This window comes from Pistacia vera, unplaced genomic scaffold (assembly GCF_008641045.1).
Source record: "Pistacia vera cultivar Batoury unplaced genomic scaffold, PisVer_v2 Contig84, whole genome shotgun sequence".
NCBI lineage: Eukaryota > Viridiplantae > Streptophyta > Magnoliopsida > Sapindales > Anacardiaceae > Pistacia > Pistacia vera.
The window spans coordinates 234,937-370,250 of NW_022196712.1; the positions used below are offsets into that span (position 1 = coordinate 234,937).

The 135,314-nt window shown below is 35.6% G+C and overlaps 7 protein-coding genes, 1 long non-coding RNA gene, 7 other non-coding genes and 2 pseudogenes across 18 annotated transcripts in view; 9 read left to right on the forward strand and 8 right to left on the reverse strand.

The window, feature by feature from the left end:
* Nucleotides 1-7,693: 7,693 nt before the first annotated feature.
* On the forward strand, nucleotides 7,694-9,109 carry LOC116118269 (probable WRKY transcription factor 65). The gene is made up of 3 exons (XM_031404240.1): nucleotides 7,694-7,905; nucleotides 8,036-8,173; nucleotides 8,437-9,109. The coding sequence occupies exons 1-3, from the start codon at nucleotides 7,817-7,819 to the stop codon at nucleotides 9,002-9,004; spliced, it is 795 nt and encodes a 264-aa protein (XP_031260100.1). The 5' UTR covers nucleotides 7,694-7,816; the 3' UTR covers nucleotides 9,005-9,109.
* A 2,660-nt stretch (nucleotides 9,110-11,769) lies between these two features.
* Nucleotides 11,770-11,931, reverse strand: LOC116118282. Its single transcript, XR_004126136.1, has one exon. It is a non-coding gene; the product is annotated as a U1 spliceosomal RNA (small nuclear RNA).
* Nucleotides 11,932-14,021: 2,090 nt separating this feature from the next.
* On the reverse strand, nucleotides 14,022-14,182 carry LOC116118279. The gene has a single exon (XR_004126133.1). It is a non-coding gene; the product is annotated as a U1 spliceosomal RNA (small nuclear RNA).
* A 429-nt stretch (nucleotides 14,183-14,611) lies between these two features.
* On the reverse strand, nucleotides 14,612-14,773 carry LOC116118276. Its single transcript, XR_004126130.1, has one exon. It is a non-coding gene; the product is annotated as a U1 spliceosomal RNA (small nuclear RNA).
* Nucleotides 14,774-15,612: 839 nt separating this feature from the next.
* LOC116118236 lies at nucleotides 15,613-22,700 on the forward strand (annotated as a pseudogene).
* LOC116118280 lies at nucleotides 17,368-17,529 on the reverse strand. The gene has a single exon (XR_004126134.1). It is a non-coding gene; the product is annotated as a U1 spliceosomal RNA (small nuclear RNA).
* A 7,772-nt stretch (nucleotides 22,701-30,472) lies between the features above and the next one.
* Nucleotides 30,473-33,696, forward strand: LOC116118237 (annotated as a pseudogene).
* Nucleotides 30,717-48,416, forward strand: LOC116118259 (cysteine synthase-like). Of its 3 annotated transcripts, XM_031404222.1 has the most exons (12): nucleotides 44,562-44,971; nucleotides 45,061-45,170; nucleotides 45,285-45,342; nucleotides 45,509-45,772; nucleotides 45,846-45,983; nucleotides 46,090-46,141; nucleotides 46,250-46,329; nucleotides 46,921-46,980; nucleotides 47,092-47,172; nucleotides 47,549-47,614; nucleotides 47,835-47,991; nucleotides 48,064-48,416. In XM_031404222.1, exons 1-11 carry the CDS (start codon nucleotides 44,933-44,935, stop codon nucleotides 47,880-47,882), a joined length of 996 nt encoding a protein of 331 aa, XP_031260082.1. In that variant the 5' UTR covers nucleotides 44,562-44,932; the 3' UTR covers nucleotides 47,883-47,991; nucleotides 48,064-48,416. The 3 variants fall into 3 exon arrangements, with proteins under 3 accessions (XP_031260084.1, XP_031260082.1, XP_031260083.1); XM_031404224.1 differs by lacking the exons at nucleotides 44,562-44,971; nucleotides 45,061-45,170 and adding an exon at nucleotides 30,717-30,824; XM_031404223.1 differs by lacking the exons at nucleotides 47,835-47,991; nucleotides 48,064-48,416 and having other exon boundaries at nucleotides 44,564-44,971; nucleotides 47,549-47,819.
* Nucleotides 43,369-43,532, reverse strand: LOC116118278. The gene has a single exon (XR_004126132.1). It is a non-coding gene; the product is annotated as a U1 spliceosomal RNA (small nuclear RNA).
* Nucleotides 47,839-47,999, reverse strand: LOC116118281. The gene has a single exon (XR_004126135.1). It is a non-coding gene; the product is annotated as a U1 spliceosomal RNA (small nuclear RNA).
* Nucleotides 48,417-49,707: 1,291 nt separating the features above from the next.
* On the reverse strand, nucleotides 49,708-49,864 carry LOC116118277. The gene has a single exon (XR_004126131.1). It is a non-coding gene; the product is annotated as a U1 spliceosomal RNA (small nuclear RNA).
* Nucleotides 49,865-52,098: 2,234 nt separating this feature from the next.
* On the forward strand, nucleotides 52,099-56,444 carry LOC116118252 (cysteine synthase-like). Of its 2 annotated transcripts, none has more exons than XM_031404214.1 (11): nucleotides 52,099-52,235; nucleotides 52,915-52,972; nucleotides 53,069-53,178; nucleotides 53,287-53,344; nucleotides 53,579-53,842; nucleotides 53,916-54,053; nucleotides 54,165-54,216; nucleotides 54,649-54,728; nucleotides 55,475-55,534; nucleotides 55,630-55,710; nucleotides 56,102-56,444. In XM_031404214.1, the coding sequence occupies exons 2-11, from the start codon at nucleotides 52,934-52,936 to the stop codon at nucleotides 56,189-56,191; spliced, it is 972 nt and encodes a 323-aa protein (XP_031260074.1). In that variant the 5' UTR covers nucleotides 52,099-52,235; nucleotides 52,915-52,933; the 3' UTR covers nucleotides 56,192-56,444. The 2 variants fall into 2 exon arrangements, with proteins under 2 accessions (XP_031260074.1, XP_031260075.1); XM_031404215.1 differs by lacking the exon at nucleotides 52,099-52,235 and adding an exon at nucleotides 52,242-52,357.
* A 2,834-nt stretch (nucleotides 56,445-59,278) lies between these two features.
* Nucleotides 59,279-71,897, forward strand: LOC116118238 (protein MON2 homolog). The gene is made up of 30 exons (XM_031404199.1): nucleotides 59,279-59,496; nucleotides 59,686-59,871; nucleotides 60,131-60,220; nucleotides 61,019-61,092; nucleotides 61,218-61,373; nucleotides 61,577-61,697; nucleotides 62,162-62,217; nucleotides 63,121-63,175; nucleotides 63,276-63,332; nucleotides 63,421-63,522; nucleotides 65,199-65,279; nucleotides 65,430-65,482; nucleotides 66,536-66,605; nucleotides 66,844-66,945; nucleotides 68,163-68,226; nucleotides 68,513-68,661; nucleotides 68,752-68,879; nucleotides 68,959-69,016; nucleotides 69,278-69,375; nucleotides 69,518-69,602; nucleotides 69,703-69,768; nucleotides 69,849-69,908; nucleotides 70,093-70,173; nucleotides 70,519-70,597; nucleotides 70,875-70,918; nucleotides 71,001-71,178; nucleotides 71,232-71,344; nucleotides 71,434-71,486; nucleotides 71,637-71,685; nucleotides 71,835-71,897. Exons 1-30 carry the CDS (start codon nucleotides 59,392-59,394, stop codon nucleotides 71,895-71,897), a joined length of 2,676 nt encoding a protein of 891 aa, XP_031260059.1. The 5' UTR covers nucleotides 59,279-59,391.
* A 368-nt stretch (nucleotides 71,898-72,265) lies between these two features.
* LOC116118239 lies at nucleotides 72,266-73,535 on the forward strand. Its single transcript, XM_031404200.1, has 5 exons — nucleotides 72,266-72,350; nucleotides 72,673-72,736; nucleotides 73,023-73,171; nucleotides 73,262-73,389; nucleotides 73,469-73,535. Exons 2-5 carry the CDS (start codon nucleotides 72,715-72,717, stop codon nucleotides 73,533-73,535), a joined length of 366 nt encoding a protein of 121 aa, XP_031260060.1. The 5' UTR covers nucleotides 72,266-72,350; nucleotides 72,673-72,714.
* Nucleotides 73,536-73,808: 273 nt separating this feature from the next.
* Nucleotides 73,809-74,303, forward strand: LOC116118251. The gene is made up of 3 exons (XR_004126128.1): nucleotides 73,809-73,885; nucleotides 74,025-74,112; nucleotides 74,213-74,303. It is a non-coding gene; the product is annotated as an uncharacterized LOC116118251 (long non-coding RNA).
* Nucleotides 74,304-74,362: 59 nt separating this feature from the next.
* Nucleotides 74,363-102,046, forward strand: LOC116118250 (protein MON2 homolog). The gene is made up of 24 exons (XM_031404212.1): nucleotides 74,363-74,418; nucleotides 74,603-74,683; nucleotides 75,029-75,215; nucleotides 75,385-75,636; nucleotides 75,723-75,854; nucleotides 75,944-75,996; nucleotides 76,146-76,194; nucleotides 76,344-76,402; nucleotides 77,148-77,287; nucleotides 77,385-77,566; nucleotides 77,842-77,970; nucleotides 78,083-78,168; nucleotides 78,298-78,302; nucleotides 96,915-97,025; nucleotides 97,136-97,248; nucleotides 97,439-97,562; nucleotides 97,833-97,954; nucleotides 98,624-98,810; nucleotides 98,900-99,128; nucleotides 99,659-99,983; nucleotides 100,073-100,212; nucleotides 100,644-100,768; nucleotides 100,878-101,082; nucleotides 101,763-102,046. Exons 4-24 carry the CDS (start codon nucleotides 75,502-75,504, stop codon nucleotides 101,869-101,871), a joined length of 2,760 nt encoding a protein of 919 aa, XP_031260072.1. The 5' UTR covers nucleotides 74,363-74,418; nucleotides 74,603-74,683; nucleotides 75,029-75,215; nucleotides 75,385-75,501; the 3' UTR covers nucleotides 101,872-102,046.
* A 24,855-nt stretch (nucleotides 102,047-126,901) lies between these two features.
* Nucleotides 126,902-135,314, reverse strand: part of LOC116118240 (serine carboxypeptidase-like 18) — a 9,773-nt gene continuing 1,360 nt past the window's right edge. The window contains exons 8-10 of the mRNA XM_031404201.1: nucleotides 127,608-127,677; nucleotides 127,196-127,271; nucleotides 126,902-126,959 (exon numbers count right to left, since the gene is read on the reverse strand). Of these exons, the coding sequence (XP_031260061.1) occupies nucleotides 126,902-126,959; nucleotides 127,196-127,271; nucleotides 127,608-127,677 (204 nt within the window). The remainder of the gene's footprint in view (nucleotides 126,960-127,195; nucleotides 127,272-127,607; nucleotides 127,678-135,314) is intronic.

The window sequence follows — 135,314 nt, forward strand, 5'->3', positions numbered from 1 at the left end:
TTAATAACCATTAGCTGCCAGCAAACGGTCACATGACCGTCCAACGTTGGCAATAGCCAACGGTCATTGGGGGGGTTGGGCCATACTTGTGCCCGTTGAGTCATAGCTGTTCGACACAACTGTTCGGTATATTATTGGCGTTGAGAAGGGGACTTCGACGATACAACGACACTTGGAGAAGAAGCACCCTTAAACAATACAGCTGTCAGGCACAGTTTCAACCAGATCAGGTAGGCAAATTCAAACTCAACATAATTTTAATCAATAATCCTCAACTCTCTTAACATGGCAATACAATGCACATGTTGCACGAGAGGAAATAGCAAGATTCATAGTTGCTACGGACTCTCCAATTTGTTTATCTAAAAATCTTTATTTTATTCACATGATTAAAACTGTATTTTATCCAGTATATACCCTTGTTAGTAGAAGTAGAAGTACAAAAGATATACTAAAACTTTATAATAAAATAAATAATAAACTTAAAAATGAATTTCAAAATTTATGAATATATCTATTGCACTTACATCAGACATATGAGCTTGTAGATCAAAAAAGAATTTTTAAATTGTCACAATACATTTTTTAGATCATAGCTGGGGTTTACAACAAAAATTGATGGGTTTTAAACCATTATATGAAAAACATAGTGCTGACACTATTTATTTTACCATTCTTGAAGTTTTGCAAGAATATATATTAACTGATAGAGTTGTAGCGCTAACGCTTGATAATGCAGCTACTAACATCGCGATAATATCTTTATTTGAAAAGAGATTGAATTCGCGTGGTGAAAGCAATTTTTTTCACCAGAGATGTGTTTGCCACATCATCAATTTGATTATTAAAGCAGATTTAGATGCTATACATTCGAAGATAGAGAGGGTGCGCGTGGCTATCGGAATTATCATCGGTGGTAGCAATAAAAGATGACAAGAGTACGTCAAATATTGTAGACAAAAGGACCCACCGGTTTGACCTTTGAAGTTATATACGGACATGTCTATCCGTTGGAACTCCACCTACTTGATGTTGGAAAAAGCTTTGCCAACCGCAAAACAAATTACAGATTTTGTCAACTGAAAGAACCATACAGAGGAAGTTGTCAGCTATGATGATTGGGCGGTTTGTGAACTTTTTTATTCATTTCTTAAAATTTTTTATGATTTCACTAATACATTAAGTGGTATTTATTATCCAGCTACTAATTTAGCATTAGTTATTTTACTTCAAATTTCTAAAACTTTTGCTAAATATAGAAATAATGACGTTTTAATGGAAATTGTTTTAATGATGGAAGAAAAATACGAGAAATATTGGTTAGATGTTCTATTCTTATATGAATTAGGCCTTGTTGTAGATCGTAAGTTTAAATTACACGTAGTTAACTATATAATTACTGAGATAGGCCAACATTTAAGATATGATTATACGTCTTATTTGACTGACTTTAAGCAAAAATTAGCAAACATTTTTTCTTTATATCAGAACAGGTACAATGGAAGTGGAACGTCCAGGAAAGACGATCAGGACCCTGATGAAGACCTCCATCAAGGATCGAGCATGTGGACGTATATGGAACATGGCGGAAGTAGTAGCTCCAACTCGTACATACATATACCAAATGAGTTGAATCGCTACTTACAAATGGACTTGTCCTACATGACGAAGAAGGAGAAACGTGAGATGGATTTGCTTCAATGGTGAAACCAAAAACAAAGTCGATTCCCCATTGTAGCCCAAATGGCACGTGAAATTTTATCTGTGCCGATTTCTACAATTGCATCCGAGTCAGTATTTTCAACGAGTGGCCAGATTGTTGAAGACAAAAGATGCTCTTTAGCCGATGAGATGATTAAAGTGATAACGTATTTACGAGATTAGACTTATGCAGAGAGAAGATTACAATAGCACCCTAACGATCCTGAACTATTCAAACTTTTTAGGAACACAGATTTTAATGATTTAAATATTATTGACGATGAAGATGAATAATTTAATAAAAAAATTTATTTAATTGTTTATTTGTGAAGCATGAATGTGTGAATATTACATTTATGTTAAAATTAACCATTAATTAATTAATTAATTAATTATTTTTAAAATTAATTAAACTTTTAAAAACTTACTAATCTACCCCTGAAAATTAGTAAACCCTCCTACAGAATTTTATTTCGCCCCTAAAATATAAAAAAAAAAGATAAGGGGAAAATAAAATTTTGCAGACCCATCTGACCTATGGGCCCAGGACCGATCCTAAGGACCGGTCCGGATACTGAAATTGCTCATATTGGTCCCAAATGGGCCCAAGCCCGAGCCCGCTTGGGACCGCTCCTTGACTAGCTCTACTCTCTTGGATGTCGTTTTCTTACGGTATATTCCAACTAAAACTTTCAAAAGTCACTAATATCCCTACTAAAATTGTTCTACCCATAATTCTTTGAAAAGGAAAGAAAGAAAGAACGAAATTATTAGCTGTCCATATGTGAATTTTTGCAAACCCAGAACAACTATTTAATAAATATTATTATTTTTTCCTTAATTAAATCATAGAAAACACCGCAGAGTGCAATGGCTATATCTGTCAGTATTTCTTCTTCGTCCCTCTCATCTGTAGCACGTCATCTTCTTCCTGTACGGCTAGACGACGCCATTTAAACCTACACATTTGCAAAACATTTATCAACAATTAACATTTGTTGTACTACTTAGCAAAATATAACAATAAATATTTAATTCCAATGACAATCCAAAACGGTGTTTAAACATGTAATATCACATAAAACAGTACCACAATTAATAAGTTCATACAGTAGTGTTATAAATTGTAATTGTAAAGACAACTACCCACTGATGCATACAAAATTGTTGCCAAACACTTAGGAAATATAGTGTCATCATCTACTTATTGGGAAATTTGTTATAAATCCAGTTAGCCTTTTCCTCGAGTGGGAGTTTCACGAATATCTCCTGTCACCCTGGATTTTCATATAAGTACTCGACAACCGGCAGGTAAAACTGTGTCGGTACTTGCATGACCGTCGTGATGTTAATACAATGGCTCATGGAAAAAGGATCAGATGGAGCACTGGTGTTCTCTTCGTCCCTCTCATCTGCACTGCGATTGCTAGCCCTCGATCCCATAGTCCGCTTCTCCACAAGCTCGTCTGTCAATCTACCAATGACATCTGCAAGTGATATTCCTGGGCCGCTTATGTTCCTTCTATTTCTCACTCTTCCATGGCTAGATCTGTTTAGCCGTTTTTCCCCTGTCGTTCGATTTGGATCAGGTTCAAAGTCGTTATCATCCATGGGAACCGTGCCTTGATTGGAATAACTGGAGGTCTCCACGGGTTGAGATGTAGATGTGTACTCATATCTCCCAGTGGCAGTTTGCTTCTCAAATATGATTTCATAAAGCTCCTTGTGAGGAAGTCCCTTGTGGTAAAATTGTTGTGCCAGTGGGTTTTACTGGTAAATTAAAAGAATAATATATTAATATTTAGCAGTCCGAAAAAAAAAAATGCCTACAATTACGGTGTCGTTGAATAATATTAGTTAAAAAATATGAAAATTTACCTTGATATATTCTTGCCAAACCTCAACGGGACACGTTGGACTTTGTGACTCGTGATCCCACCCGAACCCCGTGTCTTGCAGCAATTTCCGCCATGCTTGATAAGTTCTTCGCAGGCAAAAGAACTTAGAGGTTAATTGTGTGACCTTGAGTCTCCTGCCAGCCACTGATGATATGTCGTCCAACATTGCCTGATAATCTGGTGTTTTTATTGTAGTACCGTGCGAAGTTTTGGCCCACTCAGATAACAGGACTAGAAATTTGTAGGTCATCTCAACGGACCAGGCCACAGAATCACTCATCTAAGGACAGTACGGTGAGTGATAACCAACATTGGGAGACCATATGAATCACCAATCACATTACAAAATATAATACTCACATATTAACGTAACCAAGTAAACACATATAAACTTATACCTCGTTCAATCCGAGACTACTTGAAGACGTCAATGCAGGGGAAGATATAGACAATGTCGACCAATAGGGTGTATGACGAACTCCAAGTCTGGAAAAACGTCGAAACTTTCGCCTCTGCTGCAAGTAGTAATCAATCCTACGACATCAAGACAAATTATACTGACATCTGTGCATATGAGCGTAATTTGTTGTTACGATTAAAGAACGATGTCGAATCTACAAAAAAAATATATCAATTAGTGAAATCTGAATAAAATATTTCTAATAATCCAATAATTTTTTACTCCCAAAATTTATCCATTACATACATCACGTTACATACAGAACATATGAAATTGCACAATATTTTGACGCATGTGCTCATGTGCATATATCAGTTTGAGTCAACCAATTACAAAACGCATTATTAAAGTCCAAATTAAAATATTAACACAAATTATTTCCAATAAAATAAAAATGAAAAAAATTGCGTCTCAATGTCTTGAAAACAAATAGGTAACGGGTCTCTTTCCCTTCCCTGAGACAGATAAACATCAAACACATCAAACACAATTAAAAGGATTCATGTCATCATGTGTGTACACGATATTAAATACCTGCCAAACAAAACAAAAACTTAGCAAAACGCAATTAAACATCATACAATTAAAAGGATTCATGCGTGTAGTCAATATTATAAACCTGCCAAACAACACAAAAACTTAGCAAAACACCTTTCACTTGTAGACAGATTTGCGACAGATCTGAGGTGGGTTTGTGACAGATCCCTTCGGTTACGGTGGTGGGTTCATGGTGGTGCGTTGACGGTGGTGGGTTCACGTGAGAGATCTAAGGTGCGTTGACGGTGGTGGGTGTGTGACAGATCTGAGGTGGGTTTGGGTTTGGGTTTGTGACAGATGTGTGGTGGGTTCACAGTGGTGGGTTGACGTTGGGTTCACGATGGTGGGTTTGTGACAGATCCCTTCGATTAAGGTGGTGGGTTCACGGTGGTGGGTTGATGGTGGTGGGTTCATTGAGAAAGTGAAATGGTAAAGTGAGAAAGTGGGAAATGTTAGTGAAGATGGTGAAGCACGCTGGTAATGGTGAACTGAGAAAGTTAAATGGTGAAGTGTTAAAGTGGGAAATGTCAGTGAAGAAAGCTGAGAAAAATAAAAGCCAATGGTAAAAAAAAAAGTGGGAAATGTCAATGAAGAATAATGAAGAAAGCTGAGAAAAATAAAAGCCAACGGTAAAAAAAAAAAGTCAGAAAACTGTCAGAAAAAATATTTTGCAGATTGGATTGTGCAAATAATAAAACAAACATTATTTGAAAAATCCGGTCCAGAATATGAATAATAATACTGAACCAAACGCAGCCTATATCATTTCAAAGAAAAAATAATAAATGCCTTTTTCAAGCCAAATATCCAAATATTCTTTTTATCTCTAATAAATAAGAAAATATCGGCTTATTCTCAGAATTAAAACGATCGAATCATATTAAAATTCTCGAATAAAATAACCATAGATATAAAAAAGTAAAATACAATTAAACCCACACATCCAGCCAGCATCCTCAACATTCAAAAATAACGAAAGGAAATCGAAATCCCTAGTCCACCACCACCAATAATAAGTAATAACTAACAGCTACATACAAATCAAGATAACCCAAATAAATCAGGATCACTACAATTGCTACTTATCGTCGTCGCTAACCACCACGGAAACTTGGACACCACCTTTCTCTATTTTAAACCCAGTCCTGTCACCATTCCAACAATTGAAGAAAATAGTACAAACAAGTGCATTTGATAGAGAAGAAATAGGTATCAAGATTTGAAGCAAAAAACCTATTTTTTCTTCATAGAGACAGATATGAAAGAAACTGTAGATATAGAGAATAAACAAAGAGTGACAAAGAAGAAAGAAAGCATGTAGAGAGAGCGAGAAAACGAGAGGAACAAAGAAGGAAAGATAGTGTACAGGGACGGAGAAAAAAAGAAGAAGAGGTTTTTACTTCAAAATAGTTGTGTATCTTTGTTTATATGATGGGTATAAAATTATGCATGTAACCCTAGGTCAACATTATTGACCGTTTGAAAACGCAGTCCAGGGGAGGTAATTGAGTTAATTGGAAACCTGAGGGAGGAGAATGATGGTAGCCCTCAAAATAACCTCTCTCTCTATGTATATATATTTTAAAAATCTTCCTCAATGGTAAAAACTAATAAATATTTTAATCAAACATCACATGTAAAAAGAAATAGAAACATGAAAGGTTTATGTTTGGATCACATCAAATCTCACACCCACAAGTGTGGTACTTAAGCCTATGGACTCTCTCGCCTATCAGACCGGTCTTTTGGGTTGGGTTCTCCCTTAGGTTTAAGTTCTAACATTGGTGCTTTTCGTTGAGAGTTGAGTTACGGAAAGGGCTACCTATAGACTAAATTAAGGTGCAATTTGCTCTCCATAGGAGAGAGTGCTGCATCAAATAACTAATAGGTGAATGAAGCCGCCTAAAGGGGAAAATGGCTACCATCGGGTCAGTGTTGATAGAGTGAAAGTTCTCGTGAACTTCGGCTCTTGGAGGGGGATGCAATGTTAGGATTCCACATCAGGATCTCACACCCACTAAGTGTAATACTTAAGCCTATGAACTCTCTCACCTATCAAACCGGTCTGTTGGGTTGGACTTTCCCTTAACCCTAAGTTATAATAGTTTAGTGTTGAAGTTAATAGAGGTTGGATGAGTAAATCCAAGTGTTAGGGGTGTTCAAAAGCGTTTAACCGAATCGGTTAATCAATTTTTCTGAACCGAACAGGTTTTTCGGTTTGGGAAAATTCTCAAACCAAAACCAAAAGAGTTTGGGGAGAAAACTGGTTTTTTGGTTAATCGAAAAACCAGTTAACTGCTTTTTTTAAGACGGTTAATCGATTTTGAACCGGTTTCCCCTTTTTTATTGGATAAAACTTTTTTTTTTAAATTTTTTTTTCTAAATTAAATTGTAAACATAAACAATACATATCCAAATAAAAATTAAACATTCATGCATATTCATTGACTACTATTAACAATTTTTTTAGAGATTTAGTTTAAATTATTATTATTTTATTTAATATATAGTATATATATATTATTTTTTATACACCAGTATAAAAAACTAGTTTCAGTTAACTAATTTTAATTTTTCTTCGAATCAAAAATCTGGTTTTTAGAATTTCTTAAACCGCAACCAAATCATTTTTGGATTAATCAATTTTTTGGTTGGATTATAGGTTGGGTTAGTTTTGTATTTTTTTTTTTTTTTAACACGCGACACGCGTGCCAAGTGCAGTGTAGGTTCAGTGTTTGGAATGGTGGAGTTGGCATATTCGCCATAACAATGTCCACATGGCAACATTAAAATGAGTTGTGGACATAAAGCATGTCCCACAGTTTTCCCAGCCAATCAACTGGCGCAAGAAACCATAACATGTTTTATCATTAAATCAAATATCTTCACATTTATATTTGCAACTGTGTGGGTGGATTATTTTATTGCATGGTGGGGTGAGATGAGAGCTCGATGGTGATATGTACATATTGTAGTTGTTTGTTCATTGCTTTATATTTAATGTGTGAAAAGAAAGAGAGAAAGGCCACTTGTTGGATTTGTCATCTTTTGTATATCTTATTTCTTTTCTTTCTTCTCTCTCTTGATTAACTAAGAGCTTCACCTTTCATCCTGATCATTTCTTTTGGTTATTTTCCCCTTTGCGGAGTAATATCTGCAAATTGATCTCCTCTAAAGTTTTCCTTTCTGGCATAGCATAGAAAGAAGCTAGCAGTTAACTATGGACGGTTCTCTCCCTCCCAAATTGGACACAGAGGTTACTGAGTCTGAACTCAAATCAGAAACTGAAACTCAGGCTTCCAAAAGAAGGTGGGTTGTTATAACTCTTTTTATTTTTGACTTTTTGTCTTTTCCCTTCAAGTTCTTGTGTTCTAAGGAGCTAATTCAGTTAAAAGTTATTATATTTCTTTAACATTGAATTTTTTGTGGAGTGTTTTAGGAAGGTGGTTGAGAAGACTGTTGTTAGAGTGAAAACTGGAGAAAATGCTGGCAAGCTAAAGAATGAAGGTCCACCTTCAGATTTTTGGTCTTGGAGGAAGTATGGACAGAAACCAATTAAAGGTTCTCCTTATCCAAGGTTTACTTTCTTTCTCTTCAATTTCCTGGTTTAAAAGCTTACTAGATCTTGATGATCTCAGGTCTTTAATCTTTAAAAATTCTCCAACAGAGCCAATTTCATTTGTGTTAAACTCATATTATGTCTTTGAAATTGAATAAAATGACTACCGGGAAAGATATGCCTTGAATTAAATTTAACCAGTGTTCAAAAGAATTAGTCCTTCAGTTATCCCTCTCCATAAGAAGAAATTTGAAGTTTTTAGGGACATCCATGGCATGCAGGGGGTACTATAAGTGCAGCACATCAAAAGGATGCTCAGCCAAGAAACAAGTAGAGAGATGCAGAACAGATGCTTCAATGCTTATTATCACCTATACCTCTTCCCATAACCATCCATGTCCTGATGTTCACAGTATCAATTTGACCCAGCAATTTAAGGAACCCGAAATCCAAGAGAGTGAGGATCACCCAACTACCCCAAAACAAGAACAACCACAAGAGGAAAAGGAAGAGACACAGAATCAACCCACGGTCACTGTGACAACCATTGATGAAGATGTAAGTGAAGATCAATTTCATTATTTGCAATCCCCAATAAGCTGTCCCCAAGACATTATGATTAACCAAGAAGACCCTTTCACAGAGAATCTAGAAAAAGATCATGACACACTGAGCCTTCTCTTGGATGAAGAGCCCCTCTCTTATCCAAATCTCATGAAATTTTCAACACCCAAATCAGAAGAAAATGACTTCTTTGACGAGCTGGAAGAACTGCCCACATCTTCAGTTTTCAGTAGCTTCATGAGAAGCAATCTTTTCGATGAAAGGATTCCTGTTGTCCCTTCGTGATCCAAGTGTTTTTTTTTTTTTTTTTTTAAGTGTTTGCAGCCTTAGCGAAATTGTAATTAAAATGTTGATATATGGGATGCCCACTACTATCAGTTTTACTTAGCATTTTTCTAGTTTTTCTATCTGTGGGTTCACAAAATAAGAAAGTTGCAACTCTTTGCCATGAAAGGGAGTTAGTGGGTAGATGTCTTTTTTTTGGGTTTTGGTTTTCTGGGAGATCGAGATAAATGCTTTTGGTAGATGAGAAATCCACCAAGTTACATACACACATGCACACACATTTTGGTGGTGGATTCTTTTGTGGGTGGTTGTTTCTTTAGATTATAATTATCATTAAAGATGGCACGAGGTTCACGAGTGGGTGCACTTATATCTTTATGATACACGAGGGCCTTTTTTGCCCTTTTGAGTGGGTTTCATTTTTCTCAATTTTCTTTTTAGTGATTGATTCGGCTGATGGGATGTTCTGATTGTGGACAATTTTTGAATTTTTTTCTTTTTCTTTTTCTTTTGAGGGTATGATTGAGAAATACCGGTAAAGTTCCTAAATCTGTCTTCTAGATATTTATCAGTTTCTTTTGTTTTTTCTTTTTTTTTTGGGTGGGGGAATGATTTAGGATTTAGGCGTTAATAGAATCCGTCTACTACTAAGCTGGAATCCTTTATAAGGGCAAATATTGACACGAGACTCCAAACCATAAAGATAATCNTTTGAGACAATGATTTATATTTTAGAGTTGTTACCACATCTTTTACCTTGCTAGTATGTAATAACTTGCTAACATGGACACCTTCTTGTTAAAGCCAAAATATTTTTAGTTTCCCAAGCATGTTTAGAGTTACATAACATGAAACTTTTTGTATTTCTGTACTATCATCTTTATGATTATTTCCTTTATCTTCTTGTCTAATTATAGCAATGATTTCTTCTTCGGTTAAAACATACATGATTTGTTGCTCATTTGGAAGGTCGAGGAAGACATTAATATCCATTTGATTAGTGTAGTGAAGTTATCGAATCTAATCACTCAATTTTACAATGACTTTTATTTTTCTTGTCCACTTCATTTGTAACTTGCATTCATCGAAATCGAGGGTCCTAATTTTGCAATGCTTAAAACCATTGACAATTGTTTGTGGCTTCACATCAATTGACCATGCATCAACCACATTTATAATTCCATCAATGACACTTATCTTTGCTAGTTTCAAGACACGATCTTCTATCCATTTCAAAAGTAGGCAATTGAAACGTTGAATTGAAATCCTAATACTACTAAAATATGAATTGAAATCTTAATACTGTACTACTAAAACATGAATTAAAAAATAAGGCTCCATTTGGTTCACATTTTTACGTTTTTGGGAAAAGTTTTTTGAAAAAAGTCAAAAAAAAGTTGAATTGGACGGGTATTACGATGTAGGATTTACAAATTAATAAAATACCCCCTATGTTTGTTTTTTTACAAAACACCCTTATAATAAAACATTAAAAGTTAACAAAAACACTCCCAACCCACCCATCAAATACGGACAGCCGACCACCACCGTCGAAGGGTGGCCGGAGTTGTCGTATCGGTGCATGACCGACTGGATCTTGCCGGTCGTGCGCCGATATGGCCTTTTCCTGCCAGATCCATTGACAAAGGCCACATCTACGACTAGATCTGGCCATTGACGACCAGATCTGGCCGTAAATCTTCGTCAATGATGGCCAAAGATACAGCCGTCGTTGATGGTCAACGATGACCATATGTTGGCCGTCGTTGACGACTGGTTACGGCAAAAGATCTGGCCTTTTCCGGCCAGATCCACCGTGGATCTGGTCGGAAAAGGCTAGATTGGCGCACTACCGGCAAGATCCAACCGGTAGTGTGCCATCTTACCAGATTCTGGCCAACTTCCGACAGTGGTGGCCGAAATCTGATATAATGTGGGTTTAGGGGTGTTTTTGCAATTTTGAAAAAAAATATTTAGGGGTATTTAATTAAATTAACAAATTTATGAAGTTTAAAAAAAGTTGAATGATATTGGATAATATTGTGAGTTTTTGGGCATTTTACTGTTTAACTTTATTGGGAATACTAAAAGTAGTATTCCCAAACTTGAGCCAAACGAAGCCTAAGAAATCAAAATTATAATTTTTGTAATTACACCTCCATTCAGTTATAACCTCCTCATATTAATAAAATTAGTTGGCCTATCATTATGACTATAGAGTGGTTTCACTGTATTAAGATTACTTATCATATATATGCACAAAAAAATGTGAGTTTGGTCCACATCCAATAAATATTATGTTAAAACTCTTAAAAAGTAAAATTATAAAATACATATAAATAAATAAACTGGATCCACGGCCATGTCTTGCATCCAATCATAGGACCCAGACTTCGTATTTTCAAGCGCAGGTGTGGCCCTTTTATCAAGCCTTTTTGTATATGCCGAAACTGCAGATCCGTAACATAAGAATGTTGCTAAGCACACTATAAAAATATTTCTCTTTACTCAATTAAATGAGTTAATGACAAAAGAACCCNGTGTGCAGGAGACTTTTCCTGTGGAGGAGAGCGTTGTCTGTCTACAGAGCTGTTTGACTCCATTAGACTCATTGAGTTATTACTCTAATTTACAAAACACATCCTATAAATTTCTCTGAACTAAAAGATTGAAGTAATTAATGATTGAATAAAACATCTTTTCTGAACATTATCAATTGGAACAAGATGAAACATAAACATCATAAGAAACTTAACTTAAAATTGGTAGAGGCCGCGCGAACGCAGGCCTCCGCTACCACAAATTATGACGCAGGCTCTGCCGATTTGGGCAGACCTTAGGCTGGTGCAACTCCCAAGTGCAATGGAGGCCACCACCCTAGGCCATGAGTCTTCCTGATCGCCCATTGACCCCGTCCAGGTAAGTATGTTTCAGTGGTGAGCTAATCTCTTTACTTGTACATGTGAAGCTTCTACTTGTCATTTATATCGGATAGATGTGGGATTTAGGACACTTCTACTTTTGCCATTGCCATTCTTTTGGATTTTTCCCTTAAAAAAATGGCTCTATCTTACTGGCATCAATGTCACTAAGAGAAAGAGTTTTTTGAAACTACTCTGTCGACTGCCCAACCCTCTAGAAAAAGAGTTAGACTCTTTAATGAAATGTAGATGGAAGTGTTCAAATTATTGTTTTTAAACTAATTCCAAGTATGTTTGGGATATCTGTTTTATGTTTGAAATACACAAAATATTTGTATTCATTATTTTTTAAATTAGAAAGATGTTTGGATATAAAACACTTTTAAAGTACTTTCACAAAAAAATACTATTTCAACCACGAGCTATGGTCCAAATAGTAAATGAACTTCCAATGGGCGAACTTTACTTGCAATATCAGAGGTTCGAATCTCACTAGAAATAACTTGTGACTTGAGGCATTTACCTGAGTCTTGATCGGGAATTAGTTTCATATTTTTGGGTGTGGGAATGTCTCGAGAAGAATAAATACTATTGCCTAAAAATATATTTTGCACTTATAATGGAAAAGCACTTGTATATCATCACCTGATAGAAAGTAATTCAGAGTAATTTTTTTAATTACAAAGACTTTTAATGTAAATGAAACACTATATGATGCATAAAAACTCTTATAATTGTAAAATAAATAAATAAATTAGCAGTCTCAAAACTTACCCCCCACGGCGCCCTTAGGACCATGTCATAATCTACTACCATTTTTCAAAATAATTAAGTTGAATTCTATAATCAGATTCATGTTACTGATTTTGACATCATTAAAAAAAAAAAAAAATGTATTCATCAAAACAGAAGAAAGAAAACTGCAGTTAATAGTTTGATGGTTAATGAAACATGTCAAATTAGTACTCAAAGGAGAAGAAACTTATCCACACAATACAAAAAGAAAGTAAAAATTTAGAGATCATAACAAAATTTATTTCATATATGAATTTTATGTTTCTTACTGGCGGAATCTATGAATTTATTTATTATTTTTTTTTTTTGTAATCAAGGTGTTCGGGAAATCTACGATTCTTTTAGCATGCTTAAGACAGGGATCGTGCGCTCGTTAACTTTTTGAAAACACTAATTTATTAGATGATACCACTTATCTATTATTNTTTCCAGAGTTTTGTGCTTATATTTTAAAGTTGCCACCATGGACTCCAATAGTTTAACTTGTCAATGTGGGACTAAAAATTCTTATCAAATGCTTGACAAGCCAGAGTTAGTTTCAGTAACGTGAGGCATCAAATGACCAAAACATTAGATTATGAATAAAGTCAAAGTTAGCTTGTTGACAATGTTATAAAATATAAACTGATATAAGTAATCCGAACTCATATTCTACTTTCATTAGAAATTAACACTTTAGAATGGGTAAAATCCATATTAAACAATCATATCTAAAATCTTTTAACAAGAACAAATAGATCATTTCCCACTACAGAAACAATTCGAAATTAGAAAGAAAAATAAAAATCAATCACTTTTCATTTTTGCAGCAGTCCATTGGAGTTGAGGAGTTACCATCCATTATGAATTTAGATCACATTCGGCTTCTTATCTCTTTTCTTTCGGATCTCGGGTTATGGATGGATGGGGCTGAGAGGAAGAAGATAGCAGCAACTGAGCCTGAGTTATGGAAGAAGGTAGGAGCAACAATTGGTTCCATTGTGGGATGGGATAGGCTCTTATACTCGTATCGTGTGCCTAGTCTAGCATTGGATGACCTCGTACAACAACTATTCTAGCTGCCATCAGAGTGTACTGTTGAAAATTCAATGAGCATATTATTTCTTTATTAGATCTAACATCAGAATACTCTGCGATTTTGTCATTCAATGTTAATGAAGCTACAATCAATCAAAAATCAACCTCTGACCTAGATTTTTCTACAGCCTAGAAGGCCCCAGTTTCAACGCTCTTCATCCATCTGTGATGTATAAACAGAACTTTAAATACAAAGGAATTGCGAATTTTAAAATTGGATTGAGGCAGGGGCCGCGCGAACGCAGGCCCCCACTACCACAAATTATGACGTAGGCTCTCCTACTTGAGGAGACCTTAGCGTGGTGCACCTCCCATGTGCAATGGAGGCCACCACCCTAGGCCATGGGTCTTCCTGATCGCCCATTGACCCCGTCCAGGTAAGTATGTTGCTCAGTGCGTTGCACTTCTATTTTAAACCCCTCCCCTGCAGATCTACCACTGTAGTTTCTCGATGTGGGACTACAGTTTGAGGGGTGTGCCTAAACTAAACTGTTGAATCAATCATATCTGTCCCCTAATTTAGGCCGGAATCATTTTGAGTGTCAATTTTTTTTTGGGCTTTGAGCAGTATTGGATTAAAGAATCTTCAATCAAATATGTAATAATATTTTACCAAAGATTTTCTTAGATTGATAACAATAACACTATTCGATTAATAGATTTAAATGAAAATATTTAGAATCAAAGAAAAATGGCCACTCAAAGACAATTTTGTAAATTGTCAACTACTGGTCAACCACCGTAAAAAGGTTTAACATAATTCCAATGATCAACATTAAGAGAGACTATCTACAATAATTAGAGTTTCGAATTGATAGGGGCCGCGCGAACGCAGGCCCCCACTGTCACAAATTATGACGTAGGCTCCACCACTTTGGGTAGACCTTAAGCGAGTGCGCCTCCCAAGTGCAATGGAGGCCACCAACCTAGGCCATGAGCTTTCTTGATCACCCATTGACCCCGTCCAGGTAAGTATGTTTGCCTGAGTGTTCGCTCTTCAATTTATACCCGCTTGGCTCCAACTCTCGCTTTGTGTTGCTTCAGTGTGGGATATTCTTAACGAGGTTCTCTCACTCTCTGGGGCCTATTTTCGCTATTTTTATTTTTTAAAAGTCCTCTCGTACTCAAGATATTAACTATGGAATTTTCGGTTCATGCTAGTTTTAATTTGCTTGTTTGTTCATGAGAGCATTATCTTTCGACAACACTGTTTGATTGTATTAGAATGGGGCAGAAAACATGAACATTTATTGACATATTATCATCTCCCAATAAAATAAAAACTGTGTTCATGAGAACAGAAGAAAGAAAATTGCAGCAGTTATGGTTTCATTGTCATTCTGGCTTGGCTGATCAGAAAGTGAAACTATTGCGTCTTCTGTGGTTTCTTTCTATTTGTCTTCAATTACCGTAATCTCATCTGCAATGTGGATTTGTTCAATTGATAGGCAATACGCCAATGGTACAATATCTCAACCATGTTGTGGATGGTTGCGTTGCCCCTATCGCCGCCAAGCTAGAAATGATGGAACGCTCTTGTGCCAAAGACAGCACTCTCTCTCCCTATATATGTATATGTTTGGCATAAAGGGTTGCATATGATACGATCAAAGATGCAGAGGATAGGGGCTTAATTACCTCGGGAAAAGTATGCAATGAAAATCTTCCGTTTTTAAGGTTGATTTGTTAGGCTAATCATAAAGCCTTATGCACTTGTCAATTGTTTTATTTTCCGTCTTCTTAAAATTTAAATTGTCTCTTATGTTAAATATACATTTCAATGTATGTACATTAACTTTTGGAGCAGAGATATATATGGTAGACGAGGGGATAGTGAATAGTACACCTAATGGTTATATGCTTCGGCAATATGCAAATCCTGCCAATTCTGAGGTATATCAACAAATATTTGAATGTGTTTGTGATCATATGTGTAGATTGATTATGAGACCACTGGCTAGAGATATGGAAAGACTCTATAGGGAAAGTTGATGCCCTTATCGCGGGGGTAGGGACTGGTGGTACAATATCTAGCACTGGGAGATTCCTCAAAGAGAAGAACCCAAATATTAAGGTTGTCTCCAGTACTGTATTGCTTGAGCATTTATATAAGTTTTGAGATAGAGGAAAAGATGTCCTGATTATTTGTGCTAATAATTTGTTCTTTTGTGTATTGTTTGAGCGTTTGATTTTGTGTAAATTTTGTGGTGCAACATGTTATAGGCAAGCATCTGATCCAAGGCATTTGTCCTGGTTTCATTGCTGAAAGTTTGGGTGTTAAAATACTTGATGAAGTTATTCCAGTAAGTCTTAAAACCCTGTTCTCGGTAATTTACTTAGAATTCTTGTCATGGACACAAGGTAGGATCAAGAAAAACAGGCAAGTTATGGTAATGAAGTTGGACAACTAGGCTACACAAAAACGATTCTAATGAGGCTACTGTCTAAATTAAAGGTTCTATGATGAATCTCAAATCTCTCATTTTTTATCCAACCCGTCTAGCTCAGTCGATAGAGCGTAAGGCTCTTAACCTTGTGATTCTCTTGGGTTAGGATTATTTTGGGTATGATGGAGCTTATGGTATAGTAAATCAAACTATATATATACTTTAAGGCTGACTTTTTTTAATGTAAAATTGCCTATAGTGTTGAGTATAATAAATGACCAATACAGAAATGTCCGCAGAGTTAGATTCTCTTTTCTTCACCTGCATTGCTGCTGTAACTTTTTTCAGATATCAAGCGACGAAGCTATAGAAACCGCTAAGTTGCTTGCTCTGAAAGAAGGTTTGCTGGTATGTTCACAGCTCCAAAATTGCTTCAAGTACCCCATTTTTGTTATCGTATCTGATTCCATATCTCTGTAGGAGTACTTTATTTTTCTCATGCTAATTGTGGGATAATTGTTTTGGCAGGTGGGAACATCATCTGCTGCTGCAATACAGTTGGCAAAGAGGCCTGAAAATGCTAGGAAACTTTTTGTTGTAAGTTTGATTTGGTTCACTTACATTCAGAAAATAGAAATCAGAAAGTATTTGTATTTATCTACTGTTTATTGGTATTCAGAAAATAGTATTTTGCTTATAACAAGCACATTTAATCAAACATTAATATACATCTGCACTTGAACGAACTAAGGACCAGATTGGCTGCCCAAAATTCCGGTCAAACTGGGTTTTACTTCTTCCATTTTTCGGATTTGAACCTAACACGATTAGTCAATTATGCATCGCTGATACGTACCGTGCCTCATAAACAGGCATGGTGTCAGGTGAACTAAAACGGTAAACCCTTTTAGCAGGTCATAATCTGCGGTATACTGCAGTAACCTGCAACCATTCAAATTGTTTGGGTGGTGGGTTGGTGTGCAGGAGAGCGTTGTCTGTCTACAGAGCTGTTTGACTCCATTAGACTCATTGAGTTATTACTTTAATTTACAAAACGCATCCTATAAATTTCTCTGAACTAAAAGATTGAAGTAATTAATGATTGAACGAAACATCTTTTCTGAACATTATCAATTGGAACAAGATGAAACATAAACATCATAAGAAACTTAACTTAAAATTGGTAGAGGCCGCGCGAACGCAGGCCTCCGCTACCACAAATTATGACGCAGGCTCTGCCGCTTTGGGCAGACCTTAGGCTGGTGCATCTCCCAAGTGCAATGGAGGCCACCACCCTAGGCCATGAGTCTTCCTGATCGCCCATTGACCCCGTCCAGGTAAGTATGTTTCAGTGGTGAGCTAATCTCTTTACTTGTACATGTGAAGCTTCTACTTGTCATTTATATCGGATAGATGTGGGATTTAGGACACTTCTACTTTTGCCATTGCCATTCTTTTGGATTTTTCCCTTAAAAAAATGGCTCTATCTTACTGGCATCAATGTCACTAAGAGAAAGAGTTTTTTGAAACTACTCTGTCGACTGCCCAACCCTCTAGAAAAAGAGTTAGACTCTTTAATGAAATGTAGATGGAAGTGTTCAAATTATTGTTTTTAAACCAATTCCAAGTATGTTTGGGATATCTGTTTTATGTTTGAAATACACAAAATATTTGTATTTATTGTTTTTTAAATTAGAAAGATATTTGGATATAAAACACTTTTTAAAGTACTTTCACAAAAAAAATACTATTGCAACCACGAGCTGTGGTCTAGCTGGTAACTGAACTTCTAATGGGCAAACTTTACTTGCAATATCAGAGGTTCGAATCTCACTGGAAATAGCTTGTGGCTAGAGGCATTTACCCAAGTCTCGATTGGGAATTAGTTTCATACTTTTGGGTGTCGGAGCGTCTCGAGAAAAAAAAATACTATTGTCTAAAGACATATTTTGCACTTATAATAGAAAAGCACTTGTATATCATCACCTGATAGAAAGTAATTCAGAGTATTTTTTTAATTACAAAAACTTTTAATGTAAATGAAACACTATATGATGCATAAAAATTCTTATAATTGTAAAATAAATAAATAAAGTAGCAGTCTCAAAACTTACCCCCGACGGCGCCCTTAGGACCATGTCATAATCTACTACCATTTTTCAAAATAATTAAGTTGAATTCTATAATCAGATTCATGCTACTGATTTTGACATCATCTCAAAAAAATAAAAATAAAAAATAAAATAAAAAAATGAAATCATCAAAACAGAAGAAAGAAAACGGTAGTTAATTGTTTGATGGTTAATGAAACATGTCAAATTAGTACTCAAAGGAGAAGAAACTTATCCACACAATACAAACAAAAAGTAAAAATTTAGAGATCATAAAAAAATTATTTCATATACGAATTTTATGTTTCTTAGAGGGGGAATCTATGAATTTTTTTTTTATATTGTTATTATTTTTTTTTTTTTGTAATCAAAGTGTTTGGGAAATCTACGATTCTTTTAGCATGCTTAAGATAGGGATCGTGCGCTTGTTAACTTTTTGAAAACACTAATTTATTAGATGATACCACTTATCTATTCTTATAAACTTGAGGCTCGGACAGGGGCGGATTTAATGAATGACAAGGGGACCATGGCCCCCACTCAATTTTTTTAAAATTTTAGAATTTAAATTTAAATTTATTTAAATTTTGCCCCTATAAAAGTTTGAGATTTTGAGAACGGAAAGGCTCGGTCCCCACGGTAAGTTTGAATTTTGTTTTTGTAAGACCCTGTTTTTAATCCTAATATATTTATTACATATTGTTTCTGATTTTTATTTTTATGCAAGGGGATCTATTAGTTTTTAGAAGTTTTATTGGAGTGAAAATGAAATGAATAAAAGCTGTTGGGTTTGCACGTAACTAAAAGGAGAAATCTTGGCATTTTTATAATAGAAAGTTGATCAACTTAATCCTTTTGTTCTCCTCTGTGGGTGATGTGTTTGAAGTTATTGAAGAAGATGATTTAAATCCTAAACAAAGCGATGAAACATGTAATCTATTAGATTTAATCTATTCCTTTGATTTTGCATTTAGCTTGCATATGATGAAAAATATATTGACAATTACTAATGAGTTGTCACAAGCATTGTAGAGAAAAGATCAAGGCACTGTAAATGCTATGACCCTAGTCAAAGTCCCGATGAGAATCTTTATTGAGTGAAGTTTTTTCATTTTGCCAAAAGCATGGTATTGCCATTTTGAATATCGATAATATGTTTGCAATTTGAAGGCGGTCATGACGGAGAGTTGAGCACATGACAAATTTGCATCACTATCGAGTTGAATTGTTTTATGAATAATACTACACCAATAACCCTCTCTCACAAGCTTTCTCTCACAATCCTGACGTGGCAACTCACAATTAGTCAGTTCACAAGGGTCTCACATGGGTCCTACTAATTAATTGTGAGCTGCTACGTCAGGATTGTAAGATAAAGTTTGTGAGAAAAAGTTGTTGGTGTAGTATTACTCTTGTTTTATACAGTGATAGATATGCAACTTCAAGAACTTAACACTCGTTTCACTGAGGTTAGTACTGAGCTGCTTCTTTGTATGACATGTTTAGATCCAAGTAATTCATTCTTTGCTTTTGACAAGCATAAGTTGGTCTGTTTAGCCCAGTTTTATCCATATGATTTTTCTGCATTTGAGTTGATGATACTTGAGAACCAGGCTGAGACTTATGTTATTGACTTGTGTTCTTGTGATGAATTGGCTGAGTTACAAGGAATTGGTAATTTGGCTAAGAATTTAGTTCGGTTTAATTTTTTTTTTTTTTTTTTTTTGGTGTATAAGCTTATAAAACTTGCATTGGTTTTACTAGTTGTGATTGTGTAACCGTTAAAAGGGCTTTTTTTGCAATGAATCTTGTGAAAAGTCAATTACGCAATCGAATGGGAGATCAATGGATGAATGATTGCTTGATCACCTATATTGAGAAAGATGTATTTGATACAATTAACGATGAGATGATTATCCAATGTTTTTAGAATATGAAAACTCTTCGAGGACAATTGTAGAAAAATTATTTTATTTTAACAAAAATTGTGTTTTTTGAACATATTTATTTGCATTTTGTAACTTTTTATTGAAACTCATCGTAATAAAAAAAAATGTATGAATATGATTGATTTTAATTTTAATTTTAATTTTTGCCCCCATCAAGTGAAATTTATGGATCCATCACTGCAAATAGATGATTAAACCTATATCCATATTAATTATGAAAGATTTTTTCAAGAAAACAATATGATAAAAAAGCTTTAATCAAGTTTATGTTCTATTCATTGATAAGTGAAGCGTTGTTCGAAGAACATAAATACTGCATTATGAATTTTCGAACATCCAGTTCTAGAAGTACTTGTAATAGTTGGTTTATGAATTTTCAAATCCTATCTTTATTAAAAATCTCCATTGCTGCTTTAGCTTCTTTTAGATGAATATAGTGTCATATCATGTAAAGAACCACGTATATTTAAAATTTAATTCTTGTTTTGACCCACTTTTAAAGTTGTCAACATCAAAATTTATGGGCAGCGTAAATGTGAGGTAACGACCATAGCACATATGAAAGATTAGTCAATTGCCAACTTGGTCTTGCATGCTTGAGTTGAGATCCAATTAGATGATTAAACCTGTATCCAGATTCATAATAAAACAAGGGGGTATGTAAATTCTAGAAGCTCAAGTCAATATGTCTTTTTGATCAACAATTCTTAGTCATACCCACATGCAAAGAATTTAAAAAGGGTTTGCTAATTCAAAGACAAAACCATCTATGTGATAAGCAATTATGAAAAGGCCAGCACTAGTTCAAGGTAGAATTTGAGTTGAGTGGAGCTAATGCCCACTAATGGACTAAATAATGCCCCATTTCTTAAGATATCCTATTTTAAAGTTTAAAAATTAACATTTTCTTCGCTTCTGCTATATACCTCCCACCATTATTCCTCAAACAAAATTTTAGATAATCAAATTGAAAGTTCAGAAAAAATAGAGCTAACAAAAATGCTTACGAATAATCTCGTGAATATAATAGATTTAAACAACACAAAAAATATATAGATTAACATAACTACCACCATTTCGAGAAAAAAAAAAATGATAAATTTATATATGAATACAAACAATCTCATATTTCAAATCTTATCTTTATTATTCATTCTTATAAATTTAGATATGACTAAAAACAATCTCATATATAGGAAAATTTGTCATTATAAAATTTAATAAAAAGTGGAGCTTCCTTTGTCCATTAGTAGGGTGTCAATAGCACCCCTCATTTGAATTCTGTAACAGCTCGACCATCACTAGTCTTGAATTCCTGTAACAGCCCGAGCCACTACCAAAAATATTGTTTGGACATAGTCTATCATGGTTTTGCTTTTGTATTTTGCAACCCAAAGCACGTCTTGACAATTGAGGAGCTCACGCCTTCACATTTCCTTCCCAAGTGATGTGGATGTTACAGTTCTCCCTGATTATTGATAGCTTACGTTAAAGTAAATGGAAAACATTAATATTTGAAAGAAATTATATGTAAAATTATTCATTATGTTTAATTATAAAATTCAAAGGTTGAATGTTTCACCTTGGAAATGTTGGTGCATGCATATTAAGGGTCCATTTGTTTCCATATTTTATATCCTATTCCCAATCCTATCCTCAAAATAACTGTTTGTTTCATTATTCTCAAAATACTATTATATTTTCTTCAACTATATGTTAAATCCCTTAAGTTTATTAATTTAACTAAAAACCCTCAGAAAAAAGTTTAAAAATTAACAAAAACACCCCCACCCACCCACATTTGTCAGATTCTGATCACTACCGCCAGAAGGTGGCCAGAATCTGGTACAATGGCACACTACCAGCTGGATCTAGCTGGTAGTGTGTCGATCTATCATTTTTCGGCTAGATCTACTGTAGATCTGGACGGAAAAGGCCAAATCCATGGCTAGATCTTTGACTGTAGCTGGTCGTCAACGACGGCCAAGATATGGCCGTTGCTAACAACCAGATCTGGTCATCGACGGCCAGAAATGGCCATAGATATGGATTTTCCGGCCAGATCCATTTGGCCAAAAAAGGCCATATCGGTAGATAAACGGCCAGATCCAGCCGGTCGTGTGCGGTAACGCCAGATTCCGGTGATGGTGGCTAGAATCTGGCAACTTTGGGTGGGGGTGTTTTTGTCATTTTACAAAATTTTTATATATTGGGGTGTTTAGTAAATTAGCTAACCTAGAGGGGTGTTTTTGTTAATTTCTAAATCTACCTCGTTATTCTCACTAAACTCTAAAAATATCAAAAATCCTATCCAAAATAATAAAACAAACGAACCCTAAATTACCCAACCTAGACAATAGATGTAGAAATTTCTGACAAAGTGTTATAAATGAATTTGTGAGGAAGATTCCAAGAAAATGACTCATGAAGATGAAAGGGACACCAATATAATCTGACACACAAAAATTTATTGACTATCAAGTCAATGAAAAAAACCAAAAAGTTGGTGGAACTTTGACTAACTCATGAAAAGCAAGTTGTGTAGGGAAAGTTAGCTACTTTTTTATGGTTTGCCTGATGAAATGGTAAATTATTTGAGTTCTCAAGCTACTCACTTGCAGCATTTTCCTGCTTACATGTTTGGTTTGTTCTAATTTTTCCAACAAGTCGTTCTCTAAAACTAATGAATTAATTACCCTGTGTCACGACCTGACTATTTCCTTTCAGACTCGTGCGACCTTAGGCGCCAGTCTCCCGACAATTGCCTTAAGTCAGCCTTGCTCGCTCAAGCTTCTAGCCTTGAGAATAAGAGAACACTCACACAAACTCACTCACAAGAGATGCTAGAAGAGATAACTCTTTACTAATAAGAGAATGCTTTACAATTCTTGGATGGTTTGGCCACATGAAGATCTCCCCCTTTTATAGTAGATGAAGCTTACAATGGACGGTCTAGATCTTCCACAATCAACAGTGGAGATTAGCTCAGCCCAAACTACTACTTACCAACTACCATCTACCGTATTAATTACAAGAGTCTAGCAAATACAAGAGTATTCTAGAAGGTTCAAGAGAACTCTAGAGCATCGGGGTGACACACTTCAAGTGTTTGATAGAATGCTTGAGAGGCGTCACATTCTCCCCCACCTAATCTAAAGACGTCCTCGTCGACTCTTTGTAGAATCCTCGGACCTTGTCTTTGAATTGCCACAATGCATCTTTGGGTTCCTAACTAGCTTCACTCTTCGGTAGCCCCTTCTATTTGACAAAGTATTCCCGACTTGGAGGATGTCCCTTTCGTCGAATGACGTGATCGGCTAACACACACTCTACCTCTTTGTCGTAGAACTTGGTGTTGTCAAATGGTGCCCGTTTTGATTCTCCCCATCCCGGATCTTCTGCATCTTCATGGTATGGCTTCAAACAACTCACATGAAAGACCAGATGGAGTCTCAACCAAAAGGGCAATTCGAGCTTGTAGGATACATTACCAACCCTCTTGATTATGGGAAATGACCTTTCATATCTTCGGACAAGGACTTTTTGTAGTGGCCGGGTGGACTTGTGTTGTGATGGGAGGATTTTGACAAGTAGTAGATCCCCCATGTTGTACTCCACATGCCTCCGCTTCTTGTCCACCCACTTCTTCATCTTCTTGGTTGCTTTGTCAAGATACACCCGTGTGATATCGGCTTGCACATGCCATGACTTAGCAACTTTGAATTCCGCAGGGTTGGTCCCCTTATAACTTATACCTAAGGTGTGCGGCGTGAGTGGTTGTTGACCCATCACCATCTCGAATAGGCTTTTGTTGGTGGCTTCACTCCTCTGCAAATTATATGAGAATTAGGCTACATCAAGCAACTTTGCCCAATCAAGTTGGTTGGTGCTCACAAAGTGCCACGGATATATCTCTAGCAAAGCATTCACTCTCTCGGTCCGCTTGTCAGTTTGAGGGTGAAAGCTTGTGGAAAAGTGCAATGCCGACCCCATAAGCTTGAACAACTCGGTCCAAAATCTCTCTGTGAATCGATTATCTCGATCACTGATGATAGACTTCGGAAGGCCTCGATATTTCACCACATGCTTGAAAAATAGCTTGGTCGTGTCTTTCGTTGTACACTCCTTTGGTGCGGGGATGAAAGTGACATACTTTGACAACCTGTCCACCACAACAATAATGGTGCTAAACCCCTCAGATTTTGGCAAACACACTATGAAATCCATTGTGATGCTTTCCCACGATTTACTCAGTGTGGCTAAAGTCTCCAACAAACCTGCGAGGCTTTGGTGTTCCACTTTATCTTATTGGCACACAAGACAAGTTCTCACAAATTGCTCCACATTGTCCTGCATCTATGGCCAATAATAGGTTGTCTCCAATAGTGCTCAGGTGCACCTTTATTTGGGATGTCATGCCCATTTGGTGTCGTAAGACTCCTTAATCCCACAAATTTCCGCACTTTGGAACATACACCTTTCTCCCTTTGGTGTAAAAAAGGCCATCTTCTACCCAAAAGTGTTTGGTCTTGCCATCTTGAGCTAAGGAGATGAGTTGCTTGACCAATGTGTCATGCTAGTGACCCTCTTTTATGAGCTTGAGGAGATCCCCTTGTATGTTGCTTATGGCTGCAAACTCGGCCTTCTGACTCAATGCACCCGCCACCAAGTTGGCTTTCCCAGGCTTGTACTCTATCACATAGTCAAACTCGGCTAAGAAGTCTTGTCATCTAGCTTGCTTAGGGCTGAGTTTCTTCTAACTTTAGAAGTAACTTGTTGTCACATTGTCTGTCTTCACCAAGAACTTGGACCCAAGCAAAGCCAAGTGCATAGACAATACACCACGACGGTCATCTCTTTTTCTTGCACCATGTATCACTGCTCCGTATCATTAAGCTTTCAGCTTTCAAATGCTATGGGATGTTCATCTTGCATTAACACACCTCCAATAGCAAAGTTAGATGTATCAGTATGTACCTCAAAGGGTTGAGCATGGTTGGGTAATGCTACCACTGGCTCCATGATGGTCTTCTTCAAAGAGTCAAAGGCATGTTGGCGGTCAACCGTCCACTCCTATTTTGTGGTCTTCTTGAGCAAATCCATGAGTAGTGCGGCAATGGTGGAATAGCCTTTAATGAATCTCTGGTAGTAATTGACGAGGCCCAAGAAAGAGCGCAACTCGGTAACCTTTGTTGGGGCTTCTTACTCTGCAATAGCCTTCACCTTGGCTTCTTCCATGATGAGCTTCCCATCTATGATTTTGTGGCTGAGAAACTCTACCTCTGGCTTAGCAAACGAGCACTCCTCCCGCTTGACATACAACTCATTTTCTTGTAACACTCAAAAAATTGTTCGCAAGTGCTCGGCATGCTCCTCAAAAGTATTGTTGTACACCACAATGTTGTCGAGATAGACCACCACGAACCGATCAAGGTACGGATGGAAGATGTGGTTCATGATGGTGCAAAATGTGGCAGGGACATTGGTGAGGCCGAAAGGCATGACTTTGAACTCATAGCTCCATATCGCGTCACACATGCGGTTTTTGGCTCATCCCCTTCCGCAATCTGCACTTGGTAATACCCCGATCTCAAATCAAGCTCAGAGAAGTACTTGGTCTGTCCAAGTTGAACAAACAAATCGACAATTAGTGTAATAGGATATTTGTTTTTTATGGTTACCTTGTTGAGTGCCCGGTAGTCGATGCAAAGGCGAAGCGACCCATCATGCTTCTTTTGAAAGAGAACCGGAGCTCTATAGGGTGCTTTTGAAGGCTCAATAAATTCGGCTTCTAAGAGTTCCTTGAGTTGTCTACGCAACTCGTTTAATTCTTGTGGTGACATCCGGTATGGGGCTTTGGCAAGTGGTTTAGCTCCCTGGTCTAGCTCAAGCTTGTGGTCTACCTCTCTCCTAGGCGGTAGGCATTTCGGCAACTCGGGCAGCATGACATCCTTGTACTCTTTAAGGACTTAGGATATTTGCTTTGGGGGAGGTGTGGATACGTCGGCTCCATGGTATCCACACCTCCCCCATCTTCCAACTCATGCACCTTGGCGAGAAATGTCTCTTCTTTCTGCTTAAGTCCTTTCTCAATTTGCATTGCGGAGAGTTGGTTGCTTGGTGTGGCATTGCCCACCGTCAGAACCATGCATGAAACTCCCTCAAGGATGCACATAGAGTTGTATCGCAATAGGGGCACCGCATTGAATTGCCTGAGAAACTCCATGCCAAAAACAAGGTTAAAGTCATCTAAAGGTGCAACTGAAAATGTTATCTTGCCGCTTCATGTGCCAAGATGTGGCTCAACATTCCGAGCCACACCCCTAAGTGGTTTAGCTTCTAAATTCACCGTCTTGAGCCAGCAATCTGATTTTTCCACCTTGAGGCCTAACCGTCTTGTCTCGCTATCACTGATGAAGTTGTGGGAAGCACCCGTGTCCAATAAGGCTTGAACTTTCTTCCCATTGATGGTGGTTTCAACATGCATGAGAGACTTATCTTAAACTTTGGGTTGTGTGGACTTTACCTTCAAGGCATTGAGAAGTTGGAGGCACCCTATATTGGCGGTCTCGAATGCAGGTGTATCAAGTTGCCTCTCTTTGAACATGGTATTGAAGGCCTTGTGCTTGGGGCAATCCCGGATCCAATGATCCCCATGGCAAAGATAACAATTCTCCTGGCGCTTATATTCCTTCTTGCAATCCTTCCGCCATTCCTTCTTATGAGATGACTTGTCTCCCTTTTCTCGGTGGTGAGCTAGTTTGTCTCCCTTCCCTCCCCCACCTTTTTCGTAATCAGGCTTGCTATCTTTCTTCGGCTTGGATGGTTCGCCCTTACGAAACTCAACAAGGGTGTCAGCTTCAGTGAAAGCAATGGAGATGTTGGCAACTAGACGCCTTTGGAGCTCCCTTTGTGCCCAGGGTTGGAGCCCCTCCATAAAATTAAATAGCAAATCTTCGGAGTTCATATTATCAACTTGAAGCATCATTTTAGAGAACTCATCCACATACCTGGAAATAGGCCCTGTGTGCTTAAGCTCCCGCATTTTCTTCCGTGCTTCATATGCTACAGTGCCCGGATAGAATTGCTTCTTGATCTCACACTTGAGCAAGTCCCAAGTGTTGATGATGCACGTACCTTGTACAATCTCAGCATGCGTCTATTGCCACCACGTGATAACATGATCCTCAAGGTATCCGGTTGCAATGTTCACCCTCTCTTGCTCACTTTGGACACTAGTAGCTTCGAAGTACCTCTCCATGGATCATATAAAGTTCTCTAGCTCTTGGGCATCCTGCTTTCTACTATACTTCCACAGTCTTGGAATTTCGACCTTTGCGGGAGGTGTGGCATTGGTGACGACCTCGTTTGCCACCGCCTTCTTGCAAAAAGTCTAATCGCCCTTGCTTTCCTCTAGACTCGATTAGAGCTCTTCCACTTGAGCTTGTAATGCCCTAAGAGAGTCCAACAGCATGGATTAAAACTCCGCAAAAACTTGGTGCTTCTCGGCAACATCTTGGCAAAACTCTCCCATGGTTTCAACCGTGCCTTCCACATCGTCCATCTTTTGATCGAGGACGTCGAGGTGCTCCTTCACTTTGGCAACATTCACCTCGTTCAGCACACCCGTGCTTCCATGGAGGCCATCAAGTCCATGGACTTGTCCTTCCCTCCTCGAGAGTTCTTCTTGGAAGGATTGGGGTTAGGACTGGCCTCTCTCCCCCTTTGCTCTTCATAGCAAACTTCGAACGACATCTCACTCACAAGAGATGCTAGAAGAGATAACTCTTTACTAATAAGAGAATGCTTTACAATTCTTGGATGGTTTGGCCAAATGAAGGCCTTCTCTTTTCATAGTGGATGGAGCTTACAATAGACGGTCTAGATCTGGAGATTAGCTAACTCCAAAGTACCACCTACCAATTACCATCTACCAACTACCGCATTAATTACAAGAGTTTAACAAATACAAGAGTATTGTAGAAGGTTCAAGAGAACTCTAGAGTATCGGGGTGACGCACTCCAAGTGTTTGGTGGAATGCTTGAGAGGCGTCACACCTGGCATGATTCTTTTTAATATGCATATACCGCTCAGACCTTTTTTTACATAAAGCCCGATAAAGGGGAGTTGGAGTTGCAATATTGGACTGATGTTAAGTATGTGAAATTCATTGAATCAAATTCAAGCATACTTAATTTATAAATATTTTCAAAAATCTACTGTTGCAGCGAACTTCAATACATGAACACATGATGTTACCTATCTTGCATGCAATAGTTGACAGACTATATATGAGCCAAAAAAAAAAAAACCTGTCCATTAAGTACGAAAGACCAGAGTGTCCTCTAGTCAACATTAAGAAAAGTTAAAAAAAAAAGACAATGGTGACTTGGTGAAGAAGAAGCCACTCCACAATGAGGACAAGTCCATAGAAAACCAGCTGCCAGTTTTTAAATGTAGACTTTTCTAGTTTTAGTTTTTTAGTTTTTTAAGTTTTTGTTCACATGTTTGATTATATTGGCTATTTTATGAGGTCTCATTACCAGGTTGGAACGTGCAGCGGTCAACTCATATCTTCTTTTAGTTATTTTTAAATGTGAATTATGTGGACTTCTGCATATTTTATTTTCACCAAAATCTTAATTTATTGACTGAGTCTGATACTGGGTATTTTTTTATTTGTTTGCTCAAACTTTCTGATGTTGAAACTAATTGGTCATAGAAATTTTTATGACTTTTTCTCCAAGTTCCTATGCTGAAACTATTTTAATCAAGTTGTTGAATCTTATTGCATATGATATGTATTTTTATCTATATGTATCTCATTGGATCATTTGTTTATAATTCCTACAGCTTTAGTGTCCAGGCTGCTTGATATCCTTATTGGAAAATATTACTGGGTAATTCATTTTTCTTACCTTAACCTATTATCCTCTGTTTAGATTGATTCTTGATTGATAAATATAAGTATCTGAGGTTACTTTCCTCCTTTTTTGTGCTCTATTTTGCTCTCTAAATTTTGGTATTTTATTGATTGTGGGTACTTTTCTTTTCTCTGTTTCTTGTGAACTGTTTAATTGATTCTCCTTCTGAGGTGATTCAGGCTGTTTAATAGCTCATCTAAATTTTGATGAAAGAATAAAAGAAATTTTCTTAATCTTTTCTTGGAAAACCAAAATTTTGAATGGCTAATGAAACAGTCATAAGTGTTTGTTTACATAAAGGGGAGTTGCAATATTGGACTTATGTTAGGTATGTTGAATTCATGAATCAAATTCAAGCATACTTAATTTATAAATATTTTCAAAAATCTACTGTTGCAGTGAACTTCAATACATGAACACATGATGTTAACCTACTTGCATGCAATAGTTGACCATATATGAGCCAAAAAAAAAAAAAAAAAAAAAAAAAAAAAAAAAACTGTCCATGAAGTGTGAGAGACCAGAGTGTCCTCTAGTCAACATTAAGAAAAGAAAAAACAATGGAGACTTGGTGAGGAAGAAACCACTCACAATGAGGACAAATCCATAGAAAACCAGCTGCCAGTTTAAATGTAGACATTTTTTGTTTTTGTTTTGTTCTATTTTTGATTATATTAGCTATTTATGAGGTCTCATACCAGGTTAGTGCAGTGGTCAACTATATTTCTTTAATTCTTTTTAAATGTGATTATGTGGACTTCTGCAATCTTGTTTATTATTGACTGATTCTGATGCTGGGTATTGTTTTTATTTGTTTGCTCATACTTTCTGATGTTGAAACTAATTGGTCTTAGAAATTTTTTGACTTGTTCTCAAGTCCTATATTGAAACTAGTTTAATCAGTGTTGACTCTTACTGATATGATATGTTTTTTTTTCTATATTATCCATTGGATCATTGTTTATAATCCTACAGCTTTAGTGTCCAGGCTGCGCTTGATATCCTTATTGGAAATATTACTGGGTAATTCATTTTTCTTAGCTTAACCTATTATATTGATTCTTGATTGATAAATACAAGTATCTGAGATTGCTTTTCTTTTTTTTTTTTTTTGTGCTCTATTTTGCTCTCTAAATTTTGTTATTTTATTGTTGTGGGTACTTTTCTTTTCTCTGTTACTTGTGAATTGTTTAATTGAATCTCCTTCTGAGGTGATTCGGCTGTTTGATAGCTCATCTAAAGCATTTTGATGAAAGATAAAAATAACTTTCTTTTAATCTTTTCGAGGAAAACCAAATTTTGAATGGCTTATGAAACAGTCATTAAGTGGTTTTTCAAGTCCAAAGAAATTATGCCTGGGCTGTTGTGGCACATGTTTAATCTGCTGCTTGATATCTTTGTAGTGTTTATTGAAGTAGCTCTATGGAGGAGGGAGACAGCAATCAAGAAGATATTACTGAAGTAATTTTTTTTCACTTAATTTGTGTGCTTTTATCTTTCCATTCGTCTTAGTTACTGTATCTTATCTGCAATGTGGGTTTGTTCAGCTGATGGTCATACACCAATGCTATATCTCAATCACGTTGTGGATGGTTGTGTAGCCCGTATCGCCGCCAAGCTAGAAATGATGCAACCTTGCTCTAGTGTCAAGACAGGTGTATATATATATAAATATTTTCTTTTCTCAATTCTTCTTCTTTGTATGACCATGTAAATGTATATGCTCATATCCATATAATTGGCTTTAAATGTTTGGCATGAAGGATTGCATATAGTATGATCAAAGATGCAGGGATAGGGGCTTAATTACGCCAGGAAAGGTAGCATTGAAAATCCTCATTTCTAAAGTTGATTGTTAGGCTATCATAAAGATTATGCAAATTAACGTTACTTGTTAACTAATCAAGTAAGGTGCAATGACTTTAAAGAACGGTTTACCAACCTCAAACTAGTGGTGTACTTTGATAAATTTGAACATCAGTGGCACAAAATGTGCAACATGTGAACTAACAATTCCTTCTGGATGTGTTTTGAATGATATCTCCAAAGACTGTCCTTGTAGAGATTCCAGTGGCAACACTGGCATTGGAATAGCCTCCATTGCAGCAGCAAGGGGTTACAAGAGCATCATTATGCTGCCGTCAGAATGTAGTCTTGAGAGAAAAATTGTGCTGCGAGCTTTGGAGCTGAGTTATGTCTCTTCGATGTATCCTTGGGACTTGATGGGATCTTAAAAAAAGCTGAGGAGATAGTAAAAATACACCGAATGGTTATATGCTTAAGCAATTTGCAAATCCTGCCAACTGAGGTACTCTTTTGATTGATATCACAAAGTAGGTTGGTTAAAAAATATATGAATGTGTTTGGATCATTTGTGTAGATTCATTAGAAACCACTGGCCCAGAGATATGGAAAGACTCAGGAGGGAAAGTTGATGCCCTATCTCAGGGATAGGGATGGTGGTACAATATCCGGTGAGGGAGATTCTCAAAGAGAAGAACCCAAATTTTAGGTTATCTCTAGAGTATTGTCTGAGCATTTGTTGGAATTTTGTGAAAGAGAAAAAAATGTCTGAGTATTATACCAGTAGTTTTCTTTCATTATTTACTGTAGGTATATGTGTAGAACCATCTGAAAGTGCAATCTTAAAGGAGGACAACCTGGTGAGTTAACTATTGGAAAGATTTTGCATTCTTGCACAGATTGAATTCTATTTGGAAGACAGTTGTTTCCTTATTGTGTAAATTTTGTGGTGCAACCTTCATAGGAAAGCATCTGATCCAAGGCATTGGAGCTGGTTTCATTGCTGTACTTTGGATGTTAACATACTTGATGAAGTTATTCAGTAAGTCTTAAAATTAATTTCTTGCTTGTTTACTTTGAATTGGCATGCACAAGTTTATCTGCAGCACTAATATTATTTTTATTTTTGTATTTCTGGCAAAAACCCCTCACACTGAGATTACATCCTACATGAAACTCCTATTATTATCTCCCGTTCTAGTCATGGATCCGTGTAGGATCATAATAAAGTAGCAAATTGTGGTTATAAAGTCGGACTATTAGGCTACAATGGAGATCGAAGAGGTCTTTTGTTTAAGTTGACAAAGTTTTTGGTGACTTACTGCAATCTCCTAACTGTATCCAGCCCTCTAGCTAGGGGTAGAGCGCAAGGCTCTTAACCTTGTGGTCGTGGGTTCGAGCCCCACGGTGGGCGTATCTCCCAGCTTTTAAGTGTTGTTTTGCCTCTGGTTATGATAATCTGGTTTGATTTGAAGAATCGAGGGTCTTTTTTTTTTTTTTTTGGGATATTTCTTAATGTAGACTGGTTCATAGGATGGAACTTTTATAATAGTAGAGCAAAATGGATTGTACTTTGTAATTAGCTTTAAAGAACTATGAGTCCCTGCGATGGAGGCAGGAGCTTTTACATTAGTAGATCAAAATATTTCAATGTCATCTGTTACTGTGGAAATACCTGTAGTCTGAAGTATGGTAATTGCCGATACAACAATGTCAGCGGAGTTATATTTCTTCTCTTGACTTGTACTACTGCCGTGGCTTTTTCCAGATATCAAGCGAGGAAGCTATAGAAACCGCTAAGCTGCTTGCTCTGAAAGAGGGTTTATTGGTATGTTTACAGTTCTGAAATTGCTTCAAGTACTAGCAAGCATTCCATTTTTGTTAATCTCAGTTGAAGTACATTATATTTCTGATGCTAATTGTGGGGTTGTTTGGCAGGTAGGAATATCATCTGGGGCTGCTGCTGCTGCTGCTATAAAGTTGGCAAAGAGGCCTGAAAATACTGGGAAACTTTTTGTTGTAAGTTTTGATTTTGTTCTTTTACATTCAAAATATAGAAATCAGAATGTATTAGTATTTATCTGCTGCTTATTAGTATTTTGCATAGTTGTCTAAAATTCATAAGATATTCTGCTTATAACTTCAGTTGGGTCATAAAAAGCAAATTTAAGCAATATTAAGATACATCTGCACTTCAACAAACTAATAACATCAGATTGGCTGCCAAAAATTCTGGTCAAACTGGGGTTTAGTTCATCCGTTTTCCGGATTTGAACCTAACGCAATTATGCATTGCTGATACCTTGCCTAATAAACAAGCATTGTTTGAGGTGGACAAATGGCTAAACCCTTTCATAATCTGCATTATACTGCAGCTACCATTGAATTTGTTTGGGTTCATGTGCAGGTGATTTTTCCCAGTGGTGGAGAGCGTTATCTATCCACAGAGCTGTTTGATTCCATTAGACGTGAGGCAGAAAATATGACCAGTCATTGAGGAGTTAATCAAATTCAAAAACTACATTACATCTTTATAAACTTCACTGTATTCTGTATTCAACAAAAATAAATTGTGATCTTAATAAATTCGATGTGATTCAAGTTTCGAAACTATTTGTTAGCCTTTGGAGCATTGTCAGTTACAGTTACAAACTATTTCTTAGTGAGTTTGAAGTGTAAATTTTGAAGAAAATACGAATATTTATACCTGAGAAATTTTATTTATATTCTTAGATGAAGAATCCACCGTTTAATTATCTCTTAAAAAGACTTCAATGATAGGTTAGCTTAAAGGCCAAAAATTTGGAATTTTTAAGTACTCTTTCCAGGAGATATTGAGATGTGCAAATTTGACTTGATTTCTGAATAAACCTAAAAAACCTTCTGCAAGATATCTACATTGGAAGGAGACTAACATTGGAGGTAAAGGTTATTAAGTTTTATGAAATTTGTTAGAGTCCCACACCGACTAAGCACGCTTAAGCTTATTGGTTTATAAGAGGGGGTAATCCTCCTATTCAACAAGGTCTTATTAGGTGAGGAGTTAAACCCGCCTCAAATTCTATCATGGTATCAGAGTCCAAGTTTAGAGTCACTACCCTTATTAGTAACTGATGAAGGACTTGAATTCAGTTACTTTTGATAATACACCTAAAAGTTTATATCGAACTATTCGACCACTCAAAGATAGTTTGGGTCAAAATTAATTACATCTTCCAACATTTAGTCTAAAGTTTCAACCTACAAGATTATATTAAATATTAGATTCTGGTATATCTTTATGTAACAATAGGATTTAAATAATGTAAATTGGAAGGTTCAAACAAGATATGACAGTTCCTTTCAACATGTGAGAAAAATGTACTTCCCATGGAATGGATTGAGTAGACCAATTTGTCTAGTAGTCAATTCTTTGAGCAAGAGAATAAGACAATATACTGAGGAGGATCTTGTCAAAGTATTAGAGATCCTTTCACGAAATTGATCTATTTTATTGTTTTATGCTTAGTAATTTGGCAGAGAAAATAATTCATTACTGCTAACCAGGTCACCATCATATCATCTTTGGTATTTTTATTGTCAATATATGGACTTGTACATGACCTGTGACCAAAATCTGCATATTGGTGTTTGATAATTCTGTTATTTTTTGGTCAAACTTTGTTTTATTTGGATTGTTGCGTTTACTGGGTAGTTAACCTTTTTTTGATATTGTATTTCTGGTATGCAATGTTTTGCCATTTGATAATTTGCTTGTAGTCCTGCATATTCTTATTGTTTCCACTACTTGCTTGTCGGAAATAATGATCTCGGTATTGCAAATTTGTAATGTTAGCTTTAGCTTTAGTTATACGATTCTGAATACAAGCTTTTGGGATTTTGTTGCTATACGGTTGGCCAAGAGGCCTGAAAATGCTGCAGGGAAGTTCCTTGTTGTAAGTGTAATCATTTTTAGTTGATATAAGAAATCAAATGGTATATCACTTTGGTTATATGTTGCTTAGTTTAAACCGTAGTTGAGAATTATTTGAAAGGTGCTTCGGCTGACCACTCAAATATGCCACACATTTAACACACTATGATTTTACATGTCATCCCTTCTGTGTAACTAAAAGAGGAAGTGAATCACATTGAAGTTGTATATAAACATTCATAATAGTTCAACTACCTCTAGATGGTCGAGTGGTTTGATAGAGACTCTTTGATTTATTACTCAAGAGGTCTTGAATTCGAGTCCCTCATCGATTGTTAATAGGGGTAAACCACTAGAGTTTTTATTAGTCTAGTAGTTTCAGGGTCCCATGAAATTAATTGAAGTATGCGTAAGTTGAAGCAGACACCCTGGTCATTAAAAAAAAAAAAAAATCATGCGTCTTAATTAGTTTCTATAATCTGATGGATTGTTTTCTTGATTTCTTAATTTTCTCTTTAAATTTTCTAATTTTATTTGTAAATTTCAATTCATCTAAACGTTCTTAAAGAGAATTTTTGACAACCAACCATCTTTGTATTTAATAGAAAACCGAGAGCAATTTTCTTTCTTCATTATTGGTAGAATTGAATCCAACCAGTGTTTTTGCATTCCAAAAATGTCTCTTTATCTGACCTTAACCTGATTTATATAGCCAAACTTGAGTCCCTTATTCATTATACTCTAATAAAGCATGACTAGATAAACAGGCATGGTGATGGGTGTACTAATGGCAAAAAATTGTTGGTCAGTTCATACTCATTAAGCGACATTAACCTTGCCATTTCTTCGGCTACCTGCGCAAGTTGTTTTCCCCAGTGCTGGAGAGCGTTATCTATCTACAGTGATGTTTGACTCCATTAGGTGCTAAGCAGAACCAACGACAATTGATTGAGATGTGTATGGGCCAAAAATTATATTGGGCCTAACGAGGTCTAATAACAAAATAAACATATTACGGTCCAGTGCAATAACCTAATTCCGATTGAACCTACGATTAAATCCAACTTGTGAACTGACCACTTCATGACTTGGGTTATTCTACAAACTAAACTAAATTGGGTTCTAGCCCATTAGCCCACATCAGTCCCAAAATATGAATCAAAGTTCTATCTACTTTTCACTTCAATCAAGATCCAAGATCTCACTCGAATTGGTAGTCCTGACTAAATAATGGCAAGTCACAAGATTTCCTTCCTAATTCGAACTTCTCTACTTAGTAAGGCTTAGGACTCCAGCCTTTTTGGTTCACTATATAAACAAAGGTCAGTTCTCTTATTATTCATTCAGAAATCACCAATAGTGTTAGCTCCTAAATTCTTGCTCTTAAGAATCACCGTTTTTCCTCGCCGTGAAGCTTAGTTTTGACTAACTTCACCACCCTCAGCCATGACAAAGTTGTGCTTTGGCCACTTTGTGTCAGTCTAGCCCTAGCCACATTATTATGGTAAACCCTTCCCATTCTCAACCCTCACTACATACCTTTAACCGTGCTGACTTGAGCGTCGGAGTGCTTACGACAAACACCACATTGGTTTCCCTCGAGCCTTCACGTTCCTTTATTCTCTTTGTGCAGGTGCATCAGATTGTCAGTGGCTCGCTTCTCACAAGATCCGTCCTTTCCGAATCAACCTTAGATTTTATCGTCTACAGTTTGGCGCACCATGGGGCCATGACAATCTTTTGACTATCAACGACCTACTTTGTTTGCTCCCATTTCGTTCACTTAGCCATCATGACTACAAGCATCGACACACCCTCGCCTGATGTAGCGGATCAGATCGCCACCCTCATTGCATTGGTACAAGAGAACAATGACAAATGCAAAACCTTGGAGTTAGAGTAGATGCCCTAGAGCCAATCAATTATTATAAGATTGACTCTATAATAAATGTTTATTCATCAATAAAAGACATATTCTTCTATATCGTGTAAATCATACTTATATGTAATGATATATGTCCTCAGGATAGTAGAACCGTGATGAGGGTATCAAGTGTTTCAAATCTTGATAGTGAGAACCTTATTATCACATATGGTGGCCATTCTAGAAACGTCCATAGCCCTAGTATTATTCTAATCAAAGACACAAATAATACGGTAAGGTTGTCATAGCGTTGAACGACCGTGTCGAAAGGTGACTGATCTCACTTGTCAAGGTTATTTGCCGACAACCTGGTGCAATGCATGGATGCTTACTGGAGGCAAGTTCATTGAACAAACCCACTGGAGGATTCCATATGGATGGTAACCCTAGTGTCTATGGAATAATTCCTCTAACGGATGGCGGTGCATGTGATCCTTAGACTTGAGATCACCAGAATGCCTTGTGCACCAGTTTGTGTAGTTTGACACTAGCCCAACGTAGTTCTATTCAAAGCTATCAATACGGTAGTGATTGACTACATTGAGAAGTGTATCGAGACTATGGTAGATCGACAAAGGATTCATCACTCTTGGGTACGAGAGAAGTTATCTTATTGGGTAATTCAGTAAATGACAATGACATTAAATCTGTGGCCACAGTGGGATTGAGTTGTTACTCAATCCAATTTAATATTCTTATCAGTGGTCTAATAACTGAATACAAACATGTTGAGAATATTTGAGGTTGACACTATTTATGTACCTTAGCCTCGATGAGATAATAGATGATGAAAAGATTTGATTGCACAATAACCATACTGTTGACAAGCTGTAATTTCGCTGAATCCGAATCTATCGGGTGGCTATGACGCCTTGCTAAGGGCCAATCTTGGTCTGTGTATAGTGAGACGATTAATTGGAGTTAATCGCGATGCTACTCACTGCCGATATGATGATGAGCCTACGGGTCACACACTTACAAGACAATTTAAGAATCAGTCTATAAGAGGGGTATTTTCGTCTTTTAAGACAAAATGGTATTTTGGTAATCTCACAGTGCAATTAAATTTGCTGAGATTGTTGCTTATGTTTAATTTTAATATCAATATTAAAATTAGTGAGATTATATTTGAATATATATTAATTTGTATATTTAAATAAATTTTTATTAAATTAAACGTTAATGTGTGTATATATATATTAATTGATGTTAATAATAATAATAATTTAAATTTAAAATACCAATTATACGGTGTTTGGTTGCAAGGGTGAGTTTGTGTTGGTGCACATGGCTATTCCTTAATGGAATAGGGTTTTAATTAGTTGCACTATGTAAGTGCAACTTAAATTAAAACATCATAGGAACTTAAAAAAAAAAGAAAACCCTAGCCACCCAAAGCTCTCTCTCACGTTTTCACTCTTTAGTAAAAAAAATTCTTTTTCTCTTGATCTTCCTTGATTCTTGAAGCCCTTGGTTATTCTAGCAAAATAATCAAGGGTTCTACGGATTGTCTTCATGTGGACAGCGTGAGTGCGTTTCTACGTTGAATCGAGTAGCGAAATAAGATCCAAAGATATTTGGAGGAGCCTCCAAACGTGCGTAAGTGTTCTAGATTGGGTTGTTTATTTTACACAGATATGTTTTTATACGTTTTAAGTTTATGCATGTAAACAATATAATATGCGCTTGGATTTTGGGATGTGTAAGTGATCTTTTTCGTTTTAAAATATGTTTTTCCACTGCGTGAAGACGGTCACTTACCAACACTTGGAACCTAAGAATGCTGCCATCCGGGCGGAAAACCAAGCCCTCTAAAAGAAGGTAAATCAATTATACTCCCTCGATTTCCCCTTGGGTCAACAACACGCCTCAAGGTCTCACATCCCGATCCATCACTATTCATAACCCCTGATCATGGAACCCTAATAAGCCAATCCCATCTCCATTCGGCCACAAATACTACCATTACACCTCTATCCAAACCGACTCACATTGAGTCGACTCAACCCATCAACACCCTCATAGCCACTGAGTCACTTATCCAAACAACCCCGCTCCAATAGTATAAGCTAAACAGGCCTTTTACCTTCACACAGACTTATCCAGTCGGTTTGGCCTTCACTCATCTGGTTAGCTCCGCCTTCACTCATTCAGCCAGCTCTGCTTCCACTCATCCAATCGGCTCAACTTCTGTCATCCGATTGTCTCGGCCTCTACTCTAGTAGTCGGCTCGGCCTCAACTTTACTCAGTCGACTAGGTCTCACTTGGCCGCAACTTAGAGAGTGGGGACACTGCCTCACATGGCCTCACTCAGCCTCACACAACCTCACTTGGCCTCACATAGCCTCATTTAGCCTTGCGTGGCCTCACTTGGCTGCAACTAAGAGAGTGGGGAACTTCTTAGTTGGCTCATCCTCAAGACTCCTACTCGAAGTCTCTTCAAAAGAGTCATTCGACTCTTCCCCACTCGATTCCTCTTCGCTTTGCTCTTCTCCGCTCAACTTGGCTCTTTCCCAAGGGTTCCACTGCTCTTCCTGAGTCATTCAAATTTTCCCCACTCGACTCCTATTCGTTTCGCTATTCTCTGCTTGGCTCGACTCTTCCCCAAGGCTTCCACTCCTCTTCCTAAGTCATTCAAATGTCCCCTACTCGGCTTCTCTTCGCTTTGCTCTACTTCGCTCAGCTTGGCTCAACCTTAAGGCTTTTACTCATCTCTAAAAGAGTCATTTGACTCTTCCCCACTTGGTTCCTCTTCGCTTGGCTCAACTCATCTCTAAGGCTTCCACTCGTCTTAAAAAAAGACTCGACTCTTCGCAACTCGGCTTGGGTTGGCTCATCCCTAGGACACTCACTCGTTGGAGTATCCTCTTCAGAAGAGTCACTCGACTCTTCGCGACTCAACTCGGCTCATCCCCAAGATGCCTGCTCATTGAAGTCTCTTCTTCAGAAGAGTCACTTGACTCTTCGCTGCTTGGTTCAGCTCATCCCCAAAAAGCCCGCTCATTCAAGTCTCCTCTTCAGAAGAGTCACTCAACTCTTTGTTACTTGGTTTAGCTCATCCCCAAGATGCACGCTCGTTGAAGTCTTCTCTTCAGAAGAGTACTCGACTCTTCATTACTCGATTTGGCTTATCCCTATGACGCCCACTCGTTGAAGTCTCCTCTTTAGAAGAGTCACTTGACTCTTTGAGACTCAACTCCACAGAGATAATTAGTCAACAAAGTGCAACTCGACTCCACACCTAGTCGACCAAGTGCCACTCGACTCCATGCCCAGTCGACCAAGCACCACTAGACTCTACTCCTAAGGTAGAGTCCTACGACTGTACAATGGGGGACAAGCTAATGCTGGCACATACCCGTCCATCTCTCATCCTAGCTGGCTCTATATCGAAGTACGAATCAACTCAACTCTCACTCAGCTATTCATCAAAGTCCATACTCTACCTTACGAGTCGGCCCTACATCAATTTTACATCAAATTTCGTTTCGGCTCATCTCAGCTCAGCTATTTATTGAAATCCGGCTTTACATTACGATATGGCTCGACCTCGGCTCTACATCGACGTCCGACTCAGCTCAACTTGACTTTCTCTCGACTTAATGTCGAGTGAGACCACACTCTCAAGGGACTACCCCACCTAATGAGCCCTTGACTCTCATTTGACAAAGCAACTCGACACCATGTCGAGCCGAGCGTCAAGGCCTAGATCACAACTCTTTGGTCTCCACGCTCCACTTGATAGGACATGTCGAGTGGAACTCCAACATTCTATCCAACATGACATTTATTAAGACAGAGTGCATACATCCTCCACTCCAAAGGGTCCTGCACCCCACTAGACAAAGCATGTCGAGCCGACTACTCCATCTTCATTCAACTGCTCCATCCTTAGCTGACTCAAACCCGAATCAGCGTCAAATGTACATCCTCTTCATAAAAAGCATGAAAGAGATGAGATGACTTACCCTCCTAGAGGCACTGCTTCACTCGTTCAACACCTACATCTAACTCAAATTGCTCTCTAAAGTTAAGAAGCCTTTTAACTTAGAGGGTGAGGGACAAATTATAGATGCAAAAATCTGTATTGGACCCTTGACAGGTCCAATAACAAAAGGCTTTATGCCAAAGGCCCAACTTCGGTTGGCCTAATAGCAAAAGGCTCAACACTAAGGCCTAACTCTGGTTGGCCCTATAACAAAAGGCTCCATGCCAATGCCCAACTCTAGTTGATCCAATAACATATGGCTTCATGCCATGACCCAACTTCAGTTGGGCTTATGCCAAAAGCCCAACTCCGGTTGGCCTAAAAGCTTAAGGCTCAATACCATAACCCAACTCCACATGGGTCCATATCAAAACTCATCTTGTGAGAGGACCATCCAGCAAGATGACTTATTTTGTAAGAAGGATTGCTCTATGAGTCGGCCCAATCTACGAGTTGGTCCACACCATAAGTCAGCCTACTCCATGAGTTAGGCTTTTCTATAAGATAAGTTGCCTTAGGCTCGAGCCCATCAGTCTACACTTATTCCACAATATGATTCTAGTCTTATACAAATCCTAGTTCATCCAAGACTCCTAGTCTTACATTAACTAATACTCATAATCCTACTGGATTGGTACTACGAGTTTCCTGTTTACTCAAACTCCTACTATGAGAACATCTAGTTCTACAAGGACTCAACCCCTTTGAGTCCTTTGTAAAAGCAAAGGTCAAGCCTCTCATTATGGATGGAATCACAATCCCTTCTCTAGCTTACAAAGTTCTTGCTCCCAAGAACCACCGCCTTTGCCCTTGTAGCAGTAACAAGCGCTTCGAGTCAAACCATCCTCGAGAAGACGTCAAGTCATTCATATTATGTCTACGATTAATTGAATCTACTCTCTAAGCTAAATACCCTTTAACTTAGAGAATGGGGGACAACTGTATGGGCCAAAAATCGTATTCGGCCTAACAAGGTCCAATAACAAAATAAACTTATTACGGCCTAATGCCTTAACCAGATTCCAGTTGGGCCTACGCTTAAATCCGCCTTATGAACTGACCACTCTATGAGTTGGGTTATCCTACAAGTTAAGTTAAATAAGGTTCCAACACATTATTCCAAATCATCCTCAAAATAGGAATCAGAGTCCTATCTACTTTCCACTTTAGTCAAGATCCAAGATCTTACTCGAATTGGTAGTCTTGATCAGATAAAGACAAGTCACAAGACTTCCTTCCTAATTCGAACTCCTCTACTTAGTAGGACTTAAAGTCCTATTAGGATTCCAACCTTCTTGGTTCACTATATAAACAGAGGTCAGCCTTCTCATTATTCATTCAGAAATCACCCATAGCGTTAGCTCCTAAATTCTTGCTCTCAAGAATCATCGTCTTTCCTCACCGTAAAGCTTAGTTCTGACTAACTTCACCACCCTCAGCCACTGCAAAGCTATCCTCCGGCCACTTTGTGTTAGTCTAGCCCTAGCCACATTATTACGGTAAACCTTTCCCGCTCTCAGCCCTGACTAAATACCTTCAACCATGCTGACGGCAGACACCACACCAGTGTCCCCCGAGCCTTCACATTCCTTTATTCTCTTTATGCAGGTCCATCAGATTGTCAGTGACTCGCTTCTCACAAGATTCATCCTTTCTGAATCAACCGTAGATTTTACCGCCTACAAGATGCTATTCAAGTGTAGAAAGTATTACCTTCCCTTTGATGTCCACTGCTTGAAATAAGCAGTCCTTGTATTTTGTATTGTGAACTAGAACAAACACGTTCATACAAAATAAGATTGTATCAATTTAGAGGTCCGAAAATTGTTTTGACAATTTAAGTTGTTGGGGCTGGCAGTGTGCACAATAAGGACGGTAGCTGGCTTTTCTATCTACACATTGTACTTGCGGAATTTTTCTAATAAAAGTCTATTTAGATAGTCCTGGAATCTAAGGCTCTGTTTGGTTGGTTTTTAGGAATACTATTATTAATATTCCCAAAAAAGTTAAACAGTAAAATGCCCAAAAACTCACAATATTATCCAATATTATTCAACTTTTTTTACACCCCCCTAAATTTGTTAATTTAATTAAATACCCCTAAATATTTTTTTTCGAAATTGCAAAAACACCCCTAAACCCACATTATACCAGATTCCGGCCATCACTGTCAGAAGTTGGTCGAAATCTGATATAATGGCGCACTACCAGCTGAATCTGGCTGGTAGTGCGCCGATCTAGTGGATCTAGCTGTAGATCTGGCCTTTGCCGGCCAGATCCACCGTGGATCTGGCCGGCAAAGGCCATATCGGCGCATGACTGGCAAGATCCAACCATTCATGCGTCGATACGGCGACTCCGGCCACCCTCCGACAGTGGTGGCCGGCTGTGATTATTCAATGGGTGGATTGGGGGTGTTTTTGTTAACTTTCAAAGTTTTGTTATAGGGGTGTTTAGTAAATAAACAAATATAGGAGGTATTTTTATTAATTTCCAAATCTTACATCGTAATACCCGTCCAATTCAACTTTTTTTAACTTTTTTTAAAAACTTTTCTAAAAACTGCAAAAAAGTGAACTAAACGGAACTAAACATTCTCTGCTACCACAAATTATGACGTACGCTCTCCCACTTGGACAGACCTTGGGCGGGTGCACCTCCCCTGTGCAGTGAAGGCCACCAACCTAGGCTTTGGGCCTTTCTGATCAACCAAAGACCCTGTCTTCGTAAGTATGTTCTAACGGAGGGCTCAGCTCCTTGTTTAAAATATTTATAAATTATGTTTCTTAGGGAGGCGGTTACATGCGATTCTTTTAGCATGTTTAAGACATGGATGGAGCTACTGGTTAACTTTTCAAAACACTAATTTATTAGATGATTCCGCTTATCCATGCCCATAAACTTGAGGATCTGACTTTTTACTTTTTTTTTTTTTTTTTTTACATAAAGAGTTGTAATATTTAACTTTGTTAGAGCATCTCACAGGACTCTTTAAATAACATAAACTATTTATTATAAAGAATTTATTCATAGAAAAAAGAGTTAGATTCTTTATTCTTTAAATATAAATTAAAGAGTAAATTTGACTCTTTACATTTAGAGAGTCAAATTTCACTCTTTATCCAAATTTTAAATAATAAATTATAAGTTTTTATGTATTTTATTTATGATTTATCTCTCATATTAAGTCTTTTTCTTGAAAAAACATATTCTCTGTTCTAAAATTTAAAGAGTTTATTAGATTTGAATAAAATTTTTGTTCTTTATATTTAAAAATCAATAAAAATACTTTCTATTTATATGAAATATTCTCTTTAAAATAAAGAGCATCATAAGAGATGCTCCTAATAGGTGAAATTCATTGAATCAAATTCAAACATACTTAATTTATAAATATTTTAAAAAATTTGCTGTTGCAGTAAACTTCAATACAAGAACACAATTGATGTTACTTATCTTGCATGCAGCAGTTGACTATATATGAGCCAAAAAAACATAGGTCTAATTAGTCATTACCATGTTAGTGCAGTGGTCAATTATATCTTCTTTAAATCCGTGGGACCAGGTGAGTACAGTGGTCAATTCATATCTTCTTTCAATCCGTGGGACCAGGTGAGTACAGCGGTCAATTCATATCTTCTTTAAATCCGTAGGACCAGGTTAGTGCAGTGGTCAATTCATATCTTCTTTAAATTCTTTTTAAAAGTGTGATATGTCCTTGTTTTGATAAGCATAAATGAATAAACATTCAAGGATTGGAACAACCCGCCTACAATCTACATTCACAGATAAGATAAGTCTACTATAATATCTTAAATTAATTCTCCCTTGTTTGTGCTCTAATTTGCTCTCTAAATTTTGGTGCTTTATTGATTGTGGGTACTTTTCTTTTCTCTGTTTCTTGTGAATTGTTTAATTGATCCTCCTTCAGAGGTGATTCAGGCTGTTTGATAGCTCATCTAAAGCATTTTTTATGAAAGAATAAAAGAAATTTTCTTAATCTTTTCTAGGAGAACCTAATGAAACAGTCATTAAGTGTTTGTTTCAAGTCCAAAGAAATTTATGCCTTGGCTGTTGCGGCACATGTTTAATCTGCTGCTTGATATCTTTTGTAGTGTTTATTGAAGTAGCTCCATGGAGGAGAAGACAGCAATCAAGAAAGATATTACTGAAGTAATTTTTATTCACTTAACTTGTGTGCTCTCTATCTTTCCATTTGTCTTCAATTGCCGTAATCTCATCTGCAATGTGGGTTTGTTCAGCTGATAGGCAATACTCCAATGGTATATCTCAATCATGTTGTGGATGGTTGTGTAGCCCGTATTGCCGCCAAGCTAGAAATGATGCAACCTTGCTCTAGTGTCAAAGACAGGTGTATATATATATAAAAAAAATATTTTCTTTTTCTCAATTCATCTTCTTTGTATGACCATGTAAATGTATATGCTCATATCCATATATTTGGCTTTAAATGTTTGGCATGAAGGATTGCATATAATATGATCAAAGATGCAGAGGATAGGGGCTTAATTACGCCAGGAAAGGTATGCATTAAAAATCCTTCATTTCTAAAGTTGATTTGTTAGGCTAATCATAAAGATTATGCAAAATGTATTTTTGATAAATATGAACATCATGAGTAGCTCAAAACGTGCAAAATGTGAACTAACAAACTTCCTTCTGGATGTGTTTCAATGAAATTCTGCAAAGACTGTCCTTGTAGAGGTTACCACTGGCAACACTGGCATTGGAATGGCCTCCATTGCAGCAACAAGGGGTTACAAACTCATCATTATGATGCCGTCAGTATGTAGTCTTGAGAGAAAAATTGTGCTGCGAGCTTTTGGAGCTGAGTTATATCTCTTTGATGAATCCTTGGGATTTGAGGAAATGTTTAAAAAAGCTGTGGAGATGGTAAATAATATACCGAATGGTTATACCCTTAAGCAACATGCAAATCCTGCCAATCCTGAGGTACTCTCTTGATTGATATCACAAAGTTGGTTGGTTGAAGAATATATGAATGTGTTTGTGATCATTTGTGTAGATTCATTATGAAACCACTGGCCCGGAGATATGGAAAGACTCAGGAGGGAAAGTTGACGCCCTTATTTCAGCGGTAGGGACTGGTGGTACAGCATCCGGTGCAGGGAGATTCCTAAAAGAGAAGAACCCAAATATTAAGGTTATCTTGAGAGTATTATTTGAGCACTTGTTTGAATTTTATGATAGAGAAAAAGATTTCCTGATTATTTATGCCAATGGTTTTCCTTTTCATTATTTACTTGTAGGTATATGGTGTAGAACCATCTGAAAGTGCAATCTTAAATGGAGGACAACCTGGTGAATTAACTGTTGGAAAGATTTTGCATTCTTGTACAGATTTTGAATTCCTATTTTGAAGACAGTCGTTTCCTGATTGTGTAAATTTTGTGGTGCAACCTTTTATAGGAAAGCATCTAATCCAAGGCATTGGAGCTGGTTTCATTGCTGATACTTTGGATGTTAACATACTTGATGAAGTTATTCCAGTAAGTCTTAAAATCGATTTCTTGCTTGTTTACTTTGAATTGGCATGCACAATTTTATCTGCTAGCACTACATTTATGTTTATTTTTGAATTTCTGGAAAAAAAACCCTCACAATGAGATTTCATCATACATGAAACTCCTAGTATTATCTCCGGTGCTTGTCATGGATCCAGTGTAGGATCAATATAAGGTAGCAAATTGTGGTTATGAAGTCGGACTCTTAGGCTCCAATGGAGATTGAAGGAACAAGTTGATCAAAGTTTTTCTCTGACTTACAGCAAATCTCCTAACTTGTATTCAGCCCGTCTAGCTCAGTCGGTAGAGCTCATAGGATGGAACTTTTAGAATTGTAGAGCAAAACATAGGATTGTACTCTGTAATTATGCTTTAAAGAACTATAAGTGCCTTGCGATGGAGGCATGGAGCTTTTACAATAGTAGATCAAAATATATAGTTCAAGGCTTGCTACTCATTTTTACTGTCAAAATACCTATAGTCTGAAGTATAGTAAATTGCCTTGCCGACACAACAATGTCAGTAGGAATTATATTCTCTTCTCTTGACTTGTACTACTGCCGTGACTTTTTCCAGATATCAAGCGAGGAAGCTATAGAAACCGCTAAGCTGCTTGCTCTGAAAGAGGGTTTGTTGGTATGTTAACATTTCCGAAACTACTTCAAGTACTACCACTCAATTTTTGTTATCCAATCCGATTACATATCTCAGTTGAAGTACAATGCTAATTGTGGGATTCTTTGGCAGGTAGGAATATCATCTGGGGCTGCCGCAGCTGCTGCTATAAAGTTGGCAAAGAGGCCTGAAAATACTGGGAAACTTTTTGTTGTAAGTCTTGATTTTGTTCATTTACATTCAAAACAAAGAAATCAGAATGTATCTGTATTTATCTACTGTTTATTAGTATTTTGCATAGTAGTCTAAAATTCATAAGATATTCTGCCTATAACTTCAGTTGGGTCATAAAAAGCAAATTTAAGCAATATTAAGATACATCTGCACTTCAGCAAACTAATAACATCAGATTGGCTGCCAAAAGTTCTGGTCAAACTGGGTTTTAGTTCATCCGTTTTTCGGATTTGAACCTAACACAATTATGCATTGCTGATAACCGTGCCTCATAAACAGGCATTGTTTTGAGGTGGACTAATGGAATCTGCATCATACTACAGTAACCATTGAATTTGTTTGGGTTCATGTGCAGGTGATTTTCCCCAGTAGTGGAGAGCGTTATCTATCCACAGTGCTGTTTGATTCCATTAGACGCGAGGTAGAAAATATGACCAGTCATTGAGGAGTTGAACAAATTCACAAACTATATTACATTCTTATAAACTTGCCTGTATTCTGTATTCAATAAAAATAAATTGTGGTGATCTTAATAAATTGGAGCGTTATCAGTTACCAGTTACAATTTAACAACTTCAGAAAAAAACATGTTTTAATCCAGGCATTAATCATAATAAACGTGTCTTAATCCTTGTGATCAGTTTGATAGGGGCCGCGCGCACGCAGGCCCCCGCTACCACAAAATATGACGTAGGCTCTGCCGCTTGGGCAGACCTTAGGCGGGTACACCTCCTAAGTGCAATGGAGGCCACCAACCTAGGCCATAGGCCTTTTTGATCACCCAAAGGCCTCGTCCAGGTAAGTATGTTTTAACAGTGGGCTAACCTCTTTTCTTGTACATGTAAACCTTTTAACAGCCGTTTGTAACAGATCGATGTGGGATTATGGAAAGTTCTTCTGTCATTCGCTATTCTTCTGGATTTTCATCACTTACGGGGCCATCAATGTCATCAAGAGAAAGAGATTTCGGACAACTCTTGTCTACCGCACAACCCTCTACCAAAGGAGTTAATTTATCTCTTTTCTTAGCGAGTTTGAAGTGTAAATTTTGAAGAAAATACGAATAATTATACCACAGATATGTTGCTTAGTTTAAACCGTAGTTGAGAATCCCTTGAAAGGTGGTTCGACTGACCACTCATTATGCCACGCATTTTACACACTATGATTTTACATGTCATCCCTTCTCTGAAACTAAAAGAGGAAGTGAAATCACATTGAACTTATATATAAACATTTATAATAATTCAACTACTTTTAGGTGGTCGAATGATTCGATAGAGACTCTTGGATATATTACTAAAGAAATCTTGAGTTCGAATTGCTAATAGAGGTAGTCACTGAAGGTTTTATCTATCCAGTAGTTTCAAGTTTCATAGAATTAGTTGAGGTGCGCATAAACTGATCCGAACACCACGGTTATTAAAAAAAAAAAGCATGCGTCTTAATTGTTTTCTAATTTAATCTGCGAATTAGCTCTTTTTGTCGGTGTAAAACTAATATTCAATTCATCTAAATGTTCTTAAAGAGAATTTTTGACGGTAAACAATCTTTGTATTTAATAGAAAAGCGAGAGTAATTTTCTTTCTTCATTATTGGTATAATTGGATCCAACCAGTGTTTTTGCACCTTAACCTGATTTATATAGCCAAACTTGAGTCCCTTATTCATTATGCATTAATGAAGCATGACTAGATAAGCAGGCTTGGTGTCGGGTGTTGTAATGGCAAAAAAATTGTTGGTCAGTTCATAATCTGTATTCATTAAGCGACATTAAACTTGCCATTTCGTTATCTTTCTACAGTGATGTTTGACTTCATTAGGCATGAAGCAGTATCAATGACAGTTGATTGAGATGCTAACTCTAGTGTAGAAAGGATTACCTTCCCTTTGATCGCCACTGCCTGAAATGAAAGAGTCCTTGTTTTAAGTATTGTGAACTAGAACAAACACGTTCATACACAGTAAGACTGGATCAATTAGAGGTCCAAAAATTGTTTCGACTATTTAAGTTGTTGGGGCTGACAGTGTGCACAATAAGGATGGTGGCTGGCTTTTTTATACTTATAAAGAAATTTTACAAAGATCTTTATACAAAGTGATGTAGTAAAAAATGAATAGAAGAGTGAATTTAATGAGTTTGACTTTTTGTTTCACCATTTCATTCATTTTTTGTCACCTCACTTTGTATGAAAATCTTTATAAGATTTCTTTGTAAGTATAATATTATTGTTTTTATATACCCATTGTACTTTTGGTATTTTTCTAATAAAAGTGTATTTAGATAGCCCTAGACCCTAAACATTCTTTGCTACCACAAAGTACAATGTTATGCTTACAATCTAACTCATAAAATTTATCTCACAACCCCGACATGGAAACTCATAATTGATCAGCTCGTAAATAGGTCCCGTCTGCTCTTAATAGATCTTGTCAATCCAACTGTGAATTACCACATTAGAACTGTAAAAAAAAAAAATGTAAGATTGAGTTATGCACCAAGCTTTATTGTATCATAAATTATGATATATCTTTACTCCATCACAAATTATGACGCAGGCTCTCCCACTTGGACAGACCTTAAGCGGGTGCACATTCTCTGTGCAGTGGAGGCCACCAACCTAGGCCATGGGCCTTCCTAATCACCCAAAGAACCCGTCTAGGTAATTATGTTCTAATGGAGGGCTAAGCTCCCTATTTGTACTCTAAAGGGTTACTTGCAATTTGTATCAGATCAATATGAGATTAGGGAAAATTCTTTTTTTGGATTGTTCCCGTAAAAAATGATTTCATCACTTACAAAAGGAAGTCTGACGCTTTGGTATAACTAATCCTAATAACTAAAGAGTTTGTCATCCGGTTATAAGGAAAAAAGTTTGTTAATTGTTGTTTTTAAACTAATTCAAGGTGACAAAAATAAGTTCCAAACTCCTATAATTTCTTGTTTCTAGTGAGTTGAAGTGTAAATTTTAAAGAAAATACGATTTCTGTTTCTAGTGAGTTGAAGTGTAAATTTAAAGAAAATACGAAATTATACCTCATAAAGTTTTATATATCTTAGATGAAGAAATCCTCCGTTTAATATCCTTTGCAAAGAGTTAACTAAAAATTTCAGCCTACTGCAAGATATCAACATGGGAAGGACACAAACATTGGAGGTAAGGTTATATATTTTTATGAAATAAGAGAGATAGTGGGCCAAAATTAATTCCGCATTCCAACATTAGTCTTAAATGTTTTTTTTTTTTTAATGACCGGAGATATTCGGGTTAGTTAATAGACATCTCAACTAATTTTCTAGGACTTGAAACAATCGGTTAAGTAAGAGTTTTAGTGTCTACTTCTATTAATAACTAAAGAAGGATTCGAACTCAAAATCTCTTGAGTAATAAACTCAAGATTCTCTATCGAACGATTCAACCACCCAAAGATAATTCATTGGTCTTTGAGTTTTAACCTGCGAGAAGATATTAAATATTAGATTGTAGGTATTTTTGTATAAGACTATAACTATAACAGAAAATGATAGAGTTACCGAAAAGTTTACACCGAATTTGTGCACTGAATAACGTGACACAATACTGACCGTTGATTAATATTAACTGATAATAAATCAACGATCAGGATTTAACCACGTTATTTGGTGTACAAATTCAGTACATACCCATCAGTAATTGTAGCATTACTCAACTATAACTGTATAACATAGGATTAATTAAAAAAAAAGTGCATGAATTGTGTAGACCAATTTGTCCCGTAGTCAACGCTTTGAACAAGAGAAGAAGACGATATACTAAGGACAATCTTGTAAAAGAAATAGAGATCCTTGAATGAAGATTATCCATTATATATTTTATATTTTAGCATATTACCACACATATAACATTTTATATTCTCATACATAACAAAAGATTTTATTTTAAATTAAAAATAAATTTTTACCCAATATTTTTTGCCACGTCATGTTATATTATGCAAGGTAGAGAAATTAATTCTTTAATCGTTACTACTAAACAGGTCAGCTTAGTATCTCTTTGCTTTTCTTTCTGGTCGAACAATTTACGCATACCCAAGATTTATTGAAACGATAAGTTGGTACCCAAAAGGTTTTAAAACGATAAACAGGTACCTTCCGTCATATGCTGTTAGCGATTTTTGTTTGTTTATAGTGAAAAGACTAAAATACCCTTGAAAATTTGATATTTTAGTTCTTTATAAATTTAAAAATTTCTAAAAAAACCCCCTAGGTTTGCTAATTTAACTAAACACCCTCATATATAAAAAGTTTGTTAAATGATAAAAACACCGCCACCACCCGCAGTGCCAGATTCCTGCCACCACTGCCGGAAACTTACCGAGAAATTGCGTTACGACACAGACCCGTTGTAACGTGTCGATCTGGCCGTCGAGGCAGTATATGGAGTTTTGCGGCCTCGACGGCCAGATCTGGCATTTTTGGGCCAGATCCGTGGCTGATCTGGCAAAAAAAGGTCAGATCTACGACTAGATCTGGTCGTCGTGGCCGCAAAACTTCATCTGCGGCGTCGACGACCAGATCTGCCGTAGATCTAGCCTTTTCCGGCCAGATCAGCCACGGATCTAGCCAGAAAATGCCAGATCGATGCGTTACAACACAGACCCGACGGAGTCTGTGTCGTAACACAATTTTTGGCCAGATTCCGATGGTGGTGGTCGGAATCTGGTACTGCAGGTGATGGGGGTATTTTTGTTATTTAAAAAACTTTTTATATATGGGGGTATTTAGTTAAATTAACAAACTTATGGGTTTTTTAAAAATTTATAAAAAACTAAAATATCAAACTTTCAAGGGCATTTTAGTCTTTTCACTGTTAACAAACAGAATCACTAATAGCATATGATGAAAGGTACCTGTTTGTGGTTTCAAAACCTTTTGGATACCAACTTGTAGTTACGGCAAATTTGGCCTTTCTTTATTGTCAACTATCCGGACTTGTGTCCTGAGATTCTGAGAAGAATTTCCTTTGACCAACTCTGCATTTTGGACTCAATTAGTGCACTGGGTAAGCTGATTAGCTGAAATTATAAGCTTTTACTTGGTTCTTCTTGTTGAGGAGTATTGGTGTTTGATATTTCTGTTATCTTCTGGCCAAACTTTTTCTATTTCGATTGTTTCCTTTACTGGGTAGTTAACCTTTTTTTGGGTATTGTATTTCTGGAATGATATGTTTTGCCATTTGATGATTACTTAAAATCCTGCATATTCTTATTATTTCCACTACTTGCTTGTTGGAAATAATGATGGTATTGGAATGTTAGCGTTAGCTTTCTTTGTATGATTCTGAATTCATAAATACAAGTCTTTGGGATTTTGTCTTCTCTGTTTTGCTCTGTTTGTAAGTAACCATCAGTTGTGAGAGGTTTTGTTTCTGTGTATTGGTTTTTGTCATGAATTCTGCACTATTTGAGTGATTCCTTTATTGGGGATCTTCCAAAGATTACTGGGTATTTTTCATTGTGAATTTTATGAGTTAATTCCTTAGGTAAGAAGATGTAGACAAGATATTTGATCTTATCCTGAAAAGGAAGAAAATCATGAATAGTACCCGGGAAGGCTAACAAAAGAACATTTGATTGCTTTGAGTTGTGTCATAATACATTTTTTTAAGTCTTGATGTTGAGAAAGTATTTAACTCTGCTCAAAGAAATTACATCCTGTGCTGTTTGCCCAATGTTTTGTAGTGTTTGATAAAGTAGCTCCATGGAGAACAAGTGCGCAATCAAGAAAGATGTTACTGAAGTAATTTCTCTTCACAATAACTTAAGTTTCTACAGTGTGTCTTGTCTTTAGTACAGTAATCTTGTTTCTGATGCGGGTGTGTGTGGGGTTGGTCAGTTGATAGGCAATACACCGATGGTGTATCTCAACAATGTTGTGGATGGTTGTGTAGCCCATATTGCTGCCAAGCTAGAGACAATGGAACCCTGTGCTAGTGTCAAAGATAGGTATTTAAGTTATTTCCATTTCTGTGACTCCATTGATTGAAATATTTGTCATACCTGTGTGCAAATCGATATGGGAAATTCATTGGGTTTTCAATGTTTGGCATAAAGGATTGCATTTAGTATGATCAAAGATGCAGAGGATAAGGGCTTAATTATGCCAGGAAAGGTATGCAGTGAAATACTCCATTTTTAATTATTTCATTTTCTGTCAACTTTGTAAATTAACTTCACCCACTGCTTAAGATTATGCATAGTTACATTGGTTGTTAGCAACATTGGCTCAAACTATTTTTTCTCTGATAATATATTACTTTTGGGTAAACCTCAGCAGAACCTCAGATAACATAAACATAATGGTACTGTTGATATCTGAATTAACAAATTTCCTTTATGGATGAAGACTGTCCTCATAGAGATTACCAGTGGTAACACGGGCATTGGATTGGCCTCCATTGCAGCAGCAAGAGGCTACAAAATTATCATTATAATGCCATCAACGTATAGTATCGAGAGAAGAATCGTGCTGCGAGCTTTTGGAGCTGAGATACATCTTGTTGATCCAGCAATAGGCTTTGAAGGGATTGTGAAAAAAGCCGATGAGATACTAAATAACACTCCAAATGGTTTTGTGCTTCAGCAATTTGAAAATCCTGCCAATCCTAAGGTATTCTTTTTGTTAATATTCTAGGTTGCTATTCCAAAAGGAGTTATGAATGCATTCATCATCATTTGTGTAGATTCATTATGAGACCACTGGACCAGAGATATGGAAAGACTCAGGAGAGAAAGTTGATGCCCTTATTGCAGGGATAGGGACCGGTGGTACAATATCTGGTGCTGGGCAATTCCTCAAAGAGAAGAACCCAAGTATTAAGGTTGTCTTGAGGAAATTATTTGAGGCTCTATGTGTGTGTGTAAAAGATAGTGAAGAAAGCTAATGTTCTGATTATTTATGCTAATCGTATGCTATCATAATTCCCGTTTAGGTATACGGAGTAGAGCCATCCGAAAATGCAATCTTGACTGGAGGACCACTTGGTGAATTAACTTTCTTTTTCCCTCCTCTTCTACACTGGTAGATGATGGTGTTGCATATGGAAGAAGTGTGCTGTTGCATCCTTGCTAATTTGACAGATTTATATTTCATGTGGATTTGAAAGATGTGTTGCATTAGCGCATTGTGCATGTGCCACTCTTTAGGTCTTCATTGGTCTGTATATCATTTTCTCTTGGAATATCAAGTGGTAAACATTTTACCTTCAACAGTTAAACATGTCATTAGGCTCCAAGTGTACCATGGCTAGAACTCATGCATTAACTTCTAGCACAAGAGGTGTAGCTTTAGTGCCTTAAATTTGGGGGTTATGTTCAACGCTAACTCTTGTTGAGTTTGCATCTAAATCTTTCTGAGCTGAGCAATATTCTCAAAATTATTTCCTAATAGTGTACCTCGTGTGCTGTATGTTATAGGCAAACATCTGATCCAGGGTATAGGTGCTGGTATCATCCCTGGTACTTTGGATGTCAACATACTTGATGAAGTTATTACAGTAAGTCTTAAAACTATGTTTTAGGTTATTTACTTTGAATTGGCATGTAAAATTTTATCTGCTAATGCTACGTTTATGTTGTTTGTTTTTTATTTTGAGAGAAAACACCTACAATTAGATTCCCTCATACATGAAAAGTAAATATAAAGGTCTCTACTCTCCAGTCTTGTGATTGAAAAATAGCAGGATTTAGATACAGAAGCAAATTCTGGGTGTGAAGCTTTTGGAAATTGGGTTGTGATTTTGAGGGGGTCACTTTGTTTAAGTTGAAAGTGGTTTTGAATAATTTATATCACTTCTAGGTATTATAGTTTCCTAGCTTATACGGATCCTACAAATTATTTGAGATGGTTTTAGGGCATTTTTTTTTTCTTCACTCTTGGTATAGATTGTTCAGGGTATGATTCATGAAACATGTGCAATTGTTTGTGATTGTTAAATTACCTGTTTTCCTGATAACAAGGGATGAGGAATTTAAAAAAACTGAAGACTGAAGGCTGTGCTTTCTTGATACATTATAAAGTAAAATTCAAGTCCTTGTGGTGAAACACTTAGAATATTGGAGCAAAATATGCACTCTGGAATATATATTTTTCTGATTCTTATAAATATTAAATGTTAATTATGGCTGCTACTTTGTTTTTGTGGCAATACCTATGATTTTATCAATGGTAACTACAACTACAACTACAGCATAGATAGATTCTATTTCATCGACTTCTGCTGTCGCTGTAACTTCTTTTTAGGTATCAAGCGAGGAAGCTATAGAAACAGCTAAGCTGCTTGCTCAGAAAGAAGGTTTACTGGTACGTTCCCAGTTTTAAGATTATTTTTAAGTTACAACACTCTTTTGTGGGTCTTCTCATTTTTAGGCTGACAGCGATATCTTTCTTTGGTGCAGGTTGGGATATCATCCGGTGCTGCTGCAGCTGTTGCTATACGGTTGGCAAAGAGGCCTGAAAATGCTGGGAAACTCTTTGTTGTAAGTTTAATCATCTTTAGTTGATATAAGACATCATATGGTATATCAGATTTAGTAATATGTTGCTTAGTTTAAACTGTACTTCTGAATCCCTTCAACGTGGTTCAACTGACCACTCAGACATGCCACACATTTAACACACTATCATTTTTCATTTCATCCCTTCTGTGAAACTAAAAGAGGAAGTGAAATCACATTGAAGTATGACTAGTGTCCCTTATTTGTTAGGCAGTATGACTAGTGTCCCTTATTTGTTAGGCATTAATGAAGTATGACTAGATAAACAGGCATGGTCTCAGGTGTGCTAAACTGCCAATGGCAAAAATTTGTTGCTCCGTTCATAATCTGTACTAACTACTAAACCGTGCCATTTCTTTGGCTATCTGCGCAGATTGTTTTCCCCAGTGCTGGAGAGCGTTATCTATCTACAGCGCTGTTTGACTCCATTAGGCGTGAAGCAGAATCAATGACCATTGATTGAGATGATACTCAAGTGTAGAAAGTATTATCTACCCTTTGATCTCCACTACCTGAAACAAGGACAATCTTCCTTGTATTTTGTATTGTGACCTAGAACAAACATGTTGATACAAAATAAAAGTGGATGAATCAGAGGTCCGAAAAGTTGTTTTCGACAACTTTTGTTAGTTGTCCATAATAAGGATGGTAGCTGCCGGCTTTTGTATCTTTCCGTTGTATTTGTGGCATTGTTCTAATAAAAGTCTATTTTGATAGCCCTGGAATCTAAGCATGCTCTTCCTTTTTCCCCTCACCCTGTTTGGTATTGGTGTGAATTAGGATGCTTTCCAAAACAGCATGTGAAGCAACTCAATCTGAATTGCTGGATTAGTTTTACTACCCATTATCTTCACTTTTTCTGATCTTCTGGAATTCTTATGGCTTCAATTTGGTGGATCAAACAAAACCTTCAAGATGAGGAGATTCAACATCCTTTAGCATGTTGTTTGCATGTCTAATCCCTGTTGCTGCGTCGTTTACTTTCCCATTATACTTTTGTTAGAGCTATTATACACTTAACCTTTTCCCACAATAGTTTGTGGCTTTCCGTCACCAAATTTTATTTCAAAATAAAAAATTTGATCAAACTCTATGAACATGTCACGATTTCTAGCCATATGATTGCTGCTACTACTATTCAAGTACCATATATTTTGTGATTCGATGATAATTGAATACAAAGACTTCAGAATTTTTACTAACCTCATGAGCTTCTTTTAGTTATTCTCTAGGATTCACTAGGTATTTATAGGTTTCTTCTAACCTGAACTCAAATGATTTAGTTTTTCTTAAATCTAATAGGACTAAAACTTTCGTTTTATCCTAACCCAAGTCTAATTCTATTTAACTATGATTAAAAATTATTTTTCCAAACAATCAATTTGTTATAAAGTGGAAGGGTGATCATGACTTTTGAAAAAATGTGTTTGTTTGACAGTGGGTTATGGAGGGAAAAAAAGGTAAAAAGTTAATCCTAATTTTTTGCCTTTGTAAATGGTAAGACTAAGTCAAATTTTAGGGGTAAAAATGTCACTANTTTATCCTAACCCAAGTCTAATTCTATTTGACTATGATTAAAAATTATTTTTCCAAACAATCAATTTGTTATAAAGTGGAAGGGTGATCATGACTTTTGAAAAAATGTGTTTGTTTGACAGTGGGTTATGGAGGGAAAAAAAGGTAAAAAGTTAATCCTAATTTTTTGCCTTTGTAAATGGTAAGACTAAGTCAAATTTTAGGGGTAAAAATGTCACTATGGATTGTTTTTTTGGATAGAAGTGATAACGGAAATTGACGAAATGTATCTAAATAATTTTTTGAAACAACAAAGTGGTATTTATGTGTAATACTACACCCACAATATTTTTTCACAAATTTTATTTCACAACCATAATCTGACAACTTGTAATTGATCAGTTGTAATTTATCAATTAGGACCCAAGTGGTCAGATGAGACTTATTGCAAACTGACTAATTAAGATTGTGAGAAAAAATTTATTAGAAAATATTGTGGGTGTAGTATTTTCCGGTATTTATATACCAAAATAAAATCAAGGGTTATTGTTACTGATGACTTCCCACATAAAGTTCTATCCAATCTTAGCTCTACAAATGGATTGGATTGGAGTGAATTTAGCGGATAATTGATTGGATTATGGATTTGCAATGTGCATTGTAAATTGACAAATATACCTATACATAATTCCTCAAATTACAAAGTAAACTTAAATCAACACTTAATAAATGATAAATTACAAAATATATAAATAGAAATGGTTACTATGATCACTAGTGGTAAAACCGCCAGTCAATTAGATTCCTATAGATTGGGAGTTAAAAGTCCCGAAGGGATTGACTGTGTCTGCAACGCGCCATCGTTGATCGTTAGTCAATGATTTTTGACTTATGTTGACTGGCGGTTAGATCCAATGTTTTTATTTTTTTTAAATGATTAATTAATTAATACTATATTTAATTTAGATAATTTTAATCCATTTTTAAATACTTATCAAAATACACATTTTGATATAAAAATATATTAAAAATAAAATGTATTTAAAACATGTATCAATCCCAAACTAATTATAAGGTGTAGATAAATGATTTACGGTGTGTTTGTTTAATTATTTTGAGTAGTATTTTTGAAAAAGTTGAGTTGAGTTATTATTATGAGGATATGATTTGAATTTGAAAATATTTTTGGTAAGATTATTTTTTAATTCTCTATATTTGTTAATTTAGTTAAACATCCTCTACAATAAAAGTTTTAAAATTAACAAAAACACTCTCATCCACCCATTAAATGACGGTAGCCGGTGGAATATGTGGGTGGGTGAGAGTGTTTTTGTCAATTTATAAACTTTTATTGTTAGGGGTGTTTGGTTGAATTAACAAGCCCAGTGGTTAAAAAAATCTAAATATTTTTGGTTGAATAGAATATGATTGTATTTTGAGAATAGTGAAACAAACATGTACTTTAAATAGGATATGATAGGAATAGTAAAACAAACACACCCTAATATTAGACATCTATAATCCAATCCAATCTATTTGAATAATTATGAATAGAATATAATTATCCATTTTAAATTGGGCAATCTTACATTTATAACCCAATCAGGCAAATTTTCTTTTACAATCTTGACATGACAATTTACAATTGGTCAGAATCCCGCTTATCAAATTACGAGTTGACCAATTATAAGTTGTCACGTTCGAATTATGAGAGAAAATTTATAAGATTGAGTTGTGAGTCAATTTTTATTGTTTTAAATTTGGATGGAATATTGTCCAATCCATTTGAATAAAATCCATATATATAATCTATTGATTTTTTTGATATCCCTGATTGTTGCAGTTAACCCTAATCAAATAAGTAAGAAAAAGAAATCGACTTGAAGCATCGATTCTTGAAGTAATCCAGAGAGCCGAACCCAAAACATTACAAGCCCAAGATCATTTTAAAATGGGCTACAACATATAAGCCCACCAACTAATGCCTCGTCTCTCATTTTCACACATGTCCTCGCACGTGCCTCGCACCCTCCCATCTCCCAGCAGATCCCCTGCCCTCTCCCTCTCCCTCTCCCTCGGGCGCTCGGCACAAGATCCAACTCAACAATTTTCTCTCTCACGAGATCTGAGAGAGCTTCAACTTCAGCCATGGCTTTGATGGCCGTTCTTGAATCTGATCTTCGCGCTCTTTCCGCCGAAGCTCGCCGTCGCTATCCAGCCGTCAAGGACGGCGCAGAACACGCTATATTAAAGGTCTCAATTCACTTTTCTTTTTAAATATCACTGAATTACCTACTCTTGTCTCAGCTGCGTAACTGCACGTGACTAAATTGACTTGATTTTAGATTTACTTTCAAAATTGAATAAAATTTCGATGGTATTGTAATTTGAATATCAATGTGACGTTGTATGTTGTGTTTCGTGGTGTATACAACATTGCAGCTTCGATCAGTGTCGAGTCCAAGTGAGCTGGCGCAGAATGAAGATATACTACGGATTTTTTTAATGGCTTGTGAAGTTAGAACCGTGAAACTTAGTGTTATTGGACTTTCTTGTATACAGAAGCTTATATCTCATGATGCGGTTTCTCAGTCGGCTCTAAAGGAGATTTTTTCTACGTTAAAAAATGTAAGTTTATTGCCTTTTTTCGGAATGTTGATGTGGAGCTGGCATGATTTATTAATTGGGTTTATTATGCTACGTTGTGAGTTTAATTAGAGATCTCCAGCCTTTTCGCTCTAATGTGAAATATTCTTTGTCGCCATCTATATAAAATTTTGTGCCGTTTAGAAGAAATGGTGCTTGCATGTCTGTCATGACAATTTATTACTTAAATGAAATTTAGGCATCTGCTCTTGAAATCTTACATGTAGTCTCTTCCTCGCAGCATGCTGAAATGGCAGATGAGAGTGTTCAACTGAAGACTTTGCAGACGATATTGATAATATTTCAATCACGTTTATTTCCTGAAAATGAGGTAGCTATTGATCATAAGTTTATTTTCATTTAGTGTTAACTAGACGTGTCTGCTAAGTGTATCGCTGTTGTAGTAGCCTATAAGCAGATGGGAATTAAGGTTATTAAAACTAAAATATTTTTAGTGAAGAACGTGGTAGCTCCTTGGAATGTCTTGCAGCATTTTTGATTCATTTGTGATTGTTAGCCATATGGTTAAGCTAGAGTTCTCGAATCTCATATCAACTTGTGGATCATGGGGTATATGTTGAGCAAAACAAAGGTGGCAGATTACTGGCAAGATGATTTATGATGAATCTTCTGGAAGTAGAAAATAGCTAGATATATAGCATGATTATTCACGATTAAAAAACAAAGAAAGAAAGGATGGTTGAGGCTAGTAGCATTTAGACTTATAGAATCTTGTATAAATTTTTTGGCATTTCCTGGCCTCTAAAACCATTTCAATCACATTAGTTATGTAGCCAATTTGATTTGACAATGCTAAACAAAGGTGGCAGATTAATGGCATTTCACCTGTAATCTACAAGATGAACCTGAGATGACAATCTTCCCAAATTTAGTTGTGAACACATTGTTTACAGGGCACAAGTGGCTCAACATAGTTAGCATTTACAAATTCCTTGCTTGTTCCTTTGCATGAACATCCAATGAGATGTTGCTTTGTGAGGTGTATATCCGCCCTAAATAATTAAAGCATACTGGTTACACGGTTACATTTCCTGTTCCATGCTTTGCATTTTTACTTCTTGTTTCAAGTTTTGTTGACTTGTTCTGTTGCCCATTCTATTAATTTCAGGACAATATGGCTCAAGCACTTGGTATCTGTCTTCGGCTTCTTGAAAACAGCAGATCTTCTGACAGTGTGCGGAAGTATGTTAAATTCTTGGATTACAGTATACTTAATTGACTGTTTCTTCTAATACTGCATATTTAATCATCTTTGGCATTATTATAGAGATGTTACCTCACTCTAATCTCTTTCATAATTTTTCCAGTACTGCTGCAGCTACCTTCAGACAAGCAGTAGCCTTGATTTTTGATCATGTGGTTCAAGTTGAGTCTCTTCCTGTGGGGAAGTTTGGTTCTGGAGGTCACCTCTCTCGAACCAGTTCAGTTACTGGCGATGTTAATCGCAGTATGAATCATTCAGAGTATGATTTTTCTGAGTCTATTCTTAAACTTTTGTGCTACTGTGTGTTGTCTACTCAATATTAAGGAATATGTGCATGCCTACATGTATGAACTTTTATGCATGATTATCTTATTAGTATGTTATACTATATGTTAAAATTTGTAGGTTGCCTCAATGATGTGCAATCAAGTACATCAATTTATCTTACTTAAGCTTGAACAGGTCATTGGATCATGAATTTACTTCTGGAGGGCCATCATTGATGAGGGAGACCCAAACGAATGTTGGAAAGATTGGGCTTCGATTGCTTGAAGACCTGACAGCTCTTGCTGCAGGTGGATCTGTATGTTCTAAATTGAAACTATTAAATGGTGTTAGCTGGATATTAATTGTGATTTCATCGTTATGGATTATTTTTGAGTTTTTTGTGCGTGCTTGGTTTGTAACGAGAAAACAATTTCAAAAAAACTAAGATACAATTCAAAATAATTTAGTTGTATCTTTATATTTTTAATATTTGAAAATGTGTTTGATATATTTTTCAAAATCCATTTTTAGGTTAAAAGCTACAAAAAACTGAGAAAATGACTTTTTTTGTTTTATGATTTCACATTAGTTTTTAGGATTGTATGCTAAAATTGTTTTAATAGATATTCCACCCCATTTCAATCAAACACATACTCATATTATTTCTTGTTTCTCTTGTTTCCGGAAACGAAAAACTCTATTTAACTTCTATATCAAACAAACCCTTAGTTTTCCCCTCTATTTCATATTGACCAATAACATGTTGCTTTTACCTTACAGGCAACTTGGTTACATGTCAATTCTCTTCAACGAACATTTGCGCTGGATATACTTGAGTGAGAAATCTTTTTTATCACTTAAATTTTACTTTTAATTTACTTGTCATTTGCCGATGCAAGAGATTGTGACAGAAATTTAGGAACTGGTTCCAAGAGTTTTCTTTTTTCTTTGATGCATCTTAACTGGGAAGAAGTACTTGTTAATTTGTGTAGACATAATTTTTGTTTGAGGTGCTACTTCACATGGTTGTTCTAGATGTCTTTGGATTGGCAGTTAACCTCCGTTGGTTTTTGTTCTCATAGTGGTCTCCTATGCCATTTAGGTAACATCATTTCATTTTCATGATTAATACAAAATATATAGTTTCTTATAATAATGATTTAAAAATAAATAAATGCAAGATACTTGCCAGAAAAATGGCTGTGGTGAAACTAAAGAGGTATAATCATCATATGGAAGTTTAAATCTTGCTTCGTTAACTACTCTTTCTTGCATATTTGTTTGCTTCTTCCATTATCTTCGTTAAATTAATTTTTTGATATGAAACTGAAGATGTTGCATTAGTAATGATCTAAAGGAGATGCAAGTATGGACTGGCATACTACATTGAAGAAAAATGTCTGAGGAAGACCATTTACCCTATACAAAGACAGGCCAAAAAAACCTGTGTTACTTACAATAGATATCAAATCCTCCCTGATTAAAATATTAAAAAATTTACCCAAAACTCCTTCCCATTAAGAAGGGCTTTATAGACTAGTAGGTTTAGGTACATTTTTACTTTTGAAGAAAATTAGCTGTTCACAAAACAGACTATTTGGGTGATTGTGTTCTGTTATTAATGCCATGATAGGTGAAATTCAAGGATTACGTTTGTTCTTTTTAGGTGTTCTGCTGCCTAATTCAATTATGGTGTTCGAATAGATATTTACGTATTTCTCAATGCTTGCATTTGGCAGGTTCGTTCTCTCCAATTATGTGTTTGCTTTCAGAATGTTAGTTTCCTACGAACAGGTGATTACATAAATTTGTGACTATGACAGTTCTTTTACATTTTGTATAAGCAAGCTAGTAAAACTTTTATAGTTGTAAAGTTTTTGTGGAAATTCTACAGGTTCTACGTCACCAGATTTGTTCTCTTATAATGACTTCACTGAGGACCAATGCTGAGGTAACTTATTGATAAATATATAATGCAGATTACCTCTATCGTTCATTGGGTTGTTTATGTAAGCTATGTTGTATTTAATTTTCTTCAGGTTGAAGGGGAAGCAGGGGAGCCTTATTTTCGACGTCTGGTCTTGCGGTCAGTTGCTCATATTATCAGGCTTTACAGTTCATCACTTATTACTGAATGTGAGGTATGTTTAATTGTCTTTGTACTTTCACCCTTTAATTGACATTTGACAGAGTTTTAGGAAAAAAGCGAATGCATTGCTTTAATATTTCTGTATTCTTAACTTCTGAGTTTATTATTTAGGTTTTTGTCATTTAGTCCTTAAGCTTGAAAGTTGTTTGCTTCATTAAAGATTCTAGAGATTATATTATGATAGACCTCCTATAACCCAGATTTACAACAAGAAGCAAGGAAGGGGCAGTAAGGGGAATTGAGAGAGGAGTTAGTTAAAAGGAAATCTGCCACGTGGATTCTAAAAACCATGTAAAAGGGATCAGTAATTTTGGGTTATCTTTTGGGAGGTCACTAGCTCCTCGAACTGCTAGTACCCTTAATTTTACTGTTTTCCTTATTATCACTATCTTAAATTCTTGTGAATTGTGCTCTGTTCATCAATATATCAATACATTTCAGTCAATTCTGAATACTCTTGTTTGTGTGATGATTATTGGAATGTTTTACTGGATTGTTTTTGGTTGATTCGCATCATATTATTTTTCTAAATTATCAGAAATGGTGTTATTTGATTTTGTTTTTCTAAATTATTGTAAATGATACTATTTTTCTAAATGGTATTTATCAAACTGCATAAATCACATTATTTTGTTTATATTCTAGCTGACATGGTCCAGTTTGAGTGTGGGCTTTTTTTTTTTTTTTTTTAAATATTTTTCTTTTCTTTTCCTACAAAGTGAGAAGAAGGTTACAATGCAAATTCAGACTGATTTTACCCTCTTATAAGTTGCATTGTGGCTCCTAGTTAACTAAAAATGCTTGAATGTTTATGCTACGTTTCAAGACGTTTCTTAATTGAGAAGGATGTTGCCATAGATTGTTCTCCAACATGGACTCTTCTAAGAAAATGTGGTAGCCAATGGCTCTATGCATTCACTGCTGACATGATTTATGATATTTGTTAACGGCTCTAACAATTAATACTGGGACATAAAGGAAATTAGATGCCCTGCTATGGCATCTGTTTGATGTGCACTAGTTAATTAATTCTTTTTGGCTTGTTTCTGTGGAGACAAGGAATGACTCAGGAGGTGTGGAAAGATGAGGGTCTTTGTAGTCTCAAAAAAATGATCTCATGAACATTCTTTGTGGTGGTCTTTTCTTTTCCTGGTTCAGTGGTAGTAGTCCTCATAGTTTGAGTATGGTCCCTCTCCTCTTTTACATTGAGCAACAATTAGGGGGTATTGATAGAAATTTCCTCCACTGCTGAGCAGAATATGATCTTAGTCACACTGTTTTCTGTAGAACATGGTGCAAAGGGGCAAAACAAGATAGAATCTAAAAAAGGATATAATTATAACAAGGAAAAATTGTTGTTTTATGTTATATACATACATACATTATACATACTCCTCTTGTGAACAATAGGTCTGCCTCCAAATTTGCTAAACTTCGGAATCAAATAAGGTAGCTTATATTTCTATAGTGTGGCATTTGCTTTTTCTATTGACAGCTTTCTGATACTGTGTTATAGAGCCACATTTATTGTTTATTATTGAGTTTAAGTCTTCTAGTTTTGGATCAGGATATAATTCTGGGACTCTTATCCTTGTTGTTCTGTTCAACATAATGCTGCTTCATGTGTTATTCCATTACTAATTCAACAACAGTTATTTTCTTATGCAGGTTTTCCTTAGTATGTTAGTGAAGGTTACTTTTCTTGATCTGCCATTGTGGCATCGCATTCTAGTTCTTGAGGTCTTAAGGGTAATCTGAACAATCTAGTTGCTGCTATCTTAACTGTTCTTCATTATTGTTCATAGAAAACTAAGAGTGATTATTCAGTAGCTTCCCTAGAAATATTAGTTTTAGTTTCCCAAATTTTTATGTGAAAAAAGAGTTGTTGGAGCTTTACAGGGATTTTGTGTGGAGGCACGAACATTGCGAATTCTTTTCCAGAACTTTGATATGTAAGTTTGCTGGCTCTGGAATGAATGTTTACTTTTTTACCATATGTGGCACACTTTCTTGTAAAGTTTTCCCTTTCTCTTCTGCAAACAATGTAATACTTCATTAGATTAGCGGAACAAAATGAAAAATAAACAGCGTTGAACAGTAAGCCCTTTGAGTATTTAGTAATTATAAAATTATCTAACCAGCTTATGGACATGAAGTCTTTTTGTTAGCACCATTCTGCTTTAAATATTTATTTGACTCAGGCAATATAAAAGGGTAGAAAGCTCTAGCCTTAGAAATAAGTGCTTTCACAAACTTGTAAATAGTTGCTGTGTTACTAGAGAAATACCTAAACTGATGTAGCATGGTCAGCAGCATAAGAACTGCAGCTCGTTGAGAAGTATTCTGGACTGTCTAATCCTTATACTCTTTCCCAGACCTGTTTATTTTACAGTCATCTTAACAATTCAGTTCCAAAGATCTTCTTTGAAAGGACATTTAAATTTAACTTAAAGAATATCCTTTTGGAACTGAAATTATTGAGGGTTGCAATGGCCTCTGGTTTAGACTGTCCTTGTGGAAGAGATCCCAATTCAATTTTTCTTGAATTGTTACCCAAACAAGGTTAAGATAAGAGCTTCAGGAGCAACTTGAATGTAAAGAAATCTGCATATGACTTCTTAAGAGCTGTATAGTGTGTCAAGACTTAAAAAAAAAATTCAATTTAGAAAGTATAGCAAAGATGTGTATGTGACAAGGTAAAGTTACTTTTAAATGATGAATTGGAGGATTTTGATGATATGACTTGCACTATTTACTTCATGCTATAGAGGATATGATGGATGATCTGCATTTTCTTATCACCTAAATTTATGGTTATATATATTAAATTAAGTTGCACTCAGAATTGAAGAGTTGGGTTTTATGTGTTACTTATTTCATTGCGGCTGCAGTTTGCTAATCTCTTGGTCAATTTTGGCTTTGATTAAATTCTTCATTCTGAAATGAAGTTAACTTTTGTGATCTAGTTATAAGATGTTTAAAAATGTTTTCCATCTACCTTGTAGGCATCCCAAGAACACAAATGTTGTGGAGGGTATGGTCAAAGCTCTTGCTCGAGTTGTTTCAAGTGTACAGGTTGAATTATGTTTCTGCTTATATTCATTTCTTCTAGCCNGATGGATGATCTGCATTTTCTTATCACCTAAATTTATGGTTATATATATTAAATTAAGTTGCACTCAGAATTGAAGAGTTGGGTTTTATGTGCTACTTATTTCATTGCTGCTGCAGTTTGCTAATCTCTTGGTCAATTTTGGCTTTGATTAAATTCTTCATTCTGAAATGAAGTTAACTTTTGTGATCTAGTTATAAGATGTTTAAAAATGTTTTCCATCTACCTTGTAGGCATCCCAAGAACACAAATGTTGTGGAGGGTATGGTCAAAGCTCTTGCTCGAGTTGTTTCAAGTGTACAGGTTGAATTATGTTTCTGCTTATATTCATTTCTTCTAGCCTTATTGTTATTTCTGTGTTTGCTTTGGCAGAGGTTGATATAGTTTTAGCAGTGTGTGTTTGTGCATCACACATCCTTGCCTTAGTAATAGGTCATAGTTTATAGTCCTTTTGTGGAGGCATTTTGGCTCCATTTGGTTTACTATTCTGATGTTTTTTAGAAAAGTATTTTGGAAAAAGTAAAGTTAGGTTATCTTTACGAGAAAGGTAATTATTAATGTTTTGAGAGTTGAATAAAGTAGAATTGGATTTTGAGAATATTGAAACAAATGCATTTTTGGGTTTTTAGGATAGGATAATGGAATAGGATAGGATAATAATAGTGAACCAAAGGGGCCCTATATTATTGCATGTTTTACAGTTTCTTGATATTAAAAATATGATCTGCATTTTAGTATTTACACTTCCATTGTTGATCTGACCTGCAACATACAAAGTTGAGAGCTCGATGACATGGTTATGATGCTGTAGGTTGTAGTATAATATTTTCCAATATGACATATCCTTTCTTGTTAATAGGTTTTGGTGTTCTTGTTCCTCTCTGAAAGCACTTTCTGGACTGCCAATCTTGGTGGATTCTGATTGTTTAGGATCTTGTTCCTTGTATGCTAGTTGCTAGTGTGTTCCTTGTTTGAAGATTTAGTGCTCCATCTGGTCTAAGATGCACCTTTGATTTGGTTTTATTTTCATTTATTGTGTAAGATGTCTTTTCTGTTTTCCTTATTTTGTTAAAGTAAACCCTTAGATCATGTGTTGCATGATGATTAGATTTCAGGGGCAGAGACAACTATTCCCTTTGGAGAAAAAGGAAAAAAGATGAAACTAAGTTAGTTGGTAGAGAGGATTTTGCATCTCTTGGTTGAGTAGGTAGTTGTAATTTTATAATCTATGGATGAACTTTTTGCACTCAAGCCACTGCTACTCAATAAAACATTTTTTTTTTTTGTGAAGATTTAAAATTGTAACTAAAATAAATACATTTGAGTGTGACTTTATTTCCTTGTTTGATATACTGTTCAATTAATGTGCTGTTTTCTGTATACTTTTATCTTTTCTTACCCCTAAAATTTGTTGATTCTGTTTGGGGACGTCTGGTCTTGTTATATGTGTAAAACTTTTGACATTTTTTATTAGTTTACATTCTGTGTTTCTTACCAAATAAAATTGTTCTATAAATCAGTTTCAAGAGACCAGTGAGGAGAGCCTGGCAGCTGTTGCAGGGATGTTTAGTAGCAAAGCTAAAGGTAATTATTTCTTGAATTTTCTAGACTTAAACTTATAACTGCAAGTCTTATTAATATTTAGTTTCACTGGTCTGTTTCCTTTAGTCATTGTCCATGAATAGGATATTGAAAATTATTTTAAAAAAAGAGAAAAAAACGAAAGTTGTTTTTGAGATGACAGGATACACTGCCATGGCGAATCTTCTTGTTTGAATTGTAATGCATAAATTGTTAACCATTTCTTATTTTTTGGACTCGAACTCAATTCTTGATGACCATAGAAATTTACAGCTTGTAATTCCTTCAGGGATTGAGTGGAGCCTTGATAATGATGCGTCCAATGCTGCGGTCTTGGTTGCTAGTGAGGCCCATGCAATAACTTTAGCAATTGAAGGTTTGTTGGGTGTTGTCTTTACTGTAGCTACATTGACAGATGAAGCAGTTGATGCAGGGGAGGTATATGCATACTTTTCCTTATAATTCTTTAGGTAACATATCATATTTTAGGATGCTTTTCATCAAATCTGTTTCTTTTTTCGGTTGCAGCTTGAATCCCCTAGATGTGACTATGATCCTTTGCCTAAGTGCACCGGGAAGACTGCAGTTCTTTGCATCTCAATGGTTGATTCTTTGTGGTTGACCATACTTGATGCTTTGTCTCTTATTTTGTCAAGGTTTGTAGAGTTTTACTTTCATACTATGTTCTGTACACACACACATACCATTCTATCTGACCTGGAGTCAACTTGGAAGGTCACAAGGAGAGGCTATTATACTGGAGATATTGAAGGGATACCAGGCATTCACTCAGGTGACCTAAATCTTGACAATGATTCAGACTATGATCATGACTGCCAAATTTTTTGTTGTTTTTTATCTCTAAACTCAACTCAACTTGGAAATTAAGATCCCTACTGATATGGATAATTTTATTTGGCTGTTAAAAGTAAATTATTTCTTTTCTTTGTATCGTGGTTAACAACAACTGATTTGCAATATTAGCTTTTGTTTTTTATGCCACTGAATGCTATTAATACCTTATCTGATAATTATTTCTATAAATTTTCGACAGGCATGTGGGGTTCTCCATGCCGTAGAACCTTTAAACTCATATTTGGCTTCCCTTTGCAAATTTACTATCAGTTTTCCCAATGAAGCAGACAGAAGAAGGTATTAAGTTAAAAAACGCCCTGCGAAAACATGTTGTGGAGCTTTCTATTTCTCTAAGAATTTGCTTCCTTGGTCATTGAAATTTAAAAAATTTATTGATTTAACTATGCTGAATTCTGGCTTAAACTTGAGATTTCAGTAGTTTGTCACAATCTCCTGGGCCAAAGCGATCAGAATCATTGGTAGATCAGAAGGATAACATTGTCCTTACTCCCAAAAATGTGCAGGTATTGAGTTTGGTTTTTTGATCATATTCTGCTATCTTTTTACTTATTGGAATGGATCTATTCTGGATGTCTGGTAATTCTGATTATTATTGCAAATCAGGCCTTAAGGACTCTCTTCAATATTGCTCATCGATTACACAATGTATTAGGTCCATCTTGGGTTTTGGTATGTTTGCTTACTCTTAACAATTGTCTCTAAAGTAGACAAAGTTCAGCACTTAAAATTGTTCTTGCAAATAAACATAGGTATTGGAAACCTTGGCTGCTCTGGACCGAGCTATCCATTCTCCTCATGCCACCACACAGGTAATTTCTAGAAACAGCTTCCCAAAAGAGTGTTCTGCAGGTTGGATTAAATCTATCCTTACTAGAATGATGATTCCCTTGTAAAGATTTTATGCATGTTATATGTAAACATACAAATGACTAAACAGGCTTTTGGATAGTATTGTCATAAAAGTCTACAATTATAGTGTTTTTATATCTATAGGAAGTCTCCACAGCGAAGCTTACACGGGAATCTTCGGGCCACTACAGCGACTTCAATATTCTCTCTTCTTTGAATTCTCAGGTAGTATAAGTAGTTTTAGTTTTGTTTGGTAACGAACAAGTAGAAGCTGTTCTATGTTTGTGCAAATCCTTTCAGAATGAAGCTCAATATAATGTTTTCCCTGTGTTGGTCCCTTCTGTTAGGAAGAAATTGTTCACTATAATGTTTGGAAATTCATGGTTTTCAGAACCTTTCTCAGAATTAACTTGTCAAAGAACTTTCCAAATGCGTTTCTGCATCATTTGCATGCTTCCTGTTCTTTACAACATAAAGGCACTTTATTTTTTTTGCTATAAAAATTGCATGTGTTATACTCCAATATGAGCATAACGTTCTAACCTTAGTGTTTTTTGTTGGTCTGTGAAGCTGTTTGAGAGCTCAGCATTGATGCACATATCTGCAGTTAAAGCCCTACTCTCTGCACTACGGCAGCTGTCACATCAATGCATGGTTTCAACTTCAAGTAGTTTTGGACCAACATCAACTCAAAAAATTGGAAGCATCAGCTTTTCAGTGGACAGAATGATATCTGTCCTTGTCAATAATCTTCACAGTATGTTGTGTGATTGATTGTGCACAAGTTTATTGAAATATAATTGTATTAAATTTAGTATTTATATATGTTATTATTATATATAGGTTTGGTATAATGTCATATAAGCTTGTTATGGTCTGAGTTAATATTTTCTTGTTTGCTTCATTCTGCAATCCTCCTATTGCAGGGGTAGAGCCTTTGTGGGATGAAGTTGTTGGCCACTTTCTTGAGGTGATCATAATCTATATTTATACTATTATGCAAAATGCTAGTGCCATTTAATTTTTCTTGACGTCAGAGTAAAATGATGCAGCTTGCTGATAATTCTAGTCACCATTTACGAAATATAGCACTTGATGCACTAGATCAATCGATATGTGCAGTGTTAGGTTCGGAACAGTTCCAGAATAATGCGCTATCTCATGGCCCCTCTAAAGAAGTGAGAACTTTCACCTTTTTTTGTGGATGGAAGGCCCCATATTCTTTAGACAGTAGGTGTTGATTCTGCTCTCTCTCTTTCTGTAGGTTGAAACGATGCAGGCAGAGTTGAGATCGCTTGAGTGTGCTGTTATATCTCCACTAAGGGTTCTTTATTTTTCTACTCAAAGCACTGATGTCCGAGCTGGAACCTTGAAAATTCTTCTGCATATTTTGGAGGTAATATGCACTGATTGTATATAAATTTCATTTTAATCTCTTGATTCTCAACCTGCACTTACATTATTTCTTCTCCTTTTTCCCTGCAGAGATGTGGAGAAAAATTGCACTATAGTTGGTCAAATATACTTGAAATGTTGAGGTTTGTCGTTCACATGATTATATTTTTTACAGGTTTTTTGCTTGTAAGAGTGGGGAGGTTGAAGGATGACTACCTATGGTGTATTTTCTTATTTTTTTTATTTTTATTTTTATTTTTTTTGAGTCTCCTTGTTTCTTTTCTTTCTTTTAGGTCTGTTGCGGATGCATCGGAGAAGGACCTTGTCACCTTGGGATTCCAGGTCAGTAAGACCTTACTGAGATTTTCTCTGGAAATACAGAATTTACCCTTTCTCCTTCTTCTCTCTCTCTCTTTTATGGTGATATCTATATATATATAGTGGTTGGGTCTGTTTTGTAAATCTAATCTGACCTAACTGTTCTGCTGTAGAGCCTTCGTGTCATCATGAATGATGGTCTTTCCAGTATACCTGCAGACTGCCTCTACGTGTAAGATCTCAGATATAGCAGCTTTTGAGTACCCATATTATTATGTTTCTTGACATTATGTTTTGTATGTATAATGGATGTACTTTTTAAGTTTATATTGTGTTTTGTATGTATAATGGATGTACTTTTTAGTACCCCTGCTGTATAGTTTTTCTCTCTCTAACAATCTGTCTATTGCATACATGTCTCCATCCATTTATACGCCTTATGGCTTTCATTTAGCAAAGCTAATAGGAAAGACCTGACAGTAATATTTGAACTCCAACGCAGCCCTTACATGCACAGTTGAATTTAATTAAAGTGCTTATCACATGGATCTAAACACAAGCTTATCTTGCTCCAGTTTTTTTATGATTAGATTTCAGGGGCAGAGACAACTATTCCCTTTGGAGAAAAAGGAAAAAAGATGAAACTAAGTTAGTTGGTAGAGAGGATTTTGCATCTCTTGGTTGAGTAGGTAGTTGTAATTTTATAATCTATGGATGAACTTTTTGCACTCAAGCCACTGCTACTCAATAAAACATTTTTTTTTTGTTTTTTTCTTGTGAAGATTTAAAATTGTAACTAAAATAAATACATTTGAGTGTGACTTTATTTCCTTGTTTGATATACTGTTCAATTAATGTGCTGTTTTCTGTATACCTTTATCTTTTCTTACCCCTAAAATTTGTTGATTCTATTTGGGGACGTCTGGTCTTGTTATATGTGTAAAACTTTTGACATTTTTTATTAGTTTACATTCTGTGTTTCTTACCAAATAAAATTGTTCTATAAATCAGTTTCAAGAGACCAGTGAGGAGAGCCTGGCAGCTGTTGCAGGGATGTTTAGTAGCAAAGCTAAAGGTAATTATTTCTTGAATTTTCTAGACTTAAACTTATAACTGCAAGTCTTATTAATATTTAGTTTCACTGGTCTGTTTCCTTTATTCATTGTCCATGAATAGGATATTGAAAATTATTTTAAAAAAAGAGAAAAAAACGAAAGTTGTTTTTGAGATGACAGGATACACTGCCATGGCGAATCTTCTTGTTTGAATTGTAATGCATAAATTGTTAACCATTTCTTATTTTTTGGACTCGAACTCAATTCTTGATGACCATAGAAATTTACAGCTTGTAATTCCTTCAGGGATTGAGTGGAGCCTTGATAATGATGCGTCCAATGCTGCGGTCTTGGTTGCTAGTGAGGCCCATGCAATAACTTTAGCAATTGAAGGTTTGTTGGGTGTTGTCTTTACTGTAGCTACATTGACAGATGAAGCAGTTGATGCAGGGGAGGTATATGCATACTTTTCCTTATAATTCTTTAGGTAACATATCATATTTTAGGATGCTTTTCATCAAATCTGTTTCTTTTTTCGGTTGCAGCTTGAATCCCCTAGATGTGACTATGATCCTTTGCCTAAGTGCACCGGGAAGACTGCAGTTCTTTGCATCTCAATGGTTGATTCTTTGTGGTTGACCATACTTGATGCTTTGTCTCTTATTTTGTCAAGGTTTGTAGAGTTTTACTTTCATACTATGTTCTGTACACACACACATACCATTCTATCTGACCTGGAGTCAACTTGGAAGGTCACAAGGAGAGGCTATTATACTGGAGATATTGAAGGGATATCAGGCATTCACTCAGGTGAACTAAATCTTGACAATGATTCAGACTATGATCATGACTGCCAAATTTTTTCTTGTTTTTTATCGCTAAACTCAACTCAACTTGGAAATTAAGATCCCTACTGATATGGATAATTTTATTTGGCTGGTAAAAGTAAATTATTTCTTTTCTTTGTATCGTGGTTAACAACAACTGATTTGCAATATTAGCTTTTGTTTTTTATGCCACTGAATGCTATTAATACCTTATCTGATAATTATTTCTATAAATTTTCGACAGGCATGTGGGGTTCTCCATGCTGTAGAACCTTTAAACTCATATTTGGCTTCCCTTTGCAAATTTACTATCAGTTTTCCCAATGAAGCAGACAGAAGAAGGTATTAAGTTAAAAAACGCCCTGCGAAAACATGTTGTGGAGCTTTCTATTTCTCTAAGAATTTGCTTCCTTGGTCATTGAAATTTAAAAAATTTATTGATTTAACTATGCTGAATTCTGGCTTAAACTTGAGATTTCAGTAGTTTGTCACAATCTCCTGGGCCAAAGCGATCAGAATCATTGGTAGATCAGAAGGATAACATTGTCCTTACTCCCAAAAATGTGCAGGTATTGAGTTTGGTTTTTTGATCATATTCTGCTATCTTTTTACTTATCGGAATGGATCTATTCCAGATGTCTGGTAATTCTGATTATTATTGCAAATCAGGCCTTAAGGACTCTCTTCAATATTGCTCATCGATTACACAATGTATTAGGTCCATCTTGGGTTTTGGTATGTTTGCTTACTCTTAACAATTGTCTCTAAAGTAGACAAAGTTCAGCACTTAAAATTGTTATTGCAAATAAACATAGGTACTGGAAACCTTGGCTGCTCTGGACCGAGCTATCCATTCTCCTCATGCCACCACACAGGTAATTTCTAGAAACAGCTTCCCAAAAGAGTGTTCTGCAGGTTGGATTAAATCTATCCTTACTAGAATGATGATTCCCTTGTAAAGATTTTATGCATGTTATATGTAAACATACAAATGACTAAACAGGCTTTTGGATAGTATTGTCATAAAAGTCTACAATTATAGTGTTTTTATATCTATAGGAAGTCTCCACAGCGAAGCTTACACGGGAATCTTCGGGCCACTACAGCGACTTCAATATTCTCTCTTCTTTGAATTCTCAGGTAGTATAAGTAGTTTTAGTTTTGTTTGGTAACGAACAAGTAGAAGCTGTTCTATGTTTGTGCAAATCCTTTCAGAATGAAGCTCAATATAATGTTTTCCCTGTGTTGGTCCCTTCTGTTAGGAAGAAATTGTTCACTATAATGTTTGGAAATTCATGGTTTTCAGAACCTTTCTCAGAATTAACTTGTCAAAGAACTTTCCAAATGCGTTTCTGCATCATTTGCATGCTTCCTGTTCTTTACAACATAAAGGCACTTTATTTTTTTTGCTATAAAAATTGCATGTGTTATACTCCAATATGAGCATAACGTTCTAACCTTAGTGTTTTTTGTTGGTCTGTGAAGCTGTTTGAGAGCTCAGCATTGATGCACATATCTGCAGTTAAAGCCCTACTCTCTGCACTACGGCAGCTGTCACATCAATGCATGGTTTCAACTTCAAGTAGTTTTGGACCAACATCAACTCAAAAAATTGGAAGCATCAGCTTTTCAGTGGACAGAATGATATCTGTCCTTGTCAATAATCTTCACAGTATGTTGTGTCATTGATTGTGCAGAAGTTTATTGAAATATAATTGTATTAAATTTAGTATTTTTATATGTTATTATTATATATAGGTTTGGTATAATGTCATATAAGCTTGTTATGGTCTGAGTTAATATTTTCTTGTTTGCTTCATTCTGCAATCCTCCTATTGCAGGGGTAGAGCCTTTGTGGGATGAAGTTGTTGGCCACTTTCTTGAGGTGATCATAATCTATATTTATACTATTATGCAAAATGCTAGTGCCATTTAATTTTTCTTGACGTCAGAGTAAAATGATGCAGCTTGCTGATAATTCTAGTCACCATTTACGAAATATAGCACTTGATGCACTAGATCAATCGATATGTGCAGTGTTAGGTTCGGAACAGTTCCAGAATAATGCGCTATCTCATGGCCCCTCTAAAGAAGTGAGAACTTTCACCTTTTTTTGTGGATGGAAGGCCCCATATTCTTTAGACAGTAGGTGTTGATTCTGCTCTCTCTCTTTCTGTAGGTTGAAACGATGCAGGCAGAGTTGAGATCGCTTGAGTGTGCTGTTATATCTCCACTAAGGGTTCTTTATTTTTCTACTCAAAGCACTGATGTCCGAGCTGGAACCTTGAAAATTCTTCTGCATATTTTGGAGGTAATATGCACTGATTGTATATAAATTTCATTTTAATCTCTTGATTCTCAACCTGCACTTACATTATTTCTTCTCCTTTTTCCCTGCAGAGATGTGGAGAAAAATTGCACTATAGTTGGTCAAATATACTTGAAATGTTGAGGTTTGTCATTCACATGATTATATTTTTCACAGGTTTTTGCTTGTAAGAGTGGGGAGGTTGAGGGATGACTACCTATGGTGTATTTTCTTATTTTTTTTATTTTTATTTTTATTTTTTTTGAGTCTCCTTGTTTCTTTTCTTTCTTTTAGGTCTGTTGCGGATGCATCGGAGAAGGACCTTGTCACCTTGGGATTCCAGGTCAGTAAGACCTTACTGAGATTTTCTCTGGAAATACAGAATTTACCCTTTCTCCTTCTTCTCTCTCTCTCTTTTATGGTGATATCTATATATATATAGTGGTTGGGTCTGTTTTGTAAATCTAATCTGACCTAACTGTTCTGCTGTAGAGCCTTCGTGTCATCATGAATGATGGTCTTTCCGGTATACCTGCAGACTGCCTCCATGTGTAAGATCTCAGATATAGCAGCTTTTGAGTACCCGTATTATTATGTTTCCTGACATTATGTTTTGTATGTATAATGGATGTACTTTTTAAGTTTATATTGTGTTTTGTATGTATAATGGATGTACTTTTTAGTACCCCTGCTGTATAGTTTTTCTGTCTCTATCAATCTGTCTATTGCATAAATGTCTCCATCCATTTATATGCCTAATGGCTTTCATTTAGTAAAGCTTATAGGAAAGACCTGACAGTAATATTTGAACTCCAACGCACCCCTTACATGCACAGTTGAATTTAATTAAAGTGCTTATCACATGGATCTAAACACAAGCTTATCTTGCTCCATGTTATATTTAATTAATGGAACAGAGGAATTTGAAAATAATATCTCTTGCTTGCAATTATGATGCAAAACATACAATGTTCTGAATTTATAAACGTTTGTGTATTTTTTAATCTTTTGAAGTTAGCTTGCATGAATCAAAAGAAAATAAATGCATCTTGTGCAGTTAGTGTCCTGTCTAATTTTACCAGAGAAATATAGTTTTGCCTAGATCAAACAAAGCTGATTGTGGGTGAGAACTCATTTTTATACAGTTCAAGATAATGTTAAACTGATACGACCTTGATAACTAACTCTTTTAACAGTATCCATGATATTCAATAAATCTTAATCATTGCAACATGAACAACTATTTTGACCACTTCCCACTGTTAGATCATACCATTAATGAGATGAAACTTGCAGATGTGTGGATGTTACTGGAGCATACAGTGCTCAAAAGACTGAGTTGAATATAAGCTTGACGGCAGTAGGTCTGTTGTGGACTACAACTGATTTTATTGCGAAGGGGCTTCTTAATGGGGCATCAGAGGAAAAGGAAGCAGGTTAACTTGCCACTGTAAAACTGTTAGCTCTTAGATGCCTTCATAGTGAACTCTGACAAGTTACAATTAAGTTTAATTCTCTACTACGACACTGCAGAAAATCTCGATTTGGTTTCTACTCCAAAACAGATGGATGGTGAAAAGAGGGAAGAGCAGACATTTAACATACACAATAAAGTGAATGACCAAACTCCCCCAATAAGTGTAGTGGACTGCGACAAGTTGCTATTCTCTGTTTTCTCATTACTTCAGAAGCTTGGTGCTGATGAGAGGCCAGAGGTATGATAGCATTACTTTCAGAAGTTTATTACAACAAGATGATTCTAGTGGACATTTAAATAAATAACACATTGTTGCTTGTTCATAAAATTTTGATGATATAATTATTCTTGTTTCTTATTATTGGTGAAGATATCATTAGATACAGTGCTAGTAAGTTTTGTGATTGCTTCCGTAGAGAACCACTTTTGATTCTGTATTACTTTTCACCTTATATTTTTGGAGCCCTCCATCAAGCAGGGTAGAATACTAACTCCATGTATTCTATGATTCAGGTCAGGAATTCAGCCATCAGAACACTTTTTCAAACTCTGGGAAGTCATGGGCAAAAGCTCTCAAAAAGCATGTGGGAGGACTGTCTTTGGAATTATGTCTTTCCTACGTTAGGTCGTGCTTCACATATGGTAAAGTAAACTAGTAATATATGCATCAAGTGGCTTTATTTTTTTATTTTTTTTTATTTTATTTTATTTTTTTTTTGCTTCTTTTGATGGGCTTTGAACTGTGTACATGTAGGCTGCAACCTCTTCAAAAGATGAATGGCAAGGGAAAGAACTCGGGACTCGGGGAGGAAAAGCGGTTCACATGCTTATACACCATAGGTGGTTCTTCTCCCTCTTTTTTTTTTTTTTTTTTTTGGTAAAATGAGATGTCTGAAATTTTAATTCCTTTATCAGATTCACTAATATTTTTATTGTACAAGAATTCTTATTTTCATTATTTGATTACAGCCGTAACACTGCTCAGAAACAGTGGGATGAGACACTTGTCCTCGTCCTTGGTGTAAGGGGTGTGTGACGTCACGGTTTTGTTACGGTCGTTCTTTCTTTCCTTTTCTTAGAAACTTAGACAACTTCTGGTCAGGTAGGCCTTAAATTGAATATCGATGTGTCTAAGCTTTTTTCTTCCACAATTATATCATTTATTTTCCTCATCAATCTCTACTTACATCATTTAATGTACTTGGTGCGGATGGGAATCTTTACTTCTTTTTGTTAAAAAAAGCATTGAAATGGTAGTAAAGAAGTTTCTCTTGCGGCAATAAATTGTCTACAGACAACTGTTCTTTCTCATTCTGCCAAGGTAATCTCCACACCTTGCCTTGACTAGAATATAGCGTTTTTTTTCTCTGCCGAGTAATACCTGTTTGATTACATGCAGACTACTTAAATTGCTTATTGCAGTAAGCTCATTGGATTACCTTAATCAATACTTAACTGTTTAGTTCATTAGATATTTTCTAACTTGTAAAATAATTTTATGCATCAGGAAATTTGCCAATGGCTTACCTCAATTCAGTACTTGGTGTTTTGAGTTTGCTCTTCAGAAGTCACCATACTGCAGCGTAATACGCTACCAAGTGAAGCAGGAGATTTTGCATGATCTAGGTAATGTATTATTTCAAGATAGTTCAGTTTAGGAGTTTAAGTGGCTCTACAATTAAACATGATTATGTTAATACGGTGAAACTGGATTTGGATAGCAATATCCATATCTGGTTTAATCGCTGGAAGTTGACATTTATCACATTCCTTGGTCAGTCTATGATGTAATTGATGAAACACTAATCAACATTTTTGAGTATAGTACTGCTTTTTTGAACCTCTTTCATGGCATAATTATGTTTTTTTTGTTTCTGTTTGAACTGCCAGGAGAACTATATGTACAAGCTCAAAGGATGTTTGATAATAACATGTACACACGTTGCTAGCAATCATTGATTTGGCTGTCAAGCAGACAATGATAACCACGAAAATTATGAAACGAATTTGTAAGTTAAAATCAAACTACCTTTCTTTTGCCTTTCTAATATTAAAAAAAAAAAACAAAAATAGAAATCAACATTTGGTACCGACCACTGCTTATTTTCCATTTTCTTAATTACCAACCATTACTAGATACTTAATTGAGAATTTTTATGCTTTATACATAAAACCAGAGAAAGCATATGACATTTTTTTTAGTAGTTAGCTTGTTTATCTAAGGAATACCCAAACGATGTCAATTAAACAAATATATGCGGCAAAGGTGGTTGATAAGCATGAACTGACAGCCTTTATTGAAATAAAGCTGTTGCACATATAGCTTAATTTCCTTGGAATTGCTGGGGGCCTACTAAGTTTCATAAACACTCATTTCACTCCTTTTGTATTATAGTTTTTGAGGTAATGAGATCATTAAATATCTTTGCCAGAATTATGGAAGGTTTACGTTTTGTTTTTCCTGTTGAAACTGCACTGCAATCATGTAATTATTTAAGATAGAGAAATTGTGATAATGATTATTTTATGGAAATAAAATCCGTGTCTTCATCTTTTCCTTCTCCTCTTTTTGGGTTAAGGAAACTTGTTTGACAATCTTGTATAATTAATTCATTCACATATTTCTTTTTCTTTTCTATAGGGAAATGTTCCACCAGTACTACGTACTTAACTGAAATTTTTCCTCTTCTAAGTCCAACCGAGCAACTTTCTTCAATGTGGCTTGTCCTTCTTAGGGAACTTCTGCAATATCTTCCAAAATCTGATTCCCTCTTCAAAATAAGAAAATGAGGCAGAGCAACCTGGCACTGGTGACAATATTCCAGGTATACAAATGCCTTTGTATATGTTCACTCAACTTCTGGTTTTACCTTCAAAACGTGTGAAACTTGATATTTTTATACTGTCTATAGATGTTCATGCAGGACAAAGTATGATGCACCAATGGTAATGCTCAAATCTCCCCAAACAATGCTCAAGCTTCATGTAGGAGTTCTGAATTGACTTCAACGCAATGGAAGGCATTCGAAGCCACTTGTTTGCAGAAAAGCTTATTCCTGTCTGGTTGATCTTTTCCTACGGCCCCTGCAGTTGAAGTGTATCATATTTCCAGAAATTGTTCAAAGCCTGGAAGGTATGGATTAGTCCATTCTCTGAGGGTAAAATATTCCATTGCAACTATATGTCTATAATATAATCAGCTTCTGAGAAGGTATGAAAATATTTCGCATATTAGTAGGGTGATTATTTGGGATAATGATCAAAATGTTATGTTTGGCATGTGGTTGTGATTCTGAAAGAATTAGTTATATCTGCATTTCACATACAGTAAGAATTAACCAACCCCACGGACGGGGCAAGGGGGTGGTTTTCTGACATCTTTTAGAAACAGCATGTATTATTTTTTCATTTGTGGTGGAACATATAGTTATCTAGTGGATAGTTTGGATGAATGATGAGAGCTTCTGTCCTTGATAGCAATTACCGCATTGTATATAATGTATTGTGGACAGTTTAATGTATAATAGACTTTGATTTTAGGTAATCAGAGGGAAAACAGATTTAGGATCCAGATATCATCAGTGCATTCTTATTATAAGACTTTGAAACTATTTACACCATTTAGTGACATGGTCAAGCTATTATCTAGGTGTATGACAACAAGAAGAGACAATCCAGATAGTTCATTGTGGAGATTGGCCGTTGAAGGCTTCAACTGTATTCTTGTGAATGATGTTTGTAAATTCGCTGTCAACTGTGGACAGACTTAAAAGTTAGTAGACCAGCAAGATTGTGTGTTTGGAAGAAATTGCAGATGTCTATGAATATTCTTGGTGGGTCATTGTGGCCGTGCTCTTCCTTCCAATTCTCTCTCTCGCTGAGGCTCTTAAGGCTGATGAATCCCTGGAGATGTCCATATTAGACATTCTGGGTGATAAGGTTCTCAAGTCACCAATTGATGCACCTTTTGATGTAAGCCATCTACTAATCTGACTAAACTAGTCTCTTGCCCCATAACTATCCATTTTATTATTTTCTATTGTGTTAATATTACAGATTCTGCAAAGGCTTGTTTCCACCATAGACCTTGTGCATCACGAACAGCTCTTTGCCTATTGAGACCGTGGAAGTTATGCCTGTCCATTGTAGCAAATTTTCCTTGACATGCTTACAGAAGTTTTTTCCTTGAGCAGGTAACTAAAATTGCATTTTGTGACTTGGATCCAAATCCACACATTCCTAGTCCTAACATTTATAATGGTGTACCCTATGATTACTATTTTTTTGTATGGCAAGAGTGAGGATAACAGGACCATTCTTATCTATTCAAGGAAACCTGAGGGCAACTACTGACTAATGTTTTAGCTATCAGGAAGGATGCAACTAGTATAAGTTGTAAATAATGCTAAAACTAGGAATTATGTTTAGTATCAACTCTTTTAAGTTCACATGGAGAATATGATTAAATAGTGTGAACATGCAATCATCTTTCATGCTTTTTGAATGTTCCTAATGTGCATACTTCTGTAATGAATTCACATCTTTAGTTTCTACAAACAACTATACACACAAGTAATTATTCCGATGATTTGACATATTGGTGATTTGTTTTCAGTTTCGACGATGAAGCAATGATTGGAACTTGACAAGAGCTGAAGTCAGCAAAATCTCAATAATGGTACTAATGAGTAGATGTGAATACATCTTAAACAAATTTCTAGCTGATGAGAATGACTTGGTATGTGGTTTTTGTATTCTACAAATAAATCATCAATATATTGATGTAATCTTTAAGTTCATTTCAGCTCCAATGATATCATTTATTATCTCCCTGCCTACTCCTGCAGGTGAACGTCAACTACCGGCGGCAAGGCTTGAAGAAATAATTTATGTCCTTCAGGAATTGGCTCGCTTAAAAATTCATTTGGATACTGCATCTATCCTGCCTTTACATCCCTTGTTGAAAGGTGGTCTAGGAGTGGAAGAGAACAAAGACAAATGTCCACATTTGCTAGTTCTATTTCCCTCCTTTTGTGAGCTCGTTGTATCAAGGTCAGTTGATAACATTTCTGACAAATAATTGCATTACTCTTTGTTATATAGAACAGAATATCATATGCAATATTGTAATGGTTGACAGACCCTGAGAGTCATTTCTTTGATTGATTCTGCCTATTCCTGGAGGGTTTTCTCGAGTCTCACTAAAACATATAATTTTCATAGTCATAGTAGAAGAATCAATGTTATTTTAGTATGAGTTTAACATCTGTACTGCTCAAATCTTTGTTATCATGCCATGCTTAAGAATATGGTCATTTGCATTGGGAAGGGGAGAGTGTAGTAAGGCCCCTTAGTGTATGTATCAAAGAAAGATATTTGTTTTTACTACTACGACTAAGACAAATTATGTGTCGAGTAACTTTTGTAAATGTGAAACAGAAAGTATAGGTAGCGAAATTTAATGAACTAGATTTTCTCAAAATTTGTATTAAGTAATTATTTGAAAGGAAGACATGGATTCATATTACCCATTGAACTATGTTGAAGGAGACAGAGCAAGTGGGTTCTTTTTCTTTTTTTGTCTTTTGATAAAGAAAAAAAGTAGTTTGCCTGACTCAAAATTCACCTATAAGTTGTACTAGGCAATTTCTCAATAAATACAAATTATCGAAGAAGTGATGTGAGACTATGCTTTCTTGATATATATTTATACTCTGATCCTTGTGAGACAGGGAAGCTAGAGTAAGAGAGCTAGTGCAAGTTGTACTTAGACTTGTCGGCAGAGAATTGGCACTTGAAAAGGTTAGCACGGCTGTTGGTGTACAGAAGAACGCTTCTTGACGACTGCTTTCACCAAGTTGTATCCTCGGTATTGTTGTTTATAAAAGTTTAAGGTGAGGAATTTTGTCCGTCCTCCATATCTTGGTGTTCTATTATTATTTATTAGTTTGTACATTTTAGGAAAAAGTATTCTGTTGTATTCATAAATTTCTTCGGGGTGACAAATTCGTGAATTACGAGTGTGCGCCAATTTTGATTCTTCTAACTCCACACTTGGGTGTAAAAACATGTAGAAAATGGCCATTAATTTACAATGAAAGACATTCTTGAATTTTTACTGTTGAATATTGCACAGAACTTTATGAATTGATAAAACAAGTTTGAAGTTCAGATTTGCTTCGCCATTGAAGTACTGAGTTCTGGTCATTGTTTTAAAAACTGGACCGGAGGGTAACCCGTTCTGATGGTCGGGTCACGGTTCAACCGGTCCAACCAGTTGGACCGTCGGTTGAATCGATAGTTTGACAGGTTTAAAATCTAATAAAAACACCTCTGATAAATAACATCAGACCATATAGGTTTGAAATCTAGCAAACACAACCCTGGTCAAATGCAAATCGGCGATCGATTGGGAGAGTAGCGGCGACACACCAGGGAGGGTAGATCGGATGATGGGGAGGGTGAATCGGCAGTTAGCAAGTAGAGGCATCGTCGGAGAATGGCAGATCGGTGGTGGAAGTCAATGGTCGCAGTGGCTTTCTTCGGTGAGATGACTGGATCTTCGTGAATGACGGCAAGGGAGCTTGGGAGAAGGTAGGTCAGTGGCTGAGGAAGCCTGTCGATGCCGGAGAAGGCTGATCGATGCCGGGAAATGGAAGAAAAATCACGCAGCGAAGGTAGACGACGAAACGTCATGCGACGGTTGGAGATGAAGCGTGACAGCGTCGGAGAAAGTCAGAACTCAGAAGGTGGTTTCCGACAGTAAGGGAAGGTGGAAGGTCGCTGGAAAAGGGGAGATCATTGCCGATTTGTATTTGGCCAGAGAGTGTGTTTGCTAGATTTGAAACCTTCAGGGACTGATGGTAATAATCAGGGGTATATTTGTTATATTTTAAACTTCAAACAATTAAAAAGAGTGACCCAACCCGGAGAAGGCTCCAGGTCCCGGTCCAACCGATTGGATCGGTCGATCTGATCCGGTTTTTAAAACAATGGTTCTGGTTTCTGCCAAAGCCCTTCATGGATGTACTTGTTGAATTATCTATAAATGTCACGGAAGTGTAAAAAGCGTGCAAGTTGTGATGATCTAGGTATCATCCATTGTTCAAAATTAGATAATCAGGCAGCGCCCAATTCAGGCGTAGCTATCATTTACCAGGAACTGTTACGACTAATGTATTCCAACAAATGCAGGAATAATATTTAAACCCGTAGACAGTCTCAGGTAAAAACCAGATTAAGATTTGGAAAGAACCCTGTACTCATCTCATTTTAGAACATTCCTCAATGGTAATCGTCAACTTCCCCAAACCTAAACCAAGTACAAATGTTACTAATATTGTACCAATATATTATCTAAGAGACTCGGATTGTTTTGTAATGTCAGCAACTATGGGTTAATATGGACAAACTGGTCTGGCTGAGGTGCAATTATTTAGATGTACTTGGCAACAAAGTTTTTTGACATTGATATTCACGATTCATGGGCCGCAAAAAATCCAACAAAAAAAATTAAATTGATTTATTGAAATTTACTGATCAATAACAATGTCACGCAGACACAAGGTTGATGATTGATTACAAAGTCCCTGAAAAAAAAAAAGAAAAAAAGAAAAAAACTTTTTAGTATTGCTAAGATGTATGGAACCTTATCTATCTTCGGTTGAGGTTCTTCTGGTCACATCAACAAGGGCCTTTTCCCCGCCCCAACCAGAAAATATGCAAGTATTTGACTTGAAAAGAGTAACAAGATCTGCACAAGAACTTGAATGCGAAGGAAATCCTGTTAAAGAATCCTCCATTTGAGTGAACAACATGAACCCAAAAAAGGATCTAAATATGGATTATTAAACTACATACTCTCAGAATAAAGAAACACGATTTCATAATAACAAGGTTAACTCCTAAAACACACAATTTTTTTTTTTTTTTTTCATCCTGTTAAAGAAACTCTTACCTAAGAAGTGAAGAAGGTTTGGCTATTGCTAGGAACGGCCAGGAAAAGCTGAGAGCGACTCAGAAATATGATTCCATGGACAAGAATTTTAAATTGTTAAGATTTTTCGGCTGAATAAAAGTTTACCATATTTTCCTTCTTCTAACGGATTTCACTAATAGTTCTTCACGGAAAGTGGGTAATTGTCATTTTCAAACTTTTTTAGTAGTAAATTAACGTTACGACAAACTTTGAGTAATTAATATGGGGCATTACCATATCATTAATAGATCTTTGGAATTTTATGTAGCAATTTCAATGTTTGGTGTGAGAGAATAAGAAAAAAAGTGAGGAAAAATGAGAGAATAATATGAAAAAAAAAAAAAAAAAAAATTAGATATGTTTTGTAGTTGGGTCAGGCCCATTTAATATAGCCCACATTATTTAAACCCAATTTCAACTCCTATAGTAACTTTAAAAGAATTTTAGATCTATAATTAAAATAATTGTTATTCATATTGATTCGATAATGTTATCATATCAATATCTTAACATTAAGATGAAATGGTATGATTAATATTAATTTATTCTCTTATAGGTGATAATTTAGTTAATTTACTAATGCTTTTTTTTTTTTTTCTTTTTGTTATATTTCGTACTGTTATATATATTATTGGTTTCTGTACTTGCTAGAAAATGTGTTTGTGTTTGTATAAGTTATGTGATTGTGTTCTCTTATTCTTAGTGACAATTAATTCTTGTATGAATGTTTTTCTTTAATAATATTACATAAAAAATAATAATATTCTAAACATCTTGTCTGCCATAAGACTATAAAATAGAAGCACCATAATTTTCCATTCTTAAAAAAAGAAAAAGAAAAAGGAGTAAGCGATTTTTTCTCACCCAAATAATAGCTTAATGACACTTTTCTACTCATAGACTTTTAAATTACCATTTTACTACTCAAATTTATAGTCCGTTTCCGATTCCGGTATCGTTGTGACCCCACACCACCACCATTCTGTTCGCCGATCATCACTCACCAAAACCCTTCAAGCCCTATTCCCACTGACCCGACTAATTGCCGGCAATCGAACGATTAAGGTTTGCCCAACCACCCTTCCCAAGTTAAAGTTTGTTCAATCCCAACAACCAAAATCTAACTTTCTACTACCCAAAGACTCATTGACTTTCCCTCTTCAAAAGCCCCAATAGCCTAGACTTAGTTTGCTCTTTGTTCGTCATTAGAATATAAATTTAGGTAGTAAAGTGGTATTCTAAAAGTCTGTAGGTGGGAAAGTGCCATTAAACTATTATTTGGGTGGGAAAAAGTCGTCAACTAAAAAAAAAAAAATTCAAATTGTTAAAAGGCAATACTACACTTAAAACGCTATCTTAGCTATCACATCAAGATTATAAGAAAAAGTTTGTAAGATTTGGTTGTAAGCTAATCTTTATTAATTGTTAAATAGTTGATGGGCCTAATTTCCACTATGTGGGCTATATCCTTTGGACCCAAGATCCAATCTATTGTAAAGAAAGCCCATCTCTTGACAAGGTCTCTAGATTTATCAAATATGCAAATATTACCAAAGGCTTAGTTAAGAAAATGTTGTGTAAAGGAATAAAATCAAAAATATTTTCTAGTGGGATGATTTAAATTAAAGGAATCCAATGATTTATAATAAAATTATAATATCACCTCTTATTACCTTTTCAACAATCTCACCTACCACCCTTCACACCTCTCATTTAAACAAAAAAAAAAACCATGAGTTATCCTTTAATAATATATTTATTACGATAATCAACAAAAAAAAAAAAAAAAAATAAAAATTATATGTTCATTGAAGTTTGTCACCATCCATAAATTCTGTCTCTTTTTCTTTTTTCTTTTTATGGTTACCACTAGATTCAACTACAGTATCACAAGCAACATCTGATTGGTTTCCATCACTGTTGACTTTTACTGATCTTAATTTTTTTTATGAATTTGTATTTTTAACGTTATATTATGTTAGATAAGTTGAGAAAATAAATACTTAATTCTTATAAATATATTGTTGTGTATATGTAAATGTTAATATATATGTTATATTATTGATAGATAAAATCAACAAATATTTAATTTTAAAGAAATTATATATATTCTTGTAAATAAAAATATCAGGTCTAAAAATAAAAAGAGTAAAACCATAATTATACAAATCTTTTCATAGTTAATAAAGAGTAAAAATACATTGCAAACACTCCACTCCTTCATAAAACAATTAACAAGATCATGAAGATCCAACATCTTGAAATGGACACACCAAAAATAATCATTAACAACGGAATTAATGAAACGACATTTTATTGATGAGAAGGATACCTATTTTTGACTCTTAGCACTTTGCTTTGTAATAATTGAAGTCATTAGAGTTAATTAAAATTATAAATATCTAGAGATTGTTAGGTCATATATATAAAAAAAAAAAAAAAAAAAAAAAAGGAGGTCTCTAAAAGGTTGCCAAGTTTAGAGTGTGTCTAGAAGATTATGAAACTAAAACTAGAAAAGAGAAGATAAGGCCTCCAGGACTCAGTTGAGTAGCTTTCATGCCCGGTTCAATTCAAAGAATGGTATGAACAAATTTTATTTAATAAAATCTCATTTTTCTCCTTTTTGTAAACTTTAACAATTTGACTTCTTGTCTCAGCTACAATTCTAAGTTAAACAGCTGATAGTTGAATTTTGTTGGTGGCTCAGACAATTTTGAAGGTGCCAGTTTTCTGTGTTTCTGCAAAATTTTTTTGTTTGTTTGTTATCTTTTCTTTTATTCTGAAAATGTAATTAAGTTTTAACTTTTTATTTTTATTTTTATTGAATTGACAGGCTTCTATAAACAAAGAAGAACCAGGTTCTATTTTCTTAGATCACATTCAAATATCATCTAATCAATTAAAGTTAGTTTCTTTGGTAGTTATATGAATTTCATAACAAAATCATTGTAGTTTTGAATAAGATATTTTACAATTAATTTGTTGCAAAACTGACTGCAAGTTAGTTACTGAATGCATTCTATTATAAGTATTGTAGAAATAGATTAGCTAGTTATTAATTTATGCTGGATTAGATTATTAATTGTGTTTTTAGTTTAGGACATAGGGATACATGCTTTTTTAAAATTTTATTAAGCAAACCTTGATAATATGAAGAAAAAAAATTCATATATTGATAGAAAATTTTAAATAAATTTAATAAATCATATTGTGATTTCCCTATTAATAGCGAAACATAAATTTTAGAAACATTTGATATCAATGCAGTGAGTAACAAGAAAAATAAGTGAGATATGAGATATGGCAGAGTTTACAGTGAACTTTTCTATACTTGGGTTCCTTGCTTGTCCAAGAAACCAAGTTGTTAAGAAGTGTAAAGAAAGAAGTTGAAAGCATCAAAAGAGAATTGGAGATCATCAGATCTTTCCTCAAGGATGCAGATACAAGGGCAGCAGCCGAAGAAGAAGGAGAAAGCAATGGAGGTGGCATGAGTACTTGGGTAAAACAAGTAAGAGAAGAAGCTTATCACATTGAAGACGTCATAGATGAGTATGTACTTAATAAGGCAAAGCATCATGAGCATGATGGCAAAGGTCTCACTGGTTTCCTTCGTAAAATGTGTTGCTTCATGAAGGAACTTAAGGTGTGTCATGAAATTTCATCTAAGATTAAAGATATCAAATCATCACTTGCTGATATACAGAGAGGAGCAGAACACTATAACTTGAGGCACATAGATCAAGGAGATGTTATATTGCACGACTCTCGAGTTGGTTCCTTTTTCATCCAAGGCGATGAAGTTGTGGGCATCGAATCTATCAGAGAACAATTGATTGGTTTGTTGGTAAGTGGAACATCCAACCGTTCAGTGGTTGTAGTTGTGGGCGAAGGAGGACTTGGCAGGACCATTCTTGCCGGGAAAATTTATAACAATAATATAGTGAAGAAGCATTTTGATTACCAGGCTTAGATTACAGTTGGGAAAGAATGCACCAAAATAGACATACTAAGGAAAACAATACAAGAATTTGACCATGTGACATGGTCTACTCATGGAGAGATGGACAAAATGGAAGAGAATGATCTACTCGCCACACTGGGGAGAAATAGGGGTGTAAACGAGCCGAGCTTTTGAATTATCGAGCTCGGCTCGTTTACAACAATGTCGAGCTCGAGTTCGAGCTCGAGCCTGACGAGCCTCAAAATTGAGACTCGAGCTCGATCAAACCACCATTTATCCGTGTTTGATCGAGCCAAGTTCCCCTTTTTTACAACAATCTGCCTGCGTACAACATTTCATATTAACATCCAATGTTGAATTAACCATGACAGTTCCGAGCATTACAAAAAGTCTATTACCTTACAAAATCAAAAAACAGTTCTGAATATATACAAATAACATTCTTAGGAGTACATATACAATCCACCAATCAAAATCACTATCCACCAGTAGGACTGCAGTAGGCCTGTGTTCGATGAAAACCACAATTTCCCCCTGCCTCTAGAAAATGTTCAATTTAATAAGTATTTTTTAAGGTAACTATGACAAGAAAAAAATATGTATAATCATGAAACAAAAGCAAAAAAAATAAAAGTTTTACCTATGCATGCCTCCTACCACAGCCAAACCATGCACTGAATCCCAGAAACTTACGGGATAGGAAGGTTGATCTCCAACGATTGCTGCTCTTCCTGAAAATGACAAAGGAGGAGCATTTTAAGTTTAGTTAGTATAAATACCTATAATTGAAAAATGAATTAACCACTATTGTTAGACAATATCATAAAGTTAAAATAATATATAATTGACATAATATATATTCATTTTACAAAAATATATACCCAAAAGGGTTTCTTCAATCAATGCAATTATGCAAGTACTGATATATATATATATATGGGTGAAGGCAATATATAAACTTCCAAGAGAAAGAGAGAAAAAAGATTCCAAGTATAAAAACATCAGAACTCAATAACAAATGTGAAATCAATAAATATTGAATTCAGAAGATCATGCAGAATCACATTGATTTTCGGTTATTATGTTTCATTGTGGGGAACATCTAGTTTAATCTAGTGGATAGGTTGTGGATGATGATGAGAGCTTCTGTCCTTGATAGCATTACCGCATTGTATATAATGTATTGTGGACAGTTTAATGTATATAGACTTTGATTTTAGGTAATCAAGAGGAAAAACAGAGTTATGATGCATGATTATCATCAGTGCATTCTTATTATAAGACTTTGAACTATTTACACCATTTAGGGACATGGTCAAGCTAATTATCTAGGTGTATGACAACAAGAAGAGACTCCAATAGTTCATTGTGGAGATTGGCCGTTAAGGCTTCAACTGTTTCTTGTGAATGATGTTTGTAAATTCGCTGTCAACTGTGGACAAGACTTAAAAGTTAGTAGACCAGCAAGATTGTGTGTTTGGAAAGAATTGCAGATGTCTATGAAATATTCTTGGTGGGTCATTGTGGCCGTGCTCTTCCTTCCAATTCTCTCTCTGCTGAGGCTCTTAAGCTGATGAATCCCTGGAGATGTCCATATTAGACATTCTGGGTGATAAGGTTCTCAAGTCACCAATTGATGCACCTTTTGATGTAAGCCATCTCTAATCTGACTAAACTAGTGTCTCTTGCCCCATAACTATCCATTTATTATTTTTCTAATTGGTTAATAATTACAGATCTGCAAAGGCTGTTTCCACCATGACTTGTGCATCACGACATGCTCTTTGCCTATTGAGACCGTGGAATTTATGCCGTCCATTGTAGCAATTTTCCTTGACATGCTTCAGAAGTTATTTTCCTTGAGCAGGTAACTAAAATTGCATTTTGTGACTTGATCCAAATCCACACATTCCTAGTCCTAACATTTATAATGGTGTACCCTATGATTACTATTTTTTTGTATGGCAAGAGTGAGGATAACATGACCAAATTCTTATCTATTTCAAGGAAACCTGAGGGCAACTACTGCTACTAATGTTTTAGCTATCAGGAGAGATGCACTAGTATAAGTAGTTGTAAATAATGCTAAAACTAGGAATTATGTTTATGTACAACTCTTTTAAGTTCACATGAGAATATGATTAAATATGTGTGAACATGCAATCATCTTTCATGCTTTTTGAATGCCTAATGTGCATACTTCTGTAATGAATTCACATCTTTAGTTTTCTACAAACAACTATACACACAATGTAATTATTCCGATGATTTGACATATGGTGATTTGTTTCAGTTTCGACGATGAAGCTAATGATTGGAACTTGACAAGAGCTGAAGTCAGCAAAATCTCAATAATGGTACTAATGAGTAGATGTGAATACATCTTAAACAAATTTCTAGCTGATGAGAGACTTGGGTATGTGGTTTTTGTATTCACAATAAATCATCAATATATTGATGTAATCTTTAAGTTCATTTCAGCTCCAATGATATCATTTATTATCTCCCTGCCTACTCCTGCAGGTGAACGTCACTACCGGCGGCAAGGCTTGAAGAAATAATTTGTCCTTCAGGAATTGGCTCGCTTAAAATTCATTTGGATACTGCATCTCCTGCTTTACATCCCTTGTTGAAAGGTGGTCTAGGAGTGGAAGAGAACGAAGACATATGTCCACATTGCTAGTTCTATTTCCCTCCTTTTGTGACTGTTGATCAAGGTCAGTTGATACTTTCTGACAAATATTGCATTACTCTTTGTTATATAGAACAGAATATCATATGCATTATTGTAATGGTTGACAGACCCTGAGAGTCTTTCTTTGATTGATTCTGCCTATTCCTGGAGGGTTTCTCGAGTCTCACTAAACATATAATTTTCATAGTCATAGTAGAAGAATCAATGTTATTTTAGTAGGAGTCTAACATCTGTACTGCTCAAATCTTGTTATCATGCCATGCTTAGAATATGGTCATTTGCATTGGGAAGGGAGAAGTGTAGTAAGGCCCCTTAGTATGTATCAAAGAAAGATATTTGTTTTTACTACTACAAGACAATTATGTGTCGAGTACTTTTGTAAATGTGAACAGAAGTATGGGTAGCGAAATTTATGAACTAGATTTTCTCAAATTTGTATTAAGTAATTATTTGAAAGAGACATGGATCATATTACCCATTGAACTATGTTGAAGAGACAGAGCAAGTGGGTTCTTTTCTTTTTTTTGTCTTTTGATAAAGAAAAAGTAGTTTGCCTGACTCAAATTCACCTATAAGTTGTATTAGCAATTTCCAATAATACAAATTATCGAAGAATTGATTGAGACTATGCTTTCTTGATATATATTTATACTCTGATCCTTGTGAGACAGGGAAGCTAGAGTAAGAGAGCTAGTGCAAGTTGTACTTAGACTTGTCGGCAGAATTGGCACTTGAAAAGGTTAGCAGCGCTGTTGATGACAGAAGAACGCTTCTTGACGACTGCTTTCACCAAGTTGTATCCTCGGTATTGTTGTTTATAAAAGGTTAAGGTAGGAATTTTGTCCGTCCTCCATATTTTGGTGTTCTATTTTATTTATTAGTTTGTACATTTAGGAAAAAGTATTCTGTTGTATTCATAAATTACTTCGGTGACAAATTCGTGATTACGAGTGCGTGCCAATTTTGATTCTTCTAATGCCACACTTGTGTAAAAACATGTAGAATGCCCATTAATTTACAATGAAAGACATCTTTGAATTTTTACTGTTGAATATTGCACAGAACTTTATGAATTGATAAAACAAGTTTGAAGTTCAGATTTGCTTCGCCATTGAGTACTGAGTTCTGGTCATTGTTTTAAAAACTGGACCGAGGGTAACCCGTTCTGATGGTCGGTCCGGTTCAACCGGTCCAACCATTGGACCGTCGGTTGAATCGATAGTTTGACAGGTTTAAAATCTATAAAAACACCTCTGATAAATAACATCAACCATATAGTTTGAAATCTAGCAAACAACCCTGGTCAATGCAAATCGGCGATCGATTGGGAAGTAGCACACACCAGGGGTAGATCGGATGATGGGGAGGTGAATCGGCAGTTAGCAAGTAAGGCATCGTCGGAGAATGGCAGATCGGTGGTGGAAGTCAATGGTCCAGCGTGGCTTTTTCGGTGAGATGACTGGATCTTCGTGAATACCAGGACTTGGGAGAAGGTAGGTCAGTGGCTAGGAAGCCTGTCGATGCCGGAGAAGGCTGATCGATGCCGGGAAATGGAAGAAAAATCACGCAGCAGGTAGACGACGAAACGTCATGCGACGGTTGGAGATGAAGCGTGACAGCTTCGGAGAAGTCGAACTCAGAAGGTGGTTTCCGACAGTAAGGGAGGTGAAGGTCGCTGGAAAAGGGAGATCATTGCCGATTTGTATTTGGCCAGAGAGTGTGTTTGCTAGATTTGAAACCTTCAGGGACTGATGTAATAATCAGGGGTATATTGTTATATTTAAACTTCAAACAATTAAAAGAGTGACCCAACCCGGAGAAGGCCCAGGTCCCGGTCCACGCTTGGATCGTCGATCTGATCGGTTTTTAAAACAATGGTTCTGGTTTCTGCCAAACCCTTCATGGATGTACTTTGAATTATCTATAATGTCACGGAAGTGTAAAAAGCGTGCAAGTTGTGATGATCTAGGTATCCATTGTTCAAAATTAGTAATCAGCAGCGCCCAATTCAGCGTAGCTACCATTTACCAGAACTGTTACGACTAATGTATTCCAACAAAGCAGGAATATATTTAAACCCGTAGACAGTCTCAGGTAAAACCAGATTAAGATTTGGAAAGAACCCTGTACTCATCTCATTTTAGAACATTCCTCAATGGTAATCGTCAACTTCCCCAAACCTAAACCAAGTACAAATGTACTAATATTGTACCAATATATTATCTAAGAGACTCGGATTGTTTTGTAATGTCAGCAACTATGGGTTAATATGGACAAACTGGTCTGGCTGAGGTGCAATTATTTAGATGTACTTGGCAACAAAGTTTTTTTGACATTGATATTCACGATTCATGGGCCCAAAAATCCACAAAAAAAATTAAATTGATTTATTGAAATTTACTGATCACTAAATGTCACGCAGACACAAGGTTGATGATTGATTACAAGTCCCTGAAAAAAAAAAGAAAAAAAGAAAAAAACTTTTAGTATTGCTAGATGTATGGACCCTTATCTATCTTCGGTTGAGGTTCTTCTGGTCACATCAACAAGGGCCTTTTCCCCGCCCAACCGAAAATATGCAAGTATTGGACTTGAAAAGAGTAACAAGATCTGCACAAGAACTTGAATGCGAAGGAAATCCTGTTAAAGATCCTCCTTTGAGTGAAAACATGAACCCAAAAAAGGATCTAAATATGGTTATTAAACTACATACTCTCAGAATAAAGAAACACGATTTCATAATAACAAGGTTAACTCCTAAAACACACAATTTTTTTTTTTTTTTTTCATCCTGTTAAAAAGAACTCTTACCTAAGAAGTGAAGAAGGTTTGGCTATTGCTAGGAACGGCCAGGAAAGCTGAGAGCGCCTCAGAATTGAGATTCCATGGACAAGAATTTTAAATTGTTAGATTTTTCGGCTGAATAAAAGTTTATCATATTTCCCTTCTTCTAACGGATTTCACTAATAGTTCTTCACGGAAATGGGTAATTGTCATTTTCAAACTTTTTTAGTAAATTAACGTTACGACAAACTTGGGTAATTAATATGGGGCATTACCATATCTAATAGATCTTTGGAATTTTTAGCAATTTCAATTGTTTGAGAGAATAAGAAAAAAAGTGAGGAAAATGAGAGAATAATATGAAAAAAAAAAAAAAAAAAATTAGATATGTTTTGTAGTTGGGTCAGGCCCATTTAATATACCCACATTATTAAACCCAATTTCAACTCCTATAGAACTTTAAAGAATTTTAGATCTTAATTAAAAAATTGTTATTCATATTGATTCGATAATGTTATCATATCAATATCTTAACATTAAGATGAATGTATGATTATATTATTATTCTCTTATAGGTGATAATTTAGTTAATTTACTAATGCTTTTTTTTTTTTTTCTTTTTGTTATATTTCGTACTGTTATATATATTATTGGTTTCTGTACTTGCTAGAAATGTGTTTGTGTTTGTATAAGTTATTGATTGTTCTCTTATTCTTAGTGACAATTAATTCTTGTATGAATGTTTTTCTTTAATAATATTACATAAAAAAATAATAATATTCTAAACATCTTGTCTCCATAAGACTATAAAATAGAAGCACCTAATTTTCCATTCTTAAAAAAAGAAAAAAAAAGGAGTAAGCGATTTTTTCTCACCCAAATAATACTTAATGACACTTTTCTACTCATAGACTTTTAAATTACCATTTTACTACTCAAATTTATAGTCCGTTTCCGATTCCGGTATCGTTGTGACCCCACACCACCACCATTCTGTCGCCGATCATCCCTCACCAAAACCCTTCAAGCCCTATCCCACTGCCCCACTAATTGCCGGCAATCGAACGATTAAGGTTTGCCCAACCACCTTCCCAAGTTAAAGTTTGTTCAATCCCAACACCAAAATCTAACTTTCTACTACCCAAAGACTCATTGACTTTCCCTCTTCAAAAGCCCAATAGCCTAGACTTAGTTTGCTCTTTGTTCGTCATTAGAATATAATTTAGGTGATAAAGTGGTTTCTAAAAGTCTGTAGGTGGAAAGTGCCATTAAACTATTATTTGGGTGGAAAGTCGTCAACTAAAAAAAAAAAAATTCAAATTGTTAAAAGCAATACTACACTTAAAACCTATCTTAGCTATCACATCAAGATTATAGAAAAAGTTTGTAAGATTTGGTTGTAAGCTAATCTTTATTAATGTTAATAGTTGATGGGCCTAATTTCCACTATGTGGCTATATCCTTTGGACCCAAGATCCAATCTATTGTAAAGAAAGCCCATCTCTTGACAAGGTCTCTAGATTTATCAAATATCAAATATTACCAAAGGCTTAGTTAAGAAAATGTTGTGTAAAGGAATAAATCAAAAATATTTCTAGTGGGATGATTTAAATTAAAGGTCCATATTTATAATAAATTATAATATCCCCTCTTATTACCTTTTCAACAATCTCACCTACCACCCTTCACACCTCTCATTTAACAAAAAAAAAACCATAGTTATCCTTTAATAATATATTATTACGATAATACAAAAAAAAAAAAAAAAATAAAAATTTATGTTCATTGAAGTTTGTCACCATCCATAAATTCTGTCTCTTTTTCTTTTTTCTTTTTATGGTTCCACTAGATTCAACTACAGTATCACAAGCAACATCTGATTGGTTTCCATCACTGTTGACTTTTACTGATCTTAATTTTTTTTAGAATTTGTATTTTTAACGTTATATTGTTAGATAAGTTGAGAAAATAATATTATTCTTATAAATATATTGTTTGTGTATATGTAAATGTTAATATATATGTTATATTATTGATAGATAAATCAACAAATTTTAATTTTAAAGAAATTATATATATCTTGTAAATAAAAATTCAGGTCTAAAAAAAAAAGAGTAAACCATAATTATACAAATCTTTTCATAGTTAATAAAGAGTAAAAATACATCACACTGCTCAGAAACAGTGGGATGAGACACTTGTCCTCGTCCTTGGTGGAATAGCACGTTTGTTACGGTCTTTCTTTCCTTTTCTTAGAAACTTAGACAACTTCTGGTCAGGTAGGCCTTAAATTGAATATCGATGTGTCTAAGCTTTTTTTCTTCCATCAATTATATCATTTATTTTTCTCATCAATCTCTACTTACATCATTTAATGTACTTGGTGCAGGATGGGAATCTTTACTTCTTTTTGTTAAAAAAAGCATTGTAAATGGTAGTAAAGAAGTTTCTCTTGCGGCAATAAATTGTCTACAGACAACTGTTCTTTCTCATTCTGCCAAGGTAATCTCCACACCTTGCCTTGACTAGAATAATAGCTGATTTTTCTCTGCCAGAGTAATATGTGTTTGATTACACGTAGACTACTTAAATTGCTTATTGCAGTAAACTCATTGGATTACCTTTAATCAATACTTAACATGTTTAGTTCATTAGATATTTTCTAACTTGTAAAATAATTTTAATGCATCAGGGAAATTTGCCAATGGCTTACCTCAATTCAGTACTTGGTGTTTATGAGTTTGCTCTTCAGAAGTCACCATACTGCAGCGATAATACAGCTACCAAGGTGAAGCAGGAGATTTTGCATGATCTAGGTAATGTATTATTTCAAGATAGGTCAGTTTAGGAGGTTTCAAGTGGCTCTACATATTAAACATGATTATGTTAATACGGTGAAACTGGGATTTGGATAGCAATATTCCATATCTTGTTATAATTGGTGGAAGTTGACATTTATCACATTCCTTGGTCAGTCTATGATGTAATTGATGAAACACTAATCAACATTGTTGAGTATAGTACTGCTTTTTTGAACCTCTTTCATGGCATAATTATGTTTTTTTTGTTTCTGTTTGAACTGCCAGGAGAACTATATGTACAAGCTCAAAGGATGTTTGATAATAACATGTACACACAGTTGCTAGCAATCATTGATTTGGCTGTCAAGCAGACAATGATAACCAACGAAAATTATGAAACTGAATTTGTAAGTTAAAAATCAAACTACCTTTCTTTTGCCTTTCTAATTTCTTTTTTTTTTCCTTAAAAAAAAAAAAAAAACAAAAAAACAAAAATAGAAATCTACATTTGGTACTGACCACTGCTTATTTTCCATTTTCTTAATTACCAACCATTACTAGATACTTAATTGAGAATTTTTATGCTTTATACATAAAAACAGAGAAAGCATATGACATTTTTTTTAATAGTTAGCTTAGTTTATTTAAGGAATACCCAAACGATGTCGAATTTAACAAATATATGCGGGCAAAGGTGGTTGATAAGCATGAACTGACAGCCTTTATTGAAATAAGAGCTGTTGCACATTAGCTTAATTTCCTTGGAATTGCTGGGGGCCTACTAAGTTTTCATAAACACTCATTTCACTCCTTTTGTATTATAGTTTTTGAGGTAATGAGATTATTATACATCTTTGCCAGAATTATGGAAGGTTTACGTTTTGTTTTTCCTGTTGAAACTGCACTGCAATCATGATAATTATTTTTAAGATAAGAGAAATTGTGATAATGATTATTTTATGGAAATAAAATCCGTGTCTTCATCTTTTCCTTCTCCTCTTTTTGGGTTAAGGAAACTTGTTTGACAATCTGTATAGATTAAGTTCATTCACATAATTTCTGTTTCTTTTCTATAGGGAAATGTTCCACCAGTACTACGTACTATACTAGAAATTTTTCCTCTTCTAAGTCCAACCGAGCAACTTTCTTCAATGTGGCTCGTCCTTCTTAGGGAACTTTTGCAATATCTTCCAAAATCTGATTCTCCTCTTCAAAATAAGGAAAATGAGGCAGAGCAACCTGGCACTGGTGACAATATTCCAGGTATACAAATGCCTTTGTATATGTTCACTCAACTTCTGGTTTTACCTTCAAAACGTGTGAAACTTGATATTTTTATACTGTTTCTATAGATGTTCATGCGAGGACAAAGTATGATGCACCTAATGGTAATGCTCAAATCTCCCCAAACAATGCTCAAGCTTCATGTAGGAGTTCTGAATTGACTTCAACTGCAATGGAAGGCATTCGAAGCCACTTGTTTGCAGAAAAGCTTATTCCTGTGCTGGTTGATCTTTTCCTACGGGCCCCTGCAGTTGAAAAGTGTATCATATTTCCAGAAATTGTTCAAAGCCTTGGAAGGTATGGATTAGTCCATTCTTTGAGGGTAAAATATGTCCATTGCAACTATAATGTCTATAATATAATCAGCTTCTGAGAAGGTATGAAAATATTTCGCATATTAGTAGGGTGATTATTTGGGAAAATGCTCAAAATGTTCTATTTGGCATGTGGTTAAGATTCTGGAAAGAATTAGTTATATGCTGCAGTTCACATACAGTAAGAATTAACCAACCCCACAGGACGGGGCAAGGGGGTGGGTTGTCTGACATCTTTTAGAAACAGCATGTATTATTTTTTCATGTGTGGTGGAACATATAGTTATCTAGTGGATAGGTTGTGGATGAATGATGAGAGCTTCTGTCCTTGATAGCAATTACCGCATTGTATATAATGTATTGTGGACAGTTTAATGTACAATAGACTTTGATTTTAGGTAATCAAGAGGAAAAACAGAGTTATGATGCACATGATTATCATCAGTGCATTCTTATTATAAGACTTTGAAACTATTTACACCATTTAGTGACATGGTCAAGCTAATTATCTAGGTGTATGACAACAAGAAGAGACAATCCAGATAGTTCATTGTGGAGATTGGCTGTTGAAGGCTTCAACTGTATTCTTGTGAATGATGTTTGTAAATTCACTGTCAACTGTGGACAAGACTTAAAAGTTAGTAGACCAGCAAGATTGTGTGTTTGGAAAGAAATTGCAGATGTCTATGAAATATTCTTGGTGGGTCATTGTGGCCGTGCTCTTCCTTCCAATTCTCTCTCTGCTGAGGCTCTTAAGGCTGATGAATCCCTGGAGATGTCCATATTAGACATTCTGGGTGATAAGGTTCTCAAGTCACCAATTGATGCACCTTTTGATGTAAGCCATCTACTAATCTGACTAAACTAGTGTCTCTTGCCCCATAACTATCCATTTTATTATTTTTCTAATTGCGTTAATAATTACAGATTCTGCAAAGGCTTGTTTCCACCATAGACCGATGTGCATCACGGACATGCTCTTTGCCTATTGAGACCGTGGAAGTTATGCCTGTCCATTGTAGCAAATTTTCCTTGACATGCTTACAGAAGTTATTTTCCTTGAGCAGGTAACTAAAATTGCATGTTGTGACTTGGATCCAAATCCACACATTCCTAGTCCTAACATTTATAATGGTGTACCCTATGATTACTATTTTTTTGTATGGCAAGAGTGAGGATAACATGACCAAATTCTTATCTATTTCAAGGAAACCTGAGGGCAACTATTGCTACTAATGTTTTAGCTATCAGGAGAGATGCAACTAGTATAAGTAGTTGTAAATAATGCTAAAACTAGGAATTATGTTCATGTACCAACTCTTAAGTTCACATGGAGAATATGATTAAATATGTGTGAACATGCAATCATCTTTCATGCTTTTTGAATGTCCTAATGTGCATACTTCTGTAATGAATTCACATCTTTAGTTTCCTACAAACAACTATACACACAATGTAATTATTCCGAAGATTTGACATATTGTTGATTTGTTTTCAGTTTCGACGATGAAGCTAATGATTGGAACTTGACAAGAGCTGAAGTCAGCAAAATCTCAATAATGGTACTAATGAGTAGATGTGAATACATCTTAAACAAATTTCTAGCTGATGAGAATGACTTGGGTATGTGGTTTTTGTATTCTACAAATAAATCATCAATATATTGATGTAATCTTTAAGTTCATTTCAGCTCCAATGATATCATTTATTATCTCCCTGCCTACTCCTGCAGGTGAACGTCAACTACCGGCGGCAAGGCTTGAAGAAATAATTTATGTCCTTCAGGAATTGGCTCGCTTAAAAATTCATTTGGATACTGCATCTATCCTGCCTTTACATCCCTTGTTGAAAGGTGGTCTAGGAGTGGAAGAGAACGAAGACATATGTCCACATTTGCTAGTTCTATTTCCCTCCTTTTGTGAGCTCGTTGTATCAAGGTCAGTTGATAACATTTCTGACAAATAATTGCATTACTCTTTGTTATATAGAACAGAATATCATATGCATTATTGTAATGGTTGACAGACCCTGAGAGTCATTTCTTTGATTGATTCTGCCTATTCCTGGAGGGTTTTCTCGAGTCTCACTAAAACATATAATTTTCATAGTCATAGTAGAAGAATCAATGTTATTTTAGTATGAGTTTAACATCTGTACTGCTCAAATCTTTGTTATCATGCCATGCTTAAGAATATGGTCATTTGCATTGGGAAGGGGAGAGTGTAGTAAGGCCCCTTAGTGTATGTATCAAAGAAAGATATTTGTTTTTACTACTACGACTAAGACAAATTATGTGTCGAGTAACTTTTGTAAATGTGAAACAGAAAGTATAGGTAGCGAAATTTAATGAACTAGATTTTCTCAAAATTTGTATTAAGTAATTATTTGAAAGGAAGACATGGATTCATATTACCCATTGAACTATGTTGAAGGAGACAGAGCAAGTGGGTTCTTTTTCTTTTTTTGTCTTTTGATAAAGAAAAAAAGTAGTTTGCCTGACTCAAAATTCACCTATAAGTTGTACTAGGCAATTTCTCAATAAATACAAATTATCGAAGAAGTGATGTGAGACTATGCTTTCTTGATATATATTTATACTCTGATCCTTGTGAGACAGGGAAGCTAGAGTAAGAGAGCTAGTGCAAGTTGTACTTAGACTTGTCGGCAGAGAATTGGCACTTGAAAAGGTTAGCACGGCTGTTGGTGTACAGAAGAACGCTTCTTGACGACTGCTTTCACCAAGTTGTATCCTCGGTATTGTTGTTTATAAAAGGTTAAGGTGAGGAATTTTGTCCGTCCTCCATATTTTGGTGTTCTATTATTATTTATTAGTTTGTACATTTTAGGAAAAAGTATTCTGTTGTATTCATAAATTACTTCGGGGTGACAAATTCGTGAATTACGAGTGCGTGCCAATTTTGATTCTTCTAATGCCACACTTGGGTGTAAAAACATGTAGAAAATGGCCATTAATTTACAATGAAAGACATTCTTGAATTTTTACTGTTGAATATTGCACAGAACTTTATGAATTGATAAAACAAGTTTGAAGTTCAGATTTGCTTCGCCATTGAAGTACTGAGTTCTGGTCATTGTTTTAAAAACTGGACCGGAGGGTAACCCGTTCTGATGGTCGGGTCACGGTTCAACCGGTCCAACCAGTTGGACCGTCGGTTGAATCGATAGTTTGACAGGTTTAAAATCTAATAAAAACACCTCTGATAAATAACATCAGACCATATAGGTTTGAAATCTAGCAAACACAACCCTGGTCAAATGCAAATCGGCGATCGATTGGGAGAGTAGCGGCGACACACCAGGGAGGGTAGATCGGATGATGGGGAGGGTGAATCGGCAGTTAGCAAGTAGAGGCATCGTCGGAGAATGGCAGATCGGTGGTGGAAGTCAATGGTCGCAGTGGCTTTCTTCGGTGAGATGACTGGATCTTCGTGAATGACGGCAAGGGAGCTTGGGAGAAGGTAGGTCAGTGGCTGAGGAAGCCTGTCGATGCCGGAGAAGGCTGATCGATGCCGGGAAATGGAAGAAAAATCACGCAGCGAAGGTAGACGACGAAACGTCATGCGACGGTTGGAGATGAAGCGTGACAGCGTCGGAGAAAGTCAGAACTCAGAAGGTGGTTTCCGACAGTAAGGGAAGGTGGAAGGTCGCTGGAAAAGGGGAGATCATTGCCGATTTGTATTTGGCCAGAGAGTGTGTTTGCTAGATTTGAAACCTTCAGGGACTGATGGTAATAATCAGGGGTATATTTGTTATATTTTAAACTTCAAACAATTAAAAAGAGTGACCCAACCCGGAGAAGGCTCCAGGTCCCGGTCCAACCGATTGGATCGGTCGATCTGATCCGGTTTTTAAAACAATGGTTCTGGTTTCTGCCAAAGCCCTTCATGGATGTACTTGTTGAATTATCTATAAATGTCACGGAAGTGTAAAAAGCGTGCAAGTTGTGATGATCTAGGTATCATCCATTGTTCAAAATTAGATAATCTGGCAGCGCCGTATTCAGGCGTAGCTATCATTTACCAGGAACCGTTACGACTAATGTATTCCAACAAATGCAGGAATAATATTTAAACCCGTAGACAGTCTCAGGTAAAAACCAGATTAAGATTTGGAAAGAACCCTGTACTCATCTCATTTTAGAACATTCCTCAATGGTAATCGTCAACTACCCCAAACCTAAACCAAGTACAAATGTTACTAATATTGTACCAATATATTATCTAAGAGACTCGGATTGTTTTGTAATGTCAGCAACTATGGGTTAATATGGACAAACTGGTCTGGCTGAGGTGCAATTATTTAGATGTACTTGGCAACAAAGTTTTTTGACATTGATATTCACGATTCATGGGCCGCAAAAAATCCAACAAAAAAAATTAAATTGATTTATTGAAATTTACTGATCAATAACAATGTCACGCAGACACAAGGTTGATGATTGATTACAAAGTCCCTGAAAAAAAAAAAGAAAAAAAGAAAAAAACTTTTTAGTATTGCTAAGATGTATGGAAACTTATCTATGTTCGGTTGAGGTTCTTCTGGTCACATCAACAAGGGCCTTTTCCCCGCCCCAACCAGAAAATATGCAAGTATTTGACTTGAAAAGAGTAACAAGATCTGCACAAGAACTTGAATGCGAAGGAAATCCTGTTAAAGAATCCTCCATTTGAGTGAACAACATGAACCCAAAAAAGGATCTAAATATGGATTATTAAACTACATACTCTCAGAATAAAGAAACACGATTTCATAATAACAAGGTTAACTCCTAAAACACACAATTTTTTTTTTTTTTTTTCATCCTGTTAAAGAAACTCTTACCTAAGAAGTGAAGAAGGTTTGGCTATTGCTAGGAACGGCCAGGAAAAGCTGAGAGCGACTCAGAAATATGATTCCATGGACAAGAATTTTAAATTGTTAAGATTTTTCGGCTGAATAAAAGTTTACCATATTTTCCTTCTTCTAACGGATTTCACTAATAGTTCTTCACGGAAAGTGGGTAATTGTCATTTTCAAACTTTTTTAGTAGTAAATTAACGTTACGACAAACTTTGAGTAATTAATATGGGGCATTACCATATCATTAATAGATCTTTGGAATTTTATGTAGCAATTTCAATGTTTGGTGTGAGAGAATAAGAAAAAAAGTGAGGAAAAATGAGAGAATAATATGAAAAAAAAAAAAAAAAAAAATTAGATATGTTTTGTAGTTGGGTCAGGCCCATTTAATATAGCCCACATTATTTAAACCCAATTTCAACTCCTATAGTAACTTTAAAAGAATTTTAGATCTATAATTAAAATAATTGTTATTCATATTGATTCGATAATGTTATCATATCAATATCTTAACATTAAGATGAAATGGTATGATTAATATTAATTTATTCTCTTATAGGTGATAATTTAGTTAATTTACTAATGCTTTTTTTTTTTTTTCTTTTTGTTATATTTCGTACTGTTATATATATTATTGGTTTCTGTACTTGCTAGAAAATGTGTTTGTGTTTGTATAAGTTATGTGATTGTGTTCTCTTATTCTTAGTGACAATTAATTCTTGTATGAATGTTTTTCTTTAATAATATTACATAAAAAATAATAATATTCTAAACATCTTGTCTGCCATAAGACTATAAAATAGAAGCACCATAATTTTCCATTCTTAAAAAAAGAAAAAGAAAAAGGAGTAAGCGATTTTTTCTCACCCAAATAATAGCTTAATGACACTTTTCTACTCATAGACTTTTAAATTCACCATTTACTACTCAAATTTATAGTCCGTTTCCGATTCCGGTATCGTTGTGACCCCACACCACCACCATTCTGTTCGCCGATCATCCCTCACCAAAACCCTTCAAGCCCTATCCCACTGCCCCACTAATTGCCGGCAATCGAACGATTAAGGTTTGCCCAACCACCCTTCCCAAGTTAAAGTTTGTTCAATCCCAACACCAAAAATCTAACTTTCTACTACCCAAAGACTCATTGACTTTCCCTCTTCAAAAGCCCAATAGCCTAGACTTAGTTTGCTCTTTGTTCGTCATTAGAATATAATTTAGGTGATAAAGTGGTTTCTAAAAGTCTGTAGGTGGAAAGTGCCATTAAACTATTATTTGGGTGGGAAAAGTCGTCAACTAAAAAAAAAAAAATTCAAATTGTTAAAAGCAATACTACACTTAAAACCTATCTTGCTATCACATCAAGATTATAGAAAAAGTTTGTAAGATTTGGTTGTAAGCTAATCTTTATTAATTGTTAATAGTTGATGGGCCTAATTTCCACTATGTGGCTATATCCTTTGGACCCAAGATCCAATCTATTGTAAAGAAAGCCCATCTCTTGACAAGGTCTCTAGATTTATCAAATATCAAATATTACCAAAGGCTTAGTTAAGAAAATGTTGTGTAAAGGAATAAATCAAAAATATTTCTAGTGGGATGATTTAAATTAAAGGTCCATATTTATAATAAATTATAATATCCCCTCTTATTACCTTTTCAACAATCTCACCTACCACCCTTCACACCTCTCATTTAAACAAAAAAAAACCATGAGTTATCCTTTAATAATATATTATTACGATAATACAAAAAAAAAAAAAAAAATAAAAATTTATGTTCATTGAAGTTTGTCACCATCCATAAATTCTGTCTCTTTTTCTTTTTTCTTTTTATGGTTCCACTAGATTCACTACAGTATCACAAGCAACATCTGATTGGTTTCCATCACTGTTGACTTTTACTGATCTTAATTTTTTTTTAGGAATTTGTATTTTTAACGTTATATTGTTAGATAAGTTGAGAAAATAATATCTATTCTTATAAATATATTTTTGTGTATATGTAAATGTTAATATATATGTTATATTATTGATAGATAAATCAACAAATTTTAATTTTAAAGAAATTATATATATCTTGTAATAAAAATATCAGGTCTAAAAAAAAAAGAGTAAACCATAATTATACAAATCTTTTCATAGTTAATAAGAGTAAAAATACATTGCAAACACTCCACTCCTTCATAAAACAATAAACAAGATCATGAGACCAACATCTTGAAATGGACACACCAAAAATAATCATTACACACGGAATTAATGAAACGACATTTTATTGATGAGAAGGATACCTATTTTTGACTCTTAGCACTTTGCTTTGTAATAATTGAAGTCATTAGAGTTAATTAATTATAAATATCTAGAGATGTTTAGGTCTATTATAAAAAAAAAAAAAAAAAAAAAAAGAGGTCCTCTAAAGGTTGCCAAGTTTAGGTGTTGTCTAGAGAATTTGAAACTAAACTAGAAAAGAGAAGATAAGGCCTCCAGACTCAGTTGAGTAGCTTTCATGCCTCGGTTCAATTCAAAGAATGGTATGAACAAATTTTATTTAATAAAATCTCATTTTCCTCCTTTTGTAAACTTTAACAATTTGACTTCTTGTCTCAGCTACAATTCTAAGTTAAACAGCTTAAGTTTGAATTTTGTTGGTGGCTCAGACATTTTGAAGGTGCCAGTTTTCTGTTGTTTTCTGCAAATTTTTTTGTTTGTTTGTTATCTTTTCTTTTATTCTGAAAATGTAATTAAGTTTTAACTTTTTATTTTTATTTTTATTGAATTGACAGGCTTCTATAACAAAGAAGAACCAGTTCTATTTTCTTAGATCACATTCAAATCCATCTACCAATTAAAGTTAGTTTCTTTGGTAGTTATATGAATTCATAACAAATCATTGTAGTTTTGATAAGATATTTTACAATTATTTGTTGCAAAACTGACTGCAAGTTAGTTACTGAATGCATTCTATTATAAGTATTGTAGAAATAGATTAGCTAGTTATTAATTTATGCTGGATTAGATTATTAATTGTGTTTTTAGTTTAGGACATAGGGATACATGCTTTTTTAAAATTTATTAAGCAACCTTGATAATATGAAGAAAAAAATTCATATATTGATAGAAATTTAATAAATTTAATAAATCATATTGTGATTTCCCTATTAGCGAAACATAAATTTTAGAAACATTTGATATCAATGCGTGAGTAACAGAAAATAGTAGTATGAGAATAAGTCAGATTTTACAGGTGACTTTTCTATACTTGGGTTCCTTGCTTGTCCCAAAACCAGTGTTAAGAGTGTAAAGAAAAAGTTGAAAGCATCAAAGAGAAATTGGAGATCATCAGATCTTTCCTCAAGGATGCAGATACAGGGCAGCAGCCGAAGAAGAAGGAGAAAGCAATGGAGGTGGCATGAGTACTTGGGTAAAACAAGTAAGAGAAGAAGCTTATCACATTGAAGACGTCATAGATGATATGTACTTAATAAGGCAAAGCATCATGAGCATGATGCAAAGGTCTCACTGGTTTCCTTCGTAAAATGTGTTGCTTCATAAGGAACTTAAGGTGTGTCATGAAATTCATCTAAGATTAAAGATATCAAATCATCACTTGCTGATATACAGAGAAGAGCGGAATACTATAACTTAGGCACATAGATCAAGGAGATGTATATTGCACGACTCTGAGTTGGTTCCTTTTCATCCAAGGCGATGAAGTTGTGGGCATCGAATCTATCAGAGAACAATTGATTGGTTTGTTGGTAAGTGGAACATCCACCGTTCAGTGGTTGTAGTTGTGGGCGAAGGAGACTTGCAGGACCATTCTTGCCGGGAAAATTTATAACAATAATATAGTGAAGAAGCATTTTGATTACCAGGCTTAATTACAGTTGGGAAAGAATGCACCAAAATAGACATACTAAGGAAACAATACAAGAATTGACCATGTACATGGTCTACTCATGAGAGATGGACAAAATGGAAGAGAATGATCTACTCGCCACCTGGGGAGAAATAGGGGTGTAACGAGCCGAGCTTTTGATATCGAGCTCGGCTCGTTTACAACAATGTCGAGCTCGAGTTCGGCTCGAGCCTGACGACCCCAAAATTGAGACTCGAGCTCGATCAAACCACCATTTTACCGTGTTTGATCGAGCCAAGTTCCCCTTTTTTACACAATCTGCCTGCGTACAACATTTCATATTAACATCCAATGTTGAATTAACCATGACAGTTCCGAGCATTACAAAATGTCTATTACCTTACAAAATCAAAAAACAGTTCTGAATATATACAAATAACATTCTTAGAGTACTATACAATCCACCAATCAAAATCACTATCCACCAGTAGGACTGCAGTAGCCTGTGTTCGATGAAAACCACAATTTCCCCTGCCTCTAGAAAATGTTCAATTTAATAAGTATTTTTTAAGGTAACTATGACAAGAAAAAAATATGTATAATCATGAAACAAAAGCAAAAGGAATAAAGTTTTACCTATGCATGCCTCCTACCACAGCCAAACCATGCACTGAATCCCAGAAACTTACGGGATAGGAAGGTTGATCTCCACGATTGCTGCTCTTCCTGAAAATGACAAAGGAGGAGCATTTTAAGTTTAGTTAGTATAAATACCTATAATTGAAAATGATTAACCACTATTGTTAGACAATATCATAAAGTTAAAATAATATATAATTGACATAATATATATCATTTTACAAAAATATATACCCAAAAGGGTTTCTTCAATCAATGCAATTATGCAAGTACTGATATATATATTATATGGGTGAAGGCAATATTAAACTTCCAAGAGAAAGAGAGAAAAGATTCCAAGTATAAAAACATCAAACTCAATAACAAATGTGAAATCAATAAATATTGAATTCAGAAGATCATGCGAATCACATTGATTTTCGTAAAACCAGTGGTACCATTTCAGAGGACTTATTATTCATCTAGGAAAAAATCACAGTTGCAATTTGAGAAACAGAAATTGCTTGCCATAGATTTTAACTTGTGAAGAAGAACTATGCAATATAATTTGAGAGGATATACCTCTTACAACAGTAACAATTACACCTGGAGCTGTCAATGACTATAGTCTATAGTGACCATTGATTCTGACAAAGGATGTTTTCCCAGAGAAAAATAATATTCACAGTTTCTTCACATAGATATGCAGAAATTGTTCAATTCTTTTGAAATCCCAAAAATATTTGACTTTCTGTAAGATAATACAAACTAGTCTATTTGGATTGCATTATAACTCTTAGTAACAAAATTCTAGAACAACATAAACCGGGCTCAAACAATATTAATTTTACAAAAAAAATAAACCTAAATCAAACAAATATGGCCCTAAATACAAATAATCACCAGTCACATTATCATCACACTGACTTTTTGTATTCTTATTCATTTATTTTCCTTCAATTGAGAGTAGACTTCAATTGCAATTTTCAGATAGCAAAATGAACAAATATACGATCTTTCATAGAGATGCTTAGTTTCACATAAATCCCTCTAAGTCCAGAGAATGGTTAGAGTTACTTAAAAAGGGCTTATCAAGACTGCAGCAAATTTAACATCCAACTTCTTGTTAAGGACAAATCACAGACTTTGAGCAGCCCCTACTTTTCTTCTAAATTTGTTCTCCTCAACAAAACGAATATCTCCTGTAATTATTCTCTTTTCCAAACAGAAGAAGAAAATTTGCATAGTCCTATGATACACCTGGGTTTTAACTCACACATCTAGCAAATTAAAGATACGACCTGGGTTTTAATCACACATCCACAAATTGAACACTCACCGTTTCAAGATTACACCACAGAATGAGCAAATATGTAATAGCTGAATATTTGAAAAGATAGTAGAATATTCAAGGACTGAAGCAAAATAAAGGAAACAAAAAGAAATAACCCCAGCTAGCAGTTCGAGAGCTACAACCTCCCAGACAAATCCTTTACAAAATTACTCAATGAATAACTCATGCAAATATTCTCCCTTATAAGCACTTTTTGGCCTCCTATAACTAATATTCTACCAACGTGTCCGCATTAAACAGTGAAAAAGCTTATGATATTTTCTTCTCATCACCGGCAAAATTCTTAACAAGAAATCTTCAAATAAAAAAACAATCATTTTGTAGCTGAAAAATAAGATACACGGTAACTGTAAAATCCATAAAACAATGTCAGTTTGTAATAGCATAAAACAACAAACCTGGAAGTTTCAGAGTGTTGGGCCTCCTTTTTCGGTTGCCGAGATCGAATGGCGACGAAGATTACCGATTTCAGTTTTCAGAGTGTCTGGTTCGCGATTTGGGATTTGGGTCTTTGATGGAGATTTGGGATTTAGTGTAGGAACTGAATTTGACACTCTGTTTTGCAATATCGTGTTATTTCAAACTTACAATTTAGGGGGGGGGGGGGTGGGGGGGGGACTATCATTTTTTAAAACATTTTTTACTATAAAATATCAGTTTAATACCTAATAGTTTAAAAAATCACCAAAACACCCTATGAAGTGTACAGTGCTTAATCGAGCCAGACCAGGCTCGCGAGCCCACGAGCCGAGCCATGCTCCAAGCCCACGAGCCGAGCCAGGCTCCGAGCCGAGCTTTACTGTGTTCGAACTCGACTCGGTTAACGAACCGAGTTCGAGTCAAGTCGAACCGAGCCTTATCGAGCCGAGCCTTTACCGAGCTTTTATCAAGCCGAGCCTTTACAGTCCTAGGAGACAATTAAAAGACAAGTGTTACATGGTTGTGTTCGATGACGTGTGGAAAACTGATTTTTGGGGGTATATAGTGTATGCTTTGATTGAGAACAATAAAAGTAGTAGGATTATGCTCACAACCAAAAACAAGGGCATTCTTGATCTAATTCCTTTTGTTAATGTCCATAGGCTACAACCCTTGCCTTCAAATAAAGCGTTTGAACTTTTTTGTAGAAAGGCTTTCGGTCCTCAAGGGTGTTGTCCCCCCGAGTTAGAGAAACAGTCTCGTGACATCCTTCGAAAATGTGGAGGTTTACCACTAGCAATTGTTGTCGTAGGCATTCTTTTCTCAAACAAGAACAAGGTTGCTTTTGAATGGAAAAAGTTACTTGATGATTTGGGGTCACAGTTGGGAAGCGATTCTCATATGAAAGATTGCAATAAAGTTTTATGAGAAGGTTATTATGGTCTACCTCACCATCTCAAATCTTGTCTCTTGTATTTCGGTTTTTTCTGAGAAAGCTACACAATCAGTTGTGCAAGACTGATTCGCCGATGGATTGCTGAGGGCTTTGTCCCTTATTCCAAACGCCGCACATTTGAACAAGTGGGTCGTGAATTCATGATTGATCTCATTAACAGAAGCTTGGTTCAAGTGATAAAGACAGATTTCATTGGAAGACCTAGATATTATCGAGTCGATGATCTGATGCATGAGATTATCCTTAGAAAGACCGAATATTTGGGGTTCTCGCATTTTGTGAACAAAGAACACTCAAATCTCCCTAGCAAAATTCGGCGCATTTCAATACAAGGAAGTATTGATAGTGTTCTTGAGAGCATCAAGGACTCAAATATACGTTTTGTTTCTTTTTTCAATGTTGGTACGATGCCTTACTCTTTCATGACTACACTTGTTGTGGATTTCAAACTTATAAAAGTACTTGATTTTGAAGATAGTCCTATAGATTATCTTCCTAAAGGAGTGGTAAACCTCTTCCATTTGCACTACTTAAGTGTGAAAAATACAAAAGTAAATGTACTTCCTAAGTCCGTTGGTAAGCTTCTCAACTTGGAGACATTGAATTTAAGGGAATCTCTCATGAGTATGCTCCCAATTGAAATCAAGAATTTAAAAAAATTGCGCTATCTACTGGCATACAGTTTAGGCTATGGAAGAGTAGTGAAAATACTTGAGGGGTTTAGTTCTTTAATGGAGCTGTAGAAGCTAACTTTGGTGGAAGTTAACTTTAAGGAACTCAAAGACCTTACGAAGCTAAGACATCTGAGAAGGTTAGGCATTAGGATCACAAATGGAAACGAGAAGGATCTATGTGCTTTCATTGGAAATTTGGAAAAACTTGTATCTCTAACTATAAAGATGACAAGTAGAGAAGAAATTCTTGATACAGAATCGATGACTTCTCCTCCTCATGGTCTTCAGCGCCTCCACTTAAAAGGAAATATGAAGAAGCTGCCAGAATGGATTTTTAAACTTGAATATATTGTCAGAATTGGTTTGGATTTGTCAGGATCAACTGATGATCCCATAAGAGTCCTTCAAGCCCTACCTAATTTGTTGGAGCTTAGGCTATGTGACACATGCCATGATGAGCAATTACATTTCAAAGAAGGTTGGTTTCCAAAACTAAAAAAATTGTTTCTTTTTCACTTTAAAGGAGTGGAATTGATGATTATAGACAAAGTTGCAATGCCTAACCTTGAAGACTTAAGTATCTAATTGGAATTGAGCATCTACGAAAACTTAAGTATCTTTTGTTTTGTCTTATGTTGAAAGAAATTTGGTATATGATAAAAGACGAGAAGTGGAAGAAAGTTACCCCACATATACCTAAAGTCTGTGTCAGATTTATGAAAGCAAGAAAAGAAGTTCAGTTACCTATTTAATATCTCTCAGATGTCTTGCCTATGGATTTTGAGCAATATATTGAAGAAGTAGAGCAAAGGGTCAAGTCCCCTTATCCGTGAACAATAGGTATTCCATTTAAATTACATAAGACTTATCTTTTATCAAACTATAAAAGGAAAAATCTTATAATTTTTTTCATGGCAATGACTTAGGGTGTGTTTTGACTTTTCAATTAATAGAAAAAGTATAATTTTGTAATTTACTTCTAAAATCTGATTTTTTTTCTAAAATAATTCAATTTTAACGATCTATCTATCTATACAATTATTTTTAGCAATATATGCACTTTTTGGTTGGGATCTGATGGAGAGAGTTTGGGTGGCCGCACTTTACTAGTCCGATTCCAGCCAAACACAATCATTTTTTTAGTTTAAAATTATATGGATAGATAGATCCTTTAGAGACAGATCATTTTAATATCAATTTTGTTGTTGTAACATGGTGAAAAATTCTCCAGTTACAAGAAACTAACATCTACTTTCAGATACCGGTGACTAGTTGATGAATTTCTAACGCATTTTAACACTTTATAACCGAATATCAAGTGAAGTATGATTTTTTGTTATCCTATAAATAACTAAGGCTTGTGTTTTTTCTATTATCACGAATAGAAGATGCATCTTGGATTGTGAGAACATCATGATTAAATTGTCATTCACATGAATAAACCAGGTGATTCCAAGATTTTTTGTACTTTTTTCTTGTGAATGGTAGAGTATTGGTGGCGATATCTAGCAATGTGTGATTGTTGTATTGTCTAGGTAATGCTAGTAGAGATGAAGTATTACTTGTAGTTGTTCATCAATTTCCTTATGTAATATGTAAAATACAATTGATTTGCTGTTGTTATTGTAATGGTTGTTTAATTTCTTGTCTTGAGATTTTTCTATTTCAGTGGAAGTTTATTGGTGGCTACTTCCATTTGACGTTCAAGAAAGTATGACACCTCTATCAATAGTAAACAACTCTCCTGGTATTCCATTTGTTTCTTTGCTTTGCAGTCGTTTTATTTAGATGTAGTTATTCATAAAATTGTTTGATCAATATCTATAATGAACCAACATTGAAATAAAATAATTTTATTACCTAATTAAAATATTGTTAACAATTTTATGAGAGTTAGACAGAAATAAAAGAAATATGGAGAACCCATTAGCATATCTGGTCTTTCCTAGGTAAACAAATGAGGACCAAATTACACATATTAGCACATCTCGGTCATTGGGACTTGGGTTATGGTGATACTTCAAATGCTGATTGGAGTTCCATGGCTAAGTTGAGGTAGGTGGTCATCTTGGAGTCTCCAGCCTGGTAGGAGCCTTGGAGCTGATTCACGACCAATTATGAATCAGACTTGACTTCAGGTTTCTTGACCCCTAATTCCTTTGCAAGAGAGAGACCGACTATCAATGCTTCATATTCGGCTTCGTTGTTAGTTGCCTTGAAGCCGCACCGAATGGAGAAGTGAGGGCAAGTCCTAATTCGCTACCATTGACGTTGCTTAAGCTGTCTATCAAGAGGGCCACCTGGATGACGCCCGATCTGTCAAGCATAGAAGCTCTTTCTCCGCTTGAATTGAAGTGTTAGGTATGAAGTCAACAATGAAGTCAACTAACACTTGAGACTTGATGGTGGTGCGTGGTTGGAAGGAAACGTTGAACTTGTTCAACTCCATTGTCCATTAAATGACTAGACCCGAGAGCTCTGGTTTATGGAGGATCTTCTTGAGGGGAAAAGAAGTCAAGACCATGATCGGGTGGCATTGGAAGTACGACCTTAACTTCCTTGAGGCGGTGATCAAAGAGAGTGCAAGTTTCTCACGTTGGCTGTAGCGAGTTTGGGCGTCAAGTAGGGACTTACTGGTGTTGTAGACAGGTAGTTGCTTTCCCTTTTCTTCATGGATCAGTATGGCTAAGTTGGCTGAATCAGGCATGGCTAAGTAGGTGAAGAGTCGTTCCCTTAGTTTTGGTTTGGAGAGCAATGGAGGCGAAGTCAACTACTTTTTGAGTTGTGCCAATGCTTCTTAGTCCATTCAAACTTCTTGGATTTTCTAAGGGATGCAAAAAAGAGGTGGCACTTCTCGGTTGACTTGGAAATGAATCGACTCAATGCAGCTACATCTCCAATGAGACGTTGGACGTCCTTGATGCAAGTAGGTGAGGGGAGCACCACATAAATCTGATCAGGGTTGGCCTCATTGTCACGCTGAGTAACCATGTAACTAAGGAACTTCTTGGAGGAGATGCTGAATGAACACTTAACTGGATTCAGCTTCATGTTGTATTTCCTTAGCACCTCGAATGCTTGCTTAAGGTGGTCAAGGTGATGCTCGACCATCAATGACTTCATCAACATGTTGTCGATGTACACTTCTATGGTGTCTTCTAATAGGTCGGCAAACATCTTGTTCATAAGTTATTGGTAGATGGCCTCGACGTTCTTTAGGCCAAACAGAATTACCTTGTAGCAGTATATACTTCTCTCAGTGACGAAGGCGATCCCCTCTTGGTTGTCTGAATGCATAAGTATCTGATTGTAGCCCAAAAAGGCGTCTATGAAATACTAGCTCATGCCTAGCGATAGCATCAACCAACATGTTGATGTGAGGGAGAAGGAAGGAGTCTTTGGGACAAGCCTTGTTCAGGTCTGTGAAATCGATGTAGACTCTCCACTTCTCATTATTCTTCTAAATGACCATTACGTTTGCCAACTAGTTGGGGTACTGCACTTCTTGAACCAAACTGTTAATTAGAAACTTCTCTACCTCTTCATTGATCATCGGTTCTACTTAGGAGCGAACTTTCTTCTCTTTTGTTTCACAAGAGGATGGTTTGGGTTGACATTTAGCTGATAGACAATTGTTTTGAGGCTAATCCCTGTCATATCTGAATGAGACTAAGTAAAGAAGTCTTGGTTCTCCTTAAGAAAGTCTATAAGCTTCCCTTGGATGTCAGGTCTAAGTTGGCTTCTCACTTAAGTCTTTTGGTCCGGATGGTCGGGGTGAATCTTGACCTTGTTTAACTCTTCCATAGTCGATTGGTCTAACTTGGATCTTCCAGTCGCATGGGACTGTAGTTGCTACAAAATCCCACGCTTAGCTTTGAAAGCATTTTGATAGCAATCCCTTGAAGCTTTTTGATCCCCTGTATCTTCTTACTCCCTACTTTATAGGGAACTAGATGGTTTGATAGAAGGTTGAGGGGATAGACCGCATGCCATGGATCCATGGCCAACCGCATATCATATTGGAAGGAAAAGGGGCTTCTAGTATCATAAAAGTGGTCTTGAGGTTGATCCTGCCCACGTAGACTAGAAGGGCTATCTCTCCAATAGTATACTTCTGCTTCGAACTGAAGCCAATGAGGAAGGTGGATCGACGAATGATGTTGGATTCATTGATACCCATGACCTTGAGTGCTTCAAGGAATAGAATGTTGGCTGAGGAGCTGGATCCACAAGGATTCTCTTGAAAAGGATGTTGGTGATTTGGTGGGTAATGACAAGTGCATCGTGGTGGGGATTGATAAGGTTCACTGTTTCGTTGTCAAAGAATTTGATGGTCAGATTGATTGGCACCTGTAAGGATGGTTGGGGTGAGCGGGCTGTAGATTAACTGTGGCTCGGGCGTGACGTTTAGCCTAGGAGTAGCTCACTCGACTCACTTCCTAGCCGCATGAGATTATATGGCATATCCCTTTCGGGTTGGTTCCTTTGGTGGGGGTGTGACTTGGTGATCCTTATTGGCGAGATTACTTTTCCCTTTATTAGTTAAGAAATCTCAAAGATGGCCTATCTTTAGTAGCTCTATGACCTCGAGTCAGGGAGCAATACAGTCAGCGGTGACATGGCCTTGTCCCCATGGTACTCGCACCACTTAGTGGTGTCTCATTTGGCCTTAGTGTATTTTATCTTCGTTGGCCATTTGACGACCTTTCCCATCTCGTTCATGACGACTACTACCTCAACCGGTTCGATATTTAGATTGTATTCGGGCATTTTGTATTGGTTGACAAGGATGGATGCTCTTTCAGAGTGTTGAGCTAGATGGCGATCAATTGGGCGCCTATTGTTTCAGTTAGGAGCTCTTCTTGGTTGAGGGTATGACTCTGTGGGACGAAGACTTCATATGTCGAATGTTTGGCTTGGTTCACTTCATCTTCCTCCCACCTGATCTCGACGAAAGCCCGAGCTAGGACTTCTTCAATGGTGGAGCAATTAAACTTAGTAAGTTCCTTGTAGAGCTCACTATCAGGGAGGAGTCCTTTCTTGAAGGGGTCAACTGCCATCTCTTGGTTACAATATGGGATGAAGATCTTCTCCTTGTTGAAACGGCCCATATAATCTCGCAATGCTTATCCACTGTGCTGACGAACTCTATAAAGGTCACCAGAGAGTTTCTCACTACTGGCGAACTGTTCAATGAAGGTGTCCATGAGCTGAGTGAAGGAGTCGATAGAGTTGCTTGGTATGTTAGTGTACCATTGGAGGGTTGATCCCATGATGCTAGAGCCGAAACTCTTACATATGCATGCTTTACAAAGATCACGGGGAATGGCGATAGTGAACATCCTTTGTTTGTAAGAGGCTATGTGGTCATCCAGGTCGGTGGCTCCATCTTAGAGTTTCATGTTGGCGAAGGTGAACTTGCGAGGCATCTATATAAAGGCTATGGCATCTACGAATGGTGAGTCAGCATAGCTTTGGGGTTGGCTCTTCTTGAGGGGTGTGGGCATGCTAAGGATGTGTTGGATCATGAATTCCATCTCGGATAGCTGCTTGGCTCAAGCTTGCTTAAAGAGGGTTGCCATAGGGGTCTAGAGACTTGTGTTTTGTAGGTGGGGGAACACATTGGGTTGATATGTATGGCCGAGTCAAACAGGAGTGAGTGGTGGGATTGATCGACTACCAAATGTAAAGGTTGTGTTTGTGAGAGGGTGACGAGTGTGTTTAGCTGGTATTGTTGGAATGGGGTAGTTTGGGTGAGTGTTTTGGTGGCCAAGAAATTGATGGGTTAGGTGATCTCTGTTTAGGTTGGCTCGGCTAAGGGCATTGTGGTGGTTGAAGCCGAGTGGAGATAGGATTTGTTTGTCAAAGTGCTATGATCCAAGGTGGTGAATAATTGTCTAGGATGAACAGGAAGGCGAGAGGAAGAGGCATGTTGTTGACTCAATATCCAATCTAGGGAGTATAATTGGTTTACCTTATCCTGAAGGGCTTGGTTTTCCACACGGATGACAGCGTTTTAAGCTTCTAGGGTCTGGTACTTGTCGTTGCTCTCTTGCACAAGTGTAGTGAGAGCCGTAATTTGAGCCTCGACATCAGGCATTGGGGTTTCAGTACTTCCAGTCATGATGGCTGAACAGAGGGAGTAAGAACGAAATGAGCAGGTCGTTTTGAGTCAAATAATTGTTAGGGCCCTATGGTGGGCACCAAACTGTAGACGGTAAAATTTACAGTTGATTAAGAAAGGACGAATCTTGTGAGAAGCGAGTTACTGGCAATTTGATGGACCTGCACAAAGAGGGAAAGGGAACGTGAATGCTTGGGTGACATTGACATGGTGTCTACAGTAGGCACTCCGATGCTTAAGTCAGTGAGATTGAAGGTATTTAGTGAGGGCTGAGAGTGGGAAGGGTTTATCGTAATAATGTAGCTAGGGCTAGACTAACACAAAGTGGGCGGAGCACAGCTTTGCGGTGGTTAAGGTTGGTGAAATTAGTTGGAACTAAGCTTCACGGCGGGGAAAGGCGGTGAATCTTGATGCGTTGTTACTACAACATGCAATATAGCCAGTGCACTAGTCGCACAAAGTAATAAAGTGATGAGTGAGTATCGTTCCCACGAGGATAGTGTTACTAAGTACTGATTTCTTTAGTTTAAGTCCTAATTGAAGCAACAATAAATTGGATTGATGGAAAATTAACAAACTAAATATAAATTAACAAAATATAAATGAATGATAATGAAATTAAAACAAAACCCAACAACTTAACTAATTAAACATTGCTAAAAAAATGCTAGGGTGTTGATTTCACCTAGATATGCTAACCCAAATCATAGAATCTATTACCCAATTTCTAATTCCTTGATCGAAAATCGAATTCCCTAAGTTGAAAACATATCTTCTTAGGCTACATTTTCCTACTTATCCCTATTAAGCTTCTGCACCCAACAAAATGAAGATTAATAGTTCAAAGTCTTTTAAGCTTTATGGAATTCTATCTAGATTTCATAGATCGCTAAACCTATCTCTAGCATTTGCTTAATCTATTGTATTTATCCCAAGAGGCACAATCACAAATCACTTCTCAGTCTCATTGTGAACAACACACATTTGAATGGTGATCAAGCATCCAAAAGTCATTAAGCAAAGAGATAAACACTCAATCATGAAATTAAAACTCAAAGTAAATCAATTCATATAAATTTGAATCATTGTATCAAGGTTACATCAAACCCTAGCTAAACAACTCAGTTCATACTCAAAAACAAAATAAAACAACAAAAACAAACTGAATCAAGATTCATCATTGAAAAACAAGCAAAAGATGGAGAAATCTTCTCTAATTTGAAGCCCAAATCTTCAATAATTTTCTCCTTCCAAGAGTTGCCTTCCAAATGACGAACCAAGACCATTTTCTCTTCTTTTTCACTCTAATTTATACCTCTCTCACTTAAGGATAAAGCCCTAGCAAGCCCAAATGCGTCGTTTTATTTTTACAGCTAATGCAGGTTTCGCCACGGCGAAGCTTTTTCCTTGCCACGGCGAGAATCTTTCGGGCCAAATTTGAGCATGATAGAGTCTGAATCTGGAAATGTGTTAAACATATGAATTGTATCCCTTTCAATTATATTTCTACAAGTTTAAGAATCAGTACAATCCGAGGTCTACAGCTCAAGTTATGGCAGAAATACTGAAGCATGTCCAAAGACGTTTTTCTTTAGTTCCCAGCGTACTTTTCACGAATTCAAGCCAAGTTCTCACCATTATCCAGTCAGAATTAGGAAAAACCCAAAACATGAAAGTTGTAGCTCTTATTCTTAGCTTTCCAAAGCTTCTAAATTCAGGTCATTCCGAGTTTTGAAGCTCAAGTTACATAATTTATGCTAAAAACTGTCATTTATGCTCAAAATCATCGTTTAGGCCTGCAAAGACAAATTAATAGCATTAGGTAGCAATTATGGCCCAAATTGTATGAAAAGTATCCTAAATCCTATCAAAATTTAATGCAAAATCATAGTGTAAAATAGGATTATCAATTCTTGAGAGCAAGAATTTAGGAGCTAAGAGCTATGGGTTATTTTTGAATGAATAATGAGAGATCTAGTCTCTATTTATATAATGAACTAAAGAGGTTGGAGTCCTAGGAGAACTCTAAGTCCTACTTGGTAGATGAGTCTAAATCAAGAAGGAAATATTATCACTTGCCTTTATCAGATTAGACTTACTACTTCAAGTAAGATTCTGGATCTTGACCAATGTAGAAAGTAAATAAGATTCTGATTCCTATTTTGGGACTACTGTGGGCTAATGGGTTGGAACTTAATTTAGCTTAACTTGTAGGATAGCCCAAATCATAAAGTGGTTAGTTCACAAGGTGGATTTAAGTGTAGACCCAACCAGAATTAGGCTAAGGCACTAGGTTGTAGTATGCTTATTTCGTTATTGGCCCTCGTCAGGCCCAATACGATTATTGGCCTATACAATGATGAAATAGAGTTTAGCCCCAAAACTTTGTAAAAAATTATGGTAAACTGAAAACTTAGCCCAAAATCTTACTTGAGTCAATGAGTATGGACTGTATGGTTGTTGTTTTACAAACGTTCAACAAGTTGCCGAGTGCTTGATTTTGCAGGCAAACTCAGCTAACTTCAACCCCACCAACAGTGTTAAAACATCGAAAGGAACAAAAAATAAAAATAAAGAGCATAAATTGAAGTTCAAGAATTTTTCATAAATATACATAAAGTAAAAAGCGAAAAAAGATAAGGGTTGGTCTAGCTGGATCCCGTGTGGTAGGTTTATTAATCATTTGTCAAGTTGCTAAATCAATCAAAGCTATACTGATGAGAGTTTAAAGAAAAAAATCAAATATATTAAGTCATTATAATAAAAAAAGGTAAGATAAAGATAAGATAAATCTATTAAGTCATTATTAATGAAAAACTTCCATTGAAACTTGAAGAAAGTATAAGCCTTTTTTTTGGAATACCTTCTGCCAATCAAAAACAAGTCCCCTGTTTTACCCTGTTTCCCTAGATTTAGTTGGTTTTTCCTATGAAACTACATCTACATAAAATAGTTTTGCAGCTGAATAAACTATTGTGAATATTGGTGCTTTGGTTGATCTTAAAATATGCAACTAATGTTAGACTATGTTGTTTTATTACAGATGGCTTTGAGATGGCAATTTGTTTAAGAGGAACTTGAGTGGCCTGCTTTCCTGGTGGTGGCATAAGTGGTGTTGGTGGTGAAAGGAGGGCCGGAGGTGGAGGCAGTGTAAGTGGTGATGAATGTAAAAGGGGTGGAAGAGGTGGAGGTGGAGGTGGGAGGGAATTCATTTGGAGACTAAATTGCTTTGGAGAAAACAACTTGTGAGTTAAGTAATGAGAAAAAAGGTGGAGAGTAAGGTGGTGGTTTGTTTAAATAAATATGTTAGTGGGCTAAAGAAAGTGATATTAAAAAAGAAGCTTTTGATTGAGGGGTAGTGGGACCAATGTGTTGTTTTTTAGAGTTGCAAAAGGAAATGCAGGTGGATCTAAAGTTGGCAGATTATATATGTTAGTTTGAATTTGCTTTTTGGCTTTTGAAATTGCAGAAGTTGCTTAATTATATACTCCTCTGCAAAAGTCCTTAAGTGCTTATTGTTGGAGTTATGAATATGTTGTTGAATAGATTATATAAAAAGAAAATTGTACTTGCTGAGGCCATAAATGAAGTTATCAAGGGCTCATGAATAAGAAAGATGTGATCAATATGCAACCTATAAGTTATCCTATCAGCGATTAGTGAAGCAAATGTTCACCAAAAAAATTGGAAAAACAATGGAGGTGCATATTGACAACATGGTTGTCAAGTCAAAGGTCGCCAAAAGCCACATCGAGCACCTGGGGGAAATGTTCAGCATCTATATAAAATACTGAATGAGACTCAATCCTCTGAAGTGTGCTTTCAAAGTAAGCTCAGGGAAGTTTCTAGGTTTCCTTGTAAATCAGCAAGGTGTCAAAGCCAACCCAGACAAGATTCAAGCTCTCTTGAACATGAAGAGCCTGGCTAGTGTAAAGTAGGTTCAGAGTTTAACAGGGCAAGTGGCCGCACTAAGCAAGTTCATTTCCCGAGGTACAAACAGGTGCCTATCTTTCTTTGAGACATTGAAAGGGAACAAGTGTTTCAAGTGGACTGAAGAGTGGGAGAAAGCATTCTAGGAGTTGAAGAAGCACTTAAGATAACCTTATTTGCTATCAAAGCCCATCCAAGGTGAGCCCTTTTTGTTGTACTTGTCTGTATCTAAGTCCCCAATTAGTGTGACTTTGGTACCCGAAGAAGGGGGAGTGCAGTGGCTGGTGTATTATGTGAGCAACCGGTTGCTCAATGCCGAGACAAGCTATCCAAAAACAGAGAAACTCGCCTATGCACTCATTGTAGCCGCTTGGAAGTTGCGGCCCTATTTTCAGGCACACTCCATTCATGTTCTGACCAACTTCCCACTGAGAAAGATAATGCAAAAGCCCAAGGCATCGGGCATATTAATTTAGTGGAAGCTTAGCCAACATGACATCAAATACATCTCAAGAACCGCAATTAAAGGACAAACTTTGGTTGACTTTATCTTATAGTTCTCATATCAACCCAAGGGGGAAAAAAGCCCGCCAGAAGTGAGCATCTCAGAAGGAAACAAGCCGGTCGAGCCGAAGCTCGACAGTCTATGGTAGTGGACTTTGCATATGGATAGGTCCTCAAATGAAAAAAGGGACGAGAGCTGGGCTTTTGCTTGAAAGTCTTGAAGGGAACCCAATCTATGCAGCAGTCTGATTTGTGTTTGCCGTCTTGAACAATGAGGCAGAGTATGAAGCTATGCTCTGGTCATTTTGAAAAGCAAGTAATGATGTATGAGTATCTGATTTGTGTTTGCACACTCGGACTGAATATGACCATACTCCTCACACTTAAAACATTTTATTCCTTTGCTTTTCTTTTTATTTTCTCTCGAAAATATTTTCGAGAAGACAACTTGACCAGATTGGTCTAAATTTTTTTTAACAAAGGGTTGTTTTCCGTTATTACCCTCACTCGGTTTTCTCATATTCTTCTTTAAGAACTTTGCAAATTTTTTCATAAGCAAATCACACTCATCATCTTCTATATCACTAGTATGAAAATCACCAGAAGGTTCAGAGATCACCTCATGTTTCAGGGCAAGACTTTTACCTGATTTCTTATCTCATCGTTTCAGGTTTAGCTTAAAGGTTTGCAAGAATCCAATTAGTTCATCCTGCTACATCTCATCGAGGTTACGACATTCTTCAATAGAGGTGGCCTTAGACATGAATCTCTTGGGTACAGAGCGACACTTTCCTAACAAGTTCAACATTAGTATATATTTTACCCAAAGCAAAACATTAATTTGCAACATCACACAATCTGCCTTGAAAATCAAAAATTTTGTTTCATCATCATGCATAACAAGATTTTCATAGTCAGTTATTAATCTTCTAAGCATAGTCTTTTTTACAATGTTTGTTCCTTCAATTTTTACTAGGAGTCTATCCCATATATCCTTAGCCATTTCACAGTTTGCTATATTTTTCATTTGATTAATACTAATAGCATTAAAAATAGCATAAAGAGCTTTTGAGTTAAAATTAGACTCTTCTAACTCAGCCTTAGTCCATTGATCTATGGCTTTTCCTTTGCTTCCACTTGCTTCATCAACTTTAGGTTCTTTCCAACCAACATTACAAGCCCTCCAAGCCCTCTCATCAATGTATTTCAAAAAGGCACGCATCCTAGGTCTCCAAAAAGCATAATCGATTCCCTCTAACAAGGGTGGTCTATTGGTAGACCCTCCTTCACTAAGCAAACTTATAGTAAACAGAACATCAAAGGTCGTCACAAAGGATTGATGTGATCACACACAAGCACTCAAAATAAAAGTAATCACAGTTAGAAAACACAAGACAGATGTGGTGACACAGAACACAAATGTGGTCACACAAGGTCTGTAGCAAGAAAAACTGTAAAAAAAAAAAAAAAAAAAAAAAAGTAAGGATCTATGAATAAATCTTCATAACACGCTTTGACCCAATTGAAAGTTTTAAACCGTTATCATGTTGATTAAAACTTATGCGGAATGTAATAACTTTTTTAAGAAGTGCTTAATGAGTTTTAAACGAATTTAAACATGTTTAAACCATGCACAACAAAATCAGAAACACAATCATTTTACATGTTTTGGCAAGTTGCCTACATCCATGAGATCAAGTCCAGAAGAAGCTAATCCACTATAAAACATTATATGTTCATTACAAAGACAGAATTAGTATCAGTTGTAAAACTCCATGTTTAGACAACACTCAATCTTGGCTCTTGGTTGAACTTCAAACCACCATAGCTAGCTTCTCTTCCATGAGACCACTTGGTCACACTTGACTCCTCTTAAGTTCAACGATGAAGATTACTTCGGCAAAGCTAGCTCGAACACGTCCAATCATCAACACGTACAACATTCCCAAAAACAAACTCACACAAAGCAAAAGTTATCAAAGGTAAATTTAAGCCTACCAAGGCATAGGAAACCAGCATTAAGAACTAAAAAACCTCACAAAAATATTCAGAGAGAGCAGAGATAATTTGTCTTCCTTTAAAAAGTCACAATAATAAAAGGAAAATATATATACATGTGACAAGGATTGGGAAACGAAAAATCCTTTTTAGATTTGTCTTCTTAGCTAAGGATTCCTGAATTCATAATCTTCTTTTAAGAAAAGATTCTTGAACTTATAATCTCTTTTAAGAAAATGATCTTGAAATCATAATCTTCTTTTAGGAAAAGATTCTTGAGATCTTAATTGTTTCCTGTTTGCAATTATAACAATTTTCATGTGATCTACATATTCTAAATGCCACAATTGTTTGAATTAATTGTAATACGTCTCGGACATGAAGAGTACGTTGAACACTTATGTCATCGCCCATACAACAGAGAGTCGATAAGGAAATTCTGCAAACATAAAATTTTTAGAAAATTATACAAACCACTTACGATGGGAGAGGGGGAAAGATAACCTTGCACCAATAGTCAGTTGCTATGGTGATGGAAGGGAAATTGTCTTGACTTTTCTTTCAAAGACCTTCTCATGTTTTCATCATCTGATTGGGTTTACTGTAGCACACTTGGAGCCAACTATTCTTGTATTTATTTGTTCAAGGCACTACAAAATTCAAATAACACTTTCTTATCACTACTTTCTTGAAGATATATAGCATATGCATAGCGCCTTGCATGATGAAACATGAGAAGGTCTTTGAAAGAAAAGTCAAAGAACTATTGAGCCACATCCGCATTTCGAAAAAGCGTAAAAGCAAACACTGAAAAGAAACCAACGAAGCTAAAGCGAAGGTGTAATTTGATGCATTTTGGTATGCAATCACAAACACTATTGCTGTTATATGATATCTTACCTAAAGTTACTCATTTATATGATTAAGATTGCTAAAGGTCTGCAGTGAACAGTCAAAGATGAAGCTCCCTCTTCCGTTCCTGTTAAATTTTTAGGTACATAAAATTAGTCGGCGGTAAGTCAACTGCAGTTTCCATTGTCTTTACATGGTTTGAAAATTTAGTGACAATGATAAAATCATGAGTCAAATTTCAATAATTACATCACGGTTGAATAAGACGTTCCTGAGAAGACATTCAAGTGTGACTTTAGGTTGTAAATTAGTTATTGCAGTTGTGAATTCGAGGAGGAACTTTGAGTGAGATGACAATAATGTCCGCATTCTGAACTTTATTTGATTCCGAAGGATTTTAAAATCTGAAATGAGAAGTTTTAAAATGAGAATTTATTGTCTTTTTCAAATACAAACTGTTAGTTGATTATTAACTGATTGTTAATTTACTTGAAACTGTTAGCTAGCTTCTCTTCCATGGGACCACTTGGTCACACTTGAACTCCTCTCCCAGTTTCAACGATGAAGGATTACTTTGGCAAAGCTAGCTCGAACTCGTCCGTCATCAACACCGTTACAACATTACAAAAAACAACTCACCCAAAGCAAGAAGTTAATCAAAGGTAATTTAAGCCTACCAAAACTAGGACACCGTCTTAAAGAACTAAAAAAAACCTCACAAAAATATTCAGAGAGAGCAGAGTATAATTTGGCTTTCTTAAAAAAGTCACAATAATAAAAGGAAAATATTATAACATGTGACAAGGATGGAAACAAGAAAGAATCCTTTAGATTTGTCTTCTTATAAAAGGGTTTCCGAATTCATAATATTCTTTAAGAAATGATCTTTTAAGAAAATGATTCTTGAACTTATAATCTCCTTTTAAGGAAAGATTTTTGAAATCATAATCTCCTTTTAAGAAAATGATTCTTGAAATCATAACTCTTTTAGGAAATGATTCTTAAGATCTTAATGGAATAAAATCTTTCTAGCTCACATTAATATATAATGTCCACATAAACTTTCTACAACCAAAATAAATACACTTTATTAAGGTAGGTACGATAGCAAAATATTAAAATAAATGTCAGACGTGTTGTGATCCCTGTAATTCTATGTGACCACCTTAACTAACCTAAATAGATTGTGCACAATTCGAATGATAATTGACAAAACAAATACTTACATCTGCATGAAGACATATCTTCTTACTCCATGTCTTAACAATATTAAAACAAGAGTAATGCTATATATGCAACTATTATACAACTATTTCCCATACACTATTTAAAAGAGATTACATGACAAACTACAGGGTTTGTTTTATTAATTTGTAGAAATAATTTGTTAAATAGTTTGGATAATGTAACATTGCTCTTTAAGTACACATAAAAGCCAAAAAAACAACTTGGCTAATTTAAAAACAACAAATTTAAACATCTAAATTAATAAAACTAGACTTAATTTAGGCTCTAAGACCAAAAAACAAAACACCCTTACATTATTATTCATCCGGACTGTTACACTGTGGCATCAAACTAGAGCGGGTAAAAGTGGATCCATCTTTCAAACATCTCGTAACTTCTCTGCTTTCCTTTCCATTCCGTAGAGAGTGACCTGATCCCTGTACAAAATATACATAAATTATGGTTTCACAATTAATAAACAATGAAATGGTTTTACAACGCGTTCTTACTCTTTGAAGTGGCAAAGTTAGTCGATATCCATATTTTGAATACTTCATTTGTACTAAATTGAAGATGCATTCCATGTATAAATAGGAATGAATTGGTTTCATATTGAATCAAATTAAAAAAGTTGAAAGATTAGATTGTAGAATCTGCAGACTTATAAACTTACCCTGCAACTTGACCACCAACATACCACGGTCTCCAATCTTCATCCAAACTTATTCCGAGTTCAGATAGCCAATATTCTGTTGATATATGTGAATAACTAGATCATGATCACCCACTGCATTAAGAATTAGGCTTAAGTCAACAGAATGTTCTTATATGTTATTTGAAATCAGATGAGTCATGGATAAACAGAAATGTAAATTGAAGAAGATCTGTAAGTAATTTTGCAGGCCAGTTTTGGTAAGATTTTTTTGGTAGTCAAGGCCTTCCCAGATCATACACATATGTACCAGAAGCGAAGGTTTGGTTGCACCTACCGCCACTCTTGAATTGTTCCCTGTTTGCAATTAAAACAATTTTCAATTTGATCTACATATTCCCAGCCACGATTGTTTTGAATTAATTGTAAATACCTCTCGGACATAGAGCACGTTGAACACTAATGTCATTCGCCCATACAACAGAGAGTAGATAAGGAAAATTCTGCAACAAAAATTAGTTAGAAAAATTATACAAACAACGCTTACAGAAGATGGGAGAGGGGGGAAAGATAACCTTGCACCAATAGTCAGTTGCTATGTTGATGGAAGGGAAATTGTCTTGACTTTTCTTTCAAAACCTTCTCATTTTTTCATCATCTGATTTGGGTGAAACTGTAGCACACTTGGGAGCCAACACCATTTCTGTATTTATTTGTTCAAGGCACTGCAAAATTCAATAACACTTTCTTGAAGATATATAGCATAGCGCCTCGCAGTAAACATGTGAATATGAGAAAAAAAAAAAAAAAAAATTTGATATACCCTCTGACCTCATCGATTTTTCCTATCCTCCTGAGGCATTCCCCACTGGAGGTACTAGAATCCACGTAGAAGAAATCGCCATCGCAATTTTTTTTGGCTGACTGTAACAGAAGAAGACGTTTTAAATTTCCGCTCATATTTAGTTTAGTGATCATGAAACATATTAGCAGAGAACAAATAGAGGTTAAAGCCTTTAAAAATTAGAATATTTATGTCTTTTCAGTTGGAAATCACCTCGTACAAACTCTTGGATAATATTCCCAGCTGATGAGCTAATGGTACTTTATCATTTCTTCAAGTTCACCATCTGTATGTGGTGATCCCACTTATCCCCCCTGATTATTCATAATACAAGATTAGTTTTATAATTTACAAGTATGATTCATCATTGATGTAACGACCAATAGGCTAACCACGGTATGTGTTCTAGAGCATTACGACTAGATTTATTGTGTTGGCTCCTCTCCAGCTTCATTACTGCAAATTAAGCCTAAATAAAAAACTAAAAAATAGCTTAAGCGATATATCACTACTTGGCTGAAATTGATAAAAAAAAAAAAAATTACCGTCCAATATTCTTGTGCGATGATTGGAGCAAGTATGCCAGAATAAGAGTCAGTAGCAATAAAAATCGTTGGATGATTGAGGATGCTCCATCAACCACTGCATTTTGAGTTAAAAAATTGATAATCCTATTTCACAAAGACAACTTATTTATGAAAATTCTTCACCTTTCTTATAAATACATGAGATTGATTCACTGATTCTAAGTCTGAGATACTGTATCCGATGCATTTGTTGAATAGGAGTAACCAGAGCCAACAGGGACATCCGCAAATATTTATACTGGCACTCTGCAAATTATCACCATCATACAATCATAATATCATTTCCCTACCATCAGTCGTCCACATATAGTTTAAATTTTGTACCTTTGTCCATGTGTAGGGTACAAATGTACGTTGGCAAGCCCCCAGTGTAATAGCATCATCAAATTGTAGTGGTCCTGAAAAAAAAGTAGACATAGTCCTGCAATTAAATTTAATGTCCTTAAACTATTTAGGTGCATGCATTGCAGAACAATATCTGAAAATACCAGTTTGGAAGAGGAAGCCATTCAAGCAGCACAACCAGGGCCTCCAACTATATAATAAAGAACAGATCCACTTCAGGATTTCCTGTGACTCCACAAACAAAAGAGTTCTGAATTCCCACGCTAACATATCTGAGTTTGCAAAATCTCCCATATCATAGTTACATATAGTTAAAATGCAAGTAAAAAATGAAAAAAAAAACTGACCCAGTTTCAAGTTTGAAAGGTAAACACCGGAAAGCCTGGTAGGTCCGAACTATTGAGCCACAATCCGCATTTGAAAAAGCGTAAAACAAACACTGACAAAACAAAGAAGCTAAAGCGAACGGTGTACTTTGATGCCATGTGTATGCAAAATCACAAAACAACTATCGCTGTCATATGATATCTTACCTAAAGTTATCTCATTTATATGATTATGAAGATTGCTAAAGTCTGCATGAACAGTAAAAGATGAAGCTCCCATCTTCCGTTCAGTTAATTTTAGGTACATAAAATTAGTTGGCGTAAGTCACTGCACTTTCATTGTCTTTAAATTTGTGTAACGTTACTTAATATATAATTCCATAGCGAAAGTCGTTATTAAATTATTTATTAATGGTTTCAAAATTTATATTAATATTTCAAATTCTTTATTATTTATATATTTAATTATTTTTGTAAATAAAAATATTTATATAAACATGGGCTCTTTCCTTGGTGCGGCGCTTGGATAAAAAAGAAAACCCTGGACAACTTGGGTGAGCCCAACCCGGGCCGGACGTATTTACATCCCTTGTTTGCCCCTTATTATAGTACATGGAGCCCCGAGGATGAAAATGATATTCTCTTTCAAAAGTAATTGTCGACTTCCCAAATCTATATCAAATTTTGCACTTTAAACAGAGATTCATCATTCAAACTTCTGGTCCTTTTTGGTTTGGTACTTTTCCAGCTACAACTCATCTCTTAGTTCTAAGTGGTTTCGTCTGCTCTTTATTTTAAAGAATATATTTCGTATAAATAAGAGAATTTTATTAATTTTAAATATAAAAAATAATTTTTTATTTAAATAATTATTTAAATTTTAGAAGAGAGAATATATTTTTTCAAAAAAAGAAAAGAAATAAATAATAAATAAAATACATAAAATATTTACCTAAAGTTATCTCATTATATGATTACCAAAGATTGCCAAGGCCTGCAGTGAACTGTAAAAGATGAAGTCTCCCATCTTCCGTTCCAGTTAAATTTTTAGGTACATAAAATAGTGGGCGGTAAGCACCTGCAGTTTCCATTGTCTTTACATGATTGAAAATTTATTAAGAATGATAAAATCATGAGTCAATTCAACACATTACATCAACGGCTGAATAAGACTTTCCTGAGAAGACTTCAGTGGTGACTGTAGTTGTAAAATTAGTTCTTGCAGTTGTGAATTCGAGCGAGGAACTTTTGATAGAAAAACAGTTAGGGTGCGTTTGGTTAGTATTTGTATGGATTTAAGGATAGGTAATTGGTTATGGATATGGAGTATTACGAGGTAAATTTTAAAAATTTATAAACTCCCTTAGGTTTACTAATTTACATAAAGACCTAACTGTAAAATGACAAAACACCCCCCCATCTGCAGTGTCAGATTCGTCGCCCACCACCGCCGGAATCTGGCGCAAATTTCGTTACGGCACAGACTGTCGGATCTGTGCCGTACACTCGTTTGTTATGGCCTTTTCCGGCTAGAATCCATGGTGGATCTGCCGAAAAGGCCAGATCTACGTTTGTTTTGGCCGTGCGACGGCCGAAAAGCCAAACGACGGCCATCTTTGGCCGTCAGCACTGCCAAAGATGTGGCCGTCGTTTTCGGTCAACGACGTCCAAGATTTGGCCGTCTGACGGCCATAGTCTGGCCTTTTCCGGCCAGATCGTGGTGGATCTGGCCGAAAAGGCCACAGCGTGAATTCCCCGTCCATTTTCTTCTGTCAAAAAAAAAAAAAGGTTTGGCCGTTGTACAGATTCCGGCTATCACCGACGGTGGTGGCCGGAATCTGACAAGTTGGGTTGATGGGGGTGTTTTTGTTAATTTTTAAACTTTTTTTTCAGGGGGTATTTAGTGAAATTAATAACCTTATGGGGTTAAAATGTAATTAAAAAAATAGGGTAATATTTTGAGAATATTGTACCAAACGCTATTTGAAAAATAGGATCCAGAATAGGGATAAAAATATTACACCAAACGCAGCCTTAATGTCTGTAGTTCTGAACTTTATTTGGTTCCGAAGGATTTTAAAATCATGATATATGAGAAGTTTCAAAATTGAGAAGTTATTGTTTTTTTCAAATACAAACTGTTAGTTGATTATTAACTGATTGTTAATTTACTCGAAAAACGCATTGCATAAAGAGTAAAGGACATATTTCGGTTCGAATTTGTTATGCCTGAAAAATATAGGACTGACGCAAGACTCGGTCAGTATAAAAGGTCAGAGTTTGAATAGGCCCGCAGCCAGTTAAAAGCAGCCACGTTGCATGGTATTGGATAAGTTCCCGTGGTATTTTCATTTTAAACTCGTTTAAAATGATTCCACCCATGATGAAGGGGCGTGAGAAGTGGAAACTGCCGAAGGCAGTTTCTCACGAACCGCTCCCATATAAAAAGAAAAGTTTTCTTTTTAGATGAGGTTACTCACTGTCACTCTCAAAAAAATACGCAAAGGAAAAATACGCTCTCTCTCTCTAGAATTTGGAAAACAGGAATACACTTCGTGGTTTTCTTCCATATTAACTTTGTTGCTTCAGAGATAAGGAAAAAAGGTATTTATGTTGTGTTAATTCATTGTAGTTCATTTATATACAAATGTGATTGCAATGGTGACTATGATCTTGGGATTATGTTAGGATATATGTTATTCTATGTTATTTTCAACACGTGGTGACCTGAGCAGCCCACTCCTGTCAGTAAAATGGGTGCGCGCCATAGCAGCTAGAAGCCATAGTAACTCCACGTGTCCGATCCCTGCACCAAATAGCGTAAATAGCTTTGGAAGGTGGGCAATGTGACATAAAGATGGATTTGCACGAATAATCCCACCAACTCACAGATTTAGTAATGATAACCTTAATCCATCCCACTATAAATTGACAGCTCTTCTCTTATTTATGGGATTAGCTACTCTCTCTCTTAAAAATACATAAGCATTCTCTCTTGTACAATCATTTGTAAGTCAGTCCGCTAACGCGACCTCACCCCTATCATTAATACAAAAATCAGTGGACGTAGAATTCGCTTCCTTAGCATCTGAACCACTTTAAACACTGTTGTCCATTGCATTTACTCTCATTTTCATATTTACGTGTGTTCTCTGGGTCTGCTCAGCATTTCACACGTGCGTTTGGTTGGTGTCAAAATCACGCATCAACAGAATTCAACTGAAATATGTCGTATATTAAAAAAAAAAGAGTGAGGATCTACTGAAATAACTCTTCATAACACACTTTGATACCAATTGAAACTTTTAAACTATTATAATGTTGATTAAAACTTATGCAGAATGTACTAACATGTTTAAGAAGTGCTTAATGAGTTGTTTAACGAATTATCAACATGTGTAAATCATGCACAACAGAAAATAAAGAACATAATTATGTTTACATGGTTTGACAACTTGCTTACATCCATAGGACCAAGTCCAGAAGAAGCTAATCCACTATAAAATAATTATCTGTTCAATTACAAAGACAAGAATAAGTATTACTTGTAAAACTCCCTGTTTAGACAACTCTTCAATCTTGGCTCTTTGGTTAAACCTCAAACCACCAAAGCTAGCTTCTCTTCCACGAGACCACTTAGTCACACTTGAGCTCCTCTAAAGTTTCAATGATGAAAGATTACTTCGGCAAAGCTAGCTCGAACACGTCCAGTCATCAACACGGTACAACGTTCCAAAAAACAAACTCACACAAAGCAAGAAGTTAATCAAAGGTAAATTTAAGCCTACCAAAGCATAAGAAAACCATCATTAAAGAACTAAAAAAACCTCACAAAAATATTTAGAGAGAGCGTAGGTATAATTTGGTTTCCTTAAAAAAGTCACAATAATAAAAGGAAAATATATATACAAGATTGGGAAACAAGAAGGAATCCTTTTTAGATTTGCCTTCTTAGAAAAAAATTCCTGAATTTATAATCTTCTTTTAAGAAAATGATTCTTGAAATCATAATCTCTTTTTAAGAAAATGATTCTTGAAATTATAATTTTCTTTTAGGAAAATGATTCTTGAGATCTTAATGGAATATAATCTTTTCTAGTTCACATTAATATATAACGTCCACATAAAACTTTCCACAACCAGAAATATAATCACATTTAATTAAGGCAGGTATGATATGCAAGAATATTAAAATAAAATATGTCAAACGTGTTGTGATCATTACAATTCTATTGTGATTACCTTTTAAACTGAACCTAAATAGATTGTGTATTAATCTGAATGAATAAATTGACTAAAAAAAATATTTACATATGCTAATGAAGACATATCTTCTTACTCCATGTCTTAACAATATTAAAATAAGAGTAATGTTACATATACAAATTAAATATGCAAACTATTTATCAAACTATTTCCTATAAATAATATTAAAAAGAGATTACATGACAAACATACAAGGTTGTCACATCAATTTGTAAGGAATAATTTATATATGTAACATTAAATTTTAAAAGAGCGAATATGCTTTTTCAAGAAAGAAATTTAATAAGAGAGATAAATAATAAATAAAATGTATAGAATATCTTTGAGCTATTTATTTCTTACTACAACTTAGAAAAGGAAGAGCCAGTGGGGATAAAAAGCAACAATCCTTGGAAAAACCTAAAAGGAGAGACTTTAGAGGCCTCTCTTCTCATATAGCAGCCATTTAATCCATTCCTTTCTCATATAGCAGCCATTTAATCCATTCCTTTCTTTCCTTGCTTAACTTACGGGCTTTAAAAGGTTATTGCCTGTACCATTAGCCTACGATGGCATATTATACTACGGGCTATAACTAGCAAGCTTAGTGGGACTAGCTTGAATGGATTGCCTTACCTAAAGTTATCCCATTTAATGGTCTGCAGTGAACAGTAAAAGATGAAGCTCCCATCTTCCGTTCCAGTTAAATTTTTAGGTACATAAAATTAGTTGTCGGTAAGTCAACTTCACTTACCATTGTCTTTAAATTTGTGTAACGTTACTTATACGTATAATTCCATAGCGAAAGTCGTTTATAAAAGTATTTATTAATGGATTTCAAAATTTATAATTAATAATTTTCAAATTCTTTATTATTTATAACTTTAATTATTTTATGTAAATAAAAAAAATATTTTATAAAACATGGGCTCTTTCCTTGGTACGGGCTTGGATTTTCAAAAAATACCCTGGACAAGCTCGGGTGAGCCCAACCCGGGCCGGACATATTTACATCCCTTGTTTTGCCCCTTATTATAGTGCATCAAAACCACAAGGATGAAAATGATATTCTCTTTCAAAAGTAATTGTAGACTCCCCAAATTCATATATCAAATTTTGCACTTTAAACACAAGACTCATCATTCAAATCTTCTGGTCATTTCGGTTCGGCTACTTTTCCAACTTACAACTCATCTCTTAGTCTAAGTGGTTCCTTTGCTTTTTATTTTAAAGAACACTTTTTGTATAAATAAAAAATATCTTCGTTAATTTTTAAATATAAAAGTAAATGTTTTATTTAAATCTAATAGACTTTTTAAATTTTAAGAGAAAAAATATGTTTTTTCAAGAAATAAACTTAATAAGAGAGATAAATAATAAATAAAATAAATAGAAATTTATTATTTATTATTTAAAATTAAGATAAAGAATGAAATTTAACTCTCTAGATGTGGAGAGCTAAACTCATTCTTTAAATTATATTTAAAGAATAAAAAGTCCATTAGACTTTTGTTTTTATGAATAAACTCTTTATAATAAAGAGTTTGAGTCATACAAAGAGTAATTTGAAGATGCTCTAATAGTCTCATTTAATGTAGAAATATCATCAATTAGGCTACAAAGTTTTTAGATTTTTTATATAAGAGGATAAAAGCAACAAATTATTTGCCGTTAACTTTTACAAAAAGTGAAAAATGATGCTCTTTGACTTTTTTTCTTTTTTCTATTTTTGAAGTTAATTTAGTACTTAAATTCTAAATTTAAAAATGTTAAAATAACTATTAAAAAAAAAA

What these genes read in the sequence shown, in the direction of transcription:
- LOC116118269 (XM_031404240.1), top strand. Translation starts at nt 7,817, where the DNA reads ATGGACGGTTCTCTCCCTCCCAAATTGGACACAGAGGTTACTGAGTCT. An exon ending in ACTCAGGCTTCCAAAAGAAG is followed by an intron (nt 7,906 to 8,035) that starts GTGGGTTGTTAT and finishes GGAGTGTTTTAG; the next exon opens with GAAGGTGGTTGAGAAGACTG. An exon ending in AAAGGTTCTCCTTATCCAAG is followed by an intron (nt 8,174 to 8,436) that starts GTTTACTTTCTT and finishes CATGGCATGCAG; the next exon opens with GGGGTACTATAAGTGCAGCA.
- LOC116118259 (XM_031404222.1), top strand. Translation starts at nt 44,933, where the DNA reads ATGGAGGAGAAGACAGCAATCAAGAAAGATATTACTGAA. An exon ending in TCAAGAAAGATATTACTGAA is followed by an intron (nt 44,972 to 45,060) that starts GTAATTTTTATT and finishes GGGTTTGTTCAG; the next exon opens with CTGATAGGCAATACTCCAAT. An exon ending in ATACTGGGAAACTTTTTGTT is followed by an intron (nt 47,173 to 47,548) that starts GTAAGTCTTGAT and finishes GTTCATGTGCAG; the next exon opens with GTGATTTTCCCCAGTAGTGG.
- LOC116118252 (XM_031404214.1), top strand. Translation starts at nt 52,934, where the DNA reads ATGGAGAACAAGTGCGCAATCAAGAAAGATGTTACTGAA. An exon ending in AGAAGAACCCAAGTATTAAG is followed by an intron (nt 54,054 to 54,164) that starts GTTGTCTTGAGG and finishes ATTCCCGTTTAG; the next exon opens with GTATACGGAGTAGAGCCATC. An exon ending in CTTGACTGGAGGACCACTTG is followed by an intron (nt 54,217 to 54,648) that starts GTGAATTAACTT and finishes TGTATGTTATAG; the next exon opens with GCAAACATCTGATCCAGGGT.
- LOC116118238 (XM_031404199.1), top strand. Translation starts at nt 59,392, where the DNA reads ATGGCTTTGATGGCCGTTCTTGAATCTGATCTTCGCGCTCTTTCCGCC. An exon ending in GATACCAGGCATTCACTCAG is followed by an intron (nt 69,017 to 69,277) that starts GTGACCTAAATC and finishes AATTTTCGACAG; the next exon opens with GCATGTGGGGTTCTCCATGC. An exon ending in TTACTCCCAAAAATGTGCAG is followed by an intron (nt 69,603 to 69,702) that starts GTATTGAGTTTG and finishes ATTGCAAATCAG; the next exon opens with GCCTTAAGGACTCTCTTCAA.
- LOC116118239 (XM_031404200.1), top strand. Translation starts at nt 72,715, where the DNA reads ATGTTTAGTAGCAAAGCTAAAG. An exon ending in GTTTAGTAGCAAAGCTAAAG is followed by an intron (nt 72,737 to 73,022) that starts GTAATTATTTCT and finishes TAATTCCTTCAG; the next exon opens with GGATTGAGTGGAGCCTTGAT. An exon ending in TTGTCTCTTATTTTGTCAAG is followed by an intron (nt 73,390 to 73,468) that starts GTTTGTAGAGTT and finishes TCAACTTGGAAG; the next exon opens with GTCACAAGGAGAGGCTATTA.
- LOC116118250 (XM_031404212.1), top strand. Translation starts at nt 75,502, where the DNA reads ATGATGCAGCTTGCTGATAATTCTAGTCACCATTTACGAAATATAGCA. An exon ending in TTGTCACCTTGGGATTCCAG is followed by an intron (nt 76,195 to 76,343) that starts GTCAGTAAGACC and finishes GTTCTGCTGTAG; the next exon opens with AGCCTTCGTGTCATCATGAA. An exon ending in TAGGTCGTGCTTCACATATG is followed by an intron (nt 77,971 to 78,082) that starts GTAAAGTAAACT and finishes GTGTACATGTAG; the next exon opens with GCTGCAACCTCTTCAAAAGA.